The 121,508-nt window shown below is 38.3% G+C and overlaps 3 protein-coding genes, 2 long non-coding RNA genes and 1 other non-coding gene across 10 annotated transcripts; 3 read left to right on the top strand and 3 right to left on the bottom strand.

The window, feature by feature from the left end:
- Window positions 1-316: 316 nt before the first annotated feature.
- Window positions 317-6,400, bottom strand: larp7 (La ribonucleoprotein 7, transcriptional regulator). The gene is made up of 13 exons (XM_032584072.1): window positions 6,268-6,400; window positions 5,675-5,902; window positions 5,494-5,594; window positions 5,296-5,379; window positions 4,591-4,755; window positions 3,738-3,840; window positions 3,348-3,650; window positions 2,658-2,811; window positions 2,421-2,542; window positions 2,035-2,147; window positions 1,218-1,377; window positions 981-1,072; window positions 317-687 (listed from the first exon to the last, which is right to left on the bottom strand). Exons 2-13 carry the CDS (start codon window positions 5,874-5,876, stop codon window positions 610-612), a joined length of 1,677 nt encoding a protein of 558 aa, XP_032439963.1. The 5' UTR covers window positions 5,877-5,902; window positions 6,268-6,400; the 3' UTR covers window positions 317-609.
- Window positions 6,401-6,466: 66 nt separating this feature from the next.
- LOC116733277 (NACHT, LRR and PYD domains-containing protein 12-like) lies at window positions 6,467-14,701 on the bottom strand. The gene is made up of 6 exons (XM_032584071.1): window positions 14,270-14,701; window positions 10,720-12,433; window positions 9,795-9,878; window positions 9,553-9,636; window positions 8,556-8,633; window positions 6,467-8,473 (listed from the first exon to the last, which is right to left on the bottom strand). Exons 1-6 carry the CDS (start codon window positions 14,577-14,579, stop codon window positions 8,155-8,157), a joined length of 2,589 nt encoding a protein of 862 aa, XP_032439962.1. The 5' UTR covers window positions 14,580-14,701; the 3' UTR covers window positions 6,467-8,154.
- trnai-aau (transfer RNA isoleucine (anticodon AAU)) lies at window positions 7,003-7,076 on the top strand. Its single transcript has one exon. It is a non-coding gene; the product is annotated as a tRNA-Ile (tRNA).
- Window positions 14,702-14,940: 239 nt separating the features above from the next.
- On the bottom strand, window positions 14,941-117,004 carry adamtsl3 (ADAMTS-like 3). Of its 5 annotated transcripts, none has more exons than XM_032583512.1 (26): window positions 116,637-117,004; window positions 78,175-78,291; window positions 49,591-49,718; window positions 45,474-45,519; window positions 44,968-45,204; window positions 42,507-42,633; window positions 42,120-42,194; window positions 40,214-40,371; window positions 38,569-38,680; window positions 37,934-38,072; window positions 37,794-37,844; window positions 37,500-37,704; window positions 35,459-35,606; window positions 35,285-35,369; window positions 30,755-31,047; window positions 27,798-27,927; window positions 24,462-24,672; window positions 24,183-24,362; window positions 23,945-24,098; window positions 22,762-23,770; window positions 22,555-22,682; window positions 21,127-21,238; window positions 20,026-20,239; window positions 19,835-19,944; window positions 19,522-19,742; window positions 14,941-17,177 (listed from the first exon to the last, which is right to left on the bottom strand). In XM_032583512.1, the coding sequence occupies exons 1-26, from the start codon at window positions 116,694-116,696 to the stop codon at window positions 17,068-17,070; spliced, it is 4,560 nt and encodes a 1,519-aa protein (XP_032439403.1). In that variant the 5' UTR covers window positions 116,697-117,004; the 3' UTR covers window positions 14,941-17,067. The 5 variants fall into 5 exon arrangements, with proteins under 5 accessions (XP_032439403.1, XP_032439405.1, XP_032439406.1 ...); XM_032583514.1 differs by having other exon boundaries at window positions 14,941-17,174; XM_032583515.1 differs by lacking the exons at window positions 78,175-78,291; window positions 116,637-117,004 and adding an exon at window positions 54,806-55,012.
- On the top strand, window positions 85,063-87,291 carry LOC116732914 (uncharacterized). Its single transcript, XR_004341908.1, has 2 exons — window positions 85,063-85,488; window positions 86,309-87,291. It is a non-coding gene; the product is annotated as an uncharacterized LOC116732914 (long non-coding RNA).
- On the top strand, window positions 100,670-106,761 carry LOC116732915 (uncharacterized). Its single transcript, XR_004341909.1, has 3 exons — window positions 100,670-100,924; window positions 105,632-105,754; window positions 105,872-106,761. It is a non-coding gene; the product is annotated as an uncharacterized LOC116732915 (long non-coding RNA).
- Window positions 117,005-121,508: the final 4,504 nt, after the last annotated feature.

Raw genomic sequence — 121,508 nt, 5'->3', positions numbered from 1 at the left:
AGATGGTATGTTTTTTTAAATTTATTTACTTATGTCTTTGCCAAAGATTTATTTTTGGTAAAGACAGATAGATGTTTGATTAAAAACATCAAAATACTTGAATCAAACCAGTTATTTTCATCCATATGTGCTCTTCAGATACTCAACAAGAAACTTTGACCTTGGTTAGATTAATGAAACTTATAATAGGTTTTGCTTACTGTTACAAAAACAATTACAAGACTGGATACCCATTCTCTACAGATCTTAAACCTACTTTTTTATCACTAAATTAAAACAAAAAGAAATTGAAGTGAAAATTTACAAACCCAGAAACTGAAAGCATGTTATTTCGTTTTATTAAAAAGCAGGTGTTGACTCTACCACGTCTTTACTGGAGAAAATTTCTTAAAAAGAATATTTACACTTATACAGGGCTGCTTTGAAAAAACACTGATATAGCAACAAAAAAAAAAAAAAAAATTGAACCATCTTTAACCCTAGCAGCATCCTGGTTTATGACAAGGGCTCCAGTGCGACCACAAAAATGACACATAGGGCACAATTGGACAATTCTACTTGAGCCAAGTACTCATCAGTGAAAACTTGGAGTGGTAAACCTTGGGGAACTCAGTCTTCTTCAAAGCGGATGTGCTTGTTGGCCTCCTTGGCTCGGGCAATGATGATTTTCTCAGCTTTGGATATGAGCTGCAAAGTGACAAAGTAATGAAAATGAAATGAAAGATCAGAAAAAGCCCTGAAAGATGTACTACTTGTAGGGTATGAGATACATTGTGTGGAGCCGTAACACTAGAAATGGAACAATTAAAATCTTGGAAAAGCTTCTACGAGTAGACAGAGCCGGCCTGAGGCATAAGCAAACTAAGCCACTGCGTTGGGATTTTAATCTTTCCCTTGTGTTTCGGTTTGTTCATGAACACATCTCAGCAAATTATAGCCAATTATCCCTGATTTAAAAAAAAAAAATTGTTTAGCTTCACCTTTTCTGTGCCTCGCTTCTTCTCCCTGGGACGATTCAGTTTGACTTGGCGGTCCACTAAAATCTTCTGCCAGTACCGCTGTTCGTGGCCACCTTTAACATAAGATTAAACAGAGTATCCAAAATAGAATAAAAAAAAAAACCCACTCAGAACAAGTACATCTTTAAGCAATCTCAAAATGCTTAAACATGATATGTAAATTTCTCTCTCTGCATATTAAGGAGGAAACTTTCTGACCTTTAAGAATCTCAAGCTTCCAGCTGTGTTCCTTCAGCAGCTGCTCTTTAGCGTTGCTGATGGCGGTAGCGTCCTCCGGTGTGTGGAAACGGACGTGACATTCAACATCTCCATCCAAAATGTCAACATAAGCAACTGGAGATACTTTGGACAGAGCATCCTGTGCCAACATCAATAAGAGAGAATAAGAGATAAAGTAACATAAAATTACACCGGTGCATCTTATAAATAAGATCATCAAAAGTGAATATTTCACTTAATTATTTTTCAGACAGTCATATTTCAACTGTATATTTCTGTAACTTAATGATTTTGGCTTAGAGCTCATGGAAAATATTAAGATTTACTTTCTCACAAAATTGAAATGAGAAGTAAAAAAAAGTAACTAAACAATATTACTCAAATTGACCGTCAAAAGTTATTGACAGTTTCAACAAGAAAGGTAAGCCACAAAATATAATTGCTAAAGAAAAAAGCCAATTACAGACTGCTTCATCTAGGTGTATCGATGGAAAGTTGAGTGGAAGAAAAACGATACAAATATTCAGCCTGCACAGCATGGTGAAACAGAAAATATTCACCATGTAAAGTGATGTAATATTTTAGCTTTTTGTATTTTCATTATCAGAAAGGAATGCTTGCAACATATTACTGTGAATAAATCTAAACACTTTCTTCACTTTTTGAAATAAGTCACAGAAAAACCTTAAAACTCCAACAAAATTCTAACTTATTGCAGAGCATCCATGTGAAAAGTAAGTAAATCATCCACTTTTTGAATTTTAGAAGCTAGTTAAGATCATTGCGGCTACTGTACTTTGATGATCTTCCTCGCTGGTAACGGTTTGCTGTCTGTAATCTTCACGATGACGCCACTGACAAACTGCGGACCCTGTTTAGTTTCTTTTTCCGCTTTGTTGCTCATATCAACTGAAAGAGGGGAGAAGAATAGAAAATTCAACAATAACGCAGTAGAGCTCGTTCTGACAGACTTTTTTTCATTTAGCAAGAGGTCCAAACATTCCAGAAAAAGACTTGATTTATGGTCAGAAATGTGACAACTGCACCATCTATCCTGCCTAGCCATTCCTGCAAATGTGGAAATGACCAGTACAGTGGACGTTTTGGGGGTTTTATGCAATTTGCCAACAATATGCCAAAAATAACTAATCAGTTTCAAAACAGCCTAAAATCCAAAATCACCGTTTCCATCCTGAGCTGCGTCGTCATCCTTGTGATTAATCTTGCTGATGCATTTCTTCAGGGACGCCATGCTGCGCTTCTGTAGGACCAGATACTCTTCTTTCAGCTCAACCCACTCCTTCCTTCAAATAGACAAACAGACGTTAAAAGAACAATGCTGTGATGAAATCCAGCAGGGGCTTTACTATATTGAACCAGTGTCGATGCAAACGAATGAAAAAGGGATGTAGGGCCTACTTTGATAGAACACGTAACGGGATGACTTCCTCTCCAATTTTCAGCTTCTCTTTGTGCTTCTTTTTTCTCTTCCTCTTTGCCTTCACAGTCATGTCATCTCTGTTTTCTTTCCCCTTTTCCGTATTTCCCTCTGTGTCGCTTTTACTGGGCAGATCTGTGATGGGGAATAACACAATAAACAGCCAAGGATTTATTAGGCATGTGATTATAATGATATCACTGTTTACACTTGTCATTTCCTTAAAAAAGGACAAATTAACTCAATGTGGGTCATTCATTTGTCTAGTTGATCACTGTCACGCAATTGAATTGAGGTGTGAAGAATGACCAGGTACCAGCTATTTTTAATTACAAAAAAAGAGAGATATAACTGTAAACGCCAGAAATTATTATAGTATATTTCTATAACTTCATGATTTTTTCTCAGAGCTCAAGGAATATTTTAAAATGTACTTTCTCGCAAAATTAAAATGTGAAATAAAACACATTTTAAAGACAGAAGTGTTATTCAACTTGACAGTTGTCCTGATGACAATTAATGACAACTTCCGCAAGGAGGGTCAATCACAAAAGATTATTGGCAAACTGATGGAAGGTTGAGTGGAAGGAAAAAAGTGTGGTACGAAAAAACACGTACATGGACAAGACATACCTAGAGTATAAGAGAGAATGAAATGAGTGAATACTTACTCGTGCTGGCTTCATCTTCCTCCTTATGCCCAGTTTCACTTTCACTGGTTTTCCTAATCTTAGAGGGAACGTCACTCTCTGATCCCTCTGCAGTCTGTGACCGTCGCCGTTTCTTCTCTGATAATTTTCCCGGTGTCTTCTGTGTGCTGCTGGTCTCCGGATCACAATATGCTGTCACGTGCTTCCTCTTGTGCTCCGACGGCTCTGCTTCCATTGCAACCTCTTGGACTTTTTCTGCTGATGCTTTTGCTGCTGTTCCATCCTTCTTTTTTTTCTTCTTGCGCTTTTTCTTCTCCTCCTCCCCTATGGGGTATTACTGCACAGTAAGTGTCATAAAAGTAGCTTTATAATCCATGACATGCTTGCAAAAATTTAAACATTTCAACTTACGTGACTGTGGATTGTCCACAGGAAAAGGAATAGGTTTCCTATTTAACGTTTTGGGGAAAATCCCCGGCTTCCTTGGAGCGTCTTCAGGAGGGTTGTTCAACATCTGTTTCAGAAATAAAAACTTATCACGTGGCTTCTTTTGAAGTGTGTAAGGTTTTTAAATGGCTTAAAATTTCTTATCTTCATCTTAATGTCCCAAAGATTCCACACTCTTTACTAAGAGGACACATATTAACATATATTGGAAACAGTGCAATTTAAATATTTTGTATATCTGATTTCACAATTTCTAGAATCACGCAAAAGAAAAAAGTGTGACGAATGAAATTTAATTTAGCTAGTTTTGGAGAGATAGCCAGCAACTTTGTATGTTAATGCACAGATCACGTCACAAACAACTGACAGCAGTCCAGGTTATGCAGAAAACAACAATAATATACAAACAAGCTTTAAAATGATTTTACCATCACTGTTCAAAGAAATACGGGTTGTTAATGTGGGAAAATACTGTTAAACGTGCTGGCCGTATTTTAATATATACGATTTTCAACAGTGTAGCCCAACAACACTAAAAGAACTTGTTCAGCATAATAAACGGGTTGCCAAGAATGTGGTCTAGAGAGGACTGGACTATCCCATTTATGATATTTTTGGACAGGATACGTCCTCGTTAACACCTGAACTACAACCCCAAATCACAGAGGAGTTGAAAAAGAGGATTCATGGATGCAACATTTTATTTCCCTTTGAGATAAATAATGTGTTTTTAAATCGGATTTCAAGCAACTGATGCATAAAATTCACCAATTTGTTTTCTTTTTTCTTTTTTACACAAAACCCCCCTTAAAATCACCTCAATAGCTTTCTGAGCTTGTTCCTCTTTCTCAAACTCGACAAAGGCAAATCCTTTAGAGTCACCGGTGCTCCTGTATCTGGGTATGCTGACGTACACCACATTCCCGCACTTTGTAAAAACTCTTTCGATCCAGCTGTGAGTCACGTCCTTCGGTAAAAGTTCCTAGAAGGGGGAAGAGACAATAGAAAAAATGCATAGAGTTTGATAATTGAACTCATCAAAAGAAAAACTACAACATATCATTACGTTAGTGTTTCTGCAATTATCATTCAACGGTGGTTTAAAAACTTTCATTTTTCTATTTTTTTCCTGACAGAGAGATAAAAAAAAAAAAGTCCTTCAGAATGTGCGCCACATGAAGTCAAACTTTCTGAAATTACCGCAATGCTCATAAATGATGAACCACCATTCAGACATATTAAAGAAAAAGAGACTAAAATCAGGGTACATTATCACTAGTTTTTAAGTCCTATTTAATGGATCATGTACAAAATGGAGAGTTGTAGAATGGAGGCTGCAGAGATCCACAACTCAGGAAAGAATCTAATAGAACTGTCATCTATTCTTAAAGGATGAGCAGAAAGAAAGCCATTGCTGAAAGAAAGTCATAAAAAGTCTTGGTTGCAGTTTTCAACGAGCCATTTAAAGAAGGAGCTCTGGTAAAACCCGTCAGAGGTTGCAGAGGAAGAAAATGTGTTTTACCACATAGACCGTCCGGCTGTCGACGTTATTTGGTGGGTTTCCAAGCGGATGTTTACGTCTTACTTTAGTTCCTTCGAGGTTAATCTGAAACAAAAACATTATTTGTTTTTATGCGTCACTGATATGTTTGAGCCCTAGAAGCTCGAATTAGAAAAATAGTGCAAAACATGTGATAATTATTTGGAGCAAAAGCCGTACCTGCACTACGGATGAATTCTTTAGGGCTCTGGCGATCAGCTTAGTGTCAGTCGTCAGCTTCTTCATGCGACTGAAGTTCGTCAGCACAGATATGTCAACATCTGCAACCAAAGTGTGGTGCAAAGTTTAATGTAGTCTCAATTTTATGTTTACATTTTCAGTCTTGTTACTAGACCCTTACATCCACTGTCGGACTCGTCGATGAGCTTTTTCAGAAAGCGGTCCTTGTGCAGGTTGACTTCTCCAAACCAGAACTCCACCTGCCTCTTAATGTCGGTGAGGAGCTGCTTGACACGGGATCTCTTCTTTTTTTCTGTCTCCTTGCTACTGTCACTGGGTTTTGTTGCTCCATCATCCCCTGCTTCCTTCTCTGTCTTCATCATGATTAATGTGGGGCAGCAGAGTGGTGCTTTAACACAAAAACAATGTTAGAGGGCAGAGGTAAGAGGGTTTCTGAACTTTTCTATCTCTGTAAAGCCAGATGACTCAGTCATCTGATCACAAAAAACAATAGCATGCCCCAAGCCTTTTCCAGCACCTGTAGAAAATAAATGGGCCAGATTACGAAAGATTCTGAATTAGGTTAATCTTGTTTAACTTATAAGTAACTCATTAGCTGTTAGGGTAATTATTTGTTAGTTTTGGCAACTTTGTGACGTTAATGAATGAAAACTCGCGAGTGGCGACAGATTCAAAATACTCCAGTCTTAAAATGCTTTTCTAAACAAGTCATTCCACATTCATTTAAATTACACACTTTCCCGTAGACCTCACCTTGTTTGAGGAGTTTAACCCGATGATAAATACAAAAATAGGCTTAAATCAGAGCTAGCTCCAGGAACACAACACAAGCAGCCCGTTCGGACATGGCGCACAGTTATTTCGTCAGAGGAACCAGTTAAGTTTCCGGTTAGGGATTTCAAAATAAATGTCCAAGCTTACTATCTCGGGTGGTTGTAACAATTTTATTAATTAAATAATGATGTACATGCCAAAAATAAATAAATAAATACATACAATAAAATAACAAACAGCAGAAAGAAAAAAGGATAATATAATACGAAACATGAAATACCGTACTGCGGCTCTGAGTCAAAGTTTCACACCTTAAGCAAACCATTCGTGTATTTGATGAAAGCAAACAAAAATGTTACTCATGGCTTTTGGTTTAAATATCCCGACCCAATATTAGTGGCCGTCATTTGGCCACCCATTTGAAAACTTCTTAGAGGCACCCAGGTCAAAAACAATGAAAACAGTGTATTCACACAACTTTCCCTACAATCTGATTTAATTTGAGAAATGAGTAAAAGCACATCCGGTCGATGGGGAGGGAGCAGAGGTGCTGTTACTTTCAGGGAAATGTTGATATTTGGAAAACAGCATTAAGAAAACGATCCTGCTGGGGATCTGGCGCAGAAACAATAAACAACAAAATAGAACACAAACCCATGAATAGCTATATGGCTAGGTATATATGTCTATGTTAGGGACCGGCCGGATATACGGGGCCGGTTAGCTCAGTTGGTTAGAGCGTGGTGCTAATAACGCCAAGGTCGCGGGTTCGATCCCCGTACGGGCCACATTCTTTTTCAGTAAATACTTTTCCATTGAGGTATTTCTGAATGTAGTTTGCGTCTTCCCCCTGGTTTGGTTGGCTTATAAATGATGCTTATAATCTTTCCCCTCAATCAAAAATTACATTGCTCATGCATAACATCACTCTCACCTCCCTGAAGTCAAAATGAAGTTGCTTGTAAAAAAGTTAGTACACCCCATACATGACCTTTAGCAGCAGTGACCTGAAGTAGTCATTTAAAAAAATTTTGTCACATCATTGTGGGGGATTTTTGGACTGCTCTTCTTTCAACATCACTTCTTTCCTTGCATACCCCAGTTTAGGTCATATATTGACAGAAGGGCTTATTTTTGATTATATGGTAATTTGGTATGTAGAGGAGGTCATAGTTAATTTAAGGAGTCACAAAATGTTGCTGTATGAGAATGACAATTCATCAAGTTCAGCCATAATACTTGGCAGTTGGTATAAGGTGTTTGCTCATACGCTCTGTATGGTTTTCTCTAAATTTGGTTCTGTGACTCAAGTTTTGTGATTCATTCAGATGCAACTTTGAAAACCAAAAATTGGTAGTACTGTAATCTTTTAAAACATTTTCCTCCTAACAATCCCTCCAAATAAGTTACACTTGTTCTGTCTTTTTCTAATTATGTTGTCTTGAACTTTAACATTTTTTATACTTACTGAAGCTTGTTGAATCTAATCTGGGTCTACATGTAGGCCTATAGAGACATTTAAATGAAATGTGTGTTATTACCTAATTGCTACTTTTCATTCTTAATCCCATGAAAGTAGCAAGGATGTGCTTACTTTTCCACATAGCTTTGCTTCAATGGTTTTTCTTTCTAAACACCAAGGGGATTTTTAATGTGTATTTTTGTAAACGATTTTAGAATCTGGGAAACTTTCCATTGTGACTGTGTATTGCTCCAATCCTATCTGGGTCATTTTGGCACATAAAAATTGTGGTTTTAGTGTTAATCATTAAAAGAGAAAATAATGACGTTGTTCCGTGTGCCATTCATTTTCCTTCTTTAGTCTTTCATGAAACAATTAGCAGGAAACAAAACGTTCTCACGTCTTCAGAGATTTAAAAGGCTGTCAAATTTTTGGAGTTTCTTGCACATATCATCGTCCGTGCAGGACTCTATCCGGCTCTTAATAAGCTGCGACAGTTGACTGTAGAAGGTCTTTGCCCAGTGGAGCTCCAGACAGCCACTTGACACGTTACAAACTTTGTGGAGTACCGTCAGTAGCTTCTCATTGCTGCTGACCTGGCAGCGCCTAAAAACCCAATCCCCCCACTCTTGCCACATTTGTTCATCTGTAAAATGTACTGTGATGCTCTCCTGGTTGCACAGGCTCTCCGACTCGGTCTCATACAAGTCGTTCCATATGACCCTGAAAGAAGAAGAGGAAATAAAAGAAAAAGCTTTAGAGTTCTGTACATTGAAGAGGAAAAAAAAGTTAAGCTCAAACTTACACAATTGTTTGCAGTGGATCAGGCGTCAAATCAGCGAGTGACAGCAGACCTCTGTGACTAACTCGGTTACCCTCCATCCTGTGGGAACAAATTATTAATTCATAGGTATTCATACACTTTTATGTTGTTTAAGTTTTTTCACATTATAGCAGCGCATTCCTGTGTATTTTACTGTGATTTTCTTTTATGATAAACCAACACAAAGCATTGCATAATTCACAATTTTCCATTTTTTAGTACAAATAGAAACTGCAAACGATATTGTGCCCAATTAGGCCCTGATGCCCCCTCAATAAAATCGAGTCACTCGATTAGTAAAGAGAATCTGCCTGTATGTAATTTAATCTGAGGATAATCCAGTCGTTTTGTGAAGGCATCAGAAGTTTGTTAGAGAAGATTAGTGAACAAACATAATCTTGAAGACCAAATAACACACCAGACAGGTCAAGGATGAAGTGGTGGACAAATTTAAAGGAGGGTTAAGTTATCTAAAAAAAAGACGGAGTGCTATTTGTTTCATTATCTGAACATGGGGAGACTATGGCACACTGAAACCTATCAGGATTCTGGTTAAATTTACAGGTCAGACAAGGACAGTTTTCAGATTGTTTAAAAACCATGTAAGTTTTCCTTCCATGTCACATTTGTCCTCCATTTTGTGCTGGTTTATCACTTGAAATCGCAATGAAATACAGTAAAATGTGGAAAAAGAAAAAATCAAAGATGTATGAATACTTTTTCAAGGCACTGTTAGCTACATGAAGTTTTAAATAGATCAGTAGAAACAACATGCAGATTCTGTTCCCTTTTCTCTGCGTCTCTTTGGCTATTAAAAAAATATTCAATATTTTAATTGGACAGAAAAAAAACAGAAGTTAGGGAAAAACAAGCCGTTACACGACATGCAATAGGATATTTCTCATTCTGTTAATCCGCTTTCACTTCTCTAAAATGCTTTGCATCATATTGTGTTTCAACCCTACAAGTTTTGCCGTACCACAATTCTTGAACTTTTTTTTTCACCCGAATCGAAGTGCAAAGAGCTTGTAGTTCATCGTCACCGATGTTTGTCCATCCGAGCCTAAAAAAAAAGAACAGAAAGAGTGACATTGTTTGAGTGAGACCCTGTTAATGAATTAATTCAGTCAGAAAAGTTTTTGTTAGTGGTTACTGTTTGAAATTATGAGAAAATTAATTCAGATATAGTAGTGAGCCGTGTCTGGATGAATGAAATCTTACCCAAGATAGGCGAGGTTTTCTGAGATCTTCACCACATCTGCAATGACCTGAACCGCATCCATGTCTAAATTATTTTCTCCAAGCCTTTGGAATAAAGAGAGTTCGTTAGTGGAGTAGCAAGTGTACATGTTTTGACATGTGGAAGTAAATATAATGCCTTGCAAAACACATTCTGACCCCTTAAACATTTTCACTTTTTTGTCATATTGTAACCACAAACTTTAAGGTATTTTGTTGGAACTTTGTGTGACAGAACAAAACAAAATATTGCATGTGAAATGGAAGGAGAATGGAAGGAAAATGGTAGTCAAAAGGTTTTATGAATAAAAAGTGGGATATGTTTTTTATTGTGCCCCCTCTTCTCTGATTACCCTTAACCAAATCTAGTGCAGTCATCAGTGGTAGTCTAATAAGTTTGATTTATGTTTTTCAGAGCTCTGCCGTGTCTCCTGTAAACTTTCTTCTTGCTTCTCTTCCACAGAGGCAATGTTTGTGGTATGCACAAGTATTGGTTGCTCTGTCTACAGCTCAGGATATTGTTATATAAGCTAACTTTGCATTTAACTTCCCCAAAACAATTTGGATTTTGTGGCCTCTCAGCTGTGTTCCTTGATCTTTATGCTAATTCTTACTCGCTAATGTTCCCCAACAAATATCTGAGTCCTTCCCAGGGGAGCTCAATTCATACTGACTATAAATTACACACAGAAGTACCAATAACTGATAAGGTGACTTCTGAATACTTTGAATAATTGGTTCTACTGGAGTTTACCTGGTAGTGTCAGAAAAAAAGGGGGTTGAAAATAAATTCAAGGGGTTTTCTGGGATCTGAATGTGGCAAAAAGTGGAAAACTTCAAGGGGGAAAAGATGCATTTTCAAAACCTTCAGCAGTTGCAGGTGAGCTAAATTTCACCTGGCACTCACCACAGTCTCTGACATCTATGCAGAAATGGTTGAATGTTGCTCAGAGAGTCACAGTTCACTCCAGTCGCTGTAAGATCCAGTTCTGATAGTATTTTGCCTTCTGTGAGGGTTAGGAAATACTTTATGGCATTATGGTCCATTTGAGCAAGTGTTTCGTCGCTGACATTTACTCTAAGTAATTCTGGGAGCACTGGTAGGGTCATTGAGGGGTCCTGTTGCTCAAACAAACAATGTAAGCAGTTCAGAATATGGGCTCCGTTCTCACAAAGCATTGCGAGATCTGTTGTGATCTTCTGACGGTACATCTCTACTTTTTCCTTCTGGCAATGAAGTCCCACTTGTCTTGACAGAAAATTAGAATTTCGATCTGAGAGGATTCCAGACAGGAAGCGGCTGAAGAGGTCCAAGTGTCCATTGTTTTGGTTGTCACTGCTCTGCATTGCATCAGGCAATGGTTGATCCGTCACAGCGCAGTAAAGAGCAGCAAAGAACTCCTGAACAGTGAGGTGGGCAAAGGAGAAAACCTCTTCAGTGCAGCCGGGCTCTTGTGCAACTGTCGTATCAAGGAAGGTACTAATCATGCTGCATCCCTCTAGCCCAGCCACATCTTGGTCGCTGCTGTAGAAGAGTGTTTGATGCTCCATTAGCTTCTTAAAGGCAAGTCGACCCAGCTTCAACACAATATCAGACAGCTGCTGGTTGGTTTTTACTCCTTGGTCTTCAGGACACGTCTTAGTTCTGGACTGGGTGTGAGAACGAAGCAAAGCCACCAGATATTGCACGTAAATATCCGTCATGGTCTTTGGGCTTTCCCCACAAAGATCTTTGCTCTCATTGAGGATGCAGCACACAATGGAGCAGAAAGCAGGAATATAGCATAGTGTCAGCATTAGTTCATTTGCTGACACCATTGAAAACATTCTGTCAGCCACAGTAGCATCCTGGAAATACCTCAGGAAGAAGTCTTGAACTTCATTTATGGAGAATCCGGCAATAAGCACATAGCGGTCGATGCATCCAACAGGGATGTGGTTGATAGCTGTAGGCCGGCTTGTGAGCATGACAGAGGCATTGGGTAGCAGCTCACCCTGCAACAAACTCCCCAAAATTTCATTCACCTCTGCATCCTCCTCTGGCTCAGACACAAATACGTCAACGTCGCAGCTCCGGTAGTGTCTGAACTCGTCAAATCCATCCAGGATAATTAGGAGTTTGTCATCGTTAGCTAAGATGTAGTCCAGTTCTTTAGAAAGGTGCCTATTCTTACGAAGTACCAACTCTCTGAAGTTTGTGGGCTTGTCAATAAGATTTAAATCTCTAAAGCTCATGTGAATAACAAAGTCAAATCCCAGGTGGTCCTTGTTCTGCCCAAAATCAAAGAGAATTTTCTGCACCAGAACTGTTTTGCCAATTCCCGCCACCCCTGTCACCAGCACTTTCTTTATTGGACGTTTTTCATTTGTTCTCGAAAACAGTTCAGCTGGTGCAATTTTCCTTTGCAGCCCTGATTTATGTTGTAGAGACAATCTCTTTTGTCCAAAAGCCAGCACCTCGTGTCTCTTAATCTCTAAGGCCTGGTGTCCGTCCATTAATAGGAGGTTGACGTAATGTTCAGAAAAGAGGATTTTGTCTCCATGCCTACTATTGTAGAAAAGCATGCTCTCACTCCTGCGCCTCAGGACATCTTTGTGCTTTTGTTGCATCTTCTTGTACTCTGCAGTGGCAAAAAAGGTAAATTGTAAATTTGATTAATTGCTATGGAGGCATTTGGTGCAAAAGTATTAGAGATTGTAAAGTCACAGAGAAAACTTATGAGTTTTGTAATAATATATTCAGTTTTCAGTCTTTAAGAAATACAAAACAGTTTCGCCTCTTCAAATTCATAAGTAGACAAATTATGTTCTTAGAGTCACAGTTTAAAAAAAACCTTACATTACATCTACAGTTTTGCCCCACTTGAAACAAAACAAATAAATCCACATCCAAATGACTTATCACTCACAGACACAAAACCACTTTCACACCTTCAGTAAATCTGTAGAGCAGGCACACAGATTCTGTTGTGCAAGTCACAAAATACAAAATTCCTGCTCTAATAGTTTTGCACCACTTGGTCCAGCACATTTGGAGCAAAATTAATTAACACACTTGTATTAACATCTTCACACAGAAACAGGTTTTATCAGATTTTTTTTCCAGTGAATGCAAAGTGAATGGCAGTGAATGGCCGAAACCCTGGCATAATAAACAAAAAAAAATGAAGGCTTGAAAACTTCAGTCTGTGTGTAATTCATCTATTTCACTTGAGCTACTGAAATAAATGAGCTTTTCAATAATATTCTAATTTATTACGCTATAATTTTAATGTGATATTAAAGTACAAGCTTTGCTTCGACTTAGATAAAGAAAATGTTAATGTAGAGAATAACTGGTGATAAGAAAACGGGGCCGATTAAAGGCAACAGTTTTTTAAAATTAAAATGAGTTGAGAAGTTAATTGAAAGAACCGTGTAAAGTCACAAACAATGTGTGTTAAATGGTATGTGATTGCTGAAGTTTTACCAGCTATTTGTTTGCCCAATACTAACAACCAATTTGGACCTGAAAGGGTATCAACCAAACAAATGGACATTAGTACAATGAAATGTACTGTATGTAATGTAATGTAATGTAATGTAATGTAACCTCAAATTACATTATTTTGTAATTTGAGGTTTTTGAAATTCAATGATTTAGTTGATTATAATATTTTGTTGGTTATGTATAAGGCACACCTAAAAACATTACCCTTAAACATCCAAAAAAATTTTGAAAAGAGAGAGAGTGGTTATAACCTTAAGGGGACACAGATTTTTAAGAAACCTAAATTCAGAACTTGTTTGAAAGAACGATGTACTTCGATACAAGGAGTCAAACTGTGGAACGACCTGCAAAACGATGTTAAAAATGCTAAATCATTACACATGTTTAAAAGAATGTTAAAGATTGTTTTTTTGAAGAAGTATGAAATAGTATAAAGTCATAGTATAGTATTGTTCAGTTGAGATTGATGATTGACCTTGTTTCTTTGTTCTTCCTTTGTTTTCTTTTTTTGTCACATAAGACAAATCAAAAAAATTTTAGTGTTTTTTTTTTTTTTTTGTTTGTTTGTTTTTTTTGTTGTTTTGATCCATAGTTGAGAAAAAGGGGCAGATATTATAAGATTATTTTCTTCTTTCTGCTACCTTTCATTTCATTTTTTTTTAAATTATTTTATTTTTTTCTTTGTATTAAAAATTTTTTTATTTGTATTGAATGAAATGAATAAAAAAAAAAAAAAAAAAATCTGTTAGTTGCCTTTTCTAAAAAATAGAATCAGCATGTTTTCTTTTACAGAAAACAAAAGTGAAGGCTAACCACATAAGGTAGTAAGTAGCAGCTTTAGTGCATGCACCCCATGTTAATTATATTTAAATAAAGGTTTTAAGCTACATTTCAGCTTATTCAGAACTAGGAAAAATCATTGTATATCACGTCACTTCACATTTTCCCAGTTAAAAATTTCCCAAACCTGAGGTTGGAACTTGAGGTGCATTCTTGGAGAGCTGCCGATGACTTCTAACAGACAAGAAAACTTTCGCTGCTTCCTCCCCTTTGCACTCCAGGATATCCAACACCTTCCGTACTCTGGCCCGGGGCCCCGGCTGACACAGCACTTCCTCCCGGTCATCCCGAGTGAAGGCTTTCTGATCCACTAGCTCTTCTATCAGGGAGTCGATCTGTCCTTCCAGTTCATCCACCAGGGAAACACGCAGCACTCTCACTGCAGTCAGGCAGGAGTTGGAAGCGTCGATTTCCACCATGGCTGATGTGAAAAGCATCCGCGGGACAGCCCGGTTCTAATCATCTGATGATTGCTGTTTCTGATTAAGCTGGTGTGTTGATATTTCCTCAACTGTCTGAGAGACAGATGGCTGGATATTTTAAACAGCAGAAATAGGAAGTAGAAGTACCTCTGACATAATGAATGTGAAAATGATGACAGCAACATGATGAAAGACCTGTTTATCCGGTTTATGGTTTTTTTTGTGTTGTTGTTTTTAAAAGCTGATCTGATGCATATGTTTTGGATCAGGGTTCAAGGTAAGCCAGGTAAAACTTTTTCTGCTCTAAAATTCACTTGAACTCAATCATGCAGACACGATTTTTATTGTTAGAAGAGAGAGAGACACACACTCAAACTTTAAAAAGGAACGTATTTTTGCTTTATTTTGCAACAAAATAATAAGTAACACATAGAGTCACCAGCAGAGGTTCCCCCTGCATGCACAAGAATACAATCAGTGGGAATAAATCAACGTCATAAAGCAACAACCCAGAAAAAAAAATGTAGATGAAAGCTCATGAAAATAAATAATACAAAAAAATGAACAAAAATATGTACACAACTTAAGACCATGAGCAACATTTAGTGACGTTTTTCTCTAGTTACATAAAAAAATATCCACACCTCATTCAATGACCCAGCAGTTCCTGCCGAGCCCCTGTAAATGATGATTCATTTTGTATCCACAAAGCTAAAAGTGCAAACCCTGCTCATCAACAACTTCTATGAAACTGTGGTTAACTATTAACAGTTTCTACAAGTTCCCATCAGTAATAACCAGCAACACTTCACATTATTGACATGTCAGTGTGACGTCATTTTCAAATGTCCACAAATTAAGAGTGAAACCTGATTAAGAGTTCACAAATGTTAGGTACTTTTCAGAAAAAGTGAAATCCGTTAACTTGTTTGTATGAGATACAGGACCCTTCGCATTTATTAGCACTCCAGTTGAAGAAGTGCAACGTGTAAATTGAAAACCATTTATTTGTTTATTGCTCTGATTATTGATGTAGACATGTTCCGAGTGGTAGTTATTTGTTTTTCATAGTTTTTTGATATCTTTTCTTACTTACTGTGATCAAAACAAACATTTTTTTCTTGCCTTTCCCATTTTGAAGAGTGCACAATAGTAGTATTGTCATTTTTGTACTTCAGAGACAGGAAATATTTGGCCATTATTTAAAAACTACCTAGACATGTAAATAAACTCAAAGTAGACACTTAAAAAATGTTTCAAAAACTTATTCTTAAATTGATATGGGTGCTACCTAGTGATTTTCTCAAACACCTTTATTTCAAAACAGAAAAAAATGTACTCAAATTAAAAGTTGGAATTTTTTTTATCAGCTAAATTTCACGTCTTTTCCGATGTAGCCAATAAACACGGAGGGTGCTGTAAGAAGGGAATTTCTATGTTTAGACAAACACTTTAGTGGTTAAAGGAACATTTTGAACAACTTTTCATGAAAACATATAAACAATTTTACTCTAAGAATAAAATAAAGAAAAAACAACTTTGCAAGCCATGTTTTTAACAAGGACTTTGATGAGTTAATAGTGCAAAATACGTGTATTTTGTCTTGAAAAACATTTGTTCGCTTTAGTCCCATGTATAGCCCTTAGTGCAAACCTCTGCAGGGGATCACTTTTTATTGCTCTACTTTCTATTTTGCAGGATTCACATGAAATCCTGCTAACAGATGGTCACCCAAAAAGATAGAAAGGGTTATAATTTAATTCACAGATGGTTGAAACTAATTACATTGTCATATATTTGCTTTATTTCCAATTTATTAGAAGCATCACTCTGTTTTATTTTTAAACAAAAGCATCCTCACATTAAGTTGACAAGACAGCATACCACTTAAGCTAATCAGTAAGCTAATGGGTTTGCTGGTAATTCTTGACAGTGAGGTAATATAAAAAGTTAAATATAAAGACAGTTGTGTGAAAACTGGTGGTCTGTATAAAATCAGCCGTATTTCCATTGCTTGTCTTTGGTGCAGTAAGAAAATTCATTAAACTGACAACAGTTTAATCACTGGGTGGATGGGTCATTAGTCAGTGCATCGCTGTCTGCAGTTCCTCTTTCAGGGACAATGTTATCACCTCCTATTGCCATTTTTCACAATAGCAATAGGAGGTTTGCACAACTTCAGAGGAAATCTGTTAGTGTGACCTTTACCATTTTAAAAAACAGACAAAAGTAGGAAGAGTTGAAACTGAAGCTTTCATTTAAGGCCGTCCATCTTTCGTAAGCTTTCAAATTCAAACCAAGCACATGACATCCTCAAGGCGGAATAGTCACCCTCACTCTGGGCATGAGACAAACATTCCTCACCCACTCAGCAACTCTCATCTGAGACGGACCACAGAAGAAACGGCTGTGGGTGTCGAGTTCCCCCCATTTTAGGACCAATCCAATCCCCCCGACCTGTCCGAGTTCTCCACACGCCTCGTCCCACCACGTCCCCCGTCCCTCAGGTTTTCCTGCAGGAGTGGCAGCAGCGGCTCTTGAATTGCTGCAGGGGGCAGAGCTCCAGCTGGCGGACCCTCTCGCAGTACCTCGTGCTGTCACGGCACTCCTCTGCTGGAATACACAGCGGAAAACAATTATTGCTCATCATTACGCAATCAGGAGCAGCAGGAAAGACTTAAGTTTACGTACAGTTTCAGCTGCTAGAGCGAGGTCAGTTTGAGTACTTTTTTCCAGTAAAGAGTGAAGTAATCATTTTAAAACTGCATTTTACATTTCTACATAACAGGTTCTTTGAAAAAAGAAGCTGGGGAATAAAATATTTCTTCTTGCCACTTTTCACTAATGATCTGAAATAATTTCATTTTACTCTCGGTTTTGAAATTGTTTATTTGACCTTTCTCTTTCCAGGGTTGATTGATAACATAGCAGCCAACTATGAGTCTGTTTTATCCAATCCAACAACAGGTTTTGTCAGAATCGTTGCTTCTGACAAAACCAAAGTCAGAAGCAGGTGGAAACGTGAAATCTGCCTCGATCCTGAATTATCGAAGAAACAGAAGCAGATAACGATTATAACAAAGCCTTGCAGGTGGCACAAGCAAGAAGAGAAACCGTGGAACAGTGATAAACAGCCAAGAGTGGTTGAAAAGAAGAGGATCAAATACTGAGCAGCAATAGGTGAGAGAATAACACAAAGCTTAGCACCAAAATGTCTAATCACCCAACAGAATCCAAGTTTCAATCTGACCCAAACTTTCCACAGACAAGATAGGAAGCTGATGTGGATGTTCAGAAAAATCCAAGAATCAGCAAAACTTAAGTCTGTTATGAAGTGGAACCTGCTGGAACACAAGTGTCCTCTACTGGGGGAAGAACGTTTGACCTCAACGTAAAACTATCAAACTTTTCAAGCTAATGAAAATTAGCTTGAAATTTCAGCTACCTACATGAACAAATACTGAGGAAACCAAGACAAACATTGAGCTATTAGGCCACAGAGACAAGTAGTGCTGTATATTTCAAGTACACTGGGGTGGCAGTGCGATGAGGAGGGAAAGTTTTGTCACCAGTGTAAAATACACAAAGTGAAGGGAACAATTACAACTCAAATCAGCAAATAAATTTCTGAAACCCAGAGCACAATGATCCCCAAAACACATCAAAACTGGTTTTGAAGTAGATCAAGTTAGCTAACAGCTAACTCTGAAAAATGTAAAAACTATGTTTCAAAGCTGGATTGATACCAGAAAACCAACAAATGCAAATTTATGCAACCAATCAACAGCAAAAAGCTACTCAATAATTTGCTAGATGTTTGTTGGTGTCTATAAAAAGCATTCGGTTGAGATGACTGGAGAAACTCATACAACCAGTTGTTGTTTGCAAAATTCATTGAAAGTATTTAATTTAAAACCATCATTTCAAGGCCCTGAAGTCCAAGCGTCTCTTCTGAATACAACATACGTTGGCATTTACAGTTCCTGTCAGAAATGTAAATGCCAACATATGTGATTTTGAAACATTAAATGATTTTAGGAGTTTCACAAAGTTGACTTTGCATAACTTTGTTATTCTAATATGGATATTCCTGGATATGGATATTCTAACCATATTCTGTGGTTAGAATATCCCTTCTAACCACAGAAGGGATATTCAGAGTCATAAACATAGTTCACAAACTCTTTCTTCTCACTACCATGGTTTATACTCTCAGTGAGAATCTAAAGGGAAACCCCTCACCCCTCCAACAGTTTAATATCAAAATTCCACAGAAAACCTCGTTAAATGTGAAAAAAAATCATGGAAAGTTTGAATTTTTTCATATTTTTTGGACAATTTTATAATAAAGAAAAATGTGACGTATGTTTAGCAACAAGCCCAGTATCTAGTAAATTATAGATTCAGTGGAAAATATGCATAACATTAAAAGTAATTGGTGAACCACTTTTGAGAAGGTACGACAATAAATCATGACAAAATAGCCAAACATTTTGATTATAACCTCTCATCAACCGGTGTTGTCAGTGCAAAGGACGGTAAAAAATGGGGAAATGTGTCTTTTACTGAATTTATGACAAGAAAGTAAGCTAAATACGAATAATATATGGTCCGATTTGGAGATAAATTGCAGAGCAGTAATGATATTCAATATCTGACTTACAAAGAGAACCAGAGGAGATAATTGCTGGAATCATAAATTGAATGACGAGTTAGGGTCCACGGAAACAGAGGCGGAGTTAGGTGTGCCCTGCTTGCAACTGCCCAGCACATGGAGTTTGTGTCTTTCAACATTTTAACAGCTTTAAATCCCACACTGCCATTCAACACTCTGTTTTTATATTTGACCATTTAAAATGACTTTGAACTACATTTAGACTGAGAAAATTACTCTAAAATATTTCACAGCATGTTATCATTCAAAGATTATTAGTAAAAAAATAAAATAAAATCTCACCTCTGCCACAAGACAGCATATTGCAGCGCTGCCAGCTGGAAGGCCGAGGTCTCCACATGCAGTGGTGATCCCGTGTCGTCCTGCCCGTTCGACGGTGTTTGCAGGTCACCTGACGGGATTGGAAACCGTGTCGGCCGCAGGTGGCTGTGCACTGTGTCCATGGCCCCACGTACCAGTAAAGGAAGCACGCATCTGTGGAGCAGTTTCTCACTGAGCTGGGCCTAAAGCGATAAGATAGATACGAGACATTACTTTCTGTTTGATTAAAATCAGTTCTAAGAGAACATAGGCTTGTAACCTGAACTCCGTTTACCTCCTAAAACCTTGACACATCCTATAGGAAACTTTGGTACCATTCGTGTCTTTGCAGTGAACGTGCCGATGCTGCGTTGCCAAACTGGGTCCCACACACCGACCAAGACACTGAAATTACGTAAGATTAAAGTTTTGGCGACTTTCTTGGAAACTAATGAAAAAAAAGATGTGCTACATGGGAATACTCACTAGTCCCCAGGAACTTGTGATCCATCTGGCACAGGGCAAAATGTTGCATAACCTGCTACTAGATGGTTTCTTCCCTTTTCTAAGACAATGCCTGGTTTGTACTTCTCTTAAACTGGCCTCGGGACCCATCGTGCAACGAATACGTCTAGACTGGGATCCCCCACCGCAGGAGGCAGAGCATGGCGCCCATGTATCCACACGCCATCTAGCCAAGCTGAAAGGAAAATAGAAAATTTACAGATTGCTTGCACTTCTTTTTTTCAAAAATTTGTCCCAAGTATATGTTTATATGCACAAAGGAAACAAATGAAGAGTAAACATAATATTTTCTACCTAGAAAACCGTGTGCTTAACAAACTGTACCTCCATGTTCTATTACAATCTTTACTGTATAATAATTTTGAAGGAGCTGGATTGTATGTAATTGGCTCTGGATCTCAATATATGAGTCTGGAAAAGCTTGACTTGTGGTGCTTTATGATATTTATGTTGAACTGATTCTGTGTTATAAACTTTAGCTGAAAATTTGAAGTTCAGTAAACTGAACTGGAGTAATTGAACTAAAAATGAATGGCATTAAAGCAAACTGAACTGAACTCCACTGGATTGAATTGAATTGATTATAAATTTATTGAAGTTCATTGACATGAAATGAATGGAACTGAAATGAGCTAAATTAAATTGGGTTTAATTGAACTGAACTACACTGAATTCATATAATTTGAACTTAATTGAATTTGACTAACTGAACTGAATTAAAATGAATTGATTTAAATTGAAATAACTACATGAGATGAAGTGAACTGAAGTGGAGTGAACTGAAAGAAAATCATTTTGAACTGAACTGAAACAAATTTGATTCAATTTAATTCCAAAGTATTGTTTTCATGTTTTAGTAACTATATAAATGTATTTTCAGCGTCCGTCCATCATATAATCATTTAATCTAAGGAAATTAAATCGAAATGAAATAAGCTGAACTAACTTATATTGAACCGATTGAATTCAATTTAAAAGTAGAGCACTTAACAAAATTGAGGTCAATTAATGTGAATTAAATTGACAAGAAAGTCACACAAACATGTAGTAACAGTAACCGACCTGAGGGGGCAGCCTTGTCCTGTGCAAAGGCCGTCTGACTGGCTGCTGTTTGTCCTCTCAACACAACCATCGTCAGTGTTGTTACCACGGAAACAGCTTCTTTCTTTACTACCTGGACAAATAATTAAACAGATTGAGATTTATTTTTTAAAGATCTACAAACCTGAAAGCAACAAACAGAACTAAGAATGTTATATGGAATGTAAAGTTTCTTATTTCTTTTAATTGAAAACAATTCAACTTTATCTTTTTAACTCTTATATTTTTAATCTCTGACAGTCAGAGACAGCATTTTCTAAAATTCTTCTGGAAGCTGCTCCTACCCCCATCACCTCCACCACTGTCTTCTTTAAAAAGCTCCTGAAAACCCCAATTACACCGCCTTTAATAGAATTTGAAGTAAAATATAAGGAAAATAAGGCTGAGCCATTTTTAAGCACTTTTAGACCTCTTTATCCCTTCCATTTAGATTAGCTGGACGGGATATGCCGAGTTGATCTTCTTTGATACATTGCCTGGAATCTGTAATTGCTACCGCATGCGGAGGAAGAGTTCAGCAAAGTCAGAAAATCCTCAGTGGCGGCGCTTTGATGAGGATTCAGTAATTTTGTGACTGATCTTGCTTTTCAGAAGACAAAGGTCCACGCAGTTCAGAGACGACCCAAATTCTGACATGAAACCGGACATTCCCCATCACCGACTCAGCCAGATGTTAAGTGAAAGCTCAGTCAACGTGCGTGTCTGTGATCGCTCTTGTGTCTGTGCGTTTCTCAGCTGGAAGAAAGCTTTCCCAGAACCTCTAAGCCTGAACCACAAAAGAACAACACACATTACTGTAAACTGGACTACATTAATCTAGAAGAGTACAAACTGGACCTGACATTATGCCAATACTGACCTTATTATTTGTTTTCTTGGTTTCCAAAACTGTTCAGAGCAAAGTCAGAGTGATGGTTTTAGATATCCTTCTAGCACAAAAGTCCTATTAAGTTTGATTGTGTTGGAAAGGAACCTTTCAAGGGTCTTGCTACGCAGAATTTAGGAGAAAAAAAAACAACCAAAATAAAAGAAAAAGCTTGAAAAATTTTCAGATTGGGTTTCTGCAAATTTCCAAAGGTTCTAGTCAACTTTAAACCAACATATACATTGCAAATATAAATTTTCACTGTGATTATAGAAGTTGTCAGGCTTGAATTGGAAATGACAAAGGACAGATGGACAGAAGTTTTATATGATTAAGTACTCTAATCATTGTAATTCAATTGTGTTGCTGCTATCTTTTTATTTTCACAGTCATTCAGAAAAAAAAGCAGAGAGAGCAACTGTTTCCAACCAAAGCTTGGCTGTTTGTCGCATAAAAAAGTCAACTATTCATAGAAATTGTTTCTCTTTCCTGTGTGTAAATTAAAATCCAAAAAAGGCCTTTACTTGTAATCCGCAGCCAAGATGACAAAGATGTACTTCCATGACCATTTTTGGCAGTGCATGTGTACAGACCCTCGTCTTCTTTACCTGGAGACTGGATCTTCAGTGAGCCAGAGGCTGAAAGGCCAACTCTGTATTAAAAAAAAGACAAAATATCTGCAGCTTGCTGTAAAACTTGCATAAAAATTCCAAGTGAAAGTTAGTTCATACCTGTTATCAAAGTGCAACTCATTTCCATTTTTTGTCCACATTAGAGATGGTTGAGGGTTCCTGACAGGGTGACACCTCAACTCCAAAGAGGCAACTGGTTTCCGCAAGAAAACCGGTGTCCCAACATGAAAGATGACCTCAGACTGAGGCGATACAATGATCTTTTTAGGCCGTTGTATAAACTCTGGACGCCCAGCTCTTGAAATGTGGGTTTTGAGGTTTGGCTTGTAAAGGATTGGTCCATTTGTGGAGGATTCTGCACCATCTGATGGGTGAACGGTAGATTCATTGGCGTCTCCTTGTGTCACTGCAATTTCACTAAGGAACTCCATGATAAAATGTTCCCCTTGTTGTTCTCCAAAGCCTTCAGAGAGATTGCGTATGATCTCATCTAACTTGGTGCTGTCGGTAACAAGCATAGCCGGAACTGGAGAATCAGCGTTTGTCCTATCATTCTCCAGAGTCAACTTGTTCTTTTCACTTGAGTAAGGCTTGTCAGCAAGGTATTTTTTATTGTGGTAATAACCTTTAAGCTCCAGCATGCGCTCTACAAGGCTGTCATATTTATTGAGGGGTATGGGTAGCTCCTGTGTTGTGCCACTAGTTGAGGTTATACCTGGACGCATAGTCTTGTGTTGCCTACTTTTATTCACCCATGACTCAGGAACTGCAAGCTTTTTCTTGCTGCCAAGGATGTGTAGGACAAAATGTTCTCGTGCAGAGCCTGCAGTGCACGTGTAGACTCCAGCATCGGTTGGACGGACCTGCTGAATCTTCAAAAATCCTTGGGATTTTATGGGAAACTGAGAGCGGTTCACCAGGGGTTTCCCTTCTTTAAGCCACTGAATGTGGCCCTTACGGATGTTGCGTGTTGGGCAGCGAAGGATTAATGTCGTCCAGGGCATGAGGTATGCATAACCACCGACAACCAGCTGCAACTTCTTGGACTTCTTCCACTGGATGTAAACTTTCCTCTGGCCAAGTATGGTGGCATCAGGTTTCGGGGAATCTGAGATGTAATTTGAAAATCGCATTAGTATTTCTATAGAGTTTTGGGTGAGAATTATGTTATCACTACACAAAGACTGATTTACATTGTTGTTTAGTTTCTAGTACGTCTTTCATTTTGACATGCCTTAGCAGTAGCAACAACCTGAAAAGACCCAAACAATGTTTCCCTTACCTTCACAGTGCCTGAGAAAGCATGAGCGGATCCTGATGGGACGGGCTATCATGGAACAGTTTATTGAATTAATAATACTAAATTGTCCATTTTCTCCTTGCTTCCTGCAGACAGCTTGCAGAGTCTGAATGCCATTTCCACAGGTTACTGAACACTATATTCAAAAATTATGAAGCAAGTTAGGAGAAGGAGCACCTAGATAAGTTAAATAGTTACTTAAGGTCAGAGGAGTAGATACCTGAGACCAGTCAGCAGTGACCCAGTGAGGTGGGCAATCCTGCCTACCACATGGACGCTGGTTATCAGGAGTCCTGGATGGACAAAAGGTGTCAGGAAGCTCGAGGATACTGCCATCTGCCAGCCTTTGTTTGCAAAACACTTGTCTTTTCTGGACTCCACCACCACAAGTCTGGGAGCACTGCAGAGACAATAATGCTGAGGTTATAGTGCAAAGTACAAGAAGCATGGTCAGGATCAGGCATGTTTTATGGAAAGCACACAACATTATGTCTTTTACCTGGTCCCAGTCGCGTGTGTCCCATGTAGGAGGGCAGTCAAATCGGTTACAGGCTTGGAAAGGACTTGGTTTGGGCTTCTGACACATTTCGTCTTTTAAAACCACAGAGTAGTTGCTGTTTGGAGAGGGTCGGTGAGTGCAGGTTACAGTCCGAGTCATCAGACCAACACCACACGTGGTAGAGCATGAGCTCCACTGCCCTGTTTCCCACCTGTGGAGATGATATTGAGCAGAAGAGATTTCTTTAAGGCTGAATACTGTCAACGTTTTGTGGAACTTTAAAGTTAACAATGCAACTTCTTCTCTTAAAGGTAATAACTTGATGACTGCTGTGTGCATGCTTGTGCAGGTGGGCATGGATTACACTAGCGGCCAAACAAATCTCTGTCTTTGCTCTGACCTATTAATGATCATATTTTCATTTTGGCTACATTAACCTACAGCTTATGTTAGCAAAGAGAACAGGGTGGAAACAAAAACAAGATGTTAATGTGATGTCAGTGAGGAATGACATCACTGACTTTTTTTTTCTAAAATGATATCGGATATAAATAAACGGGAACTATTTTACATTGAAAATGTGCATTTAGTTACAGCTGTTCATGTTGTGACCTAAAATAATGAAGTAATTAAGTTTCAATGGTGTGAACTGAACTAAGAACTAGCTCTTGTTGTGAACTGGCACAACATTGTCTAAAGTTGGCACAAGAACTCATATTAAAAGTAGCTTCCACATTTCAGTGGAAGACTGTTTTAGGTTGTACTTCCAGTACTTATTCCTGTTGCAGGATAATGGGCAATCGCTAAGAAATAATGGCAACAGCGCCTACCCAACAGCAATGAAATTAGCAATTGCTTTGTACCCACCTATTTGTAGTGCAAAATTTTAAATATTTACACTACTAAAACCTTAACTTGCTTATTTTACACTGTAACATATACTTTAAAATTGTATAGTTTGTTGCACTATTAAATTTCCTGAACCTCTAAAAATGATTATTCTTCTACTGTTGTGGCCTGTAGACTCAACAAATGTGATGCAACACGTTGCTTAAGGACTAAAGAAAAACCTGGTTGTTTTATACTGTTACAGAATGTTTAAAATAAAACATATAGCTTGTTAAATACTTCTTCGACTTCTGTTTTGACCTATAGACTTAAACCTGGTTTTAGGATGTGATTAGATATTTTAAAAACAGATAATTGACTGCTTTTTAAGACATTTGCATTTTTTCTGATCGTCTCTTTTCCAAATTTAAAACACATAGAATTTTCAAACCTGGACTGACTAAGTTAAAGCTATAATTTAGTAAAATGGTTTGGGATCTTGGATGACATAAAAAAAAGGGGGTATTTCCCCTTGGACCGCCTTGCTGCTGAAATGTGTTATACAAATAAATACATTTTATGGTTGTTTTTGGCTTTAGGACCATGTTAGATGGAGTGCTGCTTTAAAAAGCCAGACTAAGTTATTTAAAACTGAAACCTTTACTTTTACATACAGTACATAGTCACGCCTGCGTGGACACAAATTACGTTGGAGCTCAGTTATTTATTTATTTATTTTTTGACCCTATGTGAGTTTTACTCATGCATCAATATGTAAAATAATGGAAATTAAATTCATGAAAAACAAAATGACACAAAATTCTCACAGTGTTCAGTAATATCTATGTAGGTATTATGCAACAATTCATTTACATTTTTCAAGTGCACATGGGGAATAATCTAATGTTGCTGTCAATAGTTATTTTTAACTGGACCATAAGTTCGGCTTCAAAGTTAACTTTGAATTTAGTCCAATTTTAGGGTGCAATCCGGCAACTTGCTATGGCTTTTGAGGTTTCCCATCCACCACTGCAGCAACGTTACTTTTGGTTTGACAGACTGAGTGATATTTCAAAACCTTGTGTTTATTTAAGAATCCAGGATCGAGAGACGGAATGGGAATGAAAGTTGTTCATGGACCTGTACAAACTAAATCTAATGGCTGTTTCCCCTCAGAGGGAACACTATCCAAAGAGTGTAGCTTATTATGAGAGGGTGAGGGGGCATAAAGGAGGGAGCAAATGGCCAAAAGAAACAGGTCCAATGCAGCGTTTGTTGTGCGTGAAAACAAGACGAAAAGCTTGGAAAAACAGGCAAAGTCAGGCTGCAAGCCTCTGAGTTTTCGGACAAGAGTAAAAGTGGTGGAGCGGCTAACAATGTGCACGGTGTTAACTTGAAACATGTGGCCTGTCACAGAATCCGCGTACTGTTTAGCCAAGATTTAGATATGTTGAACAGCATGTGGCTTCACAGCTTAATATTTTAGTTAATTAACCTATTTTGTTTGAAGTGCAAAATCCGATTACAATTAAAAATGTCAAATATGTAATATCAACTTACCTCAATAAATATAATAACATTTCAGATATGAGTAACAGTTTAATTTATTGTTTTGTTTTTGTAGGTGCAGGACTTTGGTTGCTTATCAAAGACTAACAGCTCATTCAAGCTTTTGAGAGTCTCAACCAAAGAGAAGCTTCCCCTCAATATTTCCAGTTGGATAAGTTGCAGAGTAACTTAACCTGACTTCACAAAATGAAATCTTCCAGATTTCTACAGCATCACATCTGGCAAAAATCCAGAAAGTTCTTCTGAGGACAGTTTTAATATTTCCTAGCTATGCTGCCGAACTGCTGACCTCGGATCTCAGTGCATCAGATTCCAACCTTGTTTCTCAAGGCTTTAATTTCCTGTCAGAAGTGATTCGTCTCTGTCACTCTGCCTCAGCATCACCAAGATCCAAGTCATCTGAATTGTGATTTAATTGGCTCAGCTTTGGTTTTGGTTTGTAATTGGCTCAGCTAATTAGCTGATTATGAATTCATGCTGATTCAAAATCAGCATGAATTAATTGTTCATGCTGAAAGTTATGAACAATTAAAAACTATTCCACCATCTCAAACAAAATGAACTGATTCACGTGATGTTTTTTTTTTTTGTTTAGCATTTCTTCATTCTGGCTTTAAGTGGTTGCATGTGTTTGACGCTATAAAGCACTGCAACTCAAGAAGAATGGCACACGAGCACCAAATTTTGCATATTTTGGAAGAACGTGCACTTGGCAGGCTGCTAATGAGTACAAGATCCCAGTCCACTTCAGTTTTAATTAATATTTCTTTTCTTATATTTTGCCAAATCCCATTTTCCACAAAACAAGTAATTTCCTCTTTACTTTTATTGCATTCATTAAAGTCTAATTTGACGTTTGTGCACAAGCCATTACAAACAACTCTTAAAGCAACCTGGTGGTGGTGACCAAGCCTTCTGATTCGTGGAGTTTTACTGTACCTCGGTAGGCAGAGGTGGGTGTTACAGTCCTGGAGGAGCGGAGGGGGCCGACGGGAGCTCACACACAGGCTTTGGTCTGCGGCCTCCCTGGTCTGCTTGTTCAGGCAAATGATCACAGCTTCCTGCACACCTGCGTTTTGACAACAACATATAAAAGCATGAAGAGGAGCAAATATCCTGATTTTGAATTACTTTTCATGGCAAGGAATGCTGTTTTGCATATGTTAATAGTAAGTTACTTTATGTATGAAAGCACACTTTTGGTGTGAGGTTTTCTCTTTCCCTCGTTCACTCTTTCTACAGATCTCACACACAAAAAGGAAGGTTTGACAGTCTCACTTTTTTGATGGCAGAATCTTTGACAACGATAGTTTGAACACAGGGTGGTGATTTTTCCTCGGTGTGTTAGCTCAGAAGTCAAATCTGTAAGTTATTTTAGAAAACCTCCCTTTACATCAAGCTAAGTTCAAGACTTTGTGCTTAAGTAGTCATAATGTGGGTCACCTGGACCAAAATGTAGCCCAGTCCAGATCTGCCTTTCACTGCGCTGATTATTTTATAGAAAGGTTGCTAGGAGTATGAAAGAAGTTGCACATTCAGGTTCCAGTGGAAATGCAAAATGTATTTATCTCATAAAGAGTACAGACAGTCAAAAAAGCACAAGGAGTTAATAATTTTAAATGTGACTCATTAAAAATACTAAATATTTATGGCTTCAATTCCTAGGTATGATCAGCTCACAGTGATAATTATTCTAGACAAATCCATCCATCCATCCATCCATCCATCCATCCATCCATCCATCCATCCATCCATCCATCCATCCATCCATCCATCCATCCATCCATCCATCCATCCATCCATCCATCCATCCATCCATCCATCCATCCATCCATCCATCCATCCAGTTCCTTGTTACAAATTTTCAACTCACTCCCAGGATTGATTTCATCATGGTGGCTATTGTTTACCCATATTAAAGCAATGTTCACTGAAAACCGAAGCAAACTTAGCAAAAATAACGACCTGCATAAATTGTCACTTGGGTCAATAGCAGAGACCTAAAGAACCCCAAACTTTGAAGCAAAAGCCTATTTGAGTATTAAGCCATTTTCTAACAGCCTGCAGCAGCTAAGTGTGCTGCAGAGCTAATGCTAGGTTGCATTTCATCTGCGGAAATTTGTCTTCAGTTGTCTTATTTATTTATTTATTTTCTCTTTGTCTGTAGTAATGTTGCATCTAAAAATATTTATGTTACCGTGACTACATCATGTTCTTTGCTGCTGTGCCTGTAGGCCATACTCCATTTACCTTTTTCCTTTTGAATACATAATAGTAGGTTTTTTTGATGGTTTTTATTTAAAGTAAGCTCTGTTGTGAACCAAATGGCCTCATAGGTAAAACTTTGGAACTAAAGACGGTACAGTTTCTTTTTATTGTATCTGTATTTGGAGCAGCAAGGATGACTAGAAATAAACTCTCCAGTGACAAAATCCAGGCATAAGAGTACCATAAATACACAATGACATGGCTCAATTTTAAAAGAGTAATTTAAGCTCATATTAAAAGTAATCCAATGCAAGCAAAGGAGTCTACAATAAAGGAGGCACTTCAAGCGCCACACCGGTGTGATGGTCCACAGAAGCACAGCCCTGGGGATGTGTTTTTGACATAAGATACGTCTCTGTAACCATCCTCAAATGCCCGCTACTTGAGTTTTGGGGAGTGTATGCACATACACACAGGCACTGGCAAATGCCTGTGTGCAGAAATAAATTTGTGACTATGCTGGATGTGGACATGGGGAGATTAAAGTAAGCCTTGGCTTGTGTTGACAGGATGTTTAGGGAAACCATTTCAGTGTGGGACGGCTTTTACTGCTGCTGTGAGCGATGAGGACTTATGACCTTTAATGTTAAATGTGGTGTTTACATTCTCAAAGCCAATTTTGGCATGGCTTTAGTCATCTACTTTCTAATACTGCATCATTTGATGGTTCACTAAAATAAACCGGGCCACTTCAGAGACCCGAATGGAGTTTTTATGATTTATAGACAGCAGGAACAGCCCTGTACACTGGGTCACAATTATGATTAATAATAAAATTTTCAATGAAAACATCTTTCAGCAACGTCTGAGTTTCAACTTGTTGTTTTAAATAGTTTCTCATCCTCAAAGGATGAAGAGAGCATTTGTTCTACAAAGATTATCTATACAAGAAACATGGTGAGCCACAGAGAAGGACACAGGTAGGTAAGATGGATTCTCCTCACTGTCACTGTTGGAAACACGTGTTGCCACGGGGATATGAAACAATCTTGGTTTTAAGAAAAGGAACAAAGCTGAAGAATGAGGACAGAGCAAAATTCATACCATGGTTAAGACTGATAACTTGTACAGGGAGTAAACAACCAGATCATCGAAGTTATCATGAGTGTTGTGAAGATAAAGTGCATTAGGTTTTAAAAAATATTTCTTTTGGGGTTGGTTTGCGATGTTGGTCTTTTTCTTTATTAAAGTTAATAAGCCCTTTTTCCAAGGATGAGTACATTTTATTGAATACTTACTACTTTACTTAATAAATTCTAATAATTTTCTGGCACTCAATCTAAAATAATGCTACAAAAAGTCATGTTTATGTAATGTTTATTGTAAAATCTGGATACATTTACTGACATTGAACATGTTACTAATTCCAACACACTAATTTTACTAATGTAAAAAACACTAATTTTTTTTACAACATTGACTAATATAGGAAATATTAGTCAATATTAATCAAATTTACTTAGTTTTTTTTTCTACATTGTTCTCAGACTTTAGGGAATAAAAACCTAAACATTTTGATTGTTTGGGTTTTTTGGCGAGGGAGAGGCGTCAACCTTTGGTTAATAAAGTTTACTTTTTAATTTTTGTCCTGGTTGTTGCGCATCTTGGAGATAAATTAAGACCCATACCTCCTCCACAGCTCTCTGAGCACTCCGTAAATCCCTCGTACTCCCAGTCAAGTACGTCCCCATCGCGTCGCGGCTCCTCCTCTTCTCTATTTTCGTCCCCATGACCGAGCTCTCCTGAGCAGGGTTTGCGATAACACGGCTGGACCAAGATGGGTTTTTCCCCCTCGCACTCGTCGTCAGGCAGGTCGGCAACAGTCTGGGAGAAAGACAGCAACACCTGGCACTTGACCGTCCGCTGCTGGGTCCCAGCTCCGCACGTTCTGCTGCAGGGCTGCCAGGGACCAGGAATGAAGCTGCAGGAGGATAACGCAGATGTAGAAAATATTTAACTCATTTCTTTCACAAATACCCATGGTTTATGCTTGTGCTACTAAGTTTTAAAAATGTACCCCTGTTCTTGAGTGACATCGTCAAATATGATCTTGGTTAAAGAGATTTCATGTGCATCTTTTTTCATATTTAAAAACAGGGAGAGGAAACCCTCAAACTCTAGTTTACAACAACTGGAGCTGGTGTAACAATAAGTGTAAAACTGAACCGCACTTGGTCTTTAAATACATTAGGCTTTAGCAAAGTGTTGGGTTTGATTACAAGCTTTCATCTGCTAGAAGATCAAACAGACAAAAAATAAAAATAAAAAATCAGGCTACAAACTAAGCATCTATGTGTACATCTGGTGAATACAGAGATTTGTGCCATTTCATTTAAGCTTCATGGGATTAAACAGCAGCTGGGCTACCTCTCTTTTGTTATATGGGTCTAAAATTACAGCACCATGATTTGTAACAACATCCACTTTTGAAAGCAGTCTAATAAGTACAGATATTCATATAAAACCCGTCTTCACTCTGGATTTACAAGAAGACTGATCTGAGAAGTCTCTCGGTGCCAAGTGTCCACGTCTCTTATAATAAAGAAGATCAAACATCTTTTTGTTAAGAGCCATGTGTTTCGACACAGACCATTTCCATAAATGTAACAGAAGCCGGCGCAATGTGATAACCCTGTCATTGATATCTATCATAGCCATTAATCTTGTTGAAAAGGAGCCTTTTAGTTTTAATTAGATTTCTCTCTGGAGTTATTTTTGGAGAGAAAACAGACGCATTGCTGTGATTGAGAAGAAAAAGAAAATAAAGTGAAGCATTTACTGTAATTTCTACCCAAGCTGTTGTCTAATAATCTGTTGTGGTAGTTAAAAGGATTCTGTGAGCATTTTTGCTACTAAGATCATTTCAGAGTGAGTATCAACCAGACGAGGAAAACAGATTCCTCCTCACTAACCACAACTTTAGTGTCGTTTTATATAATTGTCATTTTGCCACCATGAGAATGATGTCACACCAGAGTTGAGCATGTTCTGATTACAAGTTGGAAAACGGTGAGGTTTTGATTTGGTGTTAACTGCTATTAGTAAAACGAGCTGTTCTCTGTGTTCAAACACAAACGGATCGTGTTAGTAAGTAGATACTGAATGTTATGGCTTAGTTTGTAGTTTATAAACATCCTTGCATTTGGCCAAATTGAAATAATCCAAACGCTTCTTGTCTTTAAGTGGAAATTTAGAAAATTCAGAAATAAACAAAATCAGGACGTTAAAAGAAAACACACCAGAGAACAAACCAGTATCCCTTCCATAGGCTACCAGTTTGATTGTTCTCTGAGAAGAGTTATCTGAACTTCTTGCTCTGCACTGAATAAATATTCACTCTACAAACTCAAACTTGAGGTGGAGACTCTGAAATCCCTTATTTTGTCTTGGGAAACAATTGCATTGAGAACTGATGTGCCCCTGACTGGCATTTGGTCTTCGTTTTACACTTTTTCATGGATATTGGTACATTATAATGAGCTACATGCCAGCTTGTACCGTTGGTAGCATATTTGCCTTGGAACAAGAAGATATTGGGTCTTTCTGCATGGAGTTTGCATGTTCTCCTCATGCATGTGTTACGTGGATTATCTAATAGTCCAAAAGCATGACTGTAAGGTTTATTGGTTTCTCTAAATTGTCCTTAGATGTGAGCATGTGTGTTTCTTTTAGTCGTGTGTTTCTCTATGTTGCCATGTAATAAACTGGAGATCTGTCCATTGCCCTTCTTTCCAAAGTTATTCTAAATTGCATTAAATGTGGTGCCTGGCTCAGCTATATCTGATTCAAGCTGCTATCCTTTTCCCACAAAAAAGGTTTTAAATCCCAAGTTTTAATTTCTGGTTTACCTCAGAATACAGATTATTCAACTATTTGAGTGTGTATTTACACAACGAAAGCAGCTTCAGCTCGCGCGCAGGATTCCTCCCCCATTCGACCACAACACAAAAGCGCCACACTGTTTTATAAGATGCCTCAATAAAGAGCTCATAATAACAGTAAAAGCCGTCTCGTTACGAGCGTCCGGGGACTCGCTCTTGTTTGGACAAACGAACGAAATGAATCACTCGCAGTTAGAGGTTGGAACATGAACAACAAAGTCAACATGCGAGCTCGCAGAAATGTTTATCTTCATGGGCTGTTAAAGCACATCTGTCAGTTCAAAAACAATCCCGCATTCATTTGTGGCAGGAAACAACAGATTTTTATTTTTTATTTTTTGTAATATCAGCCAAGGCCACACGTTAATTACATTGATTAAACATCCATCTTCAGAAATATTCTATAAACTGGTAGTAAAAATAATATGTTTGGCCAGGATATGGAGAACAAATCGGTTTCACTTTTCTCGTGCCAGGAGTAAGTCCAAAATAGGAATTTCCTTCTCCTTCTTCCTACATCCGTAACAAGGCCCCATGTGGTATGCAGATATTTTTGTTGGATTGTGAGCGACCGTGCATTATGCAGAGTTATTTATGAGCTTTCTGACAAAAGAAATGTTTTTGTTTTTTTTTGTTTTTACATTGCAACAGAACAAAATCATATGCGTTGGCAGTGTCCCTCCACTCGTCGCTCGATCCAGATATGCCAACGTAAAAAACGTTTGAAACTCGTTGCTAATATAAATCTTGCGAAGGCGCTGCTCAGCATCCACATATCGTTCACGTTCGGGGGACAGAACATCTGGAAGATTGTGGGGTTTGCTGAGGTAATGCTGGAAGGAAGTGCAGGTTCTCAAAACGATGTTTGTTCTCCTTCACTCTCCGTTTCCCCTTTTACCCTAAATAACCTCCAGTTACATTCAAGACACACAGATTAGACGCCCAGGAGGTATTTGCAGTCACACGGGTGAAAGGTTTGACGACTGCTCAGACCCGAGCTTGATGGAAATCGGTGCTGACACGAACACAACAGTGATACTGTAGTGGTTTCATGGCGGCACCCAGACCTGTCCACTTCAATTTGACCTTCAGGTTGGTCTGTTGCTCTAAGCTCGGAAAATGTTGTTGAAACTGTGTGTGTCTTCAAAATTACTTCTGCTTTATTTTACCCCTGTGGAGAAATTTTATGTTACTAAAGTATATTTTTCTTTTAAGACGAGATCCTGCCGGTGTTCGGCTTCTGAGCAAAACTGGAACCAGCAGACTTAAGCATATAATCACATCTAAAACCTTTTAGGTCCAATTCAGCCGACAAACGTTTGCAAATCTAGTCATAGATTTGGAAGTTACTTTTCACATTTTATTATGTAACAACTATAAACTTCAAGACTTTTTATTTGTATTTTATGTGACTTACCGATACACAGTGGTGCATAATGTTTGAGTGGAAATTACAAGTTGTCTTTTTTAAACTTTTTTTTTTTTTTTTACAAATAACTCTCTGAAAAGTGTGTTGTTCATTTGTATTTATGCTCCTTTATGCATGTAGCCATAAATAAAACCCAGTGCAGTCAAAATGCTTTCAGATGTGATCTGATTAGTAAATAGAGCCCAGCTGAGTATCATTTAACCTCAGAATAAATCCAGCTGTTTTTCCAGGGCCAAAGAGGTTTTCACACTTTTGTCCTGTGAAAATCCGATGCTTTTTTCCCAGAGCTCACTGCCCTTTGCAATTATTTTAAACTCTTAAACACAAATGTTCATTTATAGCAAAGATTTCTTTGAAAATTGAAACTGTAGGAAAGGAAGGAAAGAGGTAGGACACATGGAAAGAAGGAAACACGAAAGCAAAAGAAAATGGAGTGGAAAAAGACAAGATGGAAGAAAATGTATTGTTGATGCCGCCATCTTTAAATGGCTGGAAATTGCTAACAATTGTAATTGTTGGCTTTACATTAATTAAAGTGTAAAGCCAACACGGTCAATTGATTGCATGTCATTTAACATCCAATTGACTTTACGTTATATCATGTTCCAGCATGTTATTGGTGTTCTATCGCCACCCATAACATGAAGCCAACTAGAATGTTAACAATAAGATTCAACATGTATCTTATAACTTTGTGTTGGTTTATCACATAAAATCCCACAAAAACACACTGAAGTTCGTAGATGTAATGTGAGAAATTGTGAAATGGTGGTTACTTTCGCAAGAACCGAATTAAAATATTCTCTAGAACCTTATTCAGTGTTTGCTCATGCTAGGTTGATACTTACGTTGGATCCTCAGTCGCAGTCACTTCCTCCTCCAGCTCAATGGCCTGTTTCTGCCAGACAGGCTTCGCTTCAATAGGGAGTGTGTCTGAAGCAAATTGTACAGATCCGCTTAACATTGCGTGAAACCACAAAGAAAAGGACAAAAGCTGCTCAGTTTAGTGTGACATTTCCCACCTATGGATTTGTAGCACGGCACTGCTACCAGACAGTCCTCCTTGATGTGGGGTTTGGTGGTGGGGTTGCAGCCTCCGGCGTGAATCCCTCTGTGATCGATGCATAAAACCACCCTGTAGCGCAGACCCTGACCACAGGTCACTGTGCACTGGTGGTGACAGGCCACACAAAGCTTTCTCAGTCCTACTTCACACAACTTTTACAGTCATGCTCATTCTCCTTTAGAATAATTTAAACATATATATCAGTCTGAAACTGAAGGGAAGTGAAGAGAGAATCCTTCCAAAATCTCATCAAATCTCTCATCACGAGCAAACTTTATAGATCTACCAAAATAAGCACGCTAAAGGAAGAATGTGCTGCACAAACAGCATACCAGTTTTGAAAGGGGCCACAGACCTGACTGCCAGGGGTTGGCATGTTCCTATTGAGAAAAACTGGCAATCAGGAAGTTGCAGTGGACTTTTACCATAGGGATTAAGTTCAAGAAATAAACTTGGCTCAATTGGCCGGTGTGTGATGGCACAGGGACCAACTGGTGTTAATGATGCAGCTCTTTTATACAAAGTAAAATATTTGCATATTTGTTCCCAAGCAGTAATGAGTGTTTTTCTTACAATCAAGATGCAGCTTAAAACGAACCATCTGTTGTTCTAGAGAATTACTTACTGGCATAGTTGTTTTTTTTTATCAGTATATCTCTGTTTTCTTATACTCGTTTACGGCCACAATTATGGATGAAGTTCCCGTAGATGTAGTAAATGGAAAGAGAATCACCTCCAGCTACTAACTAGGTGCAGAAAACATTTGACTGAATCTGGGGAGAAATCACTGCACTGTAGAGTCAATTTAACAAAGCCATATACTAATTTGTCACTAAGTGCTTTTTAAACGTTTAGTGTCATTGTGTCAACATCCCATACTCTGATAGCCGTAGATGCTGCATATCTTTCTATAAAGCTGTTACTGAGAGAGTAATCTTTTCTGAGTAACAAGGTTCTGGTTACTCAGTAGTTCTGGGGAATATCTGGAGTTGATGGTGCAAAAAAAAAAATTCTTTATAAAATCAAGAAAATTATGAATCCTCTGTAGGAAACAACAAAAAAAGTGCTTCCAGTAAGAGGCATTTTCTGAGTTGCTGTAATACAGACCACCACAGGACATCCTTCCTGTCATCAATATCGACAGCATCTCTTTGAAGAACCGTGGGTAATATGAGTTACAAAAAGATTCAGTTTCTTTTTGGAATTAATAAATTGTTTTTTAAATTGAATTTGTGAGCAAAAGCATAATTAAGACCAAGAAACACCGCAACTTTAACGGTTAAAGGTCCTTTTACTGTTTAGCTGATTCCTACAGAAAGTGTCCTTTTAGTTTTCAAGCATAAAAAGTGGAAAGACCCAATAAAAGAAACAAACCTGGTAACACTTTAATTGAAGGGGTGTGCATAAGCCTGACATGAACATGAAGGAGTCATCATGTAAATAATGAAATTTTTAATGCGAAGTTGACACTTTAAATGGACTTTTAATGCAAATTTTAATAGAACTTTGTGTTAAAAGAGTTATTATCGACCGTAATAATGCAAAGTTTACACTTTTAATGCAACTTTTAGAGCAACTTTGCATTAAAAGTATCATTGCTTACAGAATAACACTTCATTACAACAGTCGTAAACATTCATGAACACTCCTTCATGTTCATGACGGTTGTTATGACATTTTTACACACCATGAAATAAAGTGTTACCAGAAATCTTTATGAAAACTAAAATAAAAAATGAAGATAAGATATTTTGTTGAGTTTTCTCCCTTTTTAGTTAAAGCATAGTACAAGGATGTTTTTGTTTTTGTTAAAAAAATTAATAAATAAGAAGTTATATATATACATATATATATATATATAAAGGTAAACCATGCCAAGAGGAATTTTCCTAAACATTCACAGAAAAATTCAAATATTTTTGTGAAGATCCTGATTGCAGACTGAGAAATAAGAAGGATTTTAGCATCATAGCAAAGAATTTAAAGGAGACACCTACAGGTGACCATTCCTGTGCCACCCAGGTTGGACAGCTGAAAGAGTTGCAGGGCTGCAGGATTGCTGTCTTTGGAGAATAGAGACACTTCCACTCTTCGGTGGGGGTGATGTTACCCTGCATGTCTTCCTCCACACAGGTCACAGAGCGACTCTGGATGCCGCCGCCGCAGGAGGTGGAGCAGGCCGTCCAGGGGCTGCTCTCCCAGCTGAAGGGAGAAAACGTCAGACCTGGTATAATGGAATAATGTGCCTCATGTCTTTTTATTTATTTTGTCTTTTTGAACTGCAAACATACCGAGGCAGGGGGTGGTAGAGATCATACGGCATAATTTCTTTGTATCCATCACTGAGAAAAAGAGACGATAAAATAAACTGGATTATGCTGTTAATATTAACCAATTAATATTATTATTAACCAAAGATCCAGAACCCTACCTGTCCAAACAAGGTTCCATGTTGCACTCCTGCAGTTTGGGTTTGGGCTTAACATTTTCAGGATAATAATGGCAATACTGGTCCACAACCACTCGACCAGTTCGTAGGTCATAGCACTCTGCAGATGTCAGCTGGTAACCTGTGGACAAAGTTGTGAATAAAGACCAAGAATGAATTTAGTCAGACAATTATTAAACATTAAAAATGTCTCTATTACTTTGCAAATTAATACAAATAAAAAAGTTAAATTACAATCATTTCAAATAAAACAAATAAATGTGAAGAAATATCATCAAAACATAAAAAACATAATAATCCATGTTAATGTTTGCATTATTTTCAGAAATTAAATACATGTAAATAAAAAATGAGTTATTTAAAATAAAATCAAAGCAACTTATAGTAAACAGAATTATTAAATCTTAAAATATTTACTTTATCAAGTGTAAATATGAAACATTTCAATATCTAAAGACAAACATTATAAAAGTTATAATAAAATAGCTGTCATTAAACTAAGTAAACTAATAAAAAAAATAAAAGTACATTAAATCAAAAAAGGAAATGTACATGACAACAGAGAATCGGTTTTCTGTGTGATACAACATAATTGATCAGAAATTAGCCAGGCTTGCCTCCACCACACGTGACGGAGCAAGGGAAGAAGTCCGTTTCTCTCCAGCGGTGAATGATGGGCTGATAGTAAATGTACTGGATCCCACTGTCTGCAACACTGGTGAGCTGTATCTACAGAACAAAAAGGAATTAATGAAATAAGTCACTCTGTCCCTTCGAATAAAAACTAGAAAAAAATATAACAGCTTCGTTCTCTTTACATTCAAACTAAGTTTCAGCAGTCGATGATTGCATTCTGAGTAGATCAGGGTTTAATTTAAAGAGCTGCTGTTCAACATTTAGAAAAAATTTAATTTCTCTTAAAACCATGGTTGTACGGTACCAACATGCACAGCTCTGCATCTGGGATACTAATAACACACAACACCGTGCTTCAACACATGCTGTCCTTTACAGCAGGGGAAGCAGTCAGGAGATTAATTTGCATTTCATGTTGAAGTGGTTCACACTCCTCCAATATCTTTAAATCTTAACATGTGAAACCAGAGCTGCTTTGCACCCTGCTAAAAGCAGGGAGGCTCAGCTGGAGTTTGTAAATGAAAGCCTTATCTGGACCTACTGTGGACGGGTTCTGTAGAGGTTTTCATAAAAAAGGGTTTGAGTAAAACTGTGGAGCATACAGAAAGGACTGAGTGTTGGTTGGTTTTTAACAGTGTGAAGTTGTTAGAGATATAAGCTGAGATAAGCATTTCAAATCCTTTAACGGGTGAAGTACTTAATTTGCTTTAGTTTCAAGCACAAGCTTGAGAGCTGATGGAACAATAATTTTAGTAAACAAACTCTTATTTACACAACCAGTGTTTCAGTTTCAGTAAGACATGTCCTCCAGTTCTCCTCACTTTAGATTTTGCAATGCTACTGTTGTAGTTCCTACACATAAATGTCACCAAAATGTGTCATCAAGAAGAAGATTGCAAGTTTGACTGGTATGCAAGAATGAATGTTAATGACCAAGGTTCAAAATAAAGTAAAAAAAAAACGGCACTTTGAAAAGAAAATATGCGACACATGGAACCATCTATTGTCAACTTGTTCAAATCTGTTGCATGAAATCTGTTAACAGGTTTTATTAACTATGGAGAAAGAAAAAAAAACAAAAGATAGTGACACCATGTCAAAAACTAACTTTGTTAGTGGCCTGGAGTGAACTGTAGATGCATGATGAAAAAAACATTAGTTTCTAGACTTGTGAGAACATTGCAAAATATTCTTAATTTTCTTATATTTTGATCTGTGTTAATATTCTTTAAAAGAAAGAGTCTAAGGTGACATTAAGTTATGAGAATCAAGCTTCATGAGTCTAAACTATATCACCTCGGCTAACTGCTTGTGTTAATTTATTATATTATTTGTATTTTATGAGCACCTTCAACTGTTTTAAAAGCTCAGATAAGTTCTTGCAAACTGAATTATTTACATATTCATCACTGGGCCACATGTTTTGCAAATTTGGTTCTGATCAGACCTTTCCATGTGAGTTATTTGCTATTTTTATCACTGGGCGCATATTGTCACCTTCTTAAAATAATACTCTAAAAAAATCCTCCACTCTTTTTTTTTTTGCTAAAAGATGATTTAGGCAAAAAAAAAAAGACTTAGGGCATTATTTTAAGAAGGCGATGACATATTAATGTAAGTTCTTGCCTTGATGGTGCAGTCCGCTCCAAGAGGACCAGTCATTCGGAGGATTTCTTTGTCTGAAAGCTTTTGAAAATCCAGGGTGGTGTTCTCCAAGTAGTATTGCCCAGATTGGTCCAACATCAGTTCAGTTTTTTCCCCCAGTAGAGTCTTACCCTCCACATCTGAAGATAAAACAAATTAGACAACTAAAACAAAACCGTAGACATCCGAGTTCAGGTGAGCCATTATTCTGCTCAAAAACTTTAGTTTCTTTTTGCTAAAATATCAGAACTTCCTCATCATCAAACCCAATAATTTCTCAGTGGGGTTTTATTATTACTTTGTCACTGTTCTTCAAACAAAATGAAGAAGGAAATAAAAAATGTGATTAAAACGTCTAGCAGCTTAAAGGATTGCTTTGATTTAGGACAGACCACACACAGAGGTTTAGTCAGAGCCAGTCACACACAATGAGCACAGTCTGGTTTCGCTGTTTGAAAGCCAAGAGCAGCAGCGCAGCACTGCCAGCAGGATCACGAGCAAGATCTGCAAGGAGGCCGTCGCTGCCATGAGCTTCTGCCCCGTTTGACCCAACCTCAGCTATGACACCAAGTCTCTAAATCACGCAAGAACATTTAGAGAAAGAACGGCTGCAAACAAACAGAAGCATTTCAGTTTAAAAGGTGAAACTCATAATACATAGATATATGCACTCAAGTAATTATTAATGCTAATTTAGATGAGTACATCTGATGAAAACTAAAAACTTAGTATCTTAGACTTTACTGGTCAATTAAGACCATTAGAGTCTTAATTGGTCTGATTGAAATGCTTCCTCTTTAGCGATGACCTTTAGTTACTTCCCCACCTTGAGGATGGGGTCATGTCATCAGTCTTCTCTGTCTGTATAGCCAACACTGTAAACATACTGTCATAAAAATATTATTTAATTGGTATTTTGTAATAGATTAACTAAATACTTTGTGAGAAACTGAACTTTGGGTTTTCATTAGCAGTCATCCTTAATAATTAAAATATAAAGATGTAAATACTCAAAATATATCACTCTGTTTAAAATTGGTCTACTCAAAATGCTGCTTTCAATTTGAATTAAACTACTCAAATAAATCCACTCTTCATTGATCTTCTAATTTATTGGAATTTACCGCAATTCTGTATTGTGTACTGCTTTTAATTCATCAAAAATATTTAAAGTCATAGTTGCAAATACAACTTTAAATAGTGACGTTAATAGTCACTATTTAAAGTTGTTAACTATTCTGCAGGAGCAACACCTGCAGAAATAAACCTGTAATGACTCCTAAACTGCTATTTTAACCTGGAACATATACTCTTTATTTCAATTTTCTGTTAAAATGCTGAAAAATTCGTAAGAAGTTAAATAATTTGCCTTTTGTCAAACTGAAAACAATCAAGATGCTGATGTCAGGCTTAATTTAACGTCACCAAAAAGTGAAACTACGACTACCAGGTTCATTTTACATTAAATTAGCGTTATTCTAATACTTTCTAGTACAAATTTTCCAAAATATAGCTCCCTTTTTCATACCTACTAAAACCTGAAAAACAGTAAAAAAGCCAGTTTATACTCTTCTATACATTTTCAGTTGAGCAGCTGGAGTTCTGAGATTAGCTAAGAGAATATTCTGTCTCTGAAGTGCTGATAGATCTGTTTAGATTTTGTAAAAGGGAAATATTAATAACAAAACCATCTGAGGTATCTTTCTGTACTCATATAGAAAGATTGAGGAACATTTAAATTCTAACAAATAAATAATATTAAGTAGTGAAGATTCAAACACAGTGCACTTTGGATCAGTGTGCAACCAAAGAATAAAAGACATAAATCCAAAACTTTTGGGTATCGCTAGTTTGGATGGAAGGGGACCCCAGACCTACCAGGACTTACACAAGTGATCCGGGCCTTTCAAGACCAGACGAACATGACGGCTCTGATAGGGAATGACGACCACAGTGTCCTCAGCTTGAATGGGACAGACAAAAAAAAAGTTTAAGAAATATGAATAAACACCCTTATAAATGTAAAAATATGCTGATTTCTCTTTAAACAAAGTGCAAAATAAATACAGATTTTATATCAAAGGCAAGTGGAGCTAATTCAGCAGAAACATCAGTTGATGCAAAGATGATTTATTGTTGTATTTGAAGGCAATATTATTCATTTATGCTTGGAAAGCAGAGAATTATGTATAACTATGCCTAAGTTTTATTTTCTATAGGAAAAAAAGTACGGTAACTTGCTAATTAGAGAAAAGCAAGAAATAAGCGTATTTACTTTTCCCTGAAGTATGCTGGGACTTGAAATGGCCTCGCACCAGCCTGCAGGATGAGCCGTCTCCGTTGCAGATGCCGCAGTTGTCTTCCTTCGCCGTGCTGCCCAGTTCATGATCACAGCCAACAATCTGCAACACGGAAACCGACGGAAACACCTTAATGTCCTAAAGGACTGAGTGGGTAATAGAAGTGGTGATTTGATTGTATTGTGTTAGGTAAGGCAAAATAATCTAATTCACAATGTAACTGAAAAAGACAATAAGTAAGATGTTAGACTGGCCTCAACCTGACTGCAATACCTTTGTGAGATTTTAAGCTATTTAAGAATGTCCCTAAACCTCAATAAACCGAAGGGACTTTGTAAAGAAGAGAGGGGCAAAGTTTCTTTATAATTATAAAAGGGAAGGGAAGTTATTCAGGAAACAACTTCTTCAGCATATTGATGCTGAGGGTGCTTTGTCATGACTGTGTTGACAGTCCCTCATCACTACATTTCTGGATGTTTATTTGAGGCAGCAACTGTTACAGCATCAAGTTCAGACGAAAACGTCTCAGGAGGACAATAAAGTGTCCAGTATATCACTTAGTGAGCTGTTGTGTTGTATGTTTCTCCAGAAACAATGTAATGAATTCAGAACAAAACCTAAAACTCTTTGCAGAAACTCCCAAGGAACGTGTTCTTTTTTTTTTTTTTACTTTGTAAGTCTCATGAAACAATCCAAACAACCCCTTGGTGTGATGAATATTTATATCTAGTCTTTGCTTCACTGCGATACCATCAAAAGTAATTTGCATCTCATTAAATTTCAACATGTTCTCTGTTTTTTCATTTTTCAATGTCCACAAGCATGTATTGTTGATTGATGGAGTTTTTCACTATTTCTGTCAGTAACACAAAACCAAAACCACTCTGTGTTTCTAAGCATTGTAAAATAGCGCACCAAACTGTGCGCCCATGCAGACGAGCAGGACTGCGGGATGTTACTTCATTCAACTGAGAGGGAAAAAAAAGTATTGTAAACTATTTCCTGGATGGTTGGTCAAAAGCCACATCTTTCAAATTATTCTCATTGGGTATTCATGTTTAAAACAGATGGCATATGATGTAACTCAGCCTTTTGTGCATTAGTCTTCTTGGATTTCTTTCTTTTCAAGATCATGTACTTGAAGGCAATGTAATCTGATGCCTTTTGAACCGCAGTGAAAATCCGTGCATGAAAAATTGAATGGTTGTTTAAGACAGCAGTAGCTTACTATAAGCTCAAATGATGACTTCACCTGACTTAGCTCTTTTTTTTTTCCTCACGTGATCACAAGTTTTTGGGTTCAGTTTGACATTTTGGAGGAAGAAATATGCTTCAAATGGAAGCGATGATTGAAATGAACCATAAACACCTCAGAAGAAACACACCCTCCCTTTGTCGCTTCAGAAACAAGGATATAGCTGTTTGTGATGTTATACCCCAGCCAACCATTTATCAAGTCAGCAAGAAGTTCAAGGAGTTGAAGAGTGCAAAGAGTTTAGTTGCTCAAAAGAAAGTTTTCTGCGTATCCAAGAAAGTTCAGGAAGTGGAAGGACTGCATCCTGAAGGTGGTTTAACAGAGGCATTGTGTTGTTACCAGTGCAGAGCTTGCTTGGGGATGGCAGCAGGTATGTCTGCATGGACTATCATGCAAAGACTTTTGGATGCTAGTCTAGTGTCAAAAATTAGTTAATTTCTCCATTAAATCTACAAAGATTGTTTGGGACATCCATAATCAGGACTGTGGAAGAAAATGGTAAATGCTATCTACACCTTTGAAGCTCTGAAAATATTTATTATTGAACAACAGTATGTAGTAAAAGGCTTGTTAAAAGAAATAATGAAACTAAACCAGTAAAGCTTGCGACTGTAGCTTTGATATAGCTTTTCGGCAGACATTTTTTAGAGAGCAAAAATGTATTACGGTGCAGAATACATTTCTGTACTCTGCATCAAATACTGAATACAGAAATGTATTCTGAATCATAGAATACAGTATATATCTTCACTGTAGAATATATATAGTCTATTATGGTGTAATAGAATATTACACAGTGTAATATTCTGTGTTTCCCCATAATAGAATATGTAACCCACTAGACATTTGTGTACAATAAATTAAAAGAAAATTAGTGGAAGCAATTGATTTCACTGGCCAGGATATCCATAATATACAAAACGTAACAGTAAATAATATTATGTTGGTTGGGTCCAACATAAAAACATTTGTAACTTTTTCTTCACATGATATATGTTTGAGAAGAATTAAATTCAAATTGAACAAAAGTCAAATTTTCCGATGTCAGATTTTAGTTTATTTTTAACTTTTACATGATCAACAATCCCAGGTCCACAATTTGGATTTTAGATAAATTAAAACAAGTAAGCCAAAGTATTTCAGGACAAAAAGCAGTTCAGCTCTCTGATGCTTCCTCTTACCTGGCAGACTCCACTGATGCACATATCCAAGGACTCGGTGTAACAGCGTGTTCCGTCCAGCACTTTGGGTGCCAGCTCCACCACAAAGCCCGAGCCTTTGGCTTTACACTTGAGCGAACAAGGATTTTCTGGGTCATTATAAACAGGCAGCCAGTCATGGAACTGACCCTGGTGTCGCACGTCTGCATGAGCTGAACACTGCTGAGCACGAAAGTCCCCAACGTCTGGCGGACAGTCCTATGGAGACACCAAAGAAGGTTTTAAATTGCTATGGTAATTAACACTATGACACATATAATGAAGTAAATATCTGTATAGCAATGGTTTCAAACAATGGGATGAGGTGAGCTTGGGCCGTTTTGCAACAAAATCACAGATGACAAACTCCCCTTGTGTATGAAATTTTATATTTTCAATTTCCCAATCTTCAGCCCAGTTTTTCTTTTCCAAAGTAAAAGCAGCTTTAAATAGCCACTGCTATATACTGTACATTGAACTGAACTTACCACATTACTGCATGTGCGGTATTTGATATTCTGCCCTTCACAGGTCCTGTAGTAGACAGAAAAAAAGTTATAAAACAAACCAAAATGCCTACATATTATCTGGAGTCTCATCCCAAACAATGTGGTGTCAATTTCATTTTTACCCGCATACCTGTTCCCTGATAAGCTCTGATTCTGTGAAGCAATTCTTTATAGAAGAAAATCACACAGAGATTAAAAAAAATTAATACAGTGGACTTGTATAGATTTAATTTAAAAAATTATGCAATTTTTTTTCTTTTGTGGTGTTAAAACTATTCATAATAGGTGAAACAGGCTAAAGTGCCAACCTAACTCTAAATCTAATTTTGATTGCACTACATCTACGCACTTTAAACTGACTCAAAGAGAAATTTACAATGCATGGCAATCTATTATTGTATTTTATCTATCATGCAATCAAGTTGTACTTTCCAGTTTTATATTTGGTCAGGTGGCTAGACTTTCACTGTCTGCACCTGATTTAGAGCCTAGTGACCTAAATGTTAAGAGTTCAGAGAGAGAGTGGTGTGGACACAGAGATGATGAAACAATAAATGAGCAGTGAGAGAAATGTGGGTTAAACACAAGAGTGTTATTCTTTGGATAATCTTATCCAAATGAAAATACAGAGAATTGAGTGAACCTCGGCTTTGAAGAGTCTGAATAAACTGCCATTGGTCTTGCCGTACTAGTCCATAAACAAATCGTAGCTCCATAAATTAACAGTAATATACATACATTAGGAGAGCATGGATAGTGGAGTCCTGCAGTCTGTGTCTGCTGAACAGATTAAAGCACTTTGGATCGTGACTCCCTCCAGTCTGTGGTGGTTCTGCCCAAACTATTGAGCTCACCACTTACTGAAACGTAGGATTCTTTTCTCGTCAAGGGATGATAAACCGCTGATGGTAACAATGATAGGCCAATCACCCAAGACCGCAGTGGAAACTGATTAGATGATATTCCTTTTGAGTTCAGAAACTTAAGAGGAATTTCACTGTCTTTGTTCCTTGGCTAATCAGAAATCATGATTGGAGACAACGTCTCACAGTTAAGACTCGCACATGAGTGAAGGGCCTGGGACTTTTTTTTCTTCTTTTTTTTTTTTTTGCAGTGTTATTGCAGGGAGTGGATGTGGAGCGTGTGGCATGGCAAGAACATTAGAGCCTGTGACGAATCCAGACAGTCCCCTCTGCCAAGCCAAACAGGGCCTGAACCCAAACAAGAGACTTCCAAAGACCAAGAGATGAGAGACAGGTAGCAAAGATCAGTGTGGAAACTCACTCAGGGACCAGGAATATATAAACTAAACATAAAAAACGGTAAAGGCAATAAAATGAATTTCCCTTTTCATTTCCTTCTCACACTGGAATCTCCACAGTGGAGTTTAAACAGAAGTAGGCAGAGCCAGAAATCCAGGGTTCATCACTGTGTCATCATTGGTTTTGATGTCAGAATATCTGGACTACATAACAGGTCATTTATAGAATATGAGTCTGGTATTTTATAAATAAATGCACACAATTGGAGAGCCAATTAGAGGGAAAACCAAGATGAAGAGCCTTTTCAAGGCTTGATGTTGCTCCAACTTGTCCATTTAGTTAGTTGCTGTCATCGCAGTAAAGCCATCCCTGTTGTTTTTCAGAAGTGAAGAGGAGCACATATGAGAGGTAGATGAAAATGTCAAAAGCTTGCCACTTTTAAATTTTATTAAACAACCCAGCAGGTGAAGTCTCATTATTGGCTGATACTGCAAACAATCGTTTTCTGCTCAGAATCAACAACACTTCATATAAAATGTTGTGCCGTTCACTTGTGTTAGTAGGGATGCGTTTCCTCTGCAATTCTTCCAAGATTATTAATCTCATAAAAAAATACTGAGTATCTCCTGTAAACAAAGGAACCTGTTGACAACAAAGCTTAGGCATTTCAAGCAGAAAAGTGTCCAGACATTTACCATGTAGATGAGGAGATCGGAAACTTTGTCCACTCAAGCTGCACAATGGGTATGAACCATCTATTTTTAATATCGTAAAGCTTTTTCTGGCCAAATAAGCATAAAATGAAAAAAACAATAACCTACTCGAGCCTCATGAAGAATACACGCTGCATTTATTTCTTGCAACCCAGCAATGCTTTGGAGTTCTGTGATGAAGAGCGCTGCGTGGAATGGCCTAATGAAGGCCAGATGATTAGTGTCCTAATCACCTCCAGGGGTATTTTTGCAGTGGCAGTAAGTTGCCTGCAGGGCCACTGGTGTGTGTGTGTGTGTGGGTGTGTGGGCGTGTGTTTCGGTGTGTGTGTGTGTGTGTGTAAAGAAGCTGTAATTGGTCGGAGGGTGTTACAAGCCCATTTTCAGCCTCTGCTGCCAACAAAAATCGCTCACTCTCACACGGAGACACACATAAGAGGCCTTGTGCTGTTTTTTAATGACACTGTTATATCTGCCACCCCTGGCCAGGCTACTGCTCCCTCATTCCCACCCAGCAGCGGGGTGGATCTGAGCCCATTCGCGGTAGTAACTGCCAAAGGACACATAGGTTTGTAAACAGATCCACCTGGACCCCGACGAGTACGTAGAGCTCCTCATATGCAATCACAGAAGGAGCCGAAACCCCAAGCACCTCTTAACACGTCAACTGCTTTTACAGCCAGTAGCGTTCTGAGGTTTGCCTGACCAAAAAAATGCTGGCTGGTCCCAGACATCATGAACTGCAGTCCTGAAAACGCTCCTGACCTCAGTGTTTACCGTGATCTACAGAGGGGGTCTGGCACCTTGAGCATGAGGTTTTGACAGTCTTGTGTTTCTCAGGGCCCGTTCTCATGTGCAGAGAGCGCTAGAGCCATATGGTAACTCCGTTGCGACCTTAAATACAATCTGTGCTGGTTTGTCAATTTGTCTTTTACACAGTTGAGATGTTTTATGATCTCACTGGCTGCTCCTGTCATTTGGCGGCTCCCTCCTGAACACCCCGAGCGGTGAAAAAGCGGTGAATTTTAGCAGCAAAGCTCACTGGCTAAAGGTAGCCAGTGAGCAATAGATTCTGGGAACTGTAAAAATGGAGGAATGTGGTGAAGTCACTGTGCTGCTATTTCCAAGCCTATAAATGTGACAACATTTCTGTGGAAAACATACCCGGTCTGTCCTTATGTCCCTTTTTTCCTGTCACCCATCAAATCCAGTATAGTTGCCCATATTGCCAAGCAGAGTGAAACTCTAATCAAAGTCAGCAGCTTAATCTGAAGTCAAAGCAAGCAGGTGACTTTGGCTGGAGGATTAAAGGACCCTGACGCCTATTCAGTGGTGTGAAAAAGTTTGTGCCCCCTACTGATCACTTCTGTTTCTGATGTTTTGTCACAATTTAACATTTCAGATCATGAATCAAATTTTAACACAAGTAACTACAACATTTAATTTAATTTTCAAATGACGATATAATTTATGTGAAGAAAAAAATTTATAAACTCCACACGACTCTATACTACAAATTTGCGTCACTTCCTGTGACTGAAGTTAAATTTACTTAATAAATTTTGTTAAAAGAAACTGATGGGTAAATAATTGTCATGAATACTTGATATAGGAGAGCTGATTGGGAGTGAGATCAAATGACTGTCAATACAAATGGTTTCTTATGCTTCATTTTTATGCATCTATCTGGATTGAAACACTAGTGAAAGCTGTTATACATAATAATCAATATATTAGCATGATCAATGATTAATAATGGCTTGTCAGTTTTGAATGAAAGCAGCTACATTGTGCATTTTGTTTAAAATTTCAAAACAAAAATGGTTATCAAACCATGATAATTTCACGTTGCCCCGTAACTACCTATTTTTCAGACTTTTCAATCATTCTCTGTCGCATGAAGAAAGTTGTAAATCCAAAAGAATAAAATAAAAAAACCGCACACAGACATATTAAAAACACAAAGATTAAGATCAAATCATTTTATCTTGTTGATTTACCCATTTCTCTGAGGAATAATTTAACTTATTAGGTACTGAATCAAGTACCTAGAATAGGGGTACGGTTTTCACCTGGAAGAGAGATTTGGATTAAGATAGCATAAACCAAGAGAAGCACCCCTACCTGGAGCTCAGGCATCGTCTTAATGAGTATGAGGCTCCTCCACCACATGTACGAGAGCACTCGCTCCAAGAGCCCCAGGCGTCCCACAGCGTGTCCCGATCTTCCTCTGATCGCGCCATCCGTGAGCTCTGCACACCAGAGAAGCGTTTGTGCATGAGTGAATAACCATAAATGTCACTGAAAATCAGAGGAGAGTCATTTTCAAGAATTGAAACTGTGGTGCTGCTTAGGGCCTGGTAAGAGAAGTCCTTAATGCAGCCCTCATCGCTCCTCTGGATTTATTTTAATGTTGATCCAAGACTGTCTCATAAAAGGAAACAAAACAGGAAGGTTCTCGTAGATTTATTTTTTTAGAAATTAATATTTAATCTGTTGAGCCATAATTCACAAAGAAAGGATCCAGTTAAATCACGTTAGCTGCTGAAAAACAAAGCGAATGTGACAGTGAGAAAGAAAAACTTAAAAAGTCAAAGTCAGCCATTAGATGATAAAGTAGTCATTTTTATAAAGTTCAGGCCACACTTTTGTGTCTCTCTGTTAATTGCACTGCGTTGTATTTGGCAGTGGTGTAAGGAATACCACAGCATCACCCAAGACCAATATTATGAGGACAAGCGCACGTCTCGGATGTGAAATGACAGCCAAAAAACAGGAGATCATGTCTGTATTATCCATCTTTTTCCATTCCAACTTTCCGCTCACAGTCTTTAACTGGACTAACCATTTGTGCTGTTAAAAAAATGGGAATTTGTAAAATAATCTGGATTATCTGTGATTGGATATAAATAACACCATGGTTCACTTTCTTGGCTTTCTTTTAAAAGATTACTGAAGGAAACTCCAGTGCTGCATTATTTAAAAGCTGAACTGAAGCTATGGAAGAATGAGTATAGTTTGCTTTCATTATCAAGGACAAAGAGGTTTTCGCTTCATGAGAATTTGGTCGCCTGTGCACAAGGTGGATGGATGAAACACTTGGAAAGAATTTATGAAAAAAGACTGGGAAATCAAATCTAGGCCAACAGGAACATGGCTCAGTAGGCAGGAGGTGAGAACACATTGAATAAAATAGAGTGCCACTGAGTCGTGGTTTTCGGCCTGTCAAAAGGAGCACGGGAACACATTAAAATGTTTCCACATGGTAAATGCTGAGGGGATTTTCCAATCGTATTAGTCCCGTAAAAAGCAGTTGAACAGGGCACAAATCTAGCATGAGGTGGTAGGAGCTGCTGGTGCCTCCGACTCTAGAAACATGTAGTTCCTGGATTTCCAAGAAGAAGAATAGGAGGCAGATCTTTAAATTATCACTAGCTCCCAGCTAGTGTGTGTGTGTGTGTGTCTCACACACCGCGTCTACTTTTAACAGGCCGAAAACTTTCCTTTGGATAAAGGTTATAGTAGCTGAGGTAAGCCATTCTCTGTGCTGCATTAATGCTGCTATATGCTTTTATCTCACAGCCGTTTTCTTTTTCTGTGCTATATTTATAAATTTTGCTGTCAATTTGTGTCTCTTGTAGGATGAACCCACTGACGGAGAGATTGCTGCCATTTGTTTCCCATAGAAAGGATTCCTGCCTCAGTGAATCTAGGATTAGATGAGTGTCTTTCCTAGACTGACTCATTGACTGTGATGTCAATGCTAATGCTAATGCTAATGCTAATGCCTTTCTGTATCGTCGTTGTTTTTTCAGCAGAAAGTAATCCTTGTCCAGTATTTCTGAGTTTGGGAGAGTTGCTTTCCAGGACAGAGGCATTAGCAAAATCTTTTTGTAATCTTTTTTTTTATAGAAAAGTACTCTTAAATTAAAGTGCTTTTGCTTTTTCCCATTAAAATACTCCTGGGTCTGTGCCTCCATCTCTGTCCTAAAAAGACTCATTTACAAAGATGTTGCTGCTCTGAATTTTGTAAACCATTTGTTTTTCTTTCCCATATTAATGACTCCTGACTTGATTCTTCTGTCTGTTTCCTGGAGAGATTCGTTGATGTCAACACCAATTTGCAGTTCTGATGACAATTGATACCTATGTTAGAGATATGATTGGACTTTACTCTCAGACTGCAGATTTACTGGAGGGTGGGAGGCAGATCTTTCAGGTTTCAGTCGCGTCTCCTGTGGAACCAGCTCCCCCGAGGTAGATGCTGTTTATGCTGCTTTAGACTCCAGAACATACTAATAAAGTTTCCTCTAACCACTCTCAAATTATGCATTGTCTGCAGTTTCAGTCTCTCAATTTTTTTTCTCTTCATAGAAGTTGCATCTAGTTGCGTTGCTCTTTAGCTGTGACACTTTCCTGGAGTGTACTGATTTAATGGAATGGATTTTAGGATTGGCTCAGAGTTGATGTCTTTCGCTACGTTTCTCTTCTAGATGAAACTACTAAAGGATCATTAACTCTATGTCTTCATTAAATTTCATGCATTTACTCCTTCACCAGGTCAGTATCAGGGAATGCTGCAAAATTAATGACACAATCGAATCGTCCACAATTTGATTGTGTCATTTAGGTGGAAGGATTGTTACAAAGTCAGTGAATAAATGCAGTCAGCTGGGTTTTTAATAGTTGTTAACACTTTTGAGCCAACCGAGAAGGTCCTGGATTTTCTACATGGAGTTTGCATGTTCTGCCTGTACATGCTTGGGTTCTCCCCAGGTTCTCTGGGTTCCTCCCACAGTCCCAAAACCCATGAGTTTTAAACTGTGTGATTGTGAGCGTGAGTGGGAATAAAAATAAATAGATATTTTGTTCCATATAACACAGTAGGAGTGTAACAGGTAAACCTTCTATGGATGCAAACTCGACTAAAAACCCACCTGTTTAGGATTGTATTTGAAACGTAATCAATTACAAATTTATTGATGAAACTTGACTTAATGTCGTGTTTTGATTGTTGATTCTATGTTGCATTGTGTTTCTGTGTTTGATATGATGTAGAGCATTTTGAAATGCCTTGCTGCTGAAATGTGCTATACAAATAAAATTTGATTGATTTATTGATTGATGAGTGTTAGATTAGCTCTCAACTGCCCTATAGTGGGTATGAGTATGAATAGTTGTTTGTCCTGTGCGTCTCTATGCTGCCTTGTGATGGGTTGGGTTGGTACCCCGCCTCTTGCCCGGTGATCGCTGGAAACAGGCATCAAGAATAAGCAGGTATAGACAATGGACAGATGGACATGAATCTGTCAGTATTACAAAAATATTTCTGTATATAAAGAGGATTATCTGAATTATAACTAAAAAGATCAACTGAACTGAGCAAAGGTTACAATAGCTATAAATTCACATATCTTGATCTGTAAGGAAAAGAGTTCACCCTTTAGTTTTAAGGTAATTTATACTGACTGACCTGAAAATGGACCCTATATTTCAGCTCTCACACACATTTCTTACGTTGAAGTCATTTCTATCCCTTTGAGCCCTTTTTCCAACAGAATGGCACTGTGTTTGGTCTACAAGGATAAATGGATATCACAGAGGAAAGCAGATACAATGCAATAATAGTCTGCTGATTATTTTCTTTGGGTCCTGGTAGCAACAACAACCCTGCACTCCAGAAACAGAGCGAAGTGGTGGGGTTCACATTATTAAAAAGTGCGTGGGGACTGATATAAATGCTTGTCAGCGCTGATGACGCCTGAGGAACAGCAGAGGCGGATGGCGAGACCTAAACAAAGTCAGCAGAGCATTTAGGCAAACATGTAGGCAACGGCGGCCCTTTCTCCAGGAGCCAACTATTTTAATGTTTGGATCTTGGTAAATAAACACAGGCTGTGCACTGGCCAGCCTGTTTCCTCACCACCTTAAGTCTCCTTTGAAAAGCAATCAGGGAATTATTCACTCAATTACAAACCAAGAGCTTCGTCCCGGGGCGTAAGGAGGCCGGTGAGGCGAGAGAAGGGGAAGCGGATGAAGAATGGAAGGAATAGATGAAGAGTCGTTTGGCTCACTGTGTTTCTATTGTTCTTGATGAAAACAAAGGAGGACAAGACTTCACTTTTTGGAGAGCAATCCCTTTGGTCTTCAGGGTTACTAATCAAAATTCATCCGATTACCACTTCCAGAGCCTCCCTAAACCTTTCACTGCCACGTTCACCAGCCATGTTGCTCCGATACCTCCAGGTGAACCTTTACAACCAGGACAGACCGCAGGTCACTTGCTTTTATGCTTTAGACGTACGAGACGAATTTAGCAAACACATTAATGCACTGACAATTTTACGTCATCATACTTTATTCTAAAATGACGCGTCAACAATCAAAGAGTGACACATCTGTGCTAAGAAATTTTACACCAATATCTTCCATCCAAAAATCTGGACTTATTAGCTACTTTATTACTTTTTTCATTTTGTAGGCTTCCTAAAGGTCTCGCAAAGATTTTCATAAAATTTTGGCTATTTTTTTTAAACATGGAACATGTAGAATGTTAAAAGGTGGGACTCAAAAGAGGAATAAAAATAATCCACAACATCCTTGATTTGTAATCTTGTTTTGTAAGAAAGAGAAAGAAAATTTAATTAGTGATTTAAGGGCGACTGAAGATTTTTGCACAGTTCCACATGAGCCCAAATTAATACCCCATTCAGCAAATAATATTATGTGGTTTAACAAACTTACCGTACAATGATTCCTTTGAAGACTGTTCTTTTTTGTTGGCCTAACCCCAAATCCAAAATCCAAAGAAAAACCTAAAGAAAACCTGAAGAACTATCCACTGCAACCACTTCTAAACACTATATTTAAGAAAAGTCTGGCTGATTGGAGGCAAAATGTAAAGAAATACAAAGTAAGTGAAGGCTTTTGTTCAGAACTGTATATCCAAGCTATGTGTTAAGCTGTGACAGGCAGACTCTGTTTAAGACACCTGTCAACAGCTGAGGCTAAGTACATTTTCCCTTGAAGATGGAAAACTCCTGCAACAAGGAAAGGGAAACCCGACTCTGGAGCCTTCTTCAGCAGACTGTGTAAATATACAAATGATTCCTTTTTTTAGTCTCAAAGACATATGATATGCACACATCTGCTGAAACCTTTGTCATGCACGACTCAGGGCAGTCACTGTAAAGCAACAGAGAGCCCTAAAATCACCAAAACAACAACCTGCAGAATATTTTTCAAGTGATTCAGATATAAATAGGATTCACGGGCTATTTTATAGCACAGCAAAGGAAATGTGATTAACAAAAATAGCTACAACAAATAAGTCCAGTACCAGCACAAGGAGAGTCGTCACCAGTAGCTTGCAAGCCCCCAGCTCCATGTCGCCTCAGCTCCGCCTGTGTGAGTCGGATGCTTGCTGCGCTCTCCTCCCTGACTCACTACTCGTGTCCTCGCCGCCAGCCTGCTGCGTCCGCTCTGGCTCTCAGCTGCTTTTCCTCAGGAGCAACATGTGGAGGTGGAGGGAGGGGCCTTGGAGGCTGTAATTTTTTTTTGTGTGTGTGCGCACTGCGCGTGGACGTTTGAGGGGGAAAGTAGCTGGTGAGGTAGTGAATTTGAGCTTCACGAGGTCTCGGTTCTGACTCAGTCCAATAGGCCTCGGTCAAGCGCAGCAGTGGAAACAAGGCAGATTCACTCTGTCACACTTACATTTGATGACACTGGAGGAAAAGTACAGCTGAACATATGAATTCCCCATGAACTTCTTCATACTTTGTCATGTAAAAAAAAAAAAAAAATTCTTCATCACAGGATTTTTGTTTTGGAAGCTGCAAATAGTAATCGAAAAAAATGTGGCATGCATTTGGTTTTAGCCACCTATTCTTTGATACCTTTGAATTTAGCACAAGCAAGCGTGTGTATTGTAGGTGGAGTAGAATAATACACTGAAAACAGTGACGTGCGGTGAGGTTCATAACCGGTGAGGCACTGACTTAATCATAATCATATTTACAAATATAGACCCCCTGCATGTTATTGTTTACATAAAGAAATTTCGCGCATGCGGACAACGCTCACAACGCTCACACATGTCATCCATAGCCGCGCTGCCGCCGTAGAATAATAACTCAATCAAACTTGGACATGTAGATATTATTAATTTCGTGCTGTGCTCCACAGCAAATGGAAAAACCGTTAAAGTACAACTCAAAACCGCTTCTTTCTCACTCTGTATCAGCGCAGCTACGCGCAGACTCGTTGCCATAGTAACTGACAACAACGCCACAAAAAAAAAAAAAACACTCAGATATTTCCCACACAAAGAGCAGAACATTCAGTCTGTTGCAGCAGTATGGTTTTAGGCTTAATGTTTATTTTTGTGATTATTAAGTGATTGCTGTGGTAAGAGAAGAAAACTATAACTATATCGCCAGGCCCGGTCCAAGCCTCCAAGGGGCCCTAAGCAAAATTTGGTTTTGGGGCCCTCTAGTTCTGCTAACATTGTTGACTGGCTGCAATCAGCAGTCTGATCATTAGATCATTCACACACCTGCTATAAACTTATTGCATCTCTGGCAGTGCTGTTTACATTATATACATTTTATACATTTATTGGCCAACTGATTTATCGACCAGTTGATTTCTGGGCGCCGATTTCCTTAATTTTGGGGGATCCTGATTGGTCGATACTTACATGTGAAGCCCATCTTATCCCCTGATCTTATCTTCGTCAGCAAAGGTTTAAAAATCAGCCTCCGTCCTCTTCTGCTCTACAGTGAGAGGTTTGACTGACAGACCAGCCCACCAGGTCAGGTCTGAACATTTACAGTTAACAATATTCACCCCACTGTTACCAACTCAGTGACCTTCTTGCTATATTTAGCAACAGTTCAGACAAAAAAAAATTATATCAGCAAAAATCAAAATCGGCAGGTCAGGCTTTTTAAAGATCGGTAACCAGGGATCGGCCAGAAAACTGCAATTGGTGCTGCATATTCATGACATTCTCTGAATAAATTAATTTCTTTTAAGCGTTACTCCAATAGCTAAAAATTTAATCATTACCAGGTGAGTCTTTCTCCCCTGAGAATGTGGGGAGAAAGAATAATTTTGTTGCCCAACATGTTGATTTTATTTATTTGTGAATCTTGTTTTTATTTTGTTTCTGTTTTTTTTACTTTGACAACATTTCTGAAATGCATATGCTGTCTCATCATCATTTTTTTGTATTTAGGTTTATTTCTAAGGATCTCAAGACCTCAGACTTCCATATTTGTGACCCTAGTTTTGGTTAAAAAAAACCCCAATACAAAGCATTGACTAAGAGAAGGCAGACTGTGTGCCACAGATTTGTACAAAGGATGGATAAATAAACCAACAATAAACCATTTTTTATCTTATTTCTGTTCATGAGATTTCAGATTTCTGTCTCAAAGTTTTTGATCTTTTAGCTCACTTTTCGATTCAGTTCCTCCACCAATCCCGTCGTGTTGGGGCTGCATTTCTGGCCTGAATGATTTTTCTCCGTCTTTTTCCAGCCTTCTTACATATTTCAGCTATTTCACACACTCAAAAAAAAAAAAAAGCTGTAGTGTACTTTCCTTACAAATTGGTTTATATTTCCAAGCAGGAAAAGAGACGGAGACATACATTTGGCATCGCACGTACAAATCCAGACCGTGCTTTAGTCTTTCCCACCGGACTATGTGTGAGAGTCCCATGTAAATCAGATGACATGGTCTGGTCGCTGAAGCTATCAAGATAGACTTTTTTTTATGAGCTGAATGTCTGCTTCAATAGAGCCTTTCATAACATCTGGCAGTTGCAGCCAGAGCGAACATGTATGCTGTGAAAGTGGGGAACGTGCCAGGTGTACCCTTGGGGGACAAACCCTCTGGTTACAGGGGGAGTGGGGGGAAGCACATGTTCAGATGGACAGCTTTTGGCTCAGAGGGAATATAGCATACAGTGAGTGGCTTTCATTTTCTTAGGCAATTGCAGGACACAAGAACTCAAATATGAAACAGAACATTCAAAATAGAGCAGTTAAATTTAGTGCCAACCCACTGGTGCTCCTTACAAGGTAGCAAGATTTAACGGGGGCCTTCTGCCGCAACGGTCCAAACACAATAAAAATGTTCCAAATCAGGAATCCCAAATAAAGCACCACATCATTTTAATCAATTAAGGTTGTGTGGAATGTGTGGCACTGCAAAGCAAACAGTGGGAGACCGTAATCACTATGTTGGGCTGAACAGCTTAACCAATGCGCACGCACACACTTTTTTTTTTTAAAATCCAGCCATCCACACAGCAGGTACAAGGTTTACTCTGTTAGATTGATAAAACGGAGGGGTCGTATGCAAATTGTGCCAGTAGGAGAGGTATCTAAAACACACACTTTACTCGCCACTTAACGTTGGTGTTAAGCCCATTTTCTCAGGTCAACACCGAGGTCACGCTCCCTCCTGCTGACTTAATCCATAAGCTTCTGATGTTTACTTTTGCAGGAAATCCTTCTCCTATCTGCATACGTGCGACTACTGAAAATAAACCGAGGGATAGGTGATGTGCGGCCCTTGATCGCAAAAACCAAACACACAGGGAGGAAATTAATGTGTTTGACTGACACCGCTTCTCTGCCACAGCACTTCTGGCAGCGACTTTAGTCGGTTCAAACAATAATCTGTGAAGATGAGGTGAGAAAAAAAAATACGCAATATAATCTGGAGTTATTTTACTCCAGGAAGGTAAAGATATTGCGTAAGGAAGGGAAGCATGCAGGAGGTGTGGGATGACTGTGGAAATAATCGTTCGAAGACAAGCGCTCCAGTGTTTAAGCAGATAACTTTGCTTTCAGATTGTTTTAGTTTTGGTCTTTCTTTTATCAATCATAAAGAAAAAGAACAGAAACTGAGAAATCAGGAGATACCAGAAAGTAGGCAGATGGACAACAAACAAAAATACATTTTAGCCGGAGTCTCTCTTTAATTTGACATCAACTAACAATATGTTTGCCCAAATTGTGGTGTTTACAGTGACTTAAGTTTACCCTTAAAAGTAAGTGTGGCTAAACTTGTAGTTTGTGGTCATTGTTAATGTTGTGCCTTTGTTATTAATTGACAAAGTGGTAAACAACATCTGCAATTGAAAAAAAATGCCTTTTTAATAGACATCCCAGTTTCTGGATGCTAACTGTATCAAGCTCAACCTTTAACATGTCTTTGTTTCTTCATGCTCGTTATGTGAGATGCACTGAGAAATTTCATGGTGAAAAAATGTAAAGTTTTCTTTCTAAAGGGTAAGATTGGTCAGAAACTCAAAACTCCAAAGCATAAGTTTTACATATTTATGTAAAAAAAAACGTAATTATTGTGTTCTGACAGCATCATTATGAAGCATAGGTGCAGTAATGATTGCATGTATTCTTTTTTAAAGCATTTGGGATTAATTAATCTCATACTGAACCTTCTCATGAGATTCTTTGTTTACTGAACGATGTGTGAGTAACTCTTTCAGATAGACAGCAGCTTTATAGTCATCCTACCCCTGACCACCTAGAAATGGTGCTTACTACAGTAAGAACATATGGAACATCTTGTTGAGCATTTATAGGAAGTAAAGCCAGCACAAGCTCTTTTTGTGCTCTTTTTTGACTGCCTTTATGTCAGCAGACCAGCTATTTTTCAAAAGTAACAAATCTTGCAGCGTTTTTCTGGTGTTCGTGGAAACATTGACAGTCTGACATGAAAACATATAGCTTTTACCGTTTTCAACCAGCTGTAGGGCATAGCAGTAACTATTTTTACTTGGTAACAATGAACTGACCACATGTTAAGCAATAGAAGTCATACAAACAATCCCATTCACTTTTTGACAATCTCGTTTGAACCTATAGTCTTCATTTATTTTGTCATAAAAATAAGAAAACAACCTCTTATATGGAAAGGTTTGCTTTCCAGGCAGCAGAGGTTTGGCTGACTCCTTCATCTTCTCCTCTGTAAGTTGAAGAAGGGTCAAATTAAAAGGTCTCCACATTCTGAGGTCACGACCTAAGTTAACAGTCTCAGAGTTCTCAGAAAGAGAGACAAATGAAGCTAAAGTTACTGACGACCGACGTTAAGGTGCACTCAAGAGCCCAAAACATTGGCTCCCACGGAGAGATTTAAATGATTCAAGCGGGATAAACGTTAGCCTCTCACCATCCGCACATACTATACGAGACCTACATGTGTTCTCGTCTTGATTTACGCCAAAGTCGCTGTTTAAAAAACTCGCCGGGTCACAGTATAAAATGTTTTACCAGGACAAGGATTTTACGACTTGCAGCTGAAAACCAACCGCATTTCCTCTCCTCAACCAAAAAAGGGATTAAAAGCTAGATGTACTTCTGTGACAGTCAGCTAGAAGCAATTCTAGCACTGATGGAAGAGACAAAAAGTTAGATTTAAAAAGAAAAATATGAAAACATTTCCTCTGTTCATTACTGTTTCTGATGTTTAGGATCTAACTTTTAGCCTTCACCTCCTCCGCACCCCTATAAAGCAGATGTTTCCTTTTATTATTCTTCATCCTCATTGTTTATGAGGGTTGCTCTGTTGGATCGCTGTGTCTCACAAGTGATGGGAACATTTCCTTTACTAATTTGTGGGTGGGAGGACGAATAGCACTACACGTACGAGGAAAATGATCTGCTCAGGGGAAAGACCAATATCCCAGTGTGGCCGTTACGGACGAAGTCAAGATCTTATTTAACTTCGTCGGTGCTGTAGAGGAGACATTTATTCTACCTGGACTTTGGTCCCTGAACATCTAAAGTACAGATGAAGATAAAATGATTCACTTCTCGAGAACATTAGGCATTGCTCTGGAACAACTCATTAGCTTATGCTGGATGGCTGACATTGGCTTAAACACCAACCAATAAATAAACTGCGGCCAAAGAATATGCAACATGGAGTAGTTTGCTGAAAGGTAAATTAATCCTAAAACAGATATAAACAGATTCCCAACACTAAGTACACCTCTGAGGAATGAAGCTAGTTTTACAAACTATAAAACAAAGTATTAGACAAGTTGGAATTTTTGCCAAACAAATAAAAAGATACAGAAAATTTCATCTTATAGAGTAAATGGATAAATGGACCCATTTATCCATCTCTTCATTGATTAAGGAATCAATCAGTAAATCAGCCAACATGTCAGTTCATAAATTCATCCCATTCACATGTTTGTTTATCAGTTCATCCGTCCATCTTCCAACCCAGCAACCTTCCAATCCAGCCATTCGTCCAGATGGAATAAATGGTGAAAGGCATTTAAAGATGGCTTCAAGAAAGAACGAACAAATTTATAGTTGCTCTGGTCAGTTTTGGGTCAACACTGACTTTTATTCCCACTGCGATACGCCTGAACAACTTCCAGAGGCATATTTACATCCTGAAAAGATGCCCAAACTATCTCAGAGGACTCTTCTCCAGCCACTCCAGAGTTTCTCACCAAATCACCCGGACAGAGTACGGACAGCCAAACACTGTCAGAGTTACTGCAGTACAAGCTTGGAATCTTCCATACTGGTGTCCCAACTTGACACCATAACCACTTCCATAACCACTTCCAAAGTTCATACTTTGAACAGTATGTGTTCAAAGAATGAACACATACTTTGGACTTTTTATCCCGTGACATTACTTCTTTAAAATAACTGCAGTCTGAGTCGACAGCATAAAACGCATATCCACACCAAAAGTCGCTTGTAAAAAAAGGAAAGATTGAATCTTGTTACTGCCGTTTTCCATGATGAGTTCTGGTCAGTTAACCCCTTTCCTCTTCCTTGCTTTTGTTGTTTTGGTTGTTTTATACTCGACTTCTTTTGGTAACGCAGTGGTGAGGATATTTTATATTGACAGTTTGTGAGTACCTGCTGTACATTTTGTACTTTCTTTGGCAGCCAATAAAGTATTTCTCTGTTTTACTCAGTGCATTGAAAGAAAATTTGGTTATATAAGCGCAATAAACATTATCTAACAGTAGGAGGTCACTTGGAGATATTTGGATTCAGAATGTGCCGTCTTATGAGTCAACTGGACCAAAATAAATGCAAAAAGAGTCTAATTCGGATAATGGAATACACCTGGATTAAACTACCTGTTGAAACCATGACAATTTATTTCCCACAGTTCATGAAAATAACTTACTGTATCGAAAAACTTCAATCAGTAGGTGCCATAGACAAATAAAACATGGTTTGTGTGGAGTTGCACAATAGAAGAAGAGGGAAAGAAATGGCAACTCATCAGACCAGCAAAGGGTGGTACTGACCCAGAGCTGACCATGACTATGACTCAAGACCACGTAATTGAGCATCACAAAAAAAAAGATAATTGACAAAAGTTGTAAAAAGTGGAAAGAGTTTCTGCTTTGGTAGGAAATAGTTGATTTGCCCTTTTAAAATGTAACCAGCACATCAATGTAATAGAAGATGGAACAAAGAAAATCTCCACATGGAGACGCAGGTTGCAGAACAAACGGTGAGATGGTAAGATGCGTATCTAATGAATTTAGAGAATATTCTCACAAAAACAACAAACATTTTAAAATCTTGGATTGTTCCAGCAGATATGTGAACTTTAAAATAATGCAAGGATTTTGAGCTGATCCATAAATTTTGGAGATTTGTTTTAAACCCAACAGAAATAACATAAACCTAAACTTCTGGAAAAATATACGCCTGATAATCATTTAAAAATCTTTAAACATATTTAGCTAATTCTACAAGAACACGCATTGATAATCGGCAGAAAGAACGTAATATATATTCTGTAAAATTGTGCGCTACATTAATTATAGCATAATATTTTACAATAAATGTTTGCACTCTTTATAGTGACATGATGAGAAAGCCAGCAACCACAATGTGCTCCCATATGAATATTTTCCTAAAACTCCACAGCCTCCGCAGTGCAGAGCGGGGATACGCCACGTAATTAAGAATCAGCAATGACATTTACTGCTTCCTCAAACCGCCACTCATGTTCTCAGCACCGAGCTTTCCCCCCCCCCTTCTCCATCAGCAAATGTTTTAGCAGCTTTTCCTGTGAACGCTAGGGCTGACCCGTCAAGGTTTCACTGCTACAGGAACTCCGCCACACCTGATCCCAATCCCACATACACCCACAACCCTTCACTCACCCATCAGAGCAACTCTGACCTTTTTAAAGAGGAAGGGAGGGGTATAAATTAGCCACGTAAAGTGGCTGGAGCCAGTTGTTCTGGACCTCCATGGTGGGTTCCAAGGGAATAAAAAATTTTTAAAAAAGAGTCTGGGTCCTACATTCAGATCTGGACGCACACAAAGCAGCAGCATAACTTATTTATGGACAAGCCAGCACCAAATTAATCCCTTGTGCTTCGACGAACAGACCACACTGCTGCCTTGTCATCTGGAAATAAAGCTTCTTTGAAGCTGTTTTGGAAATCGGTACAGAACATGCTCTCTGGGAACAAATAGATGTTTTGTGGCTGTTTGAATAGCTTGAGGTCCTTTAAAATATTTGGTATTTCGGTAACTTAAAATATGGTTCAAATTCCTTTATCACCTTGCTAGAGAGTCACCGGAAACAAACAAAAAGCTGAATTTGGCTGCGAAAGCATGTAATGTTGGAAAATTGCATAAAACGGGAAAACCTATCATAGAAGGTAAACATCTCCAGTTTAGATCATCTTTAGACTTTCAGACTACTGCATCTCCTTTTTATGAAAATCCCCAAGCTATTTGGGAATTTCAGCACAATTAAAAACTCAATAAAATTTTTTTTTTCTCCAAAGAGTTAAAGAATATATTTACAATGAAAACATTAATAATAGGATATTGTACATTCTCAACAAATCCAGGTGTAGTATGTTATATACGTATATATGTATGTTTAGTGGGCAATAAAACCCAGAAGTTAAAAATATGCCTTAATAATTTAGTTTAAAACTTCTACAGTATTGGTTTATCTGTATTTTATTTTGAAGGGGAATTTTGAGTATATTATATTATATTAAAATAAATTGCATTCAGTAATTGAAAAAAATACAATTCTTTAAAAAATGAAGACCTATATATATACAGTATATACAGTATATATATTGTATACGTATATATAAGCAATAGCTTAGAAAACACATAGTGTGAAAATAAGTTATATTTATCCCTATAAATTTGAAAATCTACGTGGATAATTTAAATTAAATTAAAACCCTGATCTGAGTTGAAATAACAGCACACCAAGAGTCATGTTATTAAGATTAACTAGCAGCCTCGTGGTGCTAAAAAAAAAAAAAAAGTGACGTTCAAAGCTGAAATCCAGATTTGATGATTTGCAGACGTGTAACTGGCTCTCTTGTTAACTTCTTCTATGATTGCAAAATGAGACAACGATCCACAGACATAAAGACGCACCTCCACATGAAAAGGCACCTGGTTTGTCTCAGACGCTCACTGCTCATATTGTCCGAGTGGGAAGTTTTCACACACAGAGCTTTTCTGTAGCAGCAGAATAGACATGTCTGATCCCCGTACAGGCTTCACGCAGCTAAGGTTTCAGTTTTTAACCCTAAAAATAAAGTCACACCAATAACATGTGTTTCCCATTTTATAAATCTGCAATGTGTGTTGTCTTTGGCTCTGAGATGCTCTGAAAGTGAGAGCAATATGATAAAAGGTGGAGGGTGGAGGTTTCAACCTATGCAGCGTCCTCTGAAAACTGACATTTTCCACTTTGTTAAATAATGATGCAATTACATAGAGTCTGAAAGAAGCTTGTGTTCATCAGTTCCTTATTATGACCTGCATTTGACCAACAGATATGGAAACTATTAAAGTAGAAATAAATTGTCCTCAGCTGCATTGTTTCAGTTTCCTACTGAAACAATGCAGCTGAACTGTAGACGTACAAATCTTTTACATGCACACAAAAACATTCCAGTGTTACATTTCTGGCTAAAACAAGCTAGCTTTTCTTGCTCAGTGAGGCTAACTTAGAGGTAGCTTGCATAGATTTTGGTTCCTATCTATGACCAAGATCTACATAAATGACACACAAAACGTTTTTCACATTTTATTTGTAAAAAATATTCATCTCTGTTCCTCTCACACAAAATTCCAACAAAAACACTGAAGATTGTAGAAACAATATGGCAAAATGTGAAAAAGTTCAAGGAGTATGAATACGTTTAGAACAAAATGTATTTATTCAAAAACATATAAAGAATATTTTAACGTGTACAGCACTTTGGCTGACTTGTGTTGCATAAAATGTGTTATACAAATGCTTTTATTCCCAGGTTGTGATCATGAAGTCTGCACTCCATCAAGGCAAGGAGTTTTCCAATATATTGCATGTCTGTCTTTTTCAAAGTGAAAGTTGAATCAGAGGTAGTTTTTCTATACATGAGCCTGAGCACACAAATGCAGCAAATCCATCGAGGAATGGCTCAAAATGGAAAAGAACGACCATAACCATGCCCAGAGTATGATTAGGGATTAGTCAAAGCCTACATTTAAACCCCATCTAAATGTTTTCTGGCAATTTCGAAATAGGCTGTTTGAAAGAAACCCCTCAATCATCTAATGGAGCTTGCATGGAAAAGGGATCAAAACTTCAGCTTCAGTATTTTCACGATGCTCAAAACACATCCATATTTAAACAAAATCCAAAAGAAACCTGCAGGGTTTTATTTATGCCAGTGCATCTTACAGTTTAAACAAGTTTAAGATAAAATTATTGAACAGCAGAACAGTAAAATGAGTAAAGTGCTTAAAAACCTCACTGTGTTTTTTTAGGCTTAATACAGCTTAAATAAAATAATCTTCCACAGAAAGGCCACAAAGGGAAAAATTAGATGTATTCACTACAGTAAAAGCTCAAATTTTTATTAACTGAGGTCACCCTTTGTTAGCCACATGTAACCCAAGGAGACAACAATGTAAATGAGACTTGAAATAAATGGAACCAACCCATACACATCAGTTTTCCCCTTAAGTTCTTCTTGATACATCAATAAGTAATGTTTTCTCTTTTCATAATGACATGATATTCATTTGACAGCATTTCAGCTTTCTACTGTGAATAAAGCTGAACCCCTGAACCCGTTTTATCAAAACCACTGGCACATAACATACTGTACAGTACGTCAAGGGAATGTGGCCAGTAGGGCACAAATAGATTTTAACCAAGGCCTCATGGCAAGCATGACTTAAATAAAATTAAAAAAAAATCTTTCAAAGCTTTCAATCCCAGTCCTGCCCAGAACTGAGATCGCTGCGCTAATGGTGAAAGAAAACAGCTGATTTTGCTGCCTTAGGTCATGTAATTATGTTGCTGTACCATTGAATGCTAACAGTAAATGGGGCATTTATTCAGTTTAAATCAAATCACTTTGTGACTTCAACAGTAGATGATGTCTAAGGCTGAAAATATACTAAGTTTCTGACCTTGCTGCGTATGTTTCTGAGTCTTAAAGCATGTCCAAAGGTGAGAAGATCAAGTGACTTTTGAAAGTCCTGTCAGGTTTATGAAATCTGAAATTACTCTACAGCTTTCTCTGCTTGTCGATAGCGAGTTCTGTGAGATTCTTGATTTTGTTGTGAATAATCACAACAGGAGGCTCATTTTCATGTCAGTCGTTCACTGCACTGGTCATGCCAAGTTAAATTAAACTTCTGTGTTTTTTGTTCATTGCTACAAGATTAAAACATGTTGATAAAAATGTCCTATGTAAATGTGGAATTTGTAGAAAACAAATGTACATCTCACTTGTGCATTAACTGTGCCAATGACCCTAATTGCTAAAATTTGTAAAAAAAAAAAAGTAATTTCACAAACATAGTAAACTCCTCTGCGACAGACTGGCGACCGGTCCAGGGTGACCCCGCCTCACCAGTGACAAGAGTGTGGGTGGATGGATGGATGGACAATTCCTAATTTAAATAGGAAACTCCTAATTTAAATAACTTATTTCAATTTCTCGCACATAACACTAACAATGTCTCATGCAGCTTCAAAATTTCACCAGCACACATTATTCACTTATTTGTTTTGCGAAAATAGTTAAGTCCTACTTTATTAAGCTGTTTGGTATTACCATCTCACAGATATTGTGACGTCGCCTCTCTCATGCTTAATCAAGGTTCATTAATGGCTTTATTTATAAAACAGAAGTCATTACCTTTATCCTTTAGCCTCAGCCCTCCTGTGTTTTTAAGTGTGTTCGTTTTCAGCATGTGCTCCGCTCTTTTGCACGCCAAGAAACACAACATGATTACACATACTGAGAACATTCATTTTGAATCACAAAACCTTAGGCACACGCACGCTACTTTATATTAAACTGTGAAAAGTAAATTAAGTTCTATTTTTTTCACAGTTTACACAGAAAAATCACCAATAACCTCATATGTCCTCCTTCCAGGCTGGTGTTGAGTCCAGGTGAGGAAGGCGAAAGGGAAAGGAAAGATTTGAAGCATGAATAAATAGTAACCGCACAGGAAAAGAGCTGCAGTGGATCAAGCTAAACTCTCATTTTATCCTCCTCCCACATATAAAAAATCCTTTACCATGTGTTCCCCAAGAGCTTTTGGGCTTACAGCTGTCTAAATATGCTACTGTAGTGAACTCCCAACCAGTGAAGTGATTGCAGCGTTGCGTAGGAAGCAGCCTGCGGCAGTAAAAGTGAACAGCAGGAAACGGGGAGGATGACCACAAAGACAGAGGATGCTACATTTTATTCCGTCTTCGAGATGTTTGTCTAGCGGTAGATTTTTACATGTTTTCATACAGCAGCAGGTCAGGACTGTTCTTGGATATCCACAAAAACCTTTACTGGTTACATAACCTATGCAGACAGAGCAAGAAACGTAAATATAAAGTATAACAACAGGAGCAGGAATTCTGCAATTCATCCTGGAACAACTGCGGCACAAAAAAGTGATCAGATCCAACGCTAATGTCTTTTTATCGATTGATTTTATTGAGTTGAAGCCACCAATCCACACTCCAGGTATGTGTGTTACTGCAGATTATATTTGGCTCAGTCTTATTTAGGAGGTTTAAGCTTACACACAAGAAACGAATACTCACTGAAATGACAAATTCTACTTATAATTCTAATGCATTTTATGTAACCAAAAGTTTAAAACAGGAAAAATTACCAAGAGGACTGATTTGAGCAGAACCACGGTCAAATTGTAATCGCTGGACAATCATTTCAGAGCATCTCAAAAACTGCTGCTTTTGTGGGGATGTTTCCACAAAACACATTACATCACAGTTTTCCAATCATAGAGCTGCATATCCACAAACTAGATGGGCATGTGAGCATCACAGCTGAAGTCTGGAGAAATTAAAGAAGACTAAGTCACCTGGTTCCCCCACACATTGCTTTCCTGGGGAGAACATGTCATCAGAGGCACTATAGGAAGAAGGTAGTGTGTTTTAGTTCCTGTGGATTTTCCTTTAATGTAAAATTCCAGACCATGTGGCGAAAACCTTCCATTAAAACCACATTGCCTGAGAGCTGAGGTGTCATTCAGCAACTGAAACATAGCTGACATGAAGCAAAAGTTGTTCAGAAATGTTTTTGAGGAACACAACAAGCTTGAGGTGCTGACTTGGCCTCCGAATTCCTCAAATTTCAACCCAGACAACCACCTGAGGGATGTGGTGGACAAACAAGGCCCATCCTTCACTTCAAAACTTGCAGATCTCATAGGATGTGGTGCTAACATCTTGGTGCTAGACACAAACCCTCATGATAGCGGAGTTTAGGACTTGACAAGTTGAGGCTGTTCTGGCAGTGAAAAATAGAGACAAATTACAGAGACTATTATGCAGGTGGACACAATGCTATGCCTGATCAGATTATAAATATACATATAAAGCCTTCAGTTTAAAAGGAAGGCTCTCAAAGCTCTAAATTACCTTATGGTCAATTTCAATAAACAGTCCATGGATGCATTTTTTTGACAGATTGTTGTCAGGCTAGAATCCAGAAAACTTTTATCACATGTTAATTTTGTTCCTAGAAACCCGCCTGCAACAAGTCAAGCTAAAGAGCAACATCTTGTGTTCAAGGGATAAAATTGCAAGCCTTTATTGCGCCTGACACTTTAAAACTGAAAAGTAAGGAGTGCACACTTATTTATGTATCAAAGTGTGTGGTAAGTGAAATGATTCGCCTCCATATTTTACCTGCCTTGGCTGTTTTGATCTCGCCTGCCTCCCACTTTAACCTTGGACAGGAACATGCACCTAAAAGGAGTCCAACAGATGATGCATGGCATGCGCTGACAGGATATGTCTGCGTGTTTGGGGTGGTCTAAGCCCTCTAAACTCTGGCATAGGTTTACATAAACCCATAGCTTCAAGCATCAGACACAAAATGAGAGGTTAAACAAATCTTTGGCTCTTGGCAAAGTCAGAGCAAACATCAGATGCACATACGTCCCCTGCACATTTTAAATCATTAGCAGCGACTCTAAACACAAACACTTCTCTCTTGCCACGCTCACGTCACTGAATTCCTGCAGACCTGATCGGAGAAGAAAAGCAGCCAGAGAGGCCTCTGTTTGAGGGCCATGCTGAGCGTCTGTGTGGGCCAGACAGGAGCCGCAGGCTTAATTGCTGTCTTTTGCTGTGTGCCGCTGTGCGGCTGAGGCCAAAAGCAGCGCCAGGACTTGCATCCCCATTACCAACCACTTCCCATCACTCCATCATCTGTGGCATCCAAGCGGAGGATGGAGTAGAGGAAGAGCTCATTGACTGCACTTCAACCCCTATCATTAACTCAGTGAGATCATTCAGAAGAGCTGATTTTGAAAAAACACGGCTTATTTGCTTGTGGCTGAACCTGCATAACCAGAGGCGCCACAAATCATAAACTGAACGCAGATTCCCAACACCGAGCAAATAGAACATCGCTCTGTGTTTCAGGGGTCAGGAGAAATAAACAGAAGAGCGCAGCTCTCTTCCTGAGCTCTCACTATTAGTGGAGTATTAATGATTTCTTCAGAAACCGAATGATTGATGGCTTTACATTGGCTCCGCAGCAATGTGAAGATTACCGTCATAAATCAGAGAAGCTGTATAACAAGACAGTGCAGACGTTTTCATCAAGGGACACCGTTGTACCACACCAAAAGGTTGTTTTAAGTCAACTAACACCCTGGCTTCCAGCCCGCCGCCTCCGGACAGTGTTTTCACTACCAGACCTTCATCGTTCAGTGCTGGCCTCATAAATCTGGAAGCTTCAATAGTCCACTGGGTCGCTCTTCACTGTGATTTCGTTCAGCGTTTAGAAATAAGAAGCGCGCGGGGGAAAATTAATCCAGGAAGTCTGCATGTCTGCTCTGGGAGCGTCTGCTTCCCCAGATGCACCTGGGTTCCTTACTCTAAAGTAGAGTTTGTGGTTTAATGAAAAAACTGCTGTTTTAAAAAAAGGAAGAAAAACCATTTACCGTACTTAAAACAGCAGTTGAATTTAAAAATACAAAGTTTTAGAGGGCAAAACAAAAGCTACTTTGGTTGCTCACAGAATTGTTGCAGCTATATGTTGCGACATAACTTCAGTGATATATAGTACTGTGCTGGTTTTCAGAAGGCTTTTTTTCTGTATGGTTGCATTGCTCTTATTGGTGACGATGTTAAATTAATGACTATGACAATTATAAAGTGACAAAAATGAGAGGGACAGAGATGTGAAAACAAAAGGGAGTTTGTCTGGGTGAGGCCTGCCAAGGTTGCAGACATGGAATAAAATTGCAACTTGAGACACAGCATTGAAAACAGGCCAATACCATAGCCCAGGCTGAACAGGCTCCTATGGGCCAATCTTACATCAAATACCCCAAAAAATCCACAGCATCCTCATAACACAATCACCATCCAGCAGCCAACAGATCGCTCAACACCCCAAAACCCCGGTACAGCAAATCGAGCAAAACCGCACGTAGCCCTTTTGCTGAAATCCCCCTTTTTTTGCTTGGTCATTCATAACATTATTGTGCAGCTGTGTGACGTTGATGTGGATGCTCCCACCAATGGATTGATTTTAAAGTTATTCATCAACTGGACCCAAAAGTATTGCCACAAGATCATAGCAAGACAAAAGAAGCTAATAAAAAAGAAAGTACAGCTAATACTAATGGCTTTTTGTGGAGCATTGACTGCAACTCCTGTAGAGAAGTCTGTTTGGATGTGCAGTTGGACCAGGAGTGGTGGCGTCTATTCAGTGACATAAACTTCCTTTATAATTTCAGATTTGTTTACATACAGATTTATCCACAGTCTGTCTTCTTCTGGTGCAGAATCATGAAATGTTTCCCGTCAATGACATGAAAGTCAAAGAAAATACGACATGACTGACTTTAGATGAGAAACTATTGGATACATTATGATATTTAGTTCCGCCTACAGAAGTGGCAGAAATCTGATTTTTTTGTGAGATGAAAACATTTTTGATTGGGTTGTTTAGACCGTCATAAAAAAGTGGGATGTATATCGGCTAATAATAATAATTGGATCTAGGTCATATTTGCCTGATTCCTTTTCTAAAAAAAAAAAAAAAAAAAGTAACTGGGCTGGTTTATGACTCTCAAGGACAAGATCATTGCTACACCTTGTCCAAGTAATTTAGACCCATTCAGACATTATGTTTATCCTCAATATTCAAACAAAACAACAAAAGGATCACCCTTAGACATGCTAAATTCACTCTAAACCATGAAAACCCAAGGAGTGCATTGGTAGAATAAAATCCCAATATTCCAAAAATGTAATCTTCCCACCCCACTCACCACCCACACTTCCTCCACCTTGCTAGGTAAAACAAAGACAGCAACGTCACATGCACATTATTTGTGGATTTAGACATTTAATGTGAAGGCTTTCAAATTCTTACTCTGCCTCTGTCTAAGCATAAATCATGAAGCCTTAGAAGGTGCTGTCTTTGTGATGACTGTGATTTCCTTCCATAAATGTCTTGCAACTCCAGCTGGCATAAAACCAAAGGTCATTAACTGAAAGGAACCGACTTTATGGTTTTACTTCCTGTGTAAGTTTAATGAAAAGCAGTTGCTTGGGAAGTTTTATTTGTACAGCCGTAATAACAGTTATGTTCATCTCTAGTTGCACATATTAATCATCCTCAGTTTATGTTTGTTGGGTAAGCAGCAGCTCCTTCAATAGTTATGGGAAAATCATGCACAACAGAGTTATTTAATTCATGCAATCTTAACTGATCAGAGATCAAATTGGCACACCTCTACCTGATCTGCTAACATCAGTCTGGACTTGTGCCGTGTTGAAAGCGAAAGGATTTTGCATGCCTTCCGTCCGCAGAGTTTTATGACCTGTTGCAAATTCAAGTGTAAGTAAGGGAGTGTTTACAGGAGAGCTGAACATGACCTCAAGAGATCCTTAAATTATGCTTGTTTCAGTTCAATGGCTTACCTCTGTCTTGTATAAAGATTTGGTCTTAGTGTACCGACTTGTGTTGCAAGCATTGTTCACTTTTCAGTTTGGAAGAGAGTAAGGGGTCATTTTTCAATTTTGTGGTTTGTGAACGGATTACATTCTCTCACAAGGCTCCTTGGGAGCAGAAAACGCTTGTGAGTAAGAGCGGAGCTGGGGGTGAAAGCTTGTGAAAGCATTTGATGTGGAGTCTGCACAAATTCATGCTCCTGATTTTATTTTTTCATATTCGGGAGTGCATACACGGGTTTGCAGTGGTTGGTGCTGACAATGCACTGATGAGTTTAACACCATGTTTAGATCAAATCCTTATTTTACCGTTTTGTAGGTTCTGAGAAAACAAACAAGTTGATGTGAAAGCCTTAAAACTTCCCAAGAAAATGCAGCTTAGAGAAAGACTTACTGCAGACCACTCAGTAACTTGTGATCTACTCTGCATCCTGAGAATCAGAACCAGACATGGAAAAACAGCATTTGTTTTTTCCACTAATCTGGAACAAACTTCCAGAAAACTGCAAAACTGCCAAAACACTGAGTTGCTTTAAATCAAGCATAATGATCCCATTCAGTGCACTAGGTGTAACCATTTTTCTTCTTCTTTTCAGGAAGCAGGCGGATGGGTTGGTGCTTAAAGCTGACGTCCTGCCAGTTATTGATCTGATTGGTTGGTCTCTGGACCTACATTGTTCTTTCTCATCACCTTTGAGCCAGGCGTGACAAATGGGGGCTCGTCCGGGAGCCAGTATCACAAGGCTAAAAACCCACTTGTTTACAGCTGCCTTTGATTAATAATAACTGAAACATTGATTAATTCTGGTCTAGATTACAACTTTTCATTACTTCTCGTTAATCTGCCAATGTAATGTAATGGTTTTTTTGTTTGTTTGTTTTGCTTATTAATTGTGTTATATTTTTATGATGTAAAGCACCTTGAACTGCCTTGCTGCTGAAACGTGCCATACAAATAAAGTTGACTTTCCATGAATTTCTGCACCAATGTGGTGTAGGAATGGAGGGAAAAAAGGAAGGATAAAAGGAGAGAAGAAAAGTAGGAAGGAAGGAAGGAATTTGAGGAAAAGTTGTAGAACATAAAAAAGAAGAGAAGTACAAGGAGTAAAGGGTGAAAAGAAGAGAGGATGGGTGTGGGGTAGAATGAAAGCAGCTTTCATCTGGAAAGTTTTCACTCTGCTGTGTCCACCAATACACTTAACATTCAAAGGAAACAATGCAATGCATGCATTTTACTCTCAATTTTATTTCTCAATTTAAGAAATGAGAGTGGAGAAAATAAAAGATTTTAAAATGCCTCAAATTATATTGTTTGATAAGCCTTTTTGATTATGCAACAATAAATTATATCAAAATGTTTTGTGAAGAATGGCTAACAGTACATAAAATAAATATTGCCCAACACTCGCACTTGGTACAGCTGTTCAGTCTTGGTGAGGCAACAGAAACACATATTCTCCTCCAGCGCTGTACGTATCCAGAAGGCAGAATAATCTGAGCCCACATTGAGTAGAAAATACCAGTTTTACTGGAGCTTCTCCAGTGCTTCGCCTCAACTCTGCTCTGTATGGGTGGTAGGGAATCTGTCAGCAGCAGGTAATTAATGCAGTAACGGAGATTAACACTTGCAGACTGACTACTTGCTCCTGACTGTCTGAACAGAGTGAACTCTGTGGATTTTTGCAAAAAGCTTACATTTGAGAACTACATCAGTTATCAAAGGCAGTAAGCACCTCCTTGTAGATTTTATCTCGCCCCACGCAACGGAAAACAACATTTCCATGATATTTACTTGGAAGCTGGCGGAAAATGTTTCAAGCTGCATAAGACAAAGAGGAGCAGTATGTTGCATATCCAAAATAAGAACTTGTCAGATTGAAATGTTATAAATTTGCTGCAATAGCTTTGTTTTGAAAACTGCGGTGAAATTTAATTTTGCTTACAAAGCCCTAATTCAGCCAGATTGAAACCACACTCATAACAAGTGCCTTGAATGATCTCCATGACATGCCCAACCACACATACTAAGCCAAAAAATAACAAAAAAAAGGGCCTGACAGTAACAATCACCTCCACTAAGAACCAATTAGTTGGTGCGTTGCCAAAACGCAAAGCAAATACTTTCTGGCTCTAGACCATCTCTGTCTGTTTGCGCCTGTGAATGAGTACATGCCAGACTCAGAGGGGAACATCTGCAGTGGAGGACCAGAAATGTAAGCAATCAGAAATCAATCACTCACCCAGCAACTGTTTGCATGCTTTCACATGCCAACGAGGAACAGATATAACAGAAGATGAGGAGAAAAACAATGAAGGATGAAAGTTTCTCCTTTAATCAAAGTCATGGATTTGGTGGCATGTGGGACCGTTGAACGCTAAAGGCCCTGAAATCACTAACACATGCACTTCTGAATAACACAGCGCAATACATGCAGATGTCAGCAAGCAAACAGAAACAAATCTGGGATTACATGAGACGCAGCTCTCCTGCAAATATGCATGAAGTGGTAGCCAGTAACAAACACACGGCCAGTGGAATGGTTTACGCACACTCATGTTTGTAATGTGGGTGTTGTGGTGAGGTCCCGTCCCCATCTACTTTACCTCAGCAGCACCGCTCCAGTACCCACAGTGCACTGCTGTGAAACCACATCAAGCAGTGGGAGATATTCGCGGTGCCACGGTATGGGCCAAAGATTTACTGAACACATATGCTGCTGGAACAAACACGGGGGTGAGAGAATGATCCCCCAATCCAAAGCCACATGGCTTTACACCACATTCACCAGCGCTCAGCACTTTTTTAATGCCTGCACCTCCATGCTGTTTTCATATGCATCAAACACGAGTCTGAGAACCAAAATAAGCAAGCCTGGAAGGCAAATTCTCCTAATTCAATGCATTCCTCTTTAGTTCTTTCAAAAAGCAAAGGCATTGTCTCTTGGCAAAAATAAATAAATAAAAAATCTTAACCTCCCAAAGACACAGTTAAACCAGTTTGGACGCCAACCACAATACAAAAACCTGCAGAAGTTAAAAAGTCAAAAAGACACCACTTGTGATTCCATTATACCTCCAACGCTCTCACTTAACCTAATCGGCATCAGCTGGTTTCCAGTATCACAATCAGGCATCAGATGTCTTCCCTTATTTTTTATTTCTGTGTGTTTTTTTTATGTTTTTCACCTGGATGCAAGGTAATAATAATAAAGTGATACTGAAGTGATGAAGAGGGAAGGGGTTATGACGTCACTGTCTGTTGTCTTAGGTCAGTCTCATGACTATTTGTGAATATTTGTGTAATCAATTATTTTATGTTACAGATTTTTATTTGTAGAAATCCATTTTCACTCTGACTTTAAAGTTTTCTTTGTAAAATGTTCAGTCAAAAAAAAGAAATTTTGTTGATCATGATTTATTTGTAAACAAAAAAAAAGGGTAAAATACATAAGAGGGTAAATACTTTATTAGGCACTGTAAATCAATGAATCAAAGATCATGTGTGGCTCCAGGCTCCATTCTGCTTTTATTGAACTGCTCTATGATTCCATTACATCATATTAATTGCTTACATTATAATGCTTCTTGTTTTGGACGTGAATTTTGAATTTTTGGTGTTTCTTTTCATTTCTTCCCTGTAAAACAGTTTGACGTTTTCCTGTGTATGAACGGCCCCACTTAACAAAACTCTGCTTACCTAGTCATTGTGTGCATTAGAAAAAAAATACTAATTCCAAAATATGTGCATCCAGATCATTTTTTACTGTTCACTGAAGCTGTTGGCTGCCTTATCAGCTCACCACGTAAAAATGAAAGTGTTGTAAAAGTCCATGTGACATTCACATCTATGAGCATCTATGCATTCCTGATCAGCACTGCACATAAAACACTAGAAATCATATCGTACTGTCTTTCTAAACCTCTCCATATTGATCTAACTTCATATTGATTCACATACCATTTCTTTCTTTACAATTAACATTTTCTGATGGGAGTTCCCTGTTTTTAATTATGAATCTGGTTGTTCTCCACCAAACTAAGGGGGGGAAAAAAAGAGTCCATATTTCTATTTTTCCAAACAATTACTTATATGCATATGCTTATGCATGCTTTTTGGAAGAAATGTGCAACATCATGGTCATATTCCAGAGGTAGATTTGTTAATCTTGCAAAAGTACTGCACACTTGTTCAGTATTATGAAATAAAATGCCCAGAAATCCCTTTAGATTACAAAGGTATGTGTTGAAAAACCCGCTGCAACTCAAATAATCCCATCTTTGCAGCAGCTAACGTACATGGCATTTTAAAAATGATAAATTATGTGTTTAATTGTGTGAAGTCAATGCCCTTTCCACCTGTTGTTGCAAAACACAGCTGCCAAGTCAGTTTGCAGCTGAGCAACTCAGACCCTCCTGCTGCTGCTGCTGCTGCTGCCATGGCCACTAAGTGCTCCCTCTTCTCACCACCATGACCTCTATTAATCCCAGCCCTGACTCTATTCCAGCAGCAGAAACCCCCCAGCTTTTGTTCATCCTGAATCCTACCAAAATAAAAAAAATAAAAAACACACCCTGACAGTTACTGCTTGATGTGCAATTAGGCGTGTAAAGACAGTGAAACTGGGTTTCTTGACTTTCAGACGGGTGGTGGATTCTGCATGAACAAATCATCCAGAATCTTATGAAAAGATAAGAGGGAGAAAATGTGTCAAAACAAAATCGCTCTGCAAGATGATGCAACCTCCAGTCTATGAAACATGCAGAGGCAGGCCGACCAAAAACGTGTCCTCACGCTGGGCCGCTACTCATTACTACAGAGTGACTCTAATAGCTGTCATTAGCAGCCACTTAACTGCAAAACCCCGTAATATCCTGGCTCTTCTTGGTGATTTCAACCATTATAGTGACTCACAGAACTGAGGAAAACAGTTGAACTTTTACAGAGAGATGTTCTCGGACCTGTTCACATGTAGACAACACAAAGTACTGAGCTGAATACACTGAGAACCGGATCAAAATGCATTTAGATTTGAACAAAGAAAACTGACTGTTAAAGATGTTGGGATAATGGTAGAAAGAACTGTAGTCCTCTGTGTTAATTTCCAAATTCCAAACTTTTTCACTCAAACTTTGCAGAGTACAGCGGGCCCACAGCAGTTTGCGGTCCAGTGTTCACTTATTCACTGATTATTTTTGTTGAGCATATAAAAAATGTTGGTAAGGAAATGGAGTTTTGGAAGCAGAAATACCTGCACAAGCAGTAATAACTCAAGGAAGAAAGGAGATGAGCAAGGAAGCAAGGAAGAAACAATAAAAAACAAAAAAATCAAACAGAATCACACAAAGTATTCAGGGAATGAAGGAATATAAATACTACACAACAACAAGGAAGGAGAAGAAGGAAACAAGAAAGAACAAAACAAAGGGAGGGATGTAGGACACAACAAAGAAAGGAGGGAAAGGAACAAAGTGTACAAGGAAGAAAGGATAGAAACAAACAAGAATAAAACAAGAAGTACACAAGGAGGATACAAAAACTGGACAGGATAAACAAGAAATAAAAATATTTTTCCACACTTTTGTGTGCTGTTTACATACTTTTACATCTGGTCAATGATCCATTCAAGCCAATAAAGGAACCCTGTAGTGTTTCATTTGGAAAACTCATAAAAAAAAGACTTGGAAAAAGAAGTGAAATATAATTTAATAAAAGAAAACTAGAGAGGGTGAAAGACGCTCAGACAGGACTTTCCAGTCTCCTCTGCAGAAGTCACAAATGGACAGCATGTTGAAGCAGCAAGCTGGCTTGGCTCCACAGAGGTTCACATGTGTAGCTACAGCGAATGATTAAATGAAACATCATGGCTTAAGAAAACGATTCGCATGTCATCAATGCAAACATGACAAGGGAGTAACGCCTGTAACTACCCAGGCGTTGCATCAAGTCAGAGCCTCACAATCATCGTTCACTGGCGCTCATTACCGAGGTGTTACATAAATATTGTTTTTTTTTTCCCCCTCACTCTTTTGGTGTGGAGAGTTACATAAACACATTGCAACAGATTTATGAGCTGACTAAAATGATTACTTTAACCATAAAGTAATCATTTAAAAACTCATGATAGTGTCTGATTAATTAACCGACTATTTGCAGAAAATTAAAAGTTAGTGGTGAACTTACTGGGTCCTCTGGTTTCTGGCCACCAACGGGGAGAGGCTCTTCTGAAAGGTGATCTCTTCGGATCAGAGTGTATTCCCTGATGAAGACGGCGTCCCCGTCACCCGCCCACACGGCAACCTGAAACACAAAGACAGTCACATAAATCATTTATATCAATACACAATGCGGAAATACTGGCATCTTATTCATTTCTATTAATTACAGAAAAAGTAATATGTTGGATAAACACTGAAATAGCCCCTCTATATAAATATGGCATGACAAAAAAACCCTAAACAATTTACTAGAAACACTTTAAAATAAGGAGGAAAGGAGATCCAAATAAAATAGATGTGTGTTGATTCCTATAAATGACCACAAGTAAGTGACTATCTTCCTCACGTTGCACCAATTTACAGATAGAGCTTATCCGATATTTATATCAGACATATATAAGTCACAAAACAAGTATCAGATTATGTCAGGTTCATCTAAAATCTCAGATAGAAGTGCTCCACTCCAGCATTTAGTCCGCCCCAGCTTTTCTATCCAGCAGTGCTTTTATCCCACCCATTTATTATTATTGGTTAATAATAAACGGCTCAGTTGTTCTATATTGTTGTTAACTGTTGTTCTCTGATCACTTGATTAAGCCTTTTCTAACAATCCACACTACAAAATAACCAATAAAAGTGTTTTTGATTCATGGTGATATCGCATTGGGTTAATATCGGTATCAGCAAATGCTCAAAGCTGCAATATCAGAATCGTATTTGGAAATTTAAAAAGAGTTATGTCACGACACTCCTTCTGGTTAGTGGAAGTGGGAACATTTTTCATGTGAAATTTTTTTTTGTTTTTATGCACCACACCAACGAAACTCTTTTCTTTTGAGTGTAAATTTAAATAAATCAATTAATTAAAATGTCCTGAGTATTTGGTGGATTCTCTTCATCGCCCCCACTTGGCAAGGAATATCACAGAAATCCCCATCTTCAGGGATGGGTGGTGGGTCGGATCTTGGATAGGGCCCATTTGCGGCGCAGCAGGCCCCGCTGCACAAACTGACGGTGCAGGAGCCCTGAGCTGCTCTCCGCCGCTCATAAACAACTTGCAACGAAGCGGGTCGACTGTGTGCCTCCAAGGCAGCATAAAACAGAGACTTTCTGCTCTTCGCATGGTAGATTTATCACAAAGCAAAAGAAAAAAGTGTTGTTTAGCAACTGCTGCAAAACCCGACCCCAGCTTTTCATGGAAATGAATCACAAAACTTTAAATAAGACTTTAAAGCTGGCCTAAAAATTACAATCATTCCTTCCTAACTTCAGTGAATTAAACTGCTGAGGTTTCTCCAACAACATGTAAGCGAGCAGAATTTGGGCAAAAGCCTCAGCTGACGAATTGCAATGTGTTGGCGCATTAGGGTGACCAAATGCTGTGGGACCACATGTAACGTTTTATCTAAAGTGTTTCTGGTGATTAATAAAGGAAATGTTTTACACCAGACTGCATATAACAAATCACAGTCAACAAGGCTGCATGTGGGGTCTCCAAATCAGTGAGGAATGATGGGAAAATTCACCCTATACTTGTGAGAAAGCAGTAAAACACACCGACAGAAGCGAAATACAAGTTTTCCCCAAATGGGACTCGACAATCTCAAAACTATGCACCAAGGGAAACAAAACAACAATGAAGAGAAACGTTTGTTGTTGTTTTTTTTCAAATCAAACTCAAAACTACTACTGAATTTCTGAATAAGTAATGAATACCCCTGAAGACATCAGCAACATAGCAGCAATGTTTGTCTTCTCTGCTACGGATGCTGAAAGGAAAAATGTTGCACAACCAGAAGCCAGATAGAGCAAATTTAAGTCAAGCGTGCAAACATTAGGAGAAATCCAGCTAATGTTTGTCAGCGGAGCCGTTCTGAAACCAGCCTGGCTGACCAGATGTCTTTGCTCAAGGCTTACTTGAGGTCTGGGTGAGGTGAACATAACCCAACTTTGAAAAGTTCTCATAACCCTTTTACCGATGAGCAGAGAGAAAAAAATCTGCTTTTTAGTTTCTGGAGATCACATTTATATTCCTTAAAACAATAAGCAAGGGATATTAATGGGATTTAAAAACCAAACAGAAAAATGAAATACATTTTCTTAAGGAAACAAGTGGGCTGTTTGGTGCCAAACCCACTGAATCAGAAATTATTTGCTCATACAAATCTGAGCAGAAGTTTCAGATCTACAGTCGTAGCCAAAGGATTTGGCAGAAGCACAAACATTAAATCTAAATGTCTTTGCAACTTCAGTTTTTGAGGTGAAGTGTCACTGATTTTAGATCACTGGAGGTGATCGCATGCATTATGCAGATTTGCCAAAAATTAAAAGGTAACTTCACTTCAGCAGAGTCAGTGTACATGAATGAGTCCATCTGGAAACAGTTCATCGATCCAATTATCAGATTGATTGCCTGAGAGGAACAGATGCATTTGTGTTAGCAATCCAGCCATCATCAGTTTGCATTAAAATGTTAAAAAAAAAAAAAAAAAAGTGCTGTAAAAAAGGTTTTATGGATCATTAAAAAGGAGAGAGTGAAAATGACAGGAGGTCCAGAAAGCACCAGAATATGTTAATGCAGAGTTTCGGCTTCTTGGTGACAGGAAGTTCAGCAAGAAGTCACCCGACGACGAAGGAAACCTTCAAGGATCGACTCAAATCTGCAGGAAGAGCAAGGAAAATCATATCATCGCGTCTGGAGAAAAAAAGGCGGGCGTCAGCTGTAAAGCATCCACGTCCAATCCGTCCCCCGAGGTTCCTGCTCATCTAAAAAAGTGGGCTTATTCACAATTTTGTTTGAGAACTCCACCATGAATAAAGAGGAAAATCAAAAGGAACAACTTGTCCCAAAAATCCAGACGCAATTTGTCCGTGGTCATGTTTTCCTCTGCATGACAGAACATCAATGCACAAAGCCAAAGTGGCAACAAAATGGCTCGTACTATTTGATCTGTGACCAAAAAATCTACACTGAAAGGCTGTGGCTATTTCTCAGAGAGCAGGAGAATAAACAGCAGCCAATAAACTTATTGACTCCAGGCTTCAGCACAACAAGAAAAGGTCGCTTTACGTTTTAAACTACCCATAATTTCTTTATATTTTGCTTCCAATGAGCCAGACTTTTTCAGATCTTTTAAAGTGGTTTCGATCAACAGTTGTTGAGGTTTTATGACAATTGTTCACAATTCCTCCTTAAAGTTTGACTGCTTTTTCACACATTTTCAGTCGTCTATCTGACCCCGAAAGCACAGTGTGTGAATGTGGCCAGAACAAAAAGACGACTCAAGAAAATCACACAGTAAAGAAACAAAGCTACCACTGAACCATTCAAACATGGAGACAAGTACATTTCTGCCTTGATTCCAATTAAAATTAAGTAACTATTTTTTTTAAGTGAATGATTTTAAATTAGTTAGCTTGGAGGTCAGCGAGTCGTTTAAAAAGAAACCACACACTTAATAATCCGTAGGAACAAAAATTCCACATTTTGATTTCTGCTTATTGGTATTTGGTTTTCAGTGATTGAAATGAAAAATGCTAGAAAAAAAAAAATACTAGGAACTTTCTCTTACAGCCACCCCGAGTGTGCGTGTGTGCGTCAGTGCCCCAAAGAGCCAGGGTAAACGTTAAACAGGGCACCAGGCCGCTCATTCATTAACCTCAGAGGCGAGTCGGATATCAAAGAGAAACTTTTCATCCGGGAGGAGGAGAGGAAGTGAACTTGGAGGGGAAGGTTGGTTCTTCAAAAGCAGATAATCAACAGAAATAACATCTAACCTGATATTATAATTGAGCCTGCGCTGTGCCAGTTTCCGCAGTCTGGGTACCAACTGGGAAAAAATGAGCAACATTTACTCTGCAACACGAGTACAAATGCTCATATTCCCAGCTGCTAAATGATAATAGGATAAAAACACATAATTTGTTCATGTTAGTTGGTGTCTGAATATAACCTGAAGAGAAAATACTTTATTGTTTTAATATTTTAGGAATCTTGTAATAACCCACTAAAAATTAGGATTTTTTTCGTAAAATGAAAAAAACAGCATGCTTTTGAAGACTTCTGTCACAGATTGCAGCAATTTTAGAATTCTAAGATTAATAAAAGTAAGATTTATCGGAAATGTTCATTTTGGACGGTCAAATCGGAGGCGACAACTAAGGACTAAAGCAAAGCATTTTGTTTTTGCAAAAGCAAAAACAAAATGCTGCCAAGTGTTTCTGCTGTAGTCTCTTGTGCAAACATCTTAGTAAACTTGAAATAAGACAAAACCAACTTTTAACAAAGATATAGGAGCTTGTCTTAAGTCAATGGTTCCTTCACATAGATCAAAACGCACAAGTTCCACTGGCAGATTATTTCATTTATAACGTGGGAAAATTTCTTGTGATAAGTGAAAGAATCTGCCAGTGAAAGTAGCATTTTTTTAACCATTATTAAGTAATTATTCTCTTTTTAAAAATAACCACTATCTTGCTGAACAGTTACTTACAAGTTAGTTTTGTCTTATTTCAAGTGAACCAAGATATTTGCACAAGCAACTAGACCAAAAATACTTGGTAAGATTTTGCGTTTTTGCAGAACTCTACCGGATCCAAAACTCAGAGAGAATCCCTTTCAGCAGCTCAATGAGAAAAAATAAAACTGAAATTCCACTTTCACCACGTTCTCTCGTTCCTGGTGGACTATTTAGTTATCTAATGTTCTTCCTCTGGCACCCTTTGAAGATATAACCAGATATCTTCTCCTGCTTTGGCTGCCAGCTTTCCCTCAACTTGATTTACTGCTCCCACTCCCGGGTGCAGTCGGCCTTGCGAACATGGAGACGAGAGTGGGCAAATCCTTCGACTCCCACCACTTCTCATCTGAAACAGGAGCGAGAAGCCCTGAGGGAGTTTGGGAGTAAAACAAAACAAAAAAAAGGCTAGTTTTTTGATGGATGAAAAGCTTTCCTGGCACTGTCATCACATCCTTTTGCATTCATGCTCTGTTTCTCTCATGTTTTAACGTCTCATAAAGATACCCGGCACCTTCTTCATTGACGCATGCGTCTGTCTTTGAACGCCTTTTCCTCTTTGGAGAACATTTGGTGAACTTGATTTGAAAATAACGTGCTGAGTGTTGGTAAATGCTTCCACTGGAGCGAAGAGCAATGCAATCATTGAAGCTGAACGGTAACTCGCTGCGATGCGCTCCCATGTTGGCATTGTCGACCAAAGTGTTCCTACAAGGTGCCTACACTGTGAAACTGAATGATAATTACTTGAGTGAAAGAAATTTGTAACATTCGCACATATTTACTAAACAAAGCTGTGAATTGCTTCTGAAGAATCCGTTAATAATCCAAAAATTGTGATTGTTTTTCTTTGGTGCCTGAAAAACAAGCCTAAAATATCACTTTCTTAGGAAGTTTTCCCTCTTTTCTCCCAGATGGCTGTAAAAATATGCCTGTAATTTAAAAATCTATTGCAGAGTTTAAAGCAAAGTTAGTAACATATGTCTGCTGTGGCAGCGTTTTAATTCTGAAAAATACTTTCGATTTAAAATGCCTGGCATTGTTTGCCTACAACTCCAATTAAAAACTACCTCCATACCAGGGCTTCTCTGAGGGTAACTATCTACCATTGTAAGTTGTTTGTACCCTGGTACATGAAGTGGGAGCATTGGGGATGATAATGGCCTCAGAAAACTATTCTGCTGTCTGGAGAATGTTTCTGCAAGGGTTAATGAATCTGTTCGTATGCTGGCTGTACTGGATTATAAACCCTGGATACATTCATGTTCAGTCACACCAACACAAGCAGAACAACAAAGAATTTTATTGGTGCTTGTGTGACGAACTTGGAGAGTAACGATTGCGTCAACATAGTCAATAAACACAAGACTGTGACCATTGATCCCTTGGCCTTTATGAGCCAAAAGGATTTGCAACACATATTTTACAGCTAAAGCAGAATGATGCATTTATTTATGTTTTTAGAACAGCACTTTTGTTCTGTTGATTGCTACCACTTCCTGTGATTGCAACATTTTTTTATTTTGTAAGAGCACTATATCACTTCCTAAAATAATGGCCTAAGTCTTTGGGGGGTTTTTGCAGAGTGATTTTTTTCCCAAAATCTCTTTTTTTTGTGTTTTGGACTTTACATCATTTGTATGTTTACAGTGTATTTTGTCATTTGCTGTTTGTTTGCAGCTGTCTGCCTCTGCAGGAATGTATTAAAAATGCATAATTTTTAATATGCATTAAAAATATTAATGCATATTAAATTTTTAATGCATATAAAAATGCATTAAAAATTTTTTTAATGCATTTAAAAAATTTAAATGCATTAAATTTTTGTGCATATTTATGCATTAAACCACTTTTAGCGTAGTGGTTTAATGCATAAACCACTACGCCGTGGTGGCGTAGTGGTTAGCGCGACCCATATTTGGAGGCCTTGAGTCCTCGACGCGGCCGTTGCGGGTTCGACTCCCAGACCCGACGATATTTGCCGCATGTCTTCCCCCCTCTCCTTCCCCGTTTCCTGTCAGCCCACTGTCATATAAGGGACACTAGAGCCCACAAAAAGAGCCCCTGGAGGGGTAAAAAAAAAAAAGCATAACATCTATTTGGGGACAAAAACAAATCCACCATAACTCTTTATTTCCATTACTAAGTTTTGCAGACTTTACACATTCTGTATGTGGAAGCACTCTGCAGATTTTTACAACGTTTTCCCAGTCGCTCACAAACAAAACTAAAAAAGGTCATCCAATTCACCTAAATTCTGTAAACGTCTGTGAGGGGGGAAAGAGAAACACATTTCCATGTATGGCTCCTATCAAAATGCAAAGAACTGATTGGATGTCAAAAAGATAAGGAAAGAATGTGATTCGCCCCTTCCAGCAACAGGTCCTTTAAACCTGACCCTTTAGTCGATCCAATCTACACAAGACTTTGATCCGGGTTGTTCCAACACCGTTCTTTCACTTAGCTGACCGTGTCACAGACTTCATTCAAAGGCCAAAACTTCAAGAAGCTCTGATGTGAAGGATTCATTCCTGCTCTGTCAAAGCCATGGCTGTGAAACTGATCATTCCTCCTGAACGTAACAGGCAGATAAGGTCTGTGCAGCAAAAAGAAGCTCAACAAAATCAGACTCGGAGCAAGAGGAGCTCCAAAGACTTTTCCACTCCACTGATGGCCTTCATAATGAGCAGGCTGCATGTTGTGGAAACAAAACCTCAGCGTTTTGGACGTGGAGATACTCCTGTCAGATGACCTGGAAGGAGGTGAGGCCAATACTTGCACACAAGGATTTAAAAAAGTGAATATTTTTAAATACCTCAGCATTTCTTTTTAATCCACATACATGCTTAACCATAGACGTCTTTTCATTTTGTCAACATGTTTTTTCAATCTTTTCTCATGAATATCATGCTTCATACCATGACGGAAATGTATGATTTTCTGACATTTTTATCCATTGAATGCTATTTCTTATGATTAAAAAAATCTTATCAAGCAAATTTTTTTATCATATACATATGAAAATTTGAATTTTCTGAGGAGGTCAAAAAAATTTGCAAACATTTCTTATTTTTTATTTGTCAAAAAGTCGATTTCTTTTCCCCTTCTCACGTATTCAAATTGATGGGATCGCATTACAGGAGAGAATATCAGGACATAGTGAAAAAAAAAACATTAGCTTCCGAATGAATTTAAACACCAGCAAAGAAAAAGACGCAAATAGAAATCAAATTCTATGAAGCGTTTTTAGAATTTGCATTTGCACAAAATTGCACAAAAGCCAGAGATTTTTTGATTTTGCTTAAAAAGACGTATGAATGACACAATTGAGGGCAAAAGATAAACTACCAAGAAGGAGCAAATGTTGTTGCTGGAGATACAATCTTATGTTAAAGGTTAAGTTTTTCCATTGGAATCAGGGCAATAAAAATAATATTGCATGACGACTTATCAGTGCAGACGAAAGCAAGTCCTGCACAGATGTAGGCGAAGGTGCCTGAGTGACGTACGGTGACTCACGGCTGGTCATATTTTCCCCCAAAGTAATGGAACATGCTGACCACTTTGTTTCATGTTTTTCAGGTGCGTGGATCGGTTTCTGGTAAGATGCAATGAAGCAGACAACTGACAGACTGTTTCCATCGCTCAGTCCAGCCATCTTCTGCTGCTGTTACGGATTTTGGTCCAGATCTCATTCCAGTTGGATGGAAACGTCTCACCTGAGAGCAGTTTAGGAGGCTTCACTAACCCGTCAGAAGAACGAAACATTAAACCCTCCAAAAGCAACCGAACTCATCATCTTCTCAGAGTGGAAAAAAAAGAACGTTTTTAAAAAAGAAACTGCAAAAAGAAAAAAAAAATTCTGTATATATGTAAACTACTTTTCTACTGTATTCATGAAATAGATGTTAGGCTATTTGACAAAGGTTTGAGATTGCGAGATTTTTTTTTTTAGAATAGTTTTACCTGGAAAAGAAAAAAATGTGTTTTATGTAAGACTACCCTCAAGGCGTATTTTAGGTTAAATGAGATTTACATAGATGATAAAATAAAGATTAGTTTCTCATTTGTTTGAAACTTCTTAGACAGAAAGCAAGAAATCATATGCAGGCTTCAAATCATTCAATTCAATTCAATTTAGGATCATTTTGTGTTGGTTTAACACAGGCACTCAGCAGAGCATAAATATGCTCTCGAAGGTGGTGAAACAAAGAACAGGAGCTGCAGACAAAAATGCATTTATGACTTAGTGTTTTTGAAAACATCAGGCAGCTGGCGAGCAGAATCTGTGTCTGAACTGAAAGCTCAGCAAATGAAGCAGAAGGAAAACATTAAATACACTGCTGAAGCAGCCAGAATGAACATAATAGATCAACTAATAATTTTCGTAGATATCCAGCATCGGGTTTTTTGTTTCTACAAGAATTTGGTCCTCATTTTGATGGAAACTAGCAGGTTTTTCAAAATACACTCACACATTTAAAAAAAATTGCTTTTCCACTGTTATTTAGTTTGACCAAACAACGTCTCCATATGAATAAACAATATATAGATCACTTCGATGATCAGTTTCAGCTTGACAAATAATTAGAATGATCTTTTCTTGTTTTTTAGGTTTAGCAGTTATGATTTGTTCATTATGGTTTATTTCAGGACAGACTTATTGCAGCTTTAAATCAAGAATGTGGATTGTGTAACAGCAATAATTTCTGCATGTGAGGACAAACAAAACATCAGAAACATGACAAAAAGTCCTCTCTGGCCCGGTTTGTTTTGCTGCAGCCACCAGCGGGAAGTAACGGCCGGTCTGAGCAGCCTCTTGCAGAACCTTCCTAACTCATTATTTTCCCTCTTTTATCCTTTCTTGTGTCCAACTTTTCTTTGTTTTTGTTCCCTCATTACCATCTCTGTGTTTTTCTTTTCTGTCCTCCTGATTTCTTCCTTTCCATTAATCAATCAGTAATCTGTCACGACTGCTTTTAGCTGAAGACTCAGAAGATTTTGCCTTGATTTTCTGTTGGTCTAAGATGTTTTAACACCAACAGACTGATCCAAATGTGGTAATAAGGGAGCAGCTATTAGTTGGTTTCACTCCTATTTGTCTTGCAGAAGTATTTTTTTTTGCATCCAGTTGGATAGGTTTTCTTCCTCTGAGGCTCCGGCATCCCATGGCTCCATCTTAGGATCTGAACTTTTTTTGTTACATGTGAAATATGATATGTATTTCCATCAGTTTTACAGATCATCTGCAAGTTTCACTCCTACTGAGAGAAAGTGGAAATCGTTCGGTACACAATCTGGTAAACTGTCTAGATTACGTTAAAACTTGGATGTTGATAAAATATCAGTGGAACAAAAAGAGGTGATTGTTTTTGGAAAAACTGACTCGTTTTCGGTGTTTAAAAGGTTTGATAAACAAGTCAGTGCAGTAGTTCAATGTAGACTCGTTTGTAGGTGTTTGTCTCTCATTGGACATTGAATATAATTTTTTGATTTCCAAGGAAAAATTGCTTCTTTATTGACATCCTACTCCATTTAAAGTGTTAAATATTACTTAGTACAACATAACTATAAGTGATATATAATTTATTAAAAAATAAATAAAGTTTTATTTTATGGACCTGTTCACCACCTTGGAAACTTTGGGTGAGTAAAGTGCACTATAAACATTGATTGATTGATTGAGTGATTGATATCAAAAGTTTAGGAATGGTTCACTCACTCTGTTGAATCCATGCCACAAAGTTTTAAGGAAGACATTAAGGTGTAAAGGGGTCAACCTGGTGCTAGCAGGGTGTACCTAATAAAGTGGCCAGTGAGTGTATCTGCTTCAGTTCTTCAACTGATGTAGTTTTGTCTTCTGTCAAAGTTAAAAAAAAAAAAAAAAGACAAATATTTGAGCCTAAAGATGATTGATGGCAGGAAGCTCATTAAAGTGTGTGAACTCCTGGTCCAGTCACGGTTCCACAGGACGACAAACTAAAACCAGGCACATCCTGGACCTCGTCTCTTACTGGGCTCAAAAACAAATGGATCAAATCCATCATGCGGTTTCACTTTGAGAAATTCATCTAAAAGTTATGAATTTCCACATTTTTTTCAAGAGGGGAGTTTAGATATATGTAATTACAACTACATCTAAATTGAGTCTAAGTGAAATAAATGGACCAGGGTCGTAGTAAAGACTTCAGACTTGTGGCCGATTTGCACTTCATCTTGTTAGATGAATGTAGTTGATGCAAGACATTTTCTAGTGTCACAGATTTATCACTGGAAACCATCATGAAACCACAGGCAGCCTTTTATTAGTCCGATCCGAAGGCCCATCTGCTGATCCGCTCAGTGTTTTTAAATAGCTACGATTGCTGACTTTTATCAGTAACGGACATGCGTGTCATCCGGAGGGATGAACGGCACTCTAAGTGTGTTTTGGAGAACCAGAGCTCTGCGCACACAGCCATCTGTCGTCCTCCGTCATTTCAGCTCGCAGAAGGATTACAACAGACAGCTGGGTGGCACAATTACACCCATCCACACATAGCAGGCCAACAAGTTCACACTGCAGGACATGTGTGCTGCTGCAGGACTGATTTAGCACACCATGGTGATTTCACACATAAAGGTGACTGTCACCAGATGATTGATGGTGACCGTCTCAATGGCCTGTTGTGTGGGCACAAGCAGAAAGTCTCTTTACTCTCAACTTTCACTCAAAAGTTAGTGGAAATCAAGGTAGCAGAGAGAAAGCAAGTTTAATTTGCAAGGAACAAGCACCTTTATATAGACGCAGATGCCTTCCCGTAGCTTTTTCAAGCTAAACCCAGTCAAAAACCTGCTACACCACTGTAGCACCAGCTACATGTTAGCTTAAATGCTAAGGGGAGGTTACATGTTGCAGATGAGACAATCTATAACTTGTGCTCTTCCTACATCAAGATCTTAGAAGGTCCTGATTAACACCACTCACAAAAAGTTAGGGATGTTTGGCTTCTAGGGGAAATTTATTGAAAAAGTTCAAGCTACAATCATATTACATCATAAAAGCTGGACATTTAAGTAGAAGCATCCTATTGTGAGCTTGAATCAAAATTCAACAAGAGTGGTGGGTATGCCACAACAAAAAATGTTTCAATAACGCGTCATGTGCCCTTGAGCATCAATTACAGCTTGACGACGACGTCTCATGCTGTTCACAAGTCAACTTATTGTCTGCTGAGGCATGGCATCCCATTCCTCTTGAAGCACCGCTCTAAGGTCATTGAGCGTCTTTGGTGCAGAGTTACTACACATATCAACTCAGCTGATCCCATAGGTCAACTATGAGATGCAGTACAGGCCACTTACTATGGGGAAACTGCAGGCCACTCCATTTAACATACCGTAGTCTACCGGCTACCATTCCCCAATTATGTGACCTCAATGGGCTAAAGCATTGTCGCCCATTAAGAAGAAATTTGGCACAATGTCTGGATTGGTGATGTTTTTCAGGTAGTATGGGCTTCTCACTGTAAAATTCACAAAGTGTAGGGTAGATTTGTGTTGACTAGACACACCTGCTTACTCTGTAACACTACAGCCACCAAAAGCCCAACTGGCGAAAACAGACTGTTTTACAGCACTCACTTTCCTTGACATCCCCAACATTTCTGGTCAGAATAATTGGACTTTTATCAGGGAACAGCACTGATGTCCACTGGCCCCTACATCAGTGTGATATGTGGCCAAAGAAAATCCTCTTCCATTTTCTCTGTGTGGAAGTGGAACCTGCAGTTGCAACCTGCTGATGATGCTCAAAACTCAGTGACCACTTCCATCTAAAAACATGGAAGTGTTTATAGCCTTGCAGTGGCAAGATACTATTAATCAGTTATTGGGGGTCATATCTTGTTGTCAAAACGACCTTCATTGTTTGCTTAATTTAGAGTTTGTTCAGGAGTCTTGTTTTTAGGCTGACAACCAAGGAGTTATTTTTTGTCTCCAACTTGTAGGAGAATCTGGTGCAGATCCTGAACCACTGGAGAGACTATATATTTATCATGCCTCCCGGATGCCTTAGCCTCCACCATGAGAAACAGGAAAGTGTCACTGGGATGCCTTGATGTACCTCGTTACCACTGCAATCCAACAATACGTTCTCAAGTCCTTTTTCTTAGTCCAAGTCAAGTTTCAAGTCGTTGAGGAAAAAGTCTAAGTCTCCACTCCACTCTGTCGATGTTGTCTGACTCGTTAGCAAACTAGTAAACAATCCTTTTCGCTGTAAAACTGTCAGCATCAAAAGCAAAAAAAAAAAAACAAATAAAAAAACAAGAGTATGTAGCCAGATAATAAACAACCCATCTGGGGTCTCCCAGAGGAAACAGCACAGACTCCTCCAAAGGGAGGCAAGCTTTATTAAATTGACTAAATAAAGGTTTGGAGAGTCTACCTCTCCCACGTACTTCTTGAATAGTAGGACTCATGGATGGATGAATGTTCCTTTTTTATTTATTAATAAATGAGTTTATACAGGCATTATTATTAGAAATACAATTTTGTTTCATCAGTGCCCGTAATAAAGTATGTACTTTGCTAATATTTTAGCACATGGCTTTTTCTGTCCTTGTAAAATTAACAACAAAAATAACAGCATCAATAAAAGCAGAATTTAACGATTTTCTAATCACTACAGTCACTGGCTGAAGCGTTTAACTACCAGAGGTAGGAAATAAATACAGGAGCAGTATCTGACTAAAACGAGAAACGCTCATTATAACAACTTTTATATCCCATTAAAACCAGAATATGTTCTCGTTTAAATGAGAAAGGTCGTAACAGCGAAACGGCAACACCTCGCAGGATGTTTGAGAGTCGTCTACTACAAACAGAGTTTGTTCACAGTCAGATTTCCGCCTTTTACCTCGTAATCAAACAGAGGAACTATTTTTATATCTTGTTATAATGAGAAGGTTTCTCGTTTTAATGTGTTTTGTATTTATTTCTAATGAGAAAGCTTCTCGTTTTAATGCGATACTGCTCCTGTATTTATTTCCTGGCTCTGGCAGTTAAATGCTGCTATATATCTAGCAGGAAAAATCTGTTGACATCAAAACTTTTCTTTTTTCCCGTGACAGCATTTGATATTATACTTTAGTTCTTCCTTTTACTCACATAAAACTCACATTTAGAGCTGTCATAAAGGAGAACATGACATGAAAACATATTGCTTCTTACTTTAGATTATAACTTTATAATATTTAGGGTAGCAATGATGAATCCCACAACATTTTGCTTTCTATGAAATACCTATAAGCAGTTTTTGTCAGACGTCCCAGAGGGCCAATGCAGTAAATGCCGTTTCCCTTGTAACAGAGCAAAAACAAAACCAGCAAGCTGTTAGCCTGACCACACATCACTAAGGCCAAACAAATTAATCCTTCAGGGTGTTCAGCCAGGAGATCTGCAGGCAAAATGAAACCCAAGGGAGGGCTTTCAATAAGTAAAGACCCTCTTCTCAAAACACAGAGATTTTTCTCGCAGTGTTTCCAAAACTGTTTTTCCTGACATCAGATTCTACTATGAAAGCCTCAGTCTTCTCCAAAGTGCTGTTTGCGGTCACCATCGAATTACTGGTGCATTCCTGTTCCCAAATTAAGCCCCTCATTTGAGGAGATGCCCGGCCATCGACAGCTTTAATTTCCACAGTCTGTGGCATTCTCAGGGCCTGATCTCATCTGTCTGGCAGTCAAAAAGAAAAAAAGAAAAGACATGCTGCCCTGCATGTAGCATGGCGTTTCTAAGCGCTCAGCTTCATGATCCACACTCCATTCCTTAATATTCCTCCACATTGCAGGAGGCGAGCTTCACACTGGCGGCAATATGGAAAGAATTTGGGATGTTAGCCAGTGCTTTTTTATCAGCTACATATTTTCTAAATGTATTTACAATTGCTTCTTCTTTAGTGTGTGCACAATGGTGACTGCATCCTTCATCCCTTCAGAGATGAGGTCAGACTATAGAACCCACATTCTTTAAATTAAGATATAAACCTTCTTGGTTTATAAACCTTCTTGGTTTATATCTTGGTTGGTAAACTGAGTTTATAGCATTGCGACTGGCTCTTGAATGAAACACTGGGGAATTTCCTTACTTTTTAATCAATTTGACATATAAACGCCTTTTCCCTGAATTCAAACAGTATTTGGTGCATGGTACATTTACCATGACACATTCTGCACTACATCTTGTTCTTAAACTCAGACATTCTTGGGTGAGGTGAGACCATTAAAATCAAATCCAGTCTCTGCAGTCCTGATCCCTGTTTAGGGACTATTTGCACTAACATGCAATTATCATTTCCTCTATTCTAGGAGGTCCGTGCTGAAAAGCATCCCCATACTTACGCCACCATGCTTCAAACAAAGATAAGAAATACGGCCTGTTGCTTCAACCAATGAATCACTGCAGCTCTGTGAATCTGAACATACAATTTCATCCATTTACTGCAAATTGAGTTTCTGATGAAACACTTTCTTGCAGCCTGTTTATGGTGCGACAGGTTGATAGCATGTTGAATTGTTCTGTTTTTGATCCTTAGTACGTTCGCCATCCAGTGATAAAACTTCCCCTTCCTCTACAGTGGGAAGGTGGAATTACCGTAATATACGGAATCAAAATGAATATCAATCCTGGGAAACATATAGAAATCTCCTTACACTTATGTATTTGGGAAAACGATTGCTTTGTTGAATAGTAAAAATACATTCCTAAGACTGATTTGGGATCATGAGATTGACATAACTGATAGATTATGAAACAGTTTGGTTTATGAACATAATATAAATTCCTCCCACTAGACACATGGTGTATGTATGAAGAGACAGAGCGTTAAATACAAATCTACTTAATCCCACTTATGCTCTTTGACAGATGCCTGTGTGCATCTGGCAGGGAGTCAGAAAAATGTTTCATCAGCTTCCTTCATCCTCATCTCTGGCTGAACAGAAAGAATTTTAAACTTTGGAGATTATATGGTAATTATTAGGAAAACCTCGTTGGAATTCATGTCAGTATAGGGCAGACCCTGAATTACCTCAAGCCATAAGAATGAAGTGTGCATTAGGTAAACATTTGGATCTGGAAGTCCACTGAAGAATCATAAGCAGAGCAAATACTGAGAAGTTGGATTTATTATATGTTAGATATTGTTGCAGAACTGTTTGTAGAAACTTTTCCAATCATTAATGTTTATGCCAAGTAAACCACAGCGCCCTCCATGCCTGTTTACATCCCTGGTAAAAATGGTTGAAAAGCCTTCTATTGAAATGCATGATTTCACACTGAATCATTTAGAAAAGAGTAATATTTCATCTATGTAAGTGGAAAAAAAATCACAGGTTTTTATGAAGTCACTATTGCCACAAATATTGGAAAACCTGCTGTCAACAGAAAAGCACTTTTTCCAGTCTTCTCCTTTAACATCCAATGGACTTGGAGCATTCAGAGAGGATCTTTGACTATTACTCTTCGCACAGTGTCTCCAGATAATAATGTCTGTGTTGATTTTACATTTTTGGTTCTGCTTTGGATCATTATCCTGTTGAAAGATTCAATAATTGCCAATATTTACTTTTGTGCTAGGAACCAGGTGTAGGAAAAGTTCCCAAAAATGTATTCAAATAAGAGTAGCACTACTTAAAGGAGTTATTTTTGCTCAAGTAAATGTAAAAAGTAGACATTTAGAAAATCACTTGATTTAAAAAAAAATGTTGACAGAAAAGCTACTTAAGAATTGAATAACTAATCAGAGTATCTGATTTAATATTCAAAAACAATGTCAGACAAAAATCTAGTCATGCAAATTTTGGTATTTTAAAGACTACATTGAAGAAATTAATGCAAGTAATTAACAATTACAAAATAATGAAACCAAACACTTTCCAAATCAAATTTTGACAACATAAAACGTATAATAGAAATTTAGCAATATCTCCAGTGACACCATCTGCTGTTATGTTATGTATATAAATGCTTCAATATGCTCAGCATATAGAAAATAACCCTAGAACCACAAAGCTTGTGCACAAACAGGAAGTCTCACTTCAACATAAACTGCAGCTGTTTGTATCTGGTGCATTTTTGGTTTAAAATATGGTTGTTCTTCATTCACTAAAGTTACTCAGGATGTGTAGAGTATCCAGAAATTTTAATTAAGTAAGAGCAGCACTACTTTATAATACAATTACTCAAGTAAAAGTAAAAAGTATGGTGCAGTAAAACTGCTCTGAAATGGGGGTTTTTTTGGTACATGTCAGTCACAGCAAGGATCAGAAACACCAAAGTGGTCTATGATCAAGCAATCAGCCTGATGTGACAGCTTAATGTTGTCCATACATTGTCTTGTCAGACTGGACAGATTCCATGGGGTGCAATTATCTCTGATGAGTGACGGACAATGGAGCAAAGAAATGCAAGAGGAGCCCATCATGCATTCCTCCGATAAATGACAGTTTCAAGAAAACGGGAAAATGACTGTTGAGGCTAGACAGCTGATGCTTACACAAGTGGATGGAAAACTCGCGACAACAATGGAGCGGCGAGAAAATTACTCAAACATCCCCATCATACCAGCGTAACTGCTGACAGGATGGAGTTGGATTGATGAATGACACCTGGGATGCATCCCAAATCCTGTATTTAAGGAAAGAGGGTGTTTAGCAGAGACATGCAGGTGACGGGATGACTGCACATTATGTGGCCCACATTCTTTTAGTGTTTAAGAGTCAGATCAGATGCACCATTTGAAGTCTTAAACATGGTGCTTGAGAAATATCTAATGACACGCATGAGTTTAAAATGGGGGCACATTTTCTTTCCTGCTCATTTCAAAACCAGCCACTGTTTATGCTGCTTATGCAAGTCTGCCATCTTCTTTCATGGTAACATCTGATATTCATGGGTAAGTTCGTTGAACATGGACAAACAACAAGGTGTATCACCACATTTTAGCTGCAGTAACAGCACAAAAACCTGCAGCAAACGTATGTCTTCGTCTCTCTGTGGGTGTCTCGTGAAAATCAGCTGGCTTTGAAGGGAGAGCAAAGAGTGGCCTCATTTATCAAACACATTGTTTAGTTTGAAGAAAAGATAAAGTTTTGATTTTGTTTTTAGAGCAAGAAAAAAAAGATTCACTCCATAAACATCCTGCAACACTGGTGAGTTTCTTATAGTACTTCAGTCCTCTGTTTTAAAAACAAACAAGGTGTGTTGTTTTTAGAGTTGCCATCGTATTCAAAGAAAAAAATGTCTGCTTTGCAATAAAATGAACTGGTTTGTAAGTTTTCAAAATATGGTGAATGTTTCAAGTTAGGCGACGATAAATGGAGGATGCAGTTATAATGTTCTGTAGTGTTTTGTTGCAAACCATAGCAACACAAGTGCCATGCATGAACATCAGATGAGACAACACCCACCCAGAAGGGCACGCACTGTCCATCTGCTAAATTTTAAACTCAACTGGTGTTTAAGAAAATAATTAGTACAGCCTTTGTGCGACCGACTTTATAAATTTTATTAATTCCCATTTAAAAGCCAGGTATTGTAGATCAAATGACGAACTACAGTATAAGACATTTTTAAGCTACATTGAAATGATGCTGAGTAAAGGGATTAACAGAAGCAGTCAGGATTTTTGTCTTCATTTTTAATTTGCAGTTGCACACATAACTAAACTGAGGGCTATTTTTGTTCATTTCAATGTCACCATAAACTTACATTCTGAATTAGGGCCGCACAATATCAAGAAAACGTGGTATACAATAAAGTATATGAATGTCTCAATTCTACATGTAAATGTGAAAATCTATTGTGGAGAAAAAAAACTCAAATGGAAAAAGATGATCCTTTTTTGGAGGAAAATTGGTCGCTAAAATAAATAAACCAAAAATCTGTTACTAAATGATTTGTTACAAAGCCTTAATGGTGTTGCATCTGATTCTTTTCAGATTGTGACATTAGAGTAACCGCAAGGTATATTTAAGATGTGCAGATAATTAAAGAAGTGTGAACACATGTGAAACAAAAAAAAAGTTTGGCTGAGTGTCAAGGCTGAAGCCATAAAGAGAAAAATGTCGCCCCGAGCCTGCAGCACAAAACCCGACTCAACATGATAACAACAAGCCTCGTCTTTTCTTTTGTTTGTTATTTTTGCAACTTGGAAAAACACTAATATTTCACTTTTCATAGTGGAGATGTAGAAGAATCTCTTTCCTGTACCCTGATTCCGCATTTTTGCACTTTTCTACCCATACTAGTGTTTGTCAAGCAATAGCTGGGCCTTAAATGATGCATTGCATATGTCATCTGATTAAAACTACAGTGAAGGTTTGCAGGAATAACCTTGAAAGCACATTTATCAACCTCGTTCAGCCCGGCTGCACAGAAAGGAGGGGTTGAAGGTGTGCTGTTGAAACAAGGAAAAGGTTCAAGGCGAGGAAAATAATTGGATTTGGCTCAAGCCAAAGAACAAAGTGCATGTGTGTGTTAAGTGCTGTGGCTGTGTTTGTACAGCTGGCGAGTGTGGCCAGGGTCGTCTCAGCAGGGAGCGGGGTTTTGGCACTGCTGGGCACGGCTACAAGGCGCTAATCTGACGGAGAACACAAGCTTCAGCAGAAAAATGTTTGTCTAAACCCAGAGGGGTGTATCTACGAAGCAGATACAAATGACATTTTTATTTTTACCCGTCGGAGTACTGGGGCGGACTGACCTGGCTCTTGGCTCGATTCAGAGGAAAGCATAAAACAAATTTTTGGTCTTTATCATATCATGCTGCGTTATTAAGTTGTCTCACGGCACTCATTTACAATCTTTGATGGGAGACATCGCTTTCGTCCAAACACATTTATTCGGTTTCTTCAAACTCGCTGCTTTGGATCAGTTTGCGTGAAACATTTTCGCTTTTCAAAGTGATGAACAACCCCTGGTGGCATGAAATCAAGACGTCTGAAGCTCTTTGTTAGCCAACAAATAAAAGGTTTACCTGCCAGGAGGAGCCGGTATAAAATGAGTGTGAAGCGCTTCTTCACGCTTTGCACTCTTAATCGTGCAGGGAAATTGATTTGCGGCGCTTGGAATGCAGTGCAAACACATGGAGGCTTCGCATTAATATGTTTCTGACATGCATTCGGAAAACAAAATGGGAACGTTCATCTGGGGAACACAGCTACAGTGTCAGGTTGTTTATTAGTAAAAATAAAACATTTTCCTCTGCTCCACATTTTCTTGGTTTGTCACGTAAAAATAATAAACTACGAAAGATTGTAGACGCAATGTCATTAAATGCGAAAAACTTCAAATACTTTTGTAAGGTACTGTATGAAATGTAATAAATTGTCGCATAAATACTCAGGTTTCCTGAATACTTGAGCATCTTTGTTTTGGACAAGCTTAAATATAAAGACGTGGTTCTTCAAACTGGAGACATCCAAGACTTTATAATCCCATTGTGGCCATGAAACAGTACTTTTTCTTTCTTCTGACATTTCGAAAGAGGCTTTCAAAATACACCCCCGTTAGAAATTCCTGACTTACTCTGGCATCTTGGGTTTCGATCTGATAGCTCCTAAACTGTGTCTGCAACCAAATTCTACAATATGTGCTCCTAGCAGCCCTCCTTTTGTCGTCGCCATGTGTAAAAGAGATGGCCTCGTACGCTTCTGGTGTCAGGTTGGCTACAGATATTCCAGTGACACCGAGAGATTTTAGGGCGGCTTATCTAGACTCGGGCAGCCAATGAAAACGTCAGGTACGGCTTTGGGTTAATCTCCAACTGAACCCTCCAGTGTATTTTGGAATGAGGAGCCAAACGCTGCCACAAATCAGTGCACAAGCCAGCGTCTGTTGGCTTGTTTCTCTGTCTGTTCGTTTGGAAGCGAGCTGAAGTCGTAATTAAGGTACAACAATGTTTCATCCGAGCCCTGCCAAGAGAACGTGATACCCGAACAAGTTGCGTTTGGCTCAATAAATAGTGATATTGTTACAGGTGACCTCCCAATGTGAACAATGGATATCTCGATTGCAGATCTCCTGGAAATTAAACAGTCTGACCTTGGCTGAGCTGTCTGTTTCTGTTTCCAAGGATTAGAAAACTAACTGGACCTTTGGGATTACCCCCGGTGCCCGTAAATGTGATGCCTCCACCAGGTGGACAGGTAGTGAGCACTCTGTTAATCTTTAAGAGTTAGGTGAGCAGGAAGAGAGGGAATTATGGGTCGCAGAAAGGACAGAGAGGTAACATGCATCAGGAGAGCTTCGACTGAAGAAAACACGATGAAACTTCTTATCACGGTTTGTTTTTCAGTATATATAAAGCCACACTTAATTCCCTTAAAATTGTCTTGATCAATATTTATTCAGGCTTTCTCACTAAGTTTTTCTATAATATTTTCAACAAATCCTGTCCTTAAAGCTGATCAGGACAAAGTTTATTTCAAAATGTGACTACAATGAGAAGCAAAGGAGTGTCTGGCCTGACGTTATATTTGATTTGCCTGTGAAATTAGAAACCAGGGGTGTGGATGTTAAACTGCAGCTGCATGTAGGAAAACTAGAGGAACATGCAAATTGTTATGGTGCAAGTAAGTACAAACCAAAACAATCAATTGCCCTCTGTTGTATCGATCTCAATACAACATTTCAAATAGACAGGAAAGACATAAATCTTAAATATGTTATTTAAGATTTATATTTATATATTGCTTTTTCATGCCTCTGATCAATTTCTATAAACAGATACCTGAAATGACCAATATATTTTTTTAAAAATACAACACTAACATTTTAGTTCATATTAAGCATATATATTCAAGTATTAACAGATTGTCCATTGAACTGTAATACTTATAGTGCAGCTATCAGAAAATTTGATCCAATGTTATTTGAGAAATTTCTATGCTTCTTTTTTCCAAACTTCCTTTTGAGACGTAAGCAACAGGGCCAGGAAAAGGACAACACTGCAACCATTAAGCAGTTGGCTGAGTATGACAGATAAAGTACGATGAACGTCTCATGTTCATCGCAGCCTTATGACAACAGCCGGGTGTGCCTGATATTACTGAAACCCAAGTTTCAGTAAGATCACGGATCTGCCCCGACTCACTTGCGTCACTCAGATAACCGAGGCTAACAAGTTCACTCAGGGTCTGTGAGTCAAGCTAGCTGTCTGCTGATGATCAGCGGCGCTCCTCAGCTATTTCTGGAAGAGCAAACTTCCTGATTTACCCAAGTAAGACCGATGGACAAACTGAGGCCACAGAGTCACAGCTGTAAGGCGGTTTCAATGTCTAATGTACAAGGTTAAAAGATGATGATAGAGGAGAAAACGGACAAAATCTGAATAAAAACGTCAGATATTTTTACTGAGCCCCGGCTTGGAATAAATATCAGAAAAAGTGTATGGATAAATAGAAGGATGGATGGAAGTACAGACAGGTTGATTTAGGGATGGATGGACAAATGTTTGGAAAAAATACACATGTTGGTGGACAATTGGACAGATGGACGGGCTGAACATTAGAACAATGAGCCACAGAGAATAATCTAGAAACGAGGTATTTTACATACATACTGATAAATACAGAGGAACATTTTAAATTCCATACTGCTCTACACTGAATGAGAGCTCAGTAATAAATGTATTTGTTTTGTCCGGACTCTGCAGCAAGCTTATTACAGTGGAAAGAAAAATAACTCTTAGGATTTGAAGTTTTCCATCATGGTCAAAAAACGCCAAAACAATGTACTTCGCTTCTTGTTTCTACAGCTGAAAATGCTCAAATAAATATTTTTTAAAAGTTACCATCTGCCCTTCAATGCATGCTGCAAGCTGCAAAAAGCGTACAATAATGGAATTTATCACATTTTAAGCAATTCTTAAATTCAACTCTGTGATTAGAAAGCAAGCTTTTCCGTGCTTGCAGCAATAATTCTGTCCTTTTCTATGAAACAGGAACCACGTTCACTGTCACTTTGCAGAGGAACAGGCTGGTCATCTGTTTCCACCTTTTCCCACCGCCACACCAACACTCCGTCTTTTGACATGTGAGGAGGAGGTTGCATGAAAGCTTAGGCGGTTTGGAGTCAGGAAAGGGAAGGAGCAAAGGCCGAACGGCGATGACGAGTTCTGCAGAGGGAGCAACGGGAGGCAATGAAAGTGAGATTCGTGATGTACTGTAAGTGAATCCTTAGAGTGTTTGGGTTTTACAAGAACAGAAAAAGCACCAAAGTCTGTTTTACAAATCACTTTAAAGAAAAAAAAAATCTGAGAGAAGGATGAACACAAGTTCAGAGTCTCTCAAATGATATCAGCGTTTTTGGAGCAGGAATAACCTCTGGTTGCACTGCAGGCTCACATCATTGCACAGATTTTAAAAAAAAAGTTTAAAGCGACAAGCAAGACAGATTTGATGCCCGTCGTTAAGTTTGAAACCTCATCCTGACTGCTTTACACATCTGCATGCAGCCACAACGACGCTGCCGCCGCCGCAGCTACAGATATGCATAAAACCAACAACTAACAGGCTTTTCAGTCGAGGAGCGTCGCTGCAGGATATTGCAACATTCACTTGGCTGTCTTCAGTCATTACAGAGGTCTGTAAACCTAAATGTTTTCTTAGCATTGCCCAATTCCACATCTGTTGCATAAATTAGCGGCTGGCAAGCTCGGTCAGGTTTTAAGGAAAATATTCCCCTGCAAAAATATTTGTTGTCAGCATGGATTAGGCCACCATAACAACTGCTTTCTGTACTGTAATATTAACTGTGAGAACGTGGCATTGAATATGAGGGAAGAAACTGGCCTTTTTTGCAAGCGCTGGGTAAATTTAATCAACTCCAAAGTTATTAAACTCAAAGTCGGGGTTAAAAAAATAAAGCTGGGGGTCAGGTAGGTTGAGAAGCTGTAATATATTCAGATAAATTGTGCATTTGGTTATGTGGCCAACCAGCTGCACAATTTATTTTTTATCAAAACCTTCTGTAAAGAAGGAAAATAATGTGTTTTTGCAGACTGAAGCAAAGTGCACGGTCTGATTGAAACGCTGAAAATGTTAATAGTGAAATATTTAACCCAATAGTAATACAACCTGCTGTGTCTTCTGACTTGAAAAATGTTCTTCACATTTTGACAGCTAATAATTTAACCAATCATCTAGATTGTGAGCATGTTTTTGCAAACAGAATGTTTGACATTAAAGTTGATAGATACGCAGGAAATAATAAATAGCCTGACTTATTCACATTTTGTCGTGTTACAACCACAAACTTGCAAGTATTTTATAGGACTTATAAATAAACCAAAACAAAGTAGTGTACAAATATGAGGGAAGAATGACTAGCAAATTGATTGGTGCATCTCTTTAGACAATATATACAGTACATATATATATATACATAACATCCTGATAATAGCTTTTTTTTGTTTTGTTTTTTTGCTATGGCAGAATGTGACTCAATGACAGGCTCACATTTTGCAGGAAAAAGTAAGTCACTTCCCTATTTCACACCAGAGGAAGTCCAGACACATATTTATCTCCTTTCAACTTTTCTTTCACGTCACATTGCATTCGCTGTCCCTAAGAGGAATGAGGTTAAGCAAACAATAAAACAGACAGGCACCGGTTTTCTTTTGCCAACATCAATTTTCATTTTATTTTGAGATCTGACCTGCTGATTCTGAGATTGGCCACTTCTGATTTTCTTTTTGTTAACTTTATTATCTGCAAACTTTGCGAGAATGATCAAATGTAACAACTATTGGCCATAAGAGAAGATATGGGCCACAGGAAAGTAATAGTTTGAAATCAAACAGAAAATTAAGGAATTAAAGTTATTTTCCATTTTGCATCAAAGCACTTCCCAAAGCTTAGAGCTTTAATAAAGTCAAAACGACTGGGAACAAAGAGTGAATAAAAGTGAGATTTTTTAGTTTTGCTGTCTTCTATAAAAAGCAGAAAAACAGATTTTCCAATATTTCACAGACATGTAAACAACTCATAATTTCCAAGTCAAAGTAAAGTCTCAAGTCTGTTACCACTGAAATGGAAAAAAAATCTCATTAAATCCACAACCGTGTTTTATAGCTCTATTTATTCTTGCCTGCTTTTGTTTCTCCGCTCTTGATGGCTGAGGGGTGACGTGGACTGGAGGAGAGGATTGACACCCTGTTTCTCGTGCATGTGGGGTATTTTGTTGTAGATTTTTTGTTTGTTTGTTTGTTTGTATTTATGTGTGTATGTGTGTGGCGGCACAGGTTTCTTCTTTGTTCTTTATATTGTAACGAATCTAAAATTAATAAAAATAATATTTAAAAAAAAAAAATCCACAACCGTTATCTTCTAACATTTAAATCCCCCTCCAAAAAAACATGAATCTGCTTTATAATATTTTTAGCATTTTTTATATTTGTAATATTTGCCCATTTAGAAATATTAATAGGCATTTTAGCTTAAAGAAAAATAATAAGAGATTAATTTAATTTCTGAATTAAAGACAACACACTCTTTAGTTTTTGTAAATTAAATTATCTGTCTTTATATAGTCCATTCCTTCACTATGCATTTCACTAAATATGGTTTGGAGGATTTCAAGTATAATTCTATATATTCTGTGGCATTTATTGTGATATTGATCCAAGTCATGACAAATAAAATGTTTTAAAATATGAAACATTCTTCTGTCTGCAACTCTGGCACTGATTCTGATTCTACAGGGTGGGCCATAAGTTTCCATTAATAGGAGAATGTAAAATGTATATTTCTTTTATAACTCAGATACGCAAGAAGATGCATTTGACAAAAGAGCAAAGAATTTTAATTATACTGATGGCTGGATCGGGAAGCTGTCGCATGGTTGTATGAAACTTTAACAGAAAACATGGACTGAGCATCACACACGACACTGTGGCAAAACTTATTTGCAAGTTTCAGAAAGCTAGAAATGTTGCAGATCAACCACAAAGTGGTCCAAGACGGGCAGCGATTGCACAGAGTCCCACAAAAATAAAAACGATTGTCCAATATAAAATGTTTATTTTTTCTATGTATGGAAACATATGACCCAGCCTGTATTATAACTCCTTCAGAGTTTAATAGTCACAGAATCCTTGTCCCGTATTCACCCGTCTCTATATGTATACTTTTACTATTCATCCACTCTTTCTCAGATCCACCTTGTGTTGATAATTGTATGCACTCCAGTCCTAATTAAGTTTTGTTGACCATCTCTTTGTGAAGAGAACAAAATCAGCTGCACCTAAAAGAGACATGAATGAGATATGACTGGGAGTGTGATCCTAATTGATGAGCGTAACGTTTTACTGACACAACACGTCTTCAGAAAATTGTTTCAACTTGTGTAAAGTGGAAATAATTAGCCTGCTTTAACGTGTTGTTCTTTTCCTCTCGTCATTCCATCACAATGACTTTCACCTTCACAACAGCCTTAACTGCTGCATATATTTGGCGCAGACTGAAGTTCCTCCTGTTCATGTAATGATTTGCCTGTACTAACTGCTTTCTCCTGTGTTGATGGAGCAACTTGTGCAGGAGAGATTCACAGTCATCCACATTCCTGCTGTAACCTCCAGCCAATTAGTGACAGCTCAGGTCATTTTATACTCACTCACACGCATGCACACCTTTCATCAGTAATTGGGTGTTGACAGTAGGAAACACACAACGCATAAAAACCCTACTTACGTCCTTCAGCTTTAAAACATCACCGTTTGCTCTCCGTGTCAATCATAATTAGGCAGCTCACTCCCACATTCCATTATGCCACAGATTTAACAAGAAGCTCAATCAAGTTCATCTCAGGTGTTGGATCAGTATTTTCTGAAAGGTTTAATCATGCCTGTAGCAGAACCGTCAGCTTGATAGGAATGTAATTCCTTGGCGTTAAAAGAGAGGATAATTTATTTCCTGGTTCAAATGAAGCAGTAAACTGAGAGCCACAACAACTCTTTCTTGTTGTGGCTGTGCAGTTATTAAGATTAAACTTCTTTATTAGCAAATATGACTGCAAAATGTTTTTAGTTGTTACGCAATAAGAAAAGAAGACACCAAAACAGAATCCAAATTTGTTGTTCTTGTTTACGTACAAGCTAGCTAACTATGCTGCAGTGCTAATGCTAGCTTAGTATCAGACCTTAAATCTTAAGGACATATGTTGATTGTACTCTTGCCTGGTACAAAAAAGTTTTAGGCCAGGGATAAATTTAAATATTTTTTGTTTCATTGTGGTTTGTCTTGTTGTGTTTGGGTCAAAGCAGGCCCAAAGCCCTTCCACTGAGGCTATCAGAGTTAGCGCAGTTTTGAAAAGTGACTTTTTTTGTTACTGTAGTGACTGATTAACACAAGATTAAGAATTTAGAGTCAAATGTTTGGTTTCAACAGATAAAGTGGCTTCATTTGTCAAAAAAATATTCTATCCTTACTTAAATTAGTTTTGTGTATCTTGGTTAGTTACAAATTTAGGATTCTAAAGTTATATTATTTTAAAGAGATCGTAAGACAATGACTGTTCAGTTTTGCAGACCAATCCATTTTCTTTCTTTTATGAGACAAATTACTGATACATACATTTAAACAAATCCTTTAGTGCATAATGTCCTTACATTTCCAAGGAGGTTGGAGACCGGAGCAACATCTGCTAGCAACAACGAAAGACATTCCTTCTCCAAGTAATGTCTCTTTTTCTTCTTCTCGGTTTTCACCTGAAATTGTAATTTTTGTTTGATTATTCTACAGCATGCTGGTTCTGATATCTTTCATATCAACATGCCAGCTGGTCAACTCAGTCCCAACAGCTCCAGCAATGATGTAGCTCACTCTTATATCAGCTGAATAACTTTTCTGTCTGCTTCTCTGTCATCAGGCAGCCAGGAAGAGCAGCGGGATTAGGACGTTAACGTGTTTCCAACAGGCCAGGTGCATGCGGGGTTGTGTGCGTCCATGTGCCCCCGCTACCCTCACTCAGGATGATGTAATCACTCCAGAGGTATGCCGGAGTGGAATTCCCCAGTGACACTTTGAATGCAACACTAAGGCGAGTGGAGGCACTGAAAACAACTGTGACCTGGGGGTGCATTTTTGTCATAGCAGAAATTTCTCCTAGGGTTCAAACATCAATCGCCCTACAACACACAACGACAGCGGGACTGTATGGGCGGTGTGAAGACGTCGAGATCTGAACCAGGGTCGCTTAGAGTTTGCGGTCAAGTTCACTCTTAGTTCAGAGTTTTGAGTCGATGCCACAACTGAAAACTTAAGGGGTACTGTCAGGGTAAGTCGTGTTGTTGAAAAATATATTCCATGCTTTTATTTGTTCCAGCTTGATTAATGAGTAAAAAATCATTCGCCTGCTTTAACAAGCCATCCTTGGACCATCTGCAGGTTGTACAAAGCAATGCTGTCAAGTTTCTGACGAAGTCACCAAAGTTAAAAAAAGATTTTTTCCTCTCCACTGTCGCTACATGCATACTTGGTATGAGGGATTGCTGTAAAGTCAACAACTCAACGCAAGCAATTTTCTTATGTCTCTACTTCCAGGAGAAGTGAATCCTGCAAGTCAATGACTTGATGCAATCTCCTGGGTTTCAGTCTTTTTCAAACTATAGTCCCCAGACCCCTAGTGGTCTGTGGGGTACTGCATGTAAAGGGCCATTTATTTGCCGTGATGTGAGCTCAAAGTGCGACGCTACAGCTAGCTTACCAAAGGATAGTCTTGAAAATAATAATGGAAAACTGGCTGAAAACTGAGTCACTCAAGTTTGAGGTTAGGTGGTCTGTGACTGTTAACTGGGTTAACTGGTTCTCAGCCTGAACAAGTTTTAGAAACACTGCTTTAGATCAAAACATTTTAAACTACATTAAATAATTAACTAAGCTTACTCTACTGTTTGATTATTAGGATAAATTGGAAAACCTGTGTGATTAACTGGAGATAATTTTTTGTAAAATGCCTCGAGACATTTGTTGTGAATTGGCACGATATAAATAAACTGAAGTGAATTTTATGTTTTCTTGTATTCCACATTTTAAAGAGTGTCTAAGAGGAATGGGCCTATATTTCATATTTGTAACCCAAGGACACAAGAAACAATAGTTTACTAGTTCATAGTTCTCAGACTAGATTAAAGTATGAATAAAATAATTTTGAAAATAATGGAAATGATCAAGATGCCATTAATATGACTTAATATGGAAATTACTTCCCCGCTGAATAAATTTACTCAAATTATAGGTGGGATTTTTCCAACATTTTTCAGCGAAAAAATATGAATTTATTTTACATCTTTTGCAACACTACTTTTCCCTCAGAGGAAAAAAAGTTAGATCAGATGCTTCATACCTCATCTCCACAAGTTACTTAGCTTTGATAAAGGAGACAGCACAATATCAGCAGGTTTGACTCTTGCCAAACATAACAAAGTTTGATAAAGATTCCCCTAAAGCCGACTAATCTAATAATTGCAGCTTGTTTGATTAATATTCACAAAGACACAGAAATAACACACTTTGAGCTGCACTAATTAGCAGATTACTCATATTTAAGATGAGACAGTTATTAATCTTCTTGCCTTAATCTTGGCAAATATAATTTAATCAAAAATCAAAAGCTTTTTTGTTGTTTTTTGGCAATCTAAGTCAAGGTAAATTTGGTCCAAGTACTAAAAAGAATTTATAGTTGCCTAAGATTTTTCTTACACATAAAAGCGGTATTTCATATAATCCCCTTCTATTCAAATTTCCCGTGAATTAAAAATCTGTAAATGTGAAAAACCTGACAATGACACATGTTGATTTCAATACTGCAAACAAATGCATAGCTTTTCTGTAATAACAACTTTCTAGTATACATTTGTCCTGAATCAAATATTTGAGCACATTAACGAATAATATGGAACTCGAACGCATGAACATTTCCAAAGAAGAGAGCGGCACACCTACTTTGCATGGTTACATGCTCATCGCTCTGCTTCTGTGGACGTATGCACTGTAATCCTAACAGCACCTCATTTGTAACCAGGGCCCTGTTGTTTGGTCGTAGCCGCCCAGCGTTTACTCAAAGCACATGTGGCCGTGGAGGGAAACAGATGTGGGAACCCCAGGAAGCATCATTAGCTCTGCAAACACTGAGCCGAGCCGATTTGCTCGCGGACAGCCTCTCAGAGCGCTGCGCTGCTGCACGGCCCTCCCTCCGCCATGTTTCCACTGGATTCAGGAGTCCATTCGTTATTTATTTCTTTTACAGCTAACTGTTCTCACACTCATGTGCAATCTCCTTCTCCCAAAGGGATGAGATCAGGGAATGAGATAACTGTCTTTTTATTTGTTTGTCATGCCTGTCGACCAGTGAGTGGGTCTGGAATTACTGCATTTCTGCTTTGTCCAGGAAGAAGCGCTTGAATATTTCAGTTCCACTTCTCTATTTTATGCCAATGGCCCCTGCTTGGACTGCGAACTTCCCCTCTCACTCCATTAATAGTGTTCATTTTTTTAGGCATCCAGACGTTTGTTTGTCTTTAGCATTCATTCCTTTTATTGCTGTAACTTAAACACAAATTATTATCACTCCATTAATAACACACTTGTTTGTACTTACTAAAGTGGAACTCAACTCCTAATTTACACTTCTACATCTATGACAGATTTTTATTGCGTTTTTGAACTCTTACAGACCAGAGCTAATGGATGCCACACTGACCATCTTTCTAACTGTGATTCTTCTTGTTTCTTTCCATTTCACGTCATTACGTGAAATAATTTCTTCACTATTAGCCTTTATTTACATATTTGTTTATGTCATATTTACAGATAAAGGTCATTCAAATCAAATGCTTTAGTTGAGTCTGTCTACTCTAGTTAGCTATTAATCATTTACAAATTTAGTTGGCAATTTTCTCCAATAACTGATTAATTTGATTATTTGTTTCAGCCCTAGAATATATTGGATCTAAATCTAACCATGGGGTCGGATTGTTTTGAATTTAATTTGGATCAAACTACTTCCTATCTAAATGGATGTTTGTTGTGATTGCTGCTACAAAAATAAATCGAAATGGCTTAAATTGAACGACCTCATTTACAAAAACAAGCAACTTTCTTGCTGTATTGTATGCTTTAGTGCAGTTAATGTCACTTCCAAAGAACCTGACTTCATTGTACATTGTTTAAAGGTGTGTTAAACAATAGTTTTTTTTTAGGATTTTCAAGCTCCTCTCTGGTCTTTGGTAACCTTTTTGCTCATTTTCTGCACCGTTATTGAACTCAACCATAACATACTGACCTTAAACTGAATAAGTTGGATAAATGAAGCAGGTGAACCATATTTAAAAGCTGTGTAGTTACAGCACAAAAACATTAATGATATGTTCTCAGTTTGAGAAAACATCTCCCGATCTGGCCGCTAAAATACCAATTTTAGTGGCTGTAAGCAAGGTAAACATCAAACTACAAAAACAAAGTATTAATTTCCTCATGCGTAGTTTCCAAAGTCAGGAACACCTTAAACCAACCTAAACTAAACTATAACTTGTCATTTTTATTTTTAAATATTTGGAAGATTATGAAAATAAATGACATTAAATATATTGTATGTATCCTCTGTTTGGGCAGATGATCAATTACTCTAACCAAAGTTTTCAACTAGCAGCTCATTGGGAGTCACCTTGGTGCTAATACACAATTTTATGCATCTCAAGATGGTTTATCTGTGCTGTTTTAAGAAACTAGAACAAACTGCATCCTTGTAACAGACAATCGGTAACAAAGAGCCTAAAGAATCCCATTTAAAACTGGCTGTATTATACTGGAAAAGGCACACCGGAAAGAAACTTTTAAAAGGAAATTATGGAAACACCAAAGGTAAAGTGAATTTTAGACCTTTGCACAATTCTATTTGGTAAGACTGACTTCAACATAGACATTATATTGCCTCTATCATCATGTTTTTCTGGCTTTACCTTTGTAGTGTCAGTTTGACCTTCATCTCTCCACGTTAGATGCCAAAAACCTCCCACCTGCAACTCCCCTCTAATTAGGAGCCTCAGGAGAATCCAACGTTGCATCTCCCCTCTTGTTAGCGTTTCCAGCCCAACCCGCTCCTAATACCAGCACAAGATCATGTCTGAGGTCAAGGCTGGGACAGAACGGAGCAAACAGATGAATGTGATCACGTCGAGGCAGAGCTGCTCAGCTGCAGGGCTCTTTCCAGATTAGCATGAGAAATGTGCAGTCCACATGAAACACGCAGGGTTTCATTAGGCCCCTGCAGATGAAGTTTAAACTGAAGCCCCAGAATACACAACGGGATAAAAACAACCGCTCTCAGTCACAATGATGGAAGGGACAGCGGCTCGATGCAGATGGAGCCCAGGATGTTTCATCAGAGGAAGAGGACGCCAGAGGCTCAGCTTTCAAGCCTGGCAACAACAAATAAGCCTCACGATGAAGGAGCAAATACTTTGGCGATGGGCTTCAGAGGGAGTTGAGCATGGACAAGGGGCAACCACCTTCAAAACGACAATGAACCCAACCCTGTGATGGGCATGCGAGCAGCAGAGCTGGAGACAAAAGACGCCTTTGCTGTGACGTTGCCATCTGCTGGCAACTATTTATAAATGACAGTTAAATGAATTCAAACGTGTGGCCTACTAAAGTAAAGCAGATTTCCTTGCTGATCTATTTAGACCACAAAAACTCTAGTTGCATTTTCACACTGAACTTTGGGTACCAGGGCGTCCTGTTTACTGTCTGGCAGAGAACTGTAACCTGATTCCAGTAGGTTATGCCATTTACTGGCATAAGCCACTGTGGGCACTCAGTTGCAGCGTGTTATTAGTGTTCAGCACCAAGTGATGGAAAGATAAACAACAATATTACTTCTGCAGGACTTCAGAACGGAGGCAGCAATATCCAAAAGTTGTTTCCACATGCATAAAATCTCATAAGGAACACTTTGTTCACCAGCTCTCAGGGCTAAAGCAACACGTCCATATTTTCCAAATGTCTTTTCATTTTCTTGCTAAACTATATCAGTGCAATCACTATTTCTATTTAGAAGAGCATATAAAAGCATTTTATAATGCATTATGTCTGTTAGAAAAATGTATTTGATGTGGATATAGGCTGTTCTGGTCGACTAATACTGGATCCAGAACAAAAGACATCAACCTGGTGAAGCAACAACCTTCCTATTGACAGGTCTGGTACAATTGAAGCTAGATATTTACAATTGCTGCAAAACCAAATATACAATCTTTTTTGCTGCACTTAAAAAACAAAACAAAAAAATCGAAGAAAACCTTTCCTTATTTTACGTCAGCTTGTAAAAGAATGATTGTCTTCATTTGCTAAGCAGACACATTTGTCCCTGAGACAATGCAAGATGTGTGAATCAACCCCAGAACAAAAGCAAAAAAATCATGTGAAGATGCTGCTGAAGCTGTTAAGAGCGTCTCAATCCACAGTGAAAGAAGTCTTTTGACATGGGCTGAAAGGAAACTCAGAGAGGAAGAAGTCATTTCTTCAACAAAGACATATTACAGTTTGTGACGATAGATCCAAAGCATATTGCAAAATTAGAGTGCATTCATGCCAGCCCTGTTTAGTCTGCTATATTTGGTTTGTTTACCTAAATGTCCAGTTTGTTTGGGGAAGTGTGAATGTGCCAACGAACTCTGAAACAAATCAAAAAAATCAAACTCAGGATTTTTTGTTGTAGTGAACTCTGGTGCAGTTCAAATGCATATGTGTATGCTAAGCAGACCCAAAGCAGGAAGCGAACTATAGCGCAGGGCATTCTGGGTAAATACAGTCAAAGCAAACACACAAATCTAGACATAGTGGGAGAAATGACTTGTGGTCTTTTACTAAAGACGAGAAAATCTGCAACCACTAAAATCTGACGCCATTCCATTGTTGTTTACATTTCATAAAGAAGGAAGTGAAACGGTTTTCTTTGGGGGCCATTACAAAACTAAATAGTATTTGAGGGAGTACTACTATGAATATCCTATTCCTTGTACTGTCATCTTGTCTTTAGATTACTGGAGTTTATGCGAGCAATCAATTGATTCCACCATCAAAGACAGCATCAAGAAATGTGAATCGCATCAATTTTCTGATTTCCACAAGAAAGAAAAATTAAAGAAAACTTTCACCAAATGGCAGACGATTTTGATGCAAGTGGAGGGCGGAGGGGAAATCGGCTTCTGGAACTGAAAGACAAAAAACACCGGGTTTCATATGACTTCAGCTGGAACAGGGATTAAGAGAAATAAAAAATGTTACACAATGCAATTTTGGAAAGACTTTCCGAAGACAGTGGAGTCAGTTGTTCTGTTCTGCAGGACTTTTCCTTCATCAGCCCACTGAGAGCTGAGTGAAGCTACTTGGCTTTGCTTTACAGAGACGCATGTCTGCTCTCTGCATTTACAGATGGAAAGAGCAGCATGCTGGCACACCTGCGTGGCACACAGAGGAAGAAATGCCACCACGCCAAATACCATGAGAGTCGTCCATGAAAATAAAAAAATAATTCTCGGGTTACTTTTGCAACTTAAGTGTGGCTAATTTTGTGCTTGGTCGGGAAATAGGATTGCGAGCGCACAGATGCACACAGACTTCCACATTCAACAAATCCTCAGTCTCACTCTACAGATTAAGCCCAGATGGGAACAATGAGATGAGTTTGAAGGCTTTTGCTGTGTAACTGAAAACACTCAGGCTTGTTAACACACTCCAAAACCTTGCTTCATCCATCACAGGCCAGATGTTCCATAGAGCCTTTTTCCTTTACTCCTCAAGAGGGACCAATCCCTCTCAAAATTAATTCACTTCCCACTCCACTTGCCTTCACAACAAAGCCACTCATAAAAACTAATTGGATAGTTTGCGGTCTTTATGATGGGGCGATCGAGCCACAGAGAACAAGAGATGTTAGTGCTGACGGACTCTCTCTCTTGGGACCATTTCAGCGTCGTGACCCCACTTAATCCTGCCATTAGATCTCAAAGCTTCCCAATCCTGCAGACTTCACCGCGCTCAGCTGCATTAGGACGCAGAGAGGAGTTGTATCCTTGAATAAACATCAAAATCTGTTGCTTTTGTGGCTAATTTCCTTTCGAATTCCACTGGAGTTATTAGTGAAGAAGCATGTGGTGAAGTGAGTGTGGCAGCCATATGCTGCAATCAAGGCTGAATTATGTCCATCACATGTGGAAAGCCATTCACGATGTAATTCACCAGTTATTCTGCAAAGCCGTATAATTTGAAGCACGTTTCATCTGAAAAATGAATGTTAACGTACATCATTTTGCGAAAGCATTCCGACTGTTTAACTCTTCACATTTTGTCACATTACAACCAGGCTGGATGTGCTGTTAAGCCCCAAATTATTAGAATTAGATTTTACATTTAACCAAATAGTTTCTTCCAGGCATTTCTCACAAGATAGTAAAACAATGGGGCTGTTTAAGGGGGGAGAAACTAATTTACTTACATTACCATAGAAGAAATAGCATGTTGCAATTATTTACATCCTTTTTCTTAATCTTCAATCTGGTTACAGTGATTAATCCACTCTTATAACTGCTGACCAGCGTTTCCCATGTTTCCACTGGTACTATGATTGTCCTTGGAGAGGATTTTCAAGCCTTTGCATTTGGAAGATATTCTTCCCATCAACCTAATCTTTAGCTTCCTCCACAAATTCTCCATCAGATTCAAGTCAGAATCCTGATGGGACCATTCCAGATGATTAAACATTACTTGCATTTAGAAGAAGCATGTTAAAAGCTCTGTCATGTTTTGTCAATTAGGAGTAGGACCAAAATGCAGACAAAGAATAAAAGTAAAAATAATTATTGAAAAAACTACAAAAAGAGCAGAAGGAGAACAGGATCTTTCAGCGTATCTGAAAGATCCAGTGAAGATCAGTGCTTATACACTGAGGGAAGGGAGGAGAATGACACTGGATCCAGGTGAGTTAATCTGAGGAATGTGGAACAGCTGTGAGAGGAAACTGAGCCAAGGAGGCTAATTATCACATAAAACACAAAGGGAGCTTAAGAGAGAATAGAGAATAAACTCAGAAGAGAAACTAAATACAAAGGAATAAACTAAGATATGATACAACCAAAGAGAAGATCACAATTGTAATCATTTGTGATTACAAATTGTAATTTGATGCTTCAATGACGGTCATTGAAGCATACAGGAGGCACATCCCATCTTTTAGTCAAAATCATCAGCTCAAAAGTACTCCTGGGACCAAAAAACATTATTTTTAATGTTAATGTTTTTAAAATTAGCAAAACTAAAAATATTGTGATTTTTTTTTTTACTAATTTGAAAAATAAACTAAGCATGAATTACTTTAATTTTTTAGGTTTTTTTGGTAGGAATGGGATCCAAAACTTCTAATGTTTTAACACATTTTTCTGGTTAAATAAGAGATATCCGGTTTGCTTATTATTTTGGGCTCAATTGAAGAAAACTGAAAAAATATTTTGTCTGCTCTCAGCAACAAAAACTGGAACAAGGTTAGTCTTCATTTGCAAACACGTGCTGTACTTAACCAAATTTTAATGCAGCAATTAGAAGAAGATTTGGATGAACTAAGGTGTACTAGAGACAAGGTCAATGAGCAGACCAAGAAAAATAAAAGGAAACCAGAAAGCTTGGAAAAGAAAGATGATCACTTTGTTTTGCGTCCAACATTTTGGTAAGTAGATTTTGATTTAAATGTTGTAGTTTTGTTCTAATTCATTCTTGAATTGTTGTAGGGGATGGCAAATAATCAATCCAGTGGCTGGAAATGGCCCCTGAATCTGAATTAAACTGAGGACAGAGCTAATAAAAAAATCATGGACTCAATTTTTCTGTTACAGCTACATTTTAAATAAAGGCTTATGCCCCTTTACATAAGCAAGAGGAAAAAAACCCGCTTCAAAAACAGCTTGAGGCACATTATTATGGCAACAACAAAAGAAAGTCTGCTCCATATAGGGATGAAGGCAGAGGCAATTTGGCCCCCATACCAACAAATACAACTTTCAGGAGCCACACTTGGATGCAATCTCATTCTTCTTGCCATTCTGTAATGCAGCAACTGCAGACAGATGAAAGGAGAAGGCCACTGAAGAGCAGAGATGTTCACTTGTTGACCCCTTGACCTCCATATCCCACCCCATCCCGAGGCAGCGCACTGCTTTGTGCTGACTCATGCTGCACGCTCACGCCTCGCGCAGATGGGAGCAACAGTCATCTGTTGACCACTTGAGGATAAAAGCTACCGAGTCATTTTCTAGGTTCTGTTGTGAGACGAAAAATATTCAGAACTATGGTTGTCGTGGAGACATCAGTGCGAGAGCAGCCTTTTCTCAGAGATTGTGAGCTCTGAAATTAATACGTCATAATATTTTAGAAGGTATATTCATCAGAGTTAAATTTTTAAAATCCTCATCGGAAAAAATTCATGCACTGTCTCAATATGACGTGATCAATATCAATAGATAATACGCCTGAGAGAGTATTAAATATGTAAATTATTCACAGAACTCTGATTGAGTTTGACACCTTTAGTGTATATCATCAGGACACCAGCATGTCATGATACAGAACCGCATTTCTCTCAGCCAGTCTTCAAAATGGCAAGGATGTCATTCAAGCAGAGAATTTGTTGATCGCTTTAGGTCATAAAATGTCAGCAGGACAGTAGCTTCTTGTCAAAACTTGTATGTAGGGTTAAAAACAAGTGGAAATGTGGCAAACAAAGCTGGATGAGGAACAAAGTGCTTTGGTCAGACTGAGTTTGAGAAAGAGAGACAAGAGCAGACCCACCACTAGGGAGATCATAAGAGCAACAGTCAAAGGTCCCGCTCTGTTTATGCTCCGATCGTGTGAAATGTTGTAGAAGGCCAAGTGTTGTCCTATTGCCAAAAAAGGGCTGTACAAAGTAAGACAGAATCGTTATCAATAATTATGGTGGCACTGCTTTCAAAACAAGCAAACAAATTAGATCCATGTCTGTCCAAAGAGTTGATTTCTAAATATCGGCATCGGGACCAGCCTAATCAGTCGACTAAAACAGCATTCACACGCAAAGATCTCATTTATGTAAGTTCTTTATTGCCGATTATTTTTCTTGACTATTCCTAGAGTCCGCACTGACTTTGGTTAAAAAGCAAGAAGAAAAGAAAAAAAGATTTTTGTTTCACAGATCATCAGCTTGGAATCTGCTTCAGGATGAACTTCACTTGAAAGAGCTGCTCTCATTTTATTTCTTCAAAGGTTTCTAAATGATTTAGCAGATCAAAGCCTATAAGCCACTGTTAAAATTGGCTTGAGGAGAGTGGTTTTTATTTAATGTTGTTGATATTGGGGTTTTTTGTATCCATCTGTTTTATTGTTGTAATGAATTTAAACTTTTATATGTTGGTTTCTGATTATTTCCCCATGTTTTCTGTGCATTTGCTAAAAATGTAGCCGCATCTGACTTATATTTCCAGATTACCCTTATTCTTATTTATCCACACCAGCAGTCTCAGACTTTAAGCCTCATCTGGGGATGTTGTGGAAAATATGATATTTTAGGATGGAAATGTGAAACACTGACATTGACTCAAAAGGACGAAAAGTTCACCACTAACTGCTGTCCAATCCTTAATCTTTATACAAGTATTAGATAATGTTTTTCTTCTGTTTTTTAACTATGACAAAAAGCACCTGATTCTATTTTGGGGATGTTAAAGCAGCAGGTGCCCCTTGCTTCGTTTCTCCACGATTTCAATAAATCCTGTCAAACTGAAATGACGCGCCTCTTTCTCCCGTGCCTGGGGCATAAACGTGGGGGGGGGAAACGCTGCGGGTTTTACCTTCGCGCACACCGCCAGGAGAAGCAGTCCAGCCGTCCACGGGCCGCTCCAACTCATCATCTCGGACGCAAACAAACTCAAAGTAATTTCAAGCTGTTGAGTGACGCCTCTGAATGTCCCGGTTCAGAACCAGAAAGCGGTCCGCTCTGCTCTGCTCTCCGCTCCGCTCTGCTGCGGTGCGCTCCGGCTCCGGTTCCCAAGCGGAGGAGGAAAAGGTGAAAGTCAGCCAAGACAGGACGGAGACGACATGACACTCCGCGGACGCTTCCAGATATTTGGTTCCCCTCAACAGCAAACACGTTGCGGCTAAATTTATGTTTGCATGCCAGGCGTGCGTCAGGAAGAGGGGCTCACCCACCTTACATTCTTAAAGAAACATGCTCCGTTACGCGCCTGACGTGCTGCCCGAACTTGAAGGGATGCTTTTTCTTTTCCGCTAATGTGTTTAAGCTGCCAGTCATCTTAATGGATGTCCTCGATGGCTGGTATCACAAAGGACTCTTTTCTACCACTTGTCTGTCTGTGCCCAGGACTGTTTGTTTTTGTTGGAGCTCAGAAAGGCCAGACCAGTCACAACAGCTCAAAGGAAGCAGCGAAGGCATTCAGAGGAGATCCAAACATACGAATGGAAGACATACACAGTGCTGAGCAAAAACCCTTTGAAACTTTTCCACTTTTTGACACATTTCATCCACGAACTTCAACGGATTTTATGATGGACAAACACAAAGTGCATTATTGCAAAGAGGAAGGAAAAGGATGTGTGGTTTTGATTTTTTTTTTTCTTACAAATGAAAGTCATAAAAGAGAGGGCTGTTCATTTGCATTCAGAATACTTTGTAGAAAGATCTTTCTGTCAAACTGCACATCAAAGTCTTTGAGGTCTATCTCTGCAAGCTTTGTATACGTAGGTACTGAAGGTTAATCAGATATTCTCAGTCTGTGAACGTCATCACAAATTCTCTGTTGGATATAGGTTTGGGCTTTGACTAGGCTATTCTAACACAGGCAGAAGCCTGTGTTAGAATAGCCTAACCTTCCGGTCTTAACTCTTTTGCAGCATCTAGCAGATTTTCTTCCATAATTGTCTTGTATTTAAGTCCATCCATGTTTTGATATGAAAATCGTATGTTCAGGACAATGTTCTCTGCATTTCAGCTTTTCAAGATCAATGTTGGTCTTATCTAACAAGAGCAACCTCTTCTATATGTTTGCTCTGTCCCCAACACAGCTTGTGGCTTTCTTTCAGCAGTAGTTTTTTGGGGGGGTTTTCTACCTGCCACACTCATGGAGGATGTGATTAAAAGTTATTTTTTGACAGATCCTGTCAAAAAATAACAGAATTTTTTTGTTCAGCTTTGAATTTAATAACAAATTAAGAGCTGTGAATCTCTGCAGCTCCTCTAGAGTTACGATAAGCTCATCGTAACTCTGGTTCTCTGATCTGTGCTTTTGTAGGTTTGCAATTGTGCCATATTCCACATTCAGATGATAGACTGAAGGGATCTTAAAGCAACATTTTATAACCAAACCCAGCTTTAAACAGCAGGATTCAAACAGAGAATAAACTACACAAAACGTCTGAAGGTGTTTGTAATGGAGCTGGGAGGAGGGGGGTGCGAATGCAAAATGTACACCACAACCATCACATTTTTCTTTTTGTTTTTTTTGTAGTTTTTATAAACCATGCATCATTCGCATTTCACTTCAAAGTTATGCACTGCTTTGTGTTGGCATAACAAAGAGACTCCCACTAAAATACACCAAAGTCATAAAATGTGAAAAAAAAAGACCAGCTTTCCAAAGCACTGTCTGTATAAACATCTAGTTTTCACAACATTTGCTAAATTAGGACAATTTATGCTTATTGGAAAGTGAAACAATGGACAAAAGTTTTAAAACCCTCATAAATTATTACTATGTTCTTTTAATCTTTTTAGCAGTTCAAGAAGTGCATTCAGAAAATGCTTAAAGTTTGTCTTTAAATGGACTGCATTTTCACAGAACTTTTCTAGTCATACTGAACACTCAAAGCTCTTTTTACCCACTCACGCTCACAAATACTCATATACCAATACACAAATCATAAGACAATGTGAGGTTCATCACCAACCCCAGGCAGAAGGCAACAGGAATTAGACCCGCAACTTTCAAGTTGCAAGTCAGCTGCTCGGCCCGCTGAGCCACAGTGGCCCGGTTGTGTTTAGGCAGCTTGTTGCAAAGACAAACTCAAAGATAAACTTTGGTAGATTTCTTAAAGAGCTGCTCAAGAGTTGTTTAGAAGGTTATTAGAAAGTATGGGTCTTTGAAAACTTGGAAGGGTCAACAATTTTGCACTTTTCATAAAACTACATTTATCTAAGCACGTTAGGAAAAGATGAGGCGACTTCTGCTACACTTCTGAGCCCATCATGATTATTTCCTTTTACTGAGGCACCCAAAGAGGTAACTTCTTAAATATTGTCTCATAAATATGAAACAACAAAAGGTCATTGTCCTGCACCTGCTGCTGCAACACACAAACAAAAAGTTTCAAGTTTTTCAGTTGGAACCAAACTGACTGTTTCGCCGTCTTTTCTGGGCTTTAGGTTTGGTCTTAAGCATGAGTTGCTCTGGTCTTTGTAGTTCTGCCGCTGGCATTGCCGGCCATTTAAGGTCAGGAAGAGTATTATCTGAATCGAGCTGCTTGTGAACTGAGATCAACTGAAAGGAATGAAGCATTCCTGCTCTCGACCCTTGCGGTGCCCAAAAGGCAAAGTTTTAATTTCTCTACACGTGATTTGGATGTAGCATCAAATTAGGTTTGAATAGAGGCCCAAATAGATTTTAGTACAGTAAATGAGCTTACTTTGCCCTGCTTCATTTTTAAATCATTGTAAAATGACCTCAAGATGGTCTACTTCCTCTTTCAGGGATTTTAAATTTTTTTTCATATTATTTCATTAGTAACGGCTGAAGGCGGCATCTCTACCCTTGATCCTCTGTTCAGCTAAATGACGTGATGTTCTTTCTTTGAAGCTTCGCCCAGAGTGGTAATGCATCAAGATTGGCCTGTCAGCACTGAAATTATCCAGGGCCACTGTAATAACAATGCATCTAAAAATGCTCTCTGCCTTACTGCCTACTAAGAGACATAAAAAGGTATGTATGGCATGAGCTACCTGAACCGCTGCTGACATGGGACTTTGATTCTGCTGCTCTTATAAGAAAGCACAAAAATGCATCTCATGTGTAGGAAGGAGATTAATTTGGTGTATTAAAGATTTATTTGTGCTGTTATTTGTTTACTGTGGATGATTATGCAACATACAACTTCAAAATTATAAGTAAAGACTCAAATTAATGCACACATGAAAGTAGTGCTTATCCCAAAACTTACTTTTTGCTTGACTTGAATTTTTAGTTCTTCTCATGGACAAGCAAAGTGTCAATGAGACAAGGATTGATCTGTCTGGTTACAGTGACAAAAACACAGAGACTTTCAAACTGTAGAACAGTCAAAGCATGTCATTGCAGCATCATGCTGGTTGCTGTTTAGTTCTTTCAATGCACAAAGTTGATAAAATATTACCGAAAGAGCAAACACAGTTTGGGGTTCCAGTAGGAAATGGATTCTAAACGTACATCAAACAAAGCTAATGTTGAGCTTCTGAAAAAGCCCTGAAAATGTTTAAAAGCAGCTAAAACTGTCACAATTGGACCAAAATGCAGACAGGAGCTGGGAGAATGGATCATGTAGAAAGTTTTAATGAAAAATAAAAATAAAAAACAGACGGAGCACAGGGAGCCAGAGCAGAACAAAAAACAGAAATCCAAAGAATAAGTCATCAAGGGACACGGGGAAGAATAACAGGGTATAACACAAAGGACCAGTAAGAAGTGTGAGCAAGAGAAGCATTTAAATATTTATATATGAGGGTGAATAATGACATGGACTGATGAGCTAACAGGCTGCAGGTGTGAGGGGAGAGAGCAGAAGGCAGATTGAGAAGAGAGAAAGAAAGAGACAGGGGCGAGGGAATAAATCTAACACTGAAGAATCACTAGACCTAAGAGACATAATTAAACTAGAGCAACAAAAAATAACTAGACACAAGAAAAAAAACATAATAAACTAGAATCACTAAGGAGGAACTGAATTAAACAGAAACAAGATTGATCTAATAAAAAAGAAACTAAAGAATACAGAATAAACCTCAAAACAACTCAGAATCGTACCATTAACAATCAATCTGAGTCAGCCCTACTGTTTCTGATCAGAAGAATGGAGGTCTAATATCCAGACACACGTCTGGATTCTTAAATGGGGGCAGTATTATTTATTTTCAAGACAAATTTTATACCACAGTCAAGTAACTATCTGATCATCAGTCATTGTTAAAATGTTGTATATATCACACATTACCTAAGAGAAATTGAAATTGGCCTCTGTGACTTTAAGACGTTCCTGAAACTTCACCTGAAAAATCACCACAAGTATGTTCCTCTGTTATGCCATTTACAAGATTCTTAGGAGCGTTGGACTAAGAAGTAGTTTGTGTGATAAGACAGGCAGTTTCTCCAGGTGCTTGCTAATTGCTGCTGCCACTAGTCTGGGGGAGCTGAGTGGTGAAGATGAGGTGGCGGACACTCACAATGTGTGTTAAAAAAAAATCAAAAGCAACACACCAGGTATGTTTTTGATGAAGAAATAACATGAAAACATGATATAAAGCTCAAAAAGTTGATTTTACATAACAGCCAGCCTTCAAAGCTTCCCTGCTTACATTTGTCATCAGGTGAAATGAGGAGGAAAGACCGCTGGAAGTCCCCCGGTGAACTTTGACCCCCCTGCAGCACCCTGAGAACAGCAGCGACACCCCTCAGAGTCAG

The sequence above is a fragment of the Xiphophorus hellerii genome, chromosome 14 (genome assembly GCF_003331165.1).
Source record: "Xiphophorus hellerii strain 12219 chromosome 14, Xiphophorus_hellerii-4.1, whole genome shotgun sequence".
Classification (NCBI taxonomy): Eukaryota; Metazoa; Chordata; class Actinopteri; order Cyprinodontiformes; family Poeciliidae; genus Xiphophorus; species Xiphophorus hellerii.
This window is presented reverse-complemented; position numbering and strand designations above follow the sequence as displayed.

Coding starts and splice junctions, on each gene's coding strand:
- larp7 (XM_032584072.1), bottom strand. CDS start 5,876: ATGATGAAGACAGAGAAGGAAGCAGGGGATGATGGAGCAACAAAACCC. Junction 2,543..2,657: donor CCGTTACGTGTTCTATCAAA/GTAGGCCCTACA, acceptor GTCTATTTGAAG/GAAGGAGTGGGTTGAGCTGA. Junction 2,148..2,420: donor CGCAGCTCAGGATGGAAACG/GTGATTTTGGAT, acceptor CCCCTCTTTCAG/TTGATATGAGCAACAAAGCG.
- LOC116733277 (XM_032584071.1), bottom strand. CDS start 14,579: ATGCTTTTCACATCAGCCATGGTGGAAATCGACGCTTCCAACTCCTGC. Junction 9,879..10,719: donor CATAGATGTCAGAGACTGTG/GTGAGTGCCAGG, acceptor TTTATTCCAAAG/GCTTGGAGAAAATAATTTAG. Junction 9,637..9,794: donor GAAAACCTCGCCTATCTTGG/GTAAGATTTCAT, acceptor CTTTTTTTTTAG/GCTCGGATGGACAAACATCG.
- adamtsl3 (XM_032583512.1), bottom strand. CDS start 116,696: ATGATGAGTTGGAGCGGCCCGTGGACGGCTGGACTGCTTCTCCTGGCG. Junction 24,673..27,797: donor ACCCACCTCTGCCTACCGAG/GTACAGTAAAAC, acceptor TCATCTCCACAG/GTGGGAAACAGGGCAGTGGA. Junction 24,099..24,182: donor TCACTGCTGACTGGTCTCAG/GTATCTACTCCT, acceptor TTTTGAATATAG/TGTTCAGTAACCTGTGGAAA.